This window comes from Heterodontus francisci, chromosome 11, assembly GCF_036365525.1.
Source record: "Heterodontus francisci isolate sHetFra1 chromosome 11, sHetFra1.hap1, whole genome shotgun sequence".
Classification (NCBI taxonomy): domain Eukaryota; kingdom Metazoa; phylum Chordata; class Chondrichthyes; order Heterodontiformes; family Heterodontidae; genus Heterodontus; species Heterodontus francisci.
The window spans coordinates 55,814,812-55,936,707 of NC_090381.1; the positions used below are offsets into that span (position 1 = coordinate 55,814,812).

At 41.3% G+C, this 121,896-nt stretch overlaps 1 protein-coding gene across 5 annotated transcripts; it reads left to right on the plus strand.

The window, feature by feature from the left end:
- The first annotated feature begins 28,898 nt into the window (after nucleotides 1-28,898).
- On the plus strand, nucleotides 28,899-114,543 carry smc4 (structural maintenance of chromosomes 4). Of its 5 annotated transcripts, none has more exons than XM_068042167.1 (24): nucleotides 28,899-28,969; nucleotides 29,878-30,049; nucleotides 31,485-31,675; nucleotides 32,085-32,276; nucleotides 33,261-33,437; nucleotides 56,556-56,720; nucleotides 57,164-57,291; nucleotides 57,617-57,757; nucleotides 63,632-63,782; nucleotides 68,139-68,303; nucleotides 68,694-68,927; nucleotides 70,807-70,992; nucleotides 71,212-71,373; nucleotides 71,484-71,709; nucleotides 72,738-72,817; nucleotides 77,697-77,849; nucleotides 85,119-85,245; nucleotides 90,990-91,179; nucleotides 91,351-91,495; nucleotides 96,391-96,564; nucleotides 108,046-108,225; nucleotides 108,337-108,569; nucleotides 109,017-109,200; nucleotides 113,953-114,543. In XM_068042167.1, the coding sequence occupies exons 2-24, from the start codon at nucleotides 29,908-29,910 to the stop codon at nucleotides 114,121-114,123; spliced, it is 3,897 nt and encodes a 1,298-aa protein (XP_067898268.1). In that variant the 5' UTR covers nucleotides 28,899-28,969; nucleotides 29,878-29,907; the 3' UTR covers nucleotides 114,124-114,543. The 5 variants fall into 5 exon arrangements, with proteins under 5 accessions (XP_067898268.1, XP_067898266.1, XP_067898271.1 ...); XM_068042165.1 differs by having other exon boundaries at nucleotides 28,914-28,969; nucleotides 29,868-30,049; XM_068042166.1 differs by lacking the exon at nucleotides 28,899-28,969 and adding an exon at nucleotides 29,082-29,103 and having other exon boundaries at nucleotides 29,868-30,049.
- The last annotated feature ends 7,353 nt before the right edge of the window (nucleotides 114,544-121,896 follow it).

Sequence of the window (121,896 nt, forward strand, 5' to 3'; positions counted from 1 at the left end):
GAGAAATGGACCAAAGGCAGTTGTAATTCAGTCTCCGATTATATTCTGTTATTTTGATTGCTTCAACTTTATATTATTTATAATTAAATAGCAAAACCTAAGGCACTTTGGGAAGCATATGTAGAGGTGGTTGGAGCATTGGAGTTTCTCTGCAGTTGAGGAACTGGAAGACACGCAATTGAACATTACAGCACTGGTATTGGTGATGGGCTGTAATTACAGTATAATAATTTTGCACAGGCAATTTTTACTATAAATTTGGACAGAGGAACTTAGAATTGAAAAACTGACAACTGGAAGTAAGGTTTTTAAGACACAATGGGCCCTATTTTAATCCTATGTTGAATGGGTTTTGAGCGAGTTAAAATCAGGCTCGATGTGTGTGCAAATCTAAGATTTTATGATATATTGTGGACAGGTATAGATTCTCGCATTAAGATATCGTAACACTAAGATATAACTATTTCTAATATATTAAAAATCTTATGTCTACTTTTTCTGCCCATTCCGCCCCCTCTTCATAGCATCATTTTCTGGGAATAAGACTGGTTGCTGCCTGGGCTTCCCCGCAATTGCCACCAGACTCCCATTTGATTGTGGCACTATATATGCCTGCACGAAGCCCTTATATGAGCCCCAAAGTGCCACAATCAAATGGGAGTCTGGTCGATCAATTGCCATTTGGCTATGATCAGACCAGCCAGGAAGCAGTAGAATCATAGAATCTGCAGCACAGAAAGAGGCCATTCGACCCATCATGACTATGCTGACTCTTTGAAAGAGCTATCAAATTATTCCCCCTCCCTTGCCCTTTCCTAATAGGCCTGCAAATTTGTCCTTTTCAAGTACTTACCCAATTCCCTTTTGAAAGTTACTACTGAATCTGTTTCCACCATCCTTTCAGGCAGGACTGAAGGTAAATCTGTCAAATTTTAACCTTTAGCCAGAAAGGCCTGCTACCAATGCCATGGAGATATGTTCGTTTTTAAAAGAAAAAAACAGAAGCATCTGGCAGTCATACTAATATTTTCGAACAATTCTTTTTTTAAAACCAAAATGTCTTTTTGGCAAAAAAAACTGTTACAATTGCCAAAATATAGTCATCTGTTTTGGTGTTGTAACAGATATTCCAGCACATGACCACAATTTGGCTTAAGAATGTCCTGTTCTATGTTGAATTATTAAAGTGATTAAAATTCCATGAAACAAAAGACATAAATATATGAAAACGTGCAATGAATTGTCAGAGTAAAGTGTTACACTTTATTCCGTTAATCATAAAATTATATATCAGGTTTTATTTATACACTGTTATCTACCAAATTTGACAATAGTCATTGATGGTGCAAAAATTGTATATGCAAACTACAACAAACAGTATTGGGTAAAAATTATTGTTGGTGTGATTATATGAACACATATTAGGCTCGTACCAAATTCCCAATTCCATTAACTTAATGGAGAAAAAAAGACTTGCATTTATAGAACCCCTTTCACAATCACTGGACATCTCAAAGCACTTCACAGCCAATGAAGTACTTTTCAGGTGGCTTCAATCTGTTCATTAGCAGAGTGGATAGATCAATTTAATTGCTTCTATACAAAAAGAGTGCTAAAGTAATTTCAACATTTATATTAAGAGTGCTGGGGGGTGGTGTTGTACATTATTACACTGTAATAGGGGAAAACGGTCGAGGTTGGACCTGGCATCACTATCATGAAAGTATAGGCAGAGCAAATAGTGGCATGGATAGTCAGGCAGAGAGGGTTTAGGGGAAGGAATTGCCACTCATAAACCAGGTTTGTATTAGTGCTAGGACATCAATAGATTAAACCACAATTAGGTCATGGATGGCGAGGGCGTTCGCGTAAGGGAATGAATGTTCTGGAGAATTATTCAGAGTGCAGAAGTAATAGCTAATCTGCTGGCAAGGTCAAGTGGAGATAATGGAAGAGATAGATGAGATGGGGATGTGTTTTGAAAGGTTAAGCCCCAGTAAGTAGGCCAAGTAAGATGGTTGGTGGAAGTGGAGAGTGAGGTGGTGATCTCCAAGAATGCCAGTGATGAATGTCACAGTGGGGACAATGTGCCACACTGTTGGGAATTGAATCTCATCTTTCCCACTTTAAAATAATCCAGTTACCACTTTGATAGCATAAGGGGCAGACAGCATTGGTTAGAGAAACAACACATGCTGACTGATGAGATGAAAATAAGAAGATGCAGGTTATGTACTTGGGTTTTTCAGAAGTTCTATTTGTGAGATATTTAAATATGGTTATGGCTCATGGAGATAATGATAAATTAGCTAGTTATACTGAAAACTAGTTTGGCAACAGAAGGCACAAAGCGATAAACATAAAATGTTCTAAGAAGCTGTAACTAATGCAGTTTCGCAACAATCTGTTCTGCATCCCTTACTGTTCAATCTGTTCATAAACACTTAGGACCATACTAAACTTAATTAACACTAAGCTATGTAACCAGATGACAAGTATAAACAGGTCTGACAGCAGTCAAAAGGGACCTTATATTAAGCAGATTAATTTTTAGTACAGAAATGCAAGTTGAATTGTGTTGGGAAAAAAAATGGCACCTTATTTGTAAAGGTGCAAAAGGACAAGGATTTGGTAGTGATAACTGTCCATTCAATGAATGTTTCCAAACAACATGAAGCTATTAAAAAGGCTAACTGCACATTGCGATGCATGTTACGTGCATTTGATTAGAAGTCAAGATAAGTTACTTTTAACCTTCCATAGATCACCAGCGTGATCAGCTTTGAATTATTAAGTACAGTTTTGGGATTCCTATCTTCAAAGCATGAGAAATGGTCCACAGAAGAGCAACAAGAACGATTTTAGGATGTAGGACTTTAATTTATAGAGACTCACTGAATAAAACTTTGGAGAAGGATTGAGAGGGGCATGATCCTGATTTTTAATACTGAAAGACACTGACAATGTAGACAAATGCAGGCTATTTTTTTTTACAATTAGAACATTACAGCGCAGTACAGGCCCTTCGGCCCTCGATGTTGCGCCGACCTGTGAAACCATCTGACCTACACTATTCCATTTTCATCCATATGTCGATCCAATGACCACTTAAATGCCCTTAAAGTTGGCGAGTCTACTACTGTTGCAGGCAGGGCGTTCCACACCCCTACTACTCTCCGAGTAAAGAAACTACCTCTGACATCTGTCCTATATCTATCACCCCTCAACTTAAAGCTATGTCCCCTCGTGTTTGCCATCGCCATCCGAGGAAAAAGACTCTCACTATCCACCCTATCTAACCCTCTGATTATCTTATATGTCTCTATTAAGTCACCTCTCCTCCTCCTTCTCTCCAACGAAAACAACCTCAAGTCCCTCAGCCTTTCCTCGTAAGACCTTCCCTCCATACCTGGCAACATCCTAGTAAATCTCCTCTGCACCCTTTCCATAGCTTCCACATCCTTCCTATAATGCGGTGACCAGAACTGCACGCAATACTCCAGGTGCGGTCTCACCAGAGTTTTGTACACTGCAGCATGGCCTCGTGGCTCCGAAACACGATCCCCCTACTAATAAAAGCTAACACACCATATGCCTTCTTAACAGCCCTATTAACCTGGGTAGCAACCTTCAGGGATTTATGCACCTGGACACCAAGATCTCTCCGAAGAAGGGTCACTGACCCGAAACGTTAACTCTGCTTCTCTTTCCACAGATGCTGCCAGACCTGCTGAGTGAATCCAGCATTTCTTGTTTTTGTTGTTGACCAAGATCTCTCTGTTCATCTACACTACCAAGAATCTTCCCATTAGCCCAGTACTCTGCATTCCTGTTACTCCTTCCAAAGTGAATCACATCGCACTTTTCCGCATTAAACTCCATTTGCCACTCTCAGCCCAGCTCTGCAGCCTAACTATGTCCCTCTGTACCCTACAACATCCTTCGGCACTATCCACAACTCCACCGACCTTAGTGTCATCCGCAAATTTACTAACCCACCCTTCTACACCCTCTTCCAGGTCATTTATAAAAATGACAAACAGCAGTGGTCCCAAAACAGATCCTTGCGGTACACCACTAGTAACTAAACTCCAGGATGAACATTTGCCATCAACCACCACCCTCTGTCTTCTTTCAGCTAGCCAATTTCTGATCCAAAGCTCTAAATCACCTTCAACCCCATACTTCCGTATTTTCTGCAATAGCCTACCATGGGGAACCTTATCAAACCTTACTGAAATCCATATACACCACATCCACTGCTTTACCCTCATCCACCTGTTTGGTCACCTTCTCGAAAAACTCAATAAGATTTGTGAGGCACGACCTACCCGTCACAAAACCGTGCTGACTATCGCTAATGAATTTATTCTTTTCAAGATGATTATAAATCCTGTCTCTTATAACCTTTTCCAACATTTTACCCACAACCGAAGTAAGGCTCACAGGTCTATAATTACCAGGGCTGTCTCTACTCCCCTTCTTGAACAAGGGGACAACATTTGCTATCCTCCAGTCTTCCGGCACTATTCCTGTCGACAATGACGACATAAAGATCAAGGACAAAGGCTCTGCAATCTCCTCCCTAGCTTCCCAGAGAATCCTAGGATAAATCCCATCTGGCCCAGGGGACTTATCTATTTTCACACTTTCCAAAATTGATAACACCTCCTCCTTGTGAACCTCAATCCCATCTAGCCTAGTAGCCTGAATCTCAGTATTCTCCTCGACAACATTTTCTTTCTCTACTGTAAATACTGACGCAAAATATTCATTTAACACTTCCCCTACCTCCTCTGATTCCACACACAACTTCCCACTACTATCCTTGATTGGCCCTAATCTAACTCTAGTCATTCTTTTATTCCTGATATATCTATAGAAAGCCTTAGGGTTTTCCCTGATCCTATCCGCCAATGACTTCTCATGTCCTCGCCTTGCTCGTCAGAATGGACATGCAAAATTAGAGGGTATAAATATAAAATTAAAGAGCCTCAAGTAAAATTACAGATTATAAGAACATTTTTTTCCCAGAACAGGGAGTATACCAAATACACTCACAGCAAAACCAGTTAATCCTTTATCAAATAGCTCCTTCACAAAAAAATATCAAGGTGGGGGCGGGGGGGGGGGGATGTGTGGGGGGCGGGGGGTAAAAGAAAAAAGATCTTCCCTCCACAGGCGTAGCAAATTCTAAGCATATTTATAAATAACACCTTTAAAATGTCATTTCAGAAGAAACTTCCCTGGTTATGAAAAGAATTTAAGGCTATTGAAATAAAGATAGGCAACTACAAAGATAAGGAGATATGGGTGGGTTAATCCACTATCCCATCATCCATAGAACATAGAACATTACAGCGCAGTACAGGCCCTTCGGCCCTCGATGTTGCGCTGCCAGACCTGCTGAGTATTTCCAGCATTTCTTGTTTTTATTTCAGATTTCCAGCATCCGCAGTATTTTGCTTTTACTAAAACTAAATTGTTTGATGGAACATTTATACACTGTACATTACATGTTGTTTTAGAGCACTATATTCAGTACATTCTCCTTTATTTTCCCTATTCAAATCTAGACATCCATAGTAAGTACTTACTTCTGCTTGCATAGTTATCACACTTTTTTATTATCTCAATATGTTCTATTACTGCTGTTTGATCTTTGGTAGTCTATACTTCCCCTATTGAAATTACTGGATAACTAGCAGAGACCCGCAAAACATTTGCAGTGAAGTTAGTATCTTTATTGCAACTGTACTTCCTTAAATCCCATCCCATGCCATTCAATCCTTCCCATTGCCATCACTCTCATGCCAAATCCGTCCCATTCCTTTCATCCCCCTCATATCATTCACATCCCAATACCCATCCCACCCCTTCTTCCTAAGCCATCCCATCGCCTTCTCCTATTCCACACCTCCCAGGAAGTCCCCTCTCCAATCCATGCCGTACCACCTCTTTCCCATGCAGTCTCCCCTTCCCTCCCATTCATGCCATTCCCCCCCCAATCATGTGTCCTTCCCATGCCGGTCCCTCCCCTCCCTCCCATGCTGCCCCCACCCCACCCATCCCTCCCATGCTGTCCCCACCTGCCATGTGACTGCGCCCCTCCCCATGCCGATCTCACCCGCTTACTCCACCCCTCCATGCCGTTTCCCCCCACTGCACCCCCACCCTGCCCAACTATTGTTGTCAAGGGCCCAGCAACCAAGGCCAGGTAGCGATGAGAGCCAGGGACTGGAGCCCAGTAAGGAGGCCGGGGAACAGCAAGAGCCGGAGCCCAGAAAGTGAGGTTGGGGAACAGTGAGAGCCAGGGGCCAGAGCCCAGTAAGCAAATCCAGGGAGCAGCTAGAGCCAGGGGCCAGAGCCCAGTAAGGAGGCTTGGGAACAGCGAGAGCCAGAGCCTAGAAAACGAGGTTGGGGAACATTGAGACCCAGGGGCTACAGCCCAGTAAGCAAGGCCAGAGAACAGTGAGAGCCAGGGGCCGGAGCCCAGTAAGCGAGGCTGGGGAGCAGGGAGATCTGGGGAACAGTAACTGAGGCTGGGGAGCAATGAGAGCCAGAGCACAGTAACCATGGCCAGTGAGCAGTGAGAACCAAGGGCCAATAAGCATGGCCAGGGGCCAGTCAGCGAGGCGGGGTCCAGGAGCCAGTAACCACGGTCCGTGCGCCATGCTCCGCCCACCAATTCAACCCACCAACCAAACAGAAAAGCGTGGACAGACAGAAACTGCATATTATTATAACAGATTTGGTAAAGTTTCAGATTGAATACTACACTGATACAAGACTAAACATTTCCTATGTTATTTCCAACTTAAATATTTCCTAATTGCCATACGCAGAAATCCTGGCCCAATATGAGTTTCATCTGCTCATATTTCCTCTCTCAATCCCAATTTATAACTGACCTACATTTTCAATGTGCCCATATTTAATATCTGCTTGGCTGCCATATGCAAACCACATTTCATTATTTCTGTCTATACTATTCAGCATAATTCTTGTCTTGAAGTAATCCAGATTCTAGTGTTGTTTGGAAATGGGTGAACAATTAAATCGTATCAAGTTTTCTTTTAATAATTACCTTTTTTTGAAGAGCTTCCAACTCCTTGTATTATTTTATCTCCCCTTCCTTCTTAAAGATAAGCTGTATAAAATTGCATATTAGAAGCATTTCCTCCAGATAGCAAACCTTGCAGCATATAGATCCTCCTAGGAGCAAAGTAACCTATGTCTAAAGAAGTGATCTAGTTTGCAATTGGGATTGCAGAAGAGCTGTGTCTAGCAGATCACAAGATTACTAGATTGAAGGATGTCTATATATTCTGAGTAAATTCAGGAGCATTCTTTTTTTTTAAAAGAAAAGGATCTAATTTATCTATAATATTAATCTATTTAATTTTGTTAATCCCATATATCCAACAATTAAGAATGCTTTGTTCCCCCATCTTCCTTCGTCTATTGTTGATCATGTAAAAAATAGACTAATTGATTTAGTATGACACAATGACTTGCAATCTTCCACTACATAAAACTCTCCAGGGACCTGTGTAGATATGGCGCCATCTGGTGGATTTTATGCCCCCTCCTCCATTCAAGACGCTGGTTACTATCTTCAACAAATCTGCACTATATAGCAGTCGGATATAGAAAAGAACTTCTATTTTTATAGCACCTTTCATATCCTCAGGATGCCCCCCAATTGCTTCACAGCCAATGAAGTATTTTTAAAGTACAGTCCCTGTTATAATGTAACGAAAAGTGGCAGCCAATTAGCAAGGTCCCACAAACAGCATTAAGATAAATAGTCAGATAGTCTGTTTTAGTGGTTTCAGTTGAGAAATACAAGGAGTACTCCCTGCTCTTCTCTGAATAGGGCCTCAAAAGGAGGTGGAAGCAGAGTCTTTGAATATTTTTAAGGCAGAGGTAGATAGATTCTTGATAAGCAAGGGGGTGAAAGGTTATCGGAGGTAGGTAGAAATGTGGAGTAACCAGTTCAGCCATGAACTTATTGAATGGCGGAGCAGGCTCAAAGGGCCGAGTGGCCTACTCCTGCTCCTAATTTGTATGTTCGTATCTTTGGATCTCATGTCAACCCGAGAGAGCAGACACTGCTTCAATTTAATGTCTCAGCCAGAAGACAATACTTTTGACAGTGCAGTACTATCTCAGTGCTGCACTAAAGGGTTAGCCTAGATTATGTGTTCAAAGTCTCCAAACTGTAACTTGAATCTACAACATTCTGACTCAAGAGGTGAGAATGCTACAACTGAGGCAAGGCTGACACTAAGTATTTCTCACCTCCATGCTTGTCCCCCATGTTCTAAGTCTCTATAAGATAGTTAAGACTTTAAAAGGTTTTTTTTAAGGTAATACTTTTCCACAATTTGAGAAAATAGATAACCAAGGGTAAAGTTGTATTGTCAGTTTTATATCAAAGTGAAGTGGTTTAAGGTGTCCATCGACACAAAAGCAGCAGTACAACTTGGGAGTCAGATCTGGATCTAACTTCTAAGCACACTAAAATCAAATATTGCATGACCCCTGCCAGGATGTGATCTTGCACCACTTTGACATGCAGTAGCTACAATATATAACTCCAGGGCTCTTCAAAGCGATAGGTGTAACGTGCCCTGGTTTACTGGACTTTCTTAAAACTTTTAGATATTTGTTTGATTTTTTTAACGTTATAAGAAAACAGACACTCCTTCCTGCACTTAAACATTTAAAATTAGTCACCTGGATATGAGGAATTGCATATGTAACCAAGCACACACATTTTGGTTGATTGCAGTGCAACCCGTGCTGATACACACAATCAACAGTGGCTTTATATCTTTAATTAATCAGATCTTTACTGTTTTTCATCTTTCCCAATGTACTGATTTATATCCAATCGAAGCAATATGTTCTACCACTTATGGGTCTTAAAGGTTTGTCTTCCATAGATTTTGCTTTGAAGGATCATACAAAATATAGAATCTTCACTTTTCCATGTTCTGTTTTGTTTTAAGTAGAACTAATGCCAAGTTTACCTCCTGTGTGAACTTTGCCTTCAATTTGACAAGTTCACCTTTGAATGCAACCAAAACAATAATTATTTCAGCAGCTTGGGCCACCCTTAGATTCTGAAGAGCAAACATTTAACATTCTGTCTGAGTTGATCCAGGTCAGCCTTCCCCTTTCTTTTTAATTCCCAAAGATCATACTTATTGTATGGTAGCATAGTGGTTATGCTTCCGGGATTGTAACCCAAAAAATTTGAGTTCAAATTTCACCACGGCAGTGTTTGCTGGCTTGGATTATTCAGCAAAAGTGACCATGAAGTTGTCAGATTGTCATGAAAACCCAACAGGTTCACTAATGTCCACTGGGGAAGGAAACTTGGTGTTCTTACTCAGTTTGGCCTATATGTGACTCCAGTCCCACACCAAAGTGGTTGACACAACTGCCCTCGGAAGTGGCCTTGTAAGTCACTCAGTTATATGAAAATGCTAGAAAGAAAACCAGGAATCAAATTGGAAACGACCACTTGGCTGTGACACAGTTTTCAGAACAGGTCGCAACAAAAGCACACTAAGCCCAGTCAACCCTGCAAAGTCCTTCTCGCCAACATTTGTGGGCTGGTGCCATAGTTGGGAGAGCTGTCCCACAGGCTGGTCAAGCAACAGCCTGACAGTCATACTCATAGAATCATGCCTATCAGGCAATATCCCTGACTCCTCCATCACCTCCCTGGGTGATGTCCTGTTTCCTGTTCCACCAGAAGGCAGACCCACCAGTGCTGGAGTGCAGTGCAGTCAGGAGGAGTGGCCTATGGAGTTTTCAACATTGATTTTGGACCCCATGAAGTTTCATGGCTTCAGATCAAATAATGGATCAGGAAACCTCTGGCTGATTACCATCTGGCACCCGCCTTCAGCCGATGAATCAGTACTCCTCCATGTCGAACACCACCTGAAGGAAGCACTGAGGGTATCAAGGGGACAGAACATAATTTGGGTGGGGGTCTTCACTGTCCATCATGAAGAATGCCCCACACTGACTGAGTACTGAAGGACACAGCTGGCTTTTGGCAGGTGTTAAGAGAACCAATATAAGGGAGTAGCCTACTTGTCCTCACCAATCTACCTGTCACAGATGTGTCTGTCCATGTCAGCTTTGATAGGAATGACCACAACCCCAGCACGTTCAGTGCAAAAGACAAGGTTGAAGCATTTACAATTATCTTCACCCAGAAGTGCGAAGTGAATCATCCATTTCGACCTTCTCCGGAGGTCCCCATCATTGCAGATGCCAGTCTTCAAACAATACAAAGCATTCCATGTGACATCATGAAATGGCTTAGTGCACTAACACGGGAAATGCTACAGAGCCAAACAACATCTGGGCTGCACACTTAAAAACCTGTGCTCCAAAAATAGCTATACCTCTAGTCAAGCTGTTCCAATACAGCTACAGCTCTGGCATCTACCCAACAATGTGAAAAATTACCCAGGTATGTCCTGTTCACAAAAAGGCAGGATAAATCCTACCCAGCCAAATACTGTCCTATTAGTCTACACCCAATCATCAACAGTGCTATCAAGCAGCACTTGGAATAAAAAAAAAGTAGTATCAACTGAAGCAGTTTGGGGACACAGCAGCAGAGGGGATTAAGAGTAAGCATCAGGAAGCAAGGTTAAAAAAAAAAACTAGAAGTATCAAACAAGGGAGGGTGCTGACTGGTGAGTTTCTTTTTTAAATAATCCTTTCATAAGTCTTTAGTTTCTTTCTGTTAAGTTCAGTTAGTTTAATAAATAGAGGCATGGCAGAGATCCTCAGTCTCATGGAATTCACATCATGTAACATGTGGGAACTCAGGACACTTCTTGTGTCCTGGACAACCATATGTACAGGAAGTGACATCAGCTGGAGCAGCTTGAGCTCTGGGTTTCAGAACTTGAACAGCAGCTGGCTTCACATGGTGCATCCGCGAGGCTCAGAACTATATGAATAGCACGTTTCTGGATGTGGTCACCCCACAGCTTAAGAGTGTGGAGGCAGAGAGGGAACAGGTGCAGCAGTAGTACAAAAATGCCCTGAGTGCATCTTGCTCTTCAACCGGTATTCAGTTCTGAATACTGGTGAGAGTGATGATTCCTCTGGGGAGTGCAGCCAGAGCCAAGTCCATGGTACCATGGCTGGCTCAGCTGTACAGGAGGAAGATTGGGAACACAACAGTGAGAAGGGATTCTATAGTTCGGGAAATAGGCATTTCTGCGGGCGCAGACATGAATCCAGGGCAGTATGTTGTCTCCCTGGTGCCAGGGTCATGAATGTCACTGAGTGGCTGCAGAGCACTCTGAGCGGGGAGGGTAAACAGCCAACAGTCCTGGTCCATGTCAGTACCAATGACATAAGTAGAAAGAGGGATGAGGTCCTGCAGGCAGCTTTTAGGGAGCTAGGAAATAAACTAGCAAGCGAGATCTCAAAAGGAATTCAAAAGTCTTCAATAGACATATAAATAGCAAAAGGAGGAGTAGGAATGATTAAGGACTAAAAAGGGGATATACGCATGGCGGCCGAGGGCATGGCTGAGGTACTAAATGTGTACTTTGCATTTGTCTTTACCAAGGAAGAAGATGCAGCCAAAGTCACAGTGAAAGAGGAGGTAAAAACAGAAAGTCCTGGAAAAACTCAGCAGGTCTGGCAGCACCTGTGGAGAGAGAAACAGAGTTAACGTTTTAGGTCTGAAACGTTAACTCTGTTTCTCTCTCCACAGGTGCTGCCAGACCTGCTGAGTATTTTCAGCACTTTCTGTTTTTATTTCAGATTTCCAGCATCCACAGTATTTTGCTTTTATGAAAGATAAGGTAGTTGAGACACTGGATGGGCTAAAAATTAACAGGAGCTGTTAGAAAGGTTAGCTGTACTTAAAGTTGATAAGTCACCAGGACTAGATCAGATGCATATGAGGATACTGAAGGAAGTAAAGGGTGGAAATTACGGAGGCACTGGCCATAATCTTCCAATCCTCCTTAAATACAGGGGTGGTGCCGGAGGACTGGAGAACTGTAGATGTTATACCCTTGTCCAAAAAAGGGTGCAAAGATGAACCCAGCAACTACAGGCCAGTTTGTTTAAACTCGGTAGTGGAAAAGCTTTCAGAAACGACAATCCGGGACAAAATTAATTCACTTGGACATGTATTGGAAACTGTCGGGAGGATAGCAATAGATTTCAAGAGGACATAGACACGCTGGTGGAATGGGCAGACACGTGGCAGATGAAATTTAATACAACGAAGTGTGAAGTGATACATTTTGGTAGAAAGAATGAGGCAATATGAAATAAAGAATACAATTCTAAAGTGGTGCAGGAGCTCAGGGACCTGGAGGTATATGTGCACAAATTGTTGAAGATGGCAGCACAGGTTGAGAGAGCCGTTAATAAGGCATATGGGATTCTGGGCTTTATAAATAAAGACATAGAGTACAAAAGCAAGGAAGCTATGGTGAACCTTTATAAAACATTGGTTTGGCCTCAGCTGGAGTACTGCATCCAATTCTGGAAAGATGTGAAGGCATTGGAGAGGGTGCAGAAAACATTTACAACAATGATTCCAGGGATGAGAGATTTCAGTTACGTGGATTGGCAAAGCTGAGGTTCTTCCCCCTAGAGAAGAGAAGGTTGAGAGGAGATTTGATAGAGGTGTTCAAATTCAAGAGGGTTCAAGAGTATTTAGAGAGAAACTGTTCCCATTGGCGGAAGGGTCAGGAAGAGTTGAGAACCAGAGGACATCAATTTAAGGTGATTGGCAAAAGAACCGGAGGCGACATGGGGAAAAGTTTTTTTATGTAGCGAGTGGTTAGGATCTGGAATGCACTGCCTGAGTGTGTGGTGGAGGCAGATTCAGTTGTGACTTTCAAAAAGGAATTGGATAATTATCCGAAGAGAAAAGATTTGCAGGGCTAGGAGAAAAGGTGGGGGAGTGGGACAAGCTGAGTTGTTCTCGCAGAGAGCTAACATGGACATGATGACCGAATGGTATCCTTTTGTGCTGTAACTATTCTATGATTCTATGTAATGGTGACCATTACACTACTCTGCCTTCCTTACCCAAACTGGCCTACATGTGCCTCCAGACATACAGCAATGTGGTTAACTCTTAACTGCCCTCAGAAATGGCCCAGCAAGCCACTCAGTTGTATCGGACAGGACCGCCCAACAGCGACCAAAGCTCCAGACATGACAAAGGCACACACTGCCCAGTCAACCCTGCAAAGTACTCCTCACTAACAGAATTGTTACAGTGCAGGAGGTCATTCAGCCCATCGTGTGCGCGCTGGCTGTCTAAAAGAACAATTCCCTCAGTTCCATTCCCCCGCCTTCTCCCCATAACCCTGCACATTCTTCCTTTTCATATAACTGTCTAATTCCATTTTGAATGCTTCAATTGAACTTGCCTCCACCACGTTCTCAGGCAGCGCATTCCAGACCTTAACCACTCGCTGCATGAAAAAGTTTCTCCTTATGTCACTTTTGCTTCTCTTACCAAATACTTTAAATCTGTGCCCTCTCGTTCTCGATCCTTTCACGAGTAGGAACACTTTCGCTCTATCTACTCTGTCCAGGCCCCTCACGATTTTGAATACCTCTATCAAATCACCTCTCAGCCTTCTCTTCTCCAAGGAAAACAGTCCTAACTTCTCCAATCTATCTTCATAACTGAAATTCCTCATCCCTGGAACCATTCTCGTGAATCCTTTCTGTACTGTCTGCAATGCCCTCATGTCTCTCCTAAAGTGCGGTGCCCAGAACTGGACGCAATACTCCAGCTGAGGCCAAACTAGTGTCTTATACAAGTTCAACATCCTTGCTCTTGTACTCTATGCCCCTATTAATAAAGCCCAGGATACTGTATGCTTTATTGAACGCTCTTTCAACCTGTCCTGCCACCTTCAATGACTCATGCACATATACACCTAGGTCCCTCTTCTCCTGCACCCCTTTTAGAATTGTGCCCTTTATTTTATATTGTCTCACCATGTTTTTCCTACCAAAATGAATCACTTCACATTTCTCTGCATTGAACTTCATCTGCCACCTGTCTGCCCATTCCACCAACTTGTCTATGTTCTTTTGAAGTTCTACTCTATCCTCCTCACAGTTCACTATGCTTCCAAGTTTTGTATCATCTGCAGACTTTGAAATTGTGCCCTGTACACCAAGGTCTAGATCATTAATATATATCAGGAAAAGCAAGGGTCCCAATACTGATCCCTGGGGAACTCCACTACAACCCTTCCTCCAGCCTGAAAAACATCCATTAACCGCTACTCTTTGTTTCCTGTCACTTAGCCAATTTCGTATCCATGTTGTTACCGTCCCTTTTATTCCATGAGCTGCAAGTTTGCTCACAAGTCTGTTGTGTGGCATTGTATCAACGCCTTTTGAAAGTCCATGTACACCACATCAACAGCACTGCCCTCATCAACGCTCTCTGTTACCTCAACAAAAAACTCCAGCAAATTAGTTAAACAATATTTTCCCTTAAGAAATCTATGCTGGCTTTCCTTAACTAACTCACATTTGTCCATGTGACTATTAACTTTGTCCCGGGTTTTTCCTCGAAGTTTTCCCACCACCGAAGTTAAACTGACAGGCCTGTAGTTGCTGGGCTTATCTTTACACCCTTTTTTGAACAAGGGTGTAACGTTTGCAATTCTCCAGTCCTCTGGCACCACCCCCGAGTCTAAGGAAGACTGAAAAATTATGGCCAGTGCCTCTGCGATTTCCACCCTCACTTCCCTCAGTATCCTTGGATGCATCTCATCTGGTCTTGGTGCTTTATCCACTTTAAGTGCAGACAGCCTATCTAATACTTCTTTATCAATTTAAACCCCTCTTCTGTCTGACTTACCTCCTCTTTCAACATTATCAAGAAAGAAGATGCAACCCAGGCAAAGACAGATGCAAAGTATTCATTTAATACCTCAGCTATGGCCTCTTCCTCCATGTGTAAATCCCCTTTCTGGTCCCTAATCGGCCCCACTCCTCCTTTTACCACCATCTTACTATTTATATGCCTATAGATTACCTTGGGATTTACTTTGATGCTAGCTGCCAGTCTCTTTTCATGCTCTCTCTTTGAAGTGGCTGCAGAGATAGTGGAGGCATTGGTCAAAATATTCCAGAACTCACTGGATTTTGGGAGGGTCGCAGCGGATTGGAAAACTGCTAATGTGACCCCCCCCAATGTTCAAGAAGGGAGGGAGACAAAAAGCAGGAAACTATAGGCCAGGTCAGCCTAACATCAGTCGTTGGAAAAATGCGAGAGTCCATTATTAAGGAAGAAACAGCAGGACATTTAGAAAGGTTAATACAATCAAACGGAGTCAACGTGGTTTTGTGAAATGGAAATCATATCTGAAATTTGCTAGCGTTGTTTGCGGATATAACAAGCAGAGTTGAAAAAGGGGAACCAGTAGATGTAGTGTATTTGGATTTCCAGAAGGCATTCGATAAGGTGCCACATAAAAGATTATTGTACAAGATAGGAGTTCACGGTATTGGGGGTAATGTATTAGAATGGATTGAGGATTGGTTAACTCACAGAAGACAGAGTTGGGATTAATGGGTCTTTTTCAGGTTGGAAAGACATAACTAGTGGAGTGCCATAAGGATCAGTCCTCAGGCCTCAACTATTTACTGTCCATATTAATGACTTGGAAGAGGGGGCAGAATGTAATATATCCAAATTTGCTGATGATACAAAAAATAGGTGGGAGGGCATGTTGTGATGAGGACACAAACAACCTGCAAGGGGATATAGATAGGTTGAGTGAGTGGGCAAAAACATGGCAGATGGAGTTTAATGTAGGAAAGTGTGAGGTCATGCACTTTGGTAGGAAGAATCAAAAGGTAGTAGTTCTGAAGAAGGGTCACTGACCTGAAATGTTAACTCTGCTTCTCTCTCCACAGATGCTGCCAGACCTGTTGAGTATTTCCAGCATTTCTTGTTTTTATTTTAGAATCAAAAGGCAGACTATTATTTAAATGGAGTGAGACTCCAAAAAAGTTCAGCACAGAGGGATCTTGTGCATGAATCACAAAAAGTTAGCATGCAGGTGTAGCAAGTAATTAAGAAGGCAAATGGAATTTTGGCCTTTATTGCTAGGGGGTTGGAGTTTAAAAATAGGAAAGTCTTGTTACAACTGTACAGGGTGTTGGTGAGGCTGCACCTGGAGTACTGTGTACAGTTTTGGTCACCGTATTTAAGAAAGGATATACAGGCATTGGAGGCAGTTCAAAAGAGATTCACTAGGCTGATTCCTGGGATGAAGGGATTGATTTATCAAGAACAGCTAAACAGGTTAGGCCTTTATTCATTAGAGTTTAGAAGAATGAGGGGTGATCTTATTGAAATGTACAAGATTCTGAGGGGGCTTGACAAGCTAGATGTTGAGAAGATGTTTCCACTAGCGGGGGAATCTCGAACTGGGGAACATAGTTACAGAATAAGGGGACACTCATTTAAAACTGAGATGCAAAGGAATTTCTTCTCTCAGAGGGTAGTGAATGTCTGAAATTCTCTACCCCAGAGAGTTGTGGAGGCTAGATCACTGAAAGTATTTAAAGAGAAGGTAGATCGATTTTTGAAATAATCGGGGAGTTGAGGGCTATGAGGAGCTGGCACGAAAGAGGAGTTGAGGTCTGGGGCAGATCAGCCATGATCTTACTGAATAGTGAGGCAGGCTTGAGGGGCCAAATGGCCTACTCCTGCTCATATTTCTTATGTTCTCTTATTTGCTTTTTCACTAGCATCTGGGAACGTGCGAAAATTGGGATAATTGTTCCACAGTCTAACTTAGTCATACTGACAGAACAATACCTTTCAGCATTGTCCCAGACTCCTCCATCACCATCCCCTGGTATGTCCTGTCCCAACCGTAGGACAGACCCACCAAAAGTGATGGTACAGTAGTGTACAATCGGAGGGAGTGGCTCTGGGAGTCCTCAAGATTGACTCTGGACTCTGAATGAAGTCTCATGGCATCAGGTCAAATATGGGCAAGGAAACCTCTTGGTGATTACTATCTACCACCCTCCCTCAATTGATGAATCAGCACTCTTCATGTTGAACACCACTTGGAAGAAGCACTCAGGGTAGCATGGGCGTAGAATGTACACTGGGTTGGGGGCTTCAATGTCCATCACCAAAAGTGGCTCCATAGCACCACTACGTCCTGAAGGACACAGCTACCAGATTGGGCCTGCAGCAGGTGGTGAGAACCAACATGAGGGGAAAACCTACTTGACCTTGTCCTCACCAATCTAACTGTCCAGAATTCATTTGTCCATGACAGTATTAGGAGTGACCACAGCACAGTCCTTGTGGAGATGAGGTCCTGTCTTCACAATAAGCATACCCTCCATCACATTGTGTGGCACTACCACTGTGCTAAATGAGATAGATTCACAACAGATCTAGCTGGGCATCCATGGGGCACTGAGGCCCTAAGCAGCAGAACTGTATCCTCACGGTCCGGATTATCCTTCACTCTACCATTACCAACAAACCAGGGGATCAACCCTAGTTCAATGAGGTGTGTAGAAGAACAAGCCAGGAGCAGCACCAGGGCACACTTAAAAATGTTGTGCCAACCTGGTGAAGATACAACACACTATGTGCATGCTAAACAGCAGAAGCAGCATGCTATAGACAGAGTGAAGCAATCCCACAACAACAGATCAGATCAAGTTTCTGCAGTCCTGCCACATCCAGTTGTGATTGGTGGTGGACAATTAAACAACTAACGAGAGGCTGCGGCATCATCCACAACAATGCTGGAACCCAGCACGTCAGTGCAAAAGACAAGGCTGAAGCATTTGCAACCACCTTCAGCCAGAAGTGCCAACTGAATGATCCATCTTGGCCTATCCCCCCCAACAACCCAAGGTCCCCACCATCACAGATGCCAGTCTTCAGCCATTTTGATTCATTCTACCTGATACCAAGAAACGGCTGAAAGTGCTGGATACAGCAAAGGCTATGGGCTCTGACAACATCCGAGCTGCAGTGCTGAAGACTTGCGCTCCAGAACTAGCCACGCCCCAAGTCAAGCGGTTCCAGCTACAACACTGGAATCTAACCAAAGTGGAAAATTGCCTAGATGGTCTTGTCCATGAAAAGCAGGACAAATCTAATCTGGCCTATTACCATCAGTCTACTCTCAATCATCAGCAAAGTTATGAAATGTACCCTTGACAGTGCTAACAAGTGGCACTAAATCACCAATAACCTCCTCACCAATGCTCAGTTTGGGTTCTGCCAGGGCCGCTTGGTTCCAGACCTCATTACAGCCATGATCCAAACTTGGACCAAAAAGCTGAATTCCAGAGCTGAGGTGAAAAAGTGACTTCCCTTGAGATTTGACCACATGTAACATCAAGGAGCGAGTCCTAGTAAAACTGAAGTCAATGGCAATTGGGGGAAAACTCTCCACTGGCTGAAGTCATATCTAGCACAGAAGAAGTTGGTTGTGGTTGTTGAAGGCCAGTCATCTCAGTCTCAAGACATCGCAGCAGAAGTTCCTCAGGGTAGTGTCTGAGGCCTGACCATCTTCAGCTGCTTCATCAATGACCTTGGCTCCATTATAAGGTCAGACGTGGGGACGTTCACTAATGATTGCAGAATTCAGTTCCATTTGCAGCTCCTCGGATAATGGAGCAGTCCATTCCCACTTGCGGCAAGACCTGGACAAAATTCAGGCTCAAGCTGCTAAGTGTCAAGTAACATTCATGCCATGCATGTGTGAGTCAGTGATCATCTACAATCAGAGAGAGCCTAACCACCTCTCCTTGACATTCAATAGCATTACCATTAACCAGAAATTCAACTGGACTAACCATCTAAATGATATGGCAACTAGACCAGATCAGGGTTTCAGTATTCTGCAGCCAATGGCTCACCTCCTAACGCTCCAAAACCTTTCCACCTCTACAAGCCACAAGTTTGTAGTGTAAGGGAATTGTCTGGATGGGTGCAGCTTCAAGAATACTGAAGAAAATTGACACCATCTAGGACAAAGCAGTTCCCTTGTTTTGCACCTCATTCACTAAGCTGAACATTCACTGGTGTATCGTGACTGCAGTATGTCTTGTCTACAGAATGCACTGCAGCAATTCGCTACAACTGCTTCAACACCACTTCCAAGCCCACAACCTCCACCACCTAGAAGAACAAGGGCAGCATGAGAACATCATCACCTGCAATTTCCTCTCCAAGTCACACACCATCCTGACTTGGACATATAATCGCCGTTCCTTCATCAACACTGGATCAAAATCCTAGAAAACCATACCTAACAGTATTTTGGGAGCACCATCAACATACAGGCTGTTGTGCTTCAAAGCCTCCACCAGAGTCTCAAGGGCAACTAGGGATGGATAGTAAATACTGGAATTCCCAGCGATATCCATATCCCAAGACTGAATGAAAAAAAATATTTTTCCCTTCGGGGTAGTTGAAGGTGATCCCTCTCTCAACACTAGCTTTCAGCTTCTTCACCACAACTTCCCTGTCTCCTATTTTTGAGGTACTACTGTGCTCCAGCTAAGCTCCAAACACTTAATTCCACATGTTTTTTGCTCCTCTCTGTGTTAAAAAAAGACATTGGATTGCTTCCTACTTCCAAGACTGTAAAACTGAAAAAACTTCTTGTCCGTCTTCCTCCTGCTATCACTAGGTTTTTAACTATCAAGCACAACATACCTCCTCTTCGCTGTTTCCCATCTTCCACTCTATTTGTATCCTATCCTCCACCAAGTTCCTAAAACCCCTCTCCTCTCTGACCTACAATGGCCCCTGAACCCCAACATCTCAAAATTAAAGGTTTTGATCAGTATGTTTAAATCCCTTGATGGACTTGCCCTCAATATCGTTTCTTCAGCCCTAGAACCCGCCACCCCCCCCCAACTGAATTCTCTGTTCTTCGCTCCCTTTACCCTGTTATTGGCAACCATGCTTCCAGTAGCTTGGGCCCAATGTTATCAAATTCCCCCTTAAACCACCCTATCTCTCTCTCTTCCTTAAAATCCACCTCTTTGACAGGCTTTTGGACATCCTTTGTAATACCTCCTGCTTTGGCCTAACATTTTTTTATTATGCCTCTGTGGAATGCTTTGAACCGTTTTTCTTCTTTAAAGGTGCCTTATTAATACAAGTTGTTTTTGTTTTCAACCCTGTTACTGCCTACACTGTGGGCCTTTGATCCTTCACCTTCATGTGTCAGTGAAAGTAAAACTAGAACAGCCACTGTATTTACCATATTTTATTTGTTTTGATATACCATTCTTCTTAACTAGATATATCTGGCTCCAACAATAACAAAAAAGGTAACTCCCACAAATTTACCTATCTAATCGGGTATGTGGGTCAGAGGTCAACCACTTCCCCATTGGCAGGCAAATTGCTAAGAATGTACTGACACATTTGTCACCTGCTGACTGAAAGTGTCGCTGATAGCAGCTTCATAGTAAATGACCGCCTTCAAAAATATGTATGTTAATCAATGTAAATGTGAAAAAAGGGATTGCATCAGTTGGCAAGAAACTGGCAAAAGAGAGTGAGGATGAGAGAGTGAGTGAAAGGTGAGGGAAGGAAAGAAAGAAGAAGAAAGAAAGGAAATATAACTTTGTCGACATTTTAGTGAAGGTTTACCAGACTGATTCCTGGGATGGTGGGACTGACGTATGAGGAGAGATTGAGTCGGTTAGGATTATATTCGCTGGACTTCAGAAGAGTGAGGGGGGGATCTCATAGAAACCTATAAAATTCTAACAGGACTTGACAAGGTCGATGCAGGAAGGATGTTCCCGATGGTGGGGGAGTCCAGAACCAGGGGTCATAGTCTAAGGAAACGGGTAAACCTTTCAGGCCTGAGATGAGGAGACATTTCTTCACCCAGAGAGTGGTGAGCCTGTGGAATTCACTACCACAGAAAGCAGTTGAGGCCAAAACATTGTATGTTTTCAAGAAGGAGTTAGATATAGCTCTTGGGCGAAAGGGATCAAAGGATATGGGGCGAAAGCGGGAACAGGTTACTGAGTTGGATGATCAGCCATGATCATAATGAATGGCAGAGCAGGTTCGAAGGGCCGAATGGCCTAGTCCTGCTCCTATTTTCTATATTTCTATGTTTATTTCTATTTTCATCACATCCCATATTGTTCCACATCACTGATCGAGAACCCAGAAACTATTCTCTACCTGTCCAGTAAAGTTGCTTTATGACCTTCAACAAGGAAGTAGACTGAATTCTGCATTAATCCACATCTACATTGAAAAGTCTGAATCCAATTTTGAAGAAAATAGTAAACCAAATTTAAATTAGCAGGCATGTCCCATAGTTTGGTCTATTCCACGATTGAAAGATTTGTTTTATCTCTAATGATATTGTAGGTATGGAACGATTACACTAACTACTATCATTTTTGATACAGGATACCACTAGAAAGGTTTAGTGCACAATGGGAGGTGGTTTGCTTAAACTAGAATCCAAATGGCAGTATTCAAGACTTTCAAAAGCAATATTTAAAGTAAATCCATGACAAATAACCTGAAATCTAGTCTAATGATTTGAATATTATAAAAACGTGTAAATATCTTGCCTGCACTTGATTTTAGCCATGTCTCTTCATATTCATTACAAGATCCGGTATCTACATGTAATTTAAGTTGTAGGTGCCTGCTAATATTTTCACTGCACATTTTTAGTTGAAAAGGGATAGAGAGGAATTAGATTATGACCAATATTTCTAAAACTGCTACAAAATAGTGATACAAAATTGAAAATGTACACAGGCACCAATGTGCTGTCACAGTCTAAGAAATATGAAATCTGCTGAAAAAGTTTGTGTATTAGAATGTAATTATTTATAAATGCATCACGCTAAGTTAATCAATCTCAGCTGGGACAGCAACAGAAGCACTACAACTGGCCACAGTACCTAAGTTATGGAGGGGAAAACTGGTCAGGGTTCCTATTCTTGATGGGTAAGCTGTTACATCTTCCACAGTTGGATAGACTGCCACCACTCACCGCTTAGCCTCACATGTAAATTATAGTCCCTAGCAGATGGAAATTGCTATCTGTGAAATCTTACACTGATAACAATTCAGAAAGGAAAAAAGTGAAAAGTTTGAATTTTAAAATCTGCCAGTGAGATGCCATAATGGTAAAGAACAATTTCTGAATTCCTATTTTATTGTTAAATTTCTCATACAGTTCCTGACATTTAAAGAAAAACACACCTTTCACATCCTCAGGATGTCCCAGAGCACTTCATGGAAAATCAATCACTTTTTATTTGAAGTGTAGTCACTGTTGTTTTTTAGGCAAAGCTACACACTACTTTCAAAATACGCTGCAGTTAATAAAGCAATTGGACAGGTCTATCATGAGCAATCTGCACCTGCAAAGAGTGGACATCTAACCTAAATTTTCCCCTAAGTGTGCAATACACTGTAAAATCAAAACCCAGAAAGTGTAGGTCCATTATTTTAAACTCAACTGTAGGCAAGTTTCTAAAATGATTATTGGAGATGAGATACATGTTCATCTTGAAAGGGAAGGGGCTATTAGGTGATTGTAGCATGATTTTGGAGAAAAGACAGGAAATCCTACCAACTTGATTAAATTATTTGAGGAGGTTACAAAGTTCCTGAATGACAGAAGCCCAGTAAATATTCTGGATTTTCACAGGCTTTGATAAAAGTGCTGCACAAAAGGCTGTTAGGGCAGATTATGTTTTATATGAATGATGGGTAGATCTTAGACAGGAAAAATAATTGGTTTTAGTTGTGTAGACAGGATAGTTATTACTGGTAACAGTTCTGCGTGGGGGCTAGCCACTCATGAAGTCACTAGGATTAGGGTTAGGTTCACTGCTCTTCACTATCTTTATTAACAATCTGGACAACAATCCATAAAGACATGTGCAAAATGTTTTCATGCAAATCTAGACACAATGGGTGAATGGGTCCAAACCTGGCGGATATCTCTCAATATAGACAAGTGCAGCACGATGCATTTGAGTTTGGACAAATCCAGGCATGAATATACTATGGAAGGTCACATGCTCAAGGCTGGAAAGAACAGGACCGAGCGATTATCGTTTATGAATGAGTCATGCGATGAGAAGTCAAAAAAATTAGGAAGGCAAAGAGGAACTATGCAATTAAATAATCACAGAACATAAAACAAAATAGTAGGCACATCAATTTAAAAAAAGGCTGGGATGTGAATAGGGCCATTAAGGGTTAGATAGGATAATGTCACAGGTAACGATGGAGAGATGGCAGAAATATTAATGATTTTGCTTCAGTATTTACTGGGAAGATAGAACAGGTGGAGATGTCATTGGATGATGAGATGAGTCATGAGATAAATGCATTTAAAATAAAAGAAAATAATGTATTACATAAACAAATCAAACTCAAAAAGGACAGAAAACTGGTCCAGATACATTGCCTCCACATATTTTAAAAGAATTTAGGAAAGACATAGAGGCTTTACTACACATATTTAATAATTTGTTAGAAAAAGGTGTAATGCCACAGGACTAGCGGATAGCTAATGTAATACCTACATTTAATAAGGGGAATAAAACATGTCCAGGGAATTATATAGACCAGTAAGCTTAACATTGGTGGTAGGGAAAAAAATGAATCCCTAATAAAGGAGGGAATAGAAGAACTAGAAAAGAAAAATCTAAAATGAATAGTCAGCATAGATTTCAAAAGGGAAAATCTTCATTGACCAACTTTATTGAATTTTTTGAGGAGGTGACGGACAGAGTAGACAATGGTAATGCAGCAGATGTAAATCGTCTGGATTTTCAAAAGACCTTTGATAAGGTGCCCCATAACAGGCTAATGAATAAGGTTAGAGAATGTGGAGTCCAGGGTCAAGTGGTAGAATGGATTGCCACCTGGCTTCAAGACAGAAATCAGGGAGTGGGAGTAAAGAGTAGCTATTCACAATGGTAGAGGGTGCGTAGTGGTGTTCCACAAGGATCAGTGCTGTTCACACAATTTACATAAAAGATTTGGACTTCGGAATCAAAAGCAAAGTTTCTAAATGGAGTCAATACTGAAGGGAACTGCAACAAATTACAGGAGGACATTAATAAACTTGCAGAATGGTAAATAATTGGCAAATGAAGATCTACACAGATAAATGAGAGGTAGTACATGTTTCTAGGACAAATAGGAAGGTAGGGTCACTTATTACTTGGAAGGTACAAGTCTATGTGGGGTACAGGAACAAAGGGATCTCAGAGTACAAATACACCAACATTTAAGATGCGCCACAGGTTAGAACAGTAAACCAAACACTCGTGTTTATTTCTAGAAGGATAGAATTGAAAAGTGGGGAAGTTTTGCTAAACCTGTTTAGAATCTTGGTGTGCAGTTCTTGTTGCCATATTACAAAAAAGGATATAGAGGCAATGGAGAGGCTGCAGAGAAGATTTACAACGGTAATACCAGAAATGTGAGGGTATACATATCAGGAAAGGATGGACAGGCAGGGTCTCTTTCCTCTTGCATAGAGGTTTTTAAGATTATGAAAGGTTTTGATAGAGAGAGAATGTTTTCACTTGTGGGGAACAGCATACCTAGAGGCCATCAATATAAGATAGCCACCAAAAAATCCAATAGGGAATTCAGAAGAAACTTATTTATCCAAAGAGTGGTGAGCATGTGGAACTTACTACCACAGTGAGTGGTTGAAGCAAACAGTATAGATGCATTTAAGGAGAGGCTAGACAAGCATATGAGGGAAAAGGGAATAGAGGGTTCTGCTGATAGATTTAGCTGAGGAAAGACAGGAAGAGGTTTGAATGGAGCATAAATACCAGTATGCACTGGTTGGGCTGAATGGTCTATTTTTGTGCCATATATCCTATGTAATTCAGCTATGAAAGCAAATAGAATGTTGGGACAACGAATACGAGGACAAGTTCTCTGGCTGGGTACTTCTAGAATACAGTGTTCCAATTTGGTCACCTAACATGTTGAAAAATAGAGGCCCCGAAAGAGGCTGAGGAGAGCTACTGATTAATATCTACTCTAAGGACCCTTAGTTATCAGGATAGGCTCAAAGAACTAAGGCTTTTTATTTTGGAAAAGTGTTGGCTTAAAGGGGTGTTTCAAATTCGGGTTTGCCACAGATATCTACTCAGATTCAGTGATGTCAGTTCCACAAGCAGTCTAAACACCATCTTCTTACGGACGTTGACACCCACTACCCTAAATCTACTCGTGGTAACAAGACCGGAAAACATAACAATGAAACTCACTTATGTTCTGGACTGGATCTCTGTTTCTTATGTATGTGTACTCCTTTAATCTCGCTGAAGGCAGGCCAAATAAACACTAAGTGAAGAGCAGCTTCATTTGAACTGTAAGCAGTTTTATTCCAAAGTAAGCAAAACACATAGGAGATTGATCAGAATCATTTGATACAATAGGTACAACTTCTGTTTGCATACTACTACAAAAAATATACACATAATCTAGCCTACTCAATGGGTCAACTAATTTAAAAACACAATCTATCTGCACTTTGTCCAACTACCCAATACAGCGGTTTGTTTCCTTCACACCCTTCTGGATCTGGACAGACCTGCCGTCTTGGTTCTGTATGCCATGATGCACTTAGCTAACAAAAATCTACCACCTGAGTTTTGACATTTTTAATTACCCTAACCTCATCAGTTTTTGGGAGAGAGTTCCAGATTTCCAATACAATTTGTGTGAAAAATGCTTCCTGAATTCACTCATGAATGGTCTAGCTCTAATTTTAAGGTTCTGCCCCGTTGTTCTAGACCCCCACCAGAGGAAATAGTTTCTCCCTATCCACCCTACCAAATCCTTTAATCATCTTAAACATCTCAATTAGAGCATTCTTTAATCTTCTCTACTTAAATATGTGCAAGCCCTGTCTAAGCAACCTGCCCTCATAATTTAACCCTTTTAGCCCCTCTCTAATTCTGGTGATTCTGAACTACATCTCTTCCAAGGTCAATATATCCTTCCTGACCTGGAAACCCAGAACTGAATGCAGTATTCCAGATGTGGTCTAACCAGAGCTTTATAGAACTGTAGCATAATTTTCACTCTTTTATATTTCAGACTTCTTGAGATAAAGGCCAGCATTCATTTAGCTTTGTAACTATCCTTTGTACCGTCCACGAGCTCTTAGTGATTTCTGTACTTGGCCCTCTAAATCTCTCTGTTTCTCTGCAGTTCCAAACTTTTCACCATTGAGAAAATACTCTGGATCTATCTTTCTTTAGGTCCAAACTGAATGGCCTCACACTTCCTCACACTGAATTCCATCTGCCACAGTTTTGCACACTCACTTAATCTATCAATGCTTCTTAACTTTCTGTGCCACCTAACTTAGTGTTGTCAGCAAAGTTGGATATATAGTTCACTATTCATTCACCCAAATCATTGTTCACACTGCCAACACTGACCGAGGGTGCAATTACAATGATCAACTTAACATTGGCAGTTTCTATTATAAATGTGGACATAGAAATTTAGAATTGAAAGCTGACATAAAAGTGTGGCTAAAACAGGACAATGGAAACTAAGAATTTGCAGAGATCATGTGCATTGAGATTCAAGATTTTTAACATATTATAGAGTTATAGTGCAACTTAGTACTTCAAATCAGGTCAATAAAGAAAAAACAGAATAGAAGTGAATGAAAAAGTAAATTTTGAACAACTAATAAGTATTTTTATTTTATTCAAAAGTCTAACAACCTAACATAACAAGTGAAATCACTCAGGCCATCTAACAAACAATTAGATACCATTATTATGGACCAGCTACTATGCTTGGCGTGTGCTTCAATAGGATGAATAGTTGTCTTTAATTTCTTACAAATTTATGTTATAGCTGTCAGAATGAATGTTTGCTACAGCAACATTCTATTTAATAAAGTGACTGGTGAATATCAAAGTTGACTAGAAAAATGCCTAACTTTATGACCAAAGTAAAATTACATTAAATCAGACTACCTTTTGCACAGTAGCATTTCCAATGCTTTTACTTCGTTATACTTGACACTATTCGGTACAATATGCTTAACTCTGTTACAAACCATTTGAACAGGATCCAAATGCATTTTAGAAGAAAAATTTGTGATGCTTTATTTATTTTAGTGTTATCAAATTGGAAACAAAAGAGAATCAACCCAAATTGTCCTATTTTGTCTCTAGTTAAGGAAACCAATTTTAAAAAAACGAATACATGCATACGATGGAAATTATAAATCTGCTTTGACAATAGTTTGGACCACACATGTTGTACGAGATCTCAAATTTCAAACAGGAGTCAATAATTTACTAATATCAATTTAAAGCTATACATTCCTGCAATTTACAAAGATTTTTTTTGTTTGTAACCTAATTCCTATCACAAAAATCAAAAAATAAATTAATTAAAAGGATATGTTTTGGTTCCTTCAAGAGCGATGTCTTCAGCCTCATTCTTTAGAAACTGAGTTAGGCGCAAGGATTAAATTAACTCCAGTAACAGTTGCCGTCAATCCCACTAACTGCAATGTCTCCAGTGGCTGCCAGATTGACAAGAATGTAATCAGTTGCACATCCTTGCTAAATATTAATAAGCTTTTATTTGAAAGTTATTTAAATGTTACCAAACAGTCAAAGCATTACTACTAGATTTTCAATGCATATGTATACACAAATCAAGTGTACATAACACTACAACAAAGTAGTTGTTTTCTTCAACATAATCCAATGCAACAAATATATAAATTTGACATGCAATAATATAAATGAATCAGTATTTGGACTGAAGGCATATTTAGATGCAAGTGTCCAAACTTTTTAATTTAGTAAGCTATTTAAGTGCACATCATGAAGCCTCTTAGAACTTACAAATCAATATTTTTATTAATTTGTATGCTTCAGTTACTAACTTTGGTGTTCTAATTTAGCATTTATCCACACAATAGGCAACATGGCTAAAAACAGTTTTCTCCAAACCCCCAAGCCCACAAAACTTGAACAGCAAGAAATACAAACACAGACAGAACTGAGCCCTTTCACTTTGAGTTACACTGTCTTGGTTCACTAACTGCAGTTTGGACACCTCTATCCACAGGACAAGTGTGAGTCCTGACATATTTCACCCATTTGGGAATGAGAAACTCATTTTGGTTGAAACATTATGAATTATCTAAATGCATCTCACTCTTGAAAGTACAAACAGCTCCATGTGTTTAACATGGATTTGTAATGTGCCTAATCTAGCGATCATGAACACTTTCTGACAGCTCTGAAAATTGTGGCAGGAATGAGCTGAATGGGCCAAATGGGTTCCCTGATGCACTGTCACACAACATGGCAACAACTGTTTGTCCTAGCAGCAGTAATGGGCCAAGCTAGCATTTCATCTCAGGCTCACAATCTTAAAGTCTTATTCTTACACAATTCATTTAACATAAAACGACTGGGGTTACACACGGGATGGATAATAGGAATCCGCGATCAAAGGCCACCACCACGTTACCTCCAAGATGTAAAGAAAGCTACAGAGCTATACAACTTGCTCACCACCGCTCCCACTTCAGTTACAATTCCAAATCCTCTTCAACCTCGCGCCTCCTCGCGAGACCTCAACGAGCTGCTTCTTGGCAACCAACACGGCAACCACCGCACAAAACAAAAGCGCTATATTTTTTAATTTGATCAGCACTAGTTTACCGGCCCTCCTTTAAGGTAACTAGCTGTCCCGTGATATTCAATTTTAGTTCTGACTTTTTAAAAATTGGCATCGGCCCCATTTTTTCAAACCGGCTTACCCACAATGCTTTGTCCCTCAACGAATTTCAGTCAAGTTTAGTTTTCGGCGCCATTTTCGACTGGGACGGAGGTGAGCGCTCGAATTTTTCCCTTTATTTTTTATTTTCTGCGTGCGAAAGTGATCTAAAAATATTCGTAAAATTTAAAAAAAAAAATCAGTAATCATTCGGCGTTGGAAAATCGGGACTAGGATTGATTTCAATGGTATTGATGTAGTGGAAATGATTTTTTTTTTAGCGGGATGAGATGCATGACAAATTTGTAAACATGTTGTTTCAGGGAAGTGGCTGATAACTATAATTTTTTTAAACCCAATTCCGGGTATTGCATTAAATTAAACTGAGATATGTGAGTGTCCTCCCGCTCGTTGAATAACGACGATAATTATCTAAGCCAGCATTTTTAAAACATTTTTCATTTTAGAGCAGTTATTTTTTCCGATTTTTTTTCCTCCCGGATTGTAACTTTCGAATGTCTTAGCCTTTGGTGAACTCTAAATTCAAACCGATTCATTTTAACTGAGACTAATATTGGGCAAGAACCATGTCAAATTGTGCTTTTTTAAAAAAAAACTATTTGTGCGCCTATTTAAGGTTAGAGTGACGTAGACTGGCTGAAATATACGTCGTTATGTACAGATTTTTTTTGGATTTGATCAAAAGTTGTTCCATTTTGAGTAAATGATGTGCTCCTTCTGGTGAGTTTTGTCTTTTGTGCTATCTGTATGGTTGACTTTTAGATCCAGCTTTTGTAACGTCATGATGTGGCATTGGATTACAGCAAAGTACAGTAACTTTTCCTAATCTGAGTAGGGTTGCGGCAAATTTGGAATTAGTGGTGGTTCTTTTCAGAAGCTGATTTTTTAAAAATATTTTCATTTTATATCTTAACTGTCTAAAGAAGTGGACTTGCCTTTTGGAGGGGAAGGAATTGTATGGCAGTGAAGGGATGACTTATTTTGCCTTAAGTCCATTTTAGGTTTTAACAATTGCTGGTCTAGGTTGAACCATGCCTGCCAATACGAAGTCTTCCACAGCAAAGCAAAGCACAAAACTGGGTCCGGGGGGAACTGATCCCCTGGATGAGTCTGACAACGAAATGGATATCCAACAAAAGGCAACCGCACTAAATGGAGATGAGACTACAAGAGGTAAACTTGTTTATTTCTATCGTGTATGATTAATTTTACTTGTATTTAAGACTCGTACTGTTGAAAATGAGCGCATTTCATTTCTTGTAATTTTTTAACCAATTGAAGTTGCTATTACTATTGCCTTGTAATTCGTTTTGAGATTGGATTTAACCGCCTGGTTAATTGTTGAACAGGTTGACGATTCCATTGCTTTTCCTTTTGAAATAGTTTGGAATCGTGTTGTAAATGTTCATGTACTTTTACTTTGAGTTAACGGATGCAGTCCCATTCTGTAGAGTGATGAAAGCAATCAACGTTAACTTCAATTTTTGCTAAGATGGTATTTGAACTCCATAAGCTTCATTGACAATTTCAACAGATTACTTATTCCTGGAAAGTTTGTTCTTGGATTTTATGCCGGTTTTCAACATGGACATGTGTGTGCGTTGCAATAGCCAACGTTTATCCTGAAAACAGCTTTTTTGCGCTTTACGCTGAAGCGTAATGGGGTTTGAGTTTTCTTTTCATTGTGTTCCATTTTTTTCCTTTGCGCGTTTTTTGTACAGTACACGAATTGTGGGGGAGGGGTTGAGTTTCTGCAGTCTGGAATACAAAACTGCGTTCGGGAGCTAATGAAGGTGTAAGAGATTTTAACTTAAGAGTTGAGAGGAAGGGTAATTTATGTGCAAAATTATTTTCGTTTTTAAAACACTTGTTCGCGTCAGAAATTGGTTAGAATTAGTTTTTTCTAAATCGTTGCTGCAGTAACTAAAAGCAAGTATTTGGCAAACGTACAAGATTCAATAGCAGTATTGAACTAGTGCAAGTTGAATACTTACTAGCCATTACTGCCTGCCGTACAGTATTTTTGTGTTCAGTTTTTTTGCGTGAATGCAAGGAAAGTTCCTGAAATGTATGCTGTGGCAATGTTTAACAGAGCATCAATATGAACTTTATTGTAAATGTAAAATATTTGACTGTGGAACTGCCTCCCCCCACACAAACTCACAGTGGGTTTTAAACATACACTTAATTAATTAAATTAAAAAGTTAATGCACTTCATCTTTCAAATATGTTACCCATGGTTATGAATATTGATTTTTTTCAACAAAAATGATGCATGAATAATTTCATGAACTATAAATATCAGTCTAGAAAATGTTTTTGATCCATTAAAAAAAACTGGTAGCAAAATATTTTCGGTGTTGACTATTTTTGTGGGAAGTAGATCTTTAACTATACAATTTTTAAGTTTTAATTTTTGAATACCTATACTTTTAAGATTTTTATGTATTAACAGTATGATGGTATCTGTTTTTGTAAGAAAAGTATCAACTTATTGATATTTAAGGTAAACTCCAGTGGCCTTTTATAAAGAAATGTGGTGAAACTTTCAACTGTCTTCCACCCCTTTTCCTTGGTCAAATACTGTTTAATTTGTTTTCTGTTTAGATGTTGTCTCCAAATTGTCAGTTGAACCAATAGATAATCGAAGCTTGGAAGAAATTTTAGTTGGCATATCTCCTCCTCCGCCCCCAGCAATGACCAATGAACCTGGAGCTCCTCGCCTCATGATAACTCATATAGTGAACCAAAATTTCAAATCCTATGCAGGGGAACAAGTCCTGGGTCCTTTTCACAAGGTAAAACTTTTCCAAAAAAATATACTGTTATCTAGTTTCATTTTAAGAAATATGCTGTGCTTGAATTTTGCTTGTGACTGAGAAATTTTGCAGGTTTTGAAACATTTTGGGTGGAGATGTGAAACTGAAAAATGCTTGGTCAGTTCCCCTAAATTTAGAATTGGCATGAATTTGAGATTTAATATGTGTATTTATGTTGTCTTAACACTAAAGTGAGGTTTTTTTACACGAATGCAGTGACATTAATAAAATCCTCATGAAAAATAAGTATTTAGAACTGTTGGTGTAAATGGACAGCTGGGAGTATTGCATGTCACACTTTATGCTGACTGCAACTTCAGTATATGGTGCATAATAATGGTCAGAAAAAAATATTTTTTAAATATCCGCAATGTTTTTTTTTGTACAGAGATTTTCATGTATTATTGGACCAAATGGGAGTGGGAAATCAAATGTGATTGACTCAATGCTGTTTGTTTTTGGGTACCGGGCCCAAAAAATTCGTTCCAAAAAATTGTCTGTACTCATTCACAATTCTGATGAGCACAAAGACATTCAGAGCTGTACTGTGGAAGTTCACTTTCAAAAAATCATAGATAAGGTAATTATACTAATTGCTTGAAATTGTTCATTTTCCAAAAAAAAGTTATACATTTATACAGTTTGAATATTTTGACCACAATACAATTTTAAAATGATTGATTAGTTCACATTTTTTCCATACTTCCTGCTACTTTGAATGTGAGGAACTAAAATATTTAGCATTTAAGTAAAATATTGAATCAGAAGTCCTAATTGGCTTTGTTTTTCTATTTTGGATGTGCTCAATCAGTAAAATATATTAATGTAACCCAATAAAGTTTTATTAGTCTTCATTTGTTAAATACAGTAAATGTCTACACAATGCTTTCTAAGGGTATTGAAATGTGGTAGAAAATAAACCAGTTACTGATTTTCAATGTTTTGCTTCAGTCAAATAGAATAAATGGAAGAAAGCATCAACCAAAACGAAGGAGCAACTTTCTTGCCAAAAATACTTTAAAGGAAATTTTTGTATAACCACAAACTAATTTTTGACTGTACAATCAGTGATTTTTGTGTATTTGTCTGTCTTGTCCAGTAACTGCAGTGGAAATGGTGGTACTGGCATTTTTTTGCCCTTAATGAATAAGATTTTTTTTTGGAGTGATTTTGAAGGTATTTAAGTATGTAAAATTGACCATATAATAGGCAGTACACTGATGAATGTTGTGAAATGACATATCCTGAGAAGTGAGTTAAATGGTAATCAGTTGTACTATGGAAAACTTGAAATTAAAAATTTGAAATCAATTTTAAACATTTATTAAAATATAAATTACTCATCTATCCTTTTCACCATTGTGTATCCAGTATAAGTTTTAATAAACTTTTTATAGAATTGTGCAAAGATGTAAAAGTAATTTAGATCTTTAAAGAAACTAACTCGTAATAATTAAGAGAAATGTTTGTTTTTGTGATCTAACTAAAATCACAATTGTTTAAATTACTATATGCTGCATCTTTGAGTTATTAAACAATTTTTCAACAATCCTTTTAATGAAAGGAGGATGATGATTTTGAAGTTATTCCAAATAGCAAGTTCTACGTTTCAAGAACTGCCTACAAGGACAATTCTTCAGTTTACCATATTAATGGAAAGAAATCAACATTCAAAGATGTAGGAATGTTGCTTCGCAGCCATGGAATTGATCTGGATCACAACAGATTTTTGATCCTTCAGGTAAGTCTCTTAAGATTATCTTGAACTATATTTAATTTCAATGGAAATAGTCTTTTAGGAAAAAAAAATCCATGCGTGTGGAAGAAATTAACCAGCAGAGTTTTTCCTATTCCCTTAAATTGCTGTAGCAGCACATCATGGTTTGCAGGGCTGCTTTCATAACTCAAGCCATTATTTGCTGCTTTAGTGCTTTAAGGCCAATTCAGAGAAAATTGCTTCCTATTCAATGAACTGCTTTACTTATTGTCATTTTTCACATAATCAAGAAACCTCCGGGTAGACATGTTAATGAAAATGCCAGTTACACTTTAGCAGCACGTAAATATTGGCGTGGTGATAATGAAGCCAAAAAACGCCAATATTACTTGTGCTGCTGCAGCGTGACATGGTTTTATCACCGCCAGATCATTGCATTTGAAAAATGAATTTTTGTATGCTACAGAAGAAAAAGACTACTTAAATTGTTGTTGAAGGAATATCCTTTCATGTTGTAAGTGTATTTAGATGCTACTTTTATTTGCTTTAAATTAGTAAATGTTTAGTTCTTGCAAACAACTTGCTGAAATATTAAAAGTAAAAGCCAGTGTATTTGCAGCTGCACATTATAGTCAAACCTAACTTAAGGTTGAGCCCATCCTAATTTTGTATTAAGGTTGAAAGTATTTGGAAAAACATCAGTGTATCACGCATAGCATTTTAAGCAGTTTGTTCACGCTTGTAAATTTTGCCGGCCCAGATTTGAAATTTTACGGGCTGCTCGAGTATGCTAGTTGGTAGCAGTGGTCCCTCTAAATTTCTTTGTGCGTAGCCAGTTTATTTCAATACGTGGTACCTTTTTTTTAAAAAAAAAAAATTTGCATGGTCACACATATATCTTAGAGAACAGATTGTGAGCAGCTCCACATACCTTCAGGACTGGTACAGCTTTGAGGTAACGTTGGTTATGTCACACTTTTTTTTACATACTCGTATCTAAATAACTACGGCACAATGCAGTGTTCTATTTTGTGCCAAAAATTATTAGTATTGGGAATGCAAATTAAGCATACTGCATTAGTTGCAGAAAAAATGTTTACAAATTATTAATGTTCCTCACTTTGCCAGTGCACATTTTTTTTCCCCCAATTTTGTGTCTAATCACTTTTTGTAACTTCCTGGAGATTGATAGGTTAAAATTACCCCATTGTTTTACTAACACTGGGCGGGTAGCCCACAGGATTGGGTGGAACACTGGTTTTGTACCCTGCCCAATGTTGTTGTCCACTGGCTTCGATGGCAAGTAAAATCAGGGTCTAAAACCAGTGATGCGCCCAATCCCAACGGGATATGTTAAAATTATCCCTAATGTGGTTACATCTGCATTTATGATTTCAGGATTTTAACATTTAATCATGACTTAACTCGCATATTTAAGGAGAGATATGTTTAATTTATAAAGTCCTTTTTGTAAATGTCACTTGACAGTTATTTGTGATTAACTTAATAGCTCAGTGAAAAATAAATGTAAATGTGGTTTATGTCTGTATGAAATAAATAAGATGACTTACTGGGATTGCTAAAGACTTGTCAAGGGCTTCAAGTTTCCTGAATCAGTCCTCCCCACTCGATGCCAGAATTGTAACCTGTTGCTCTTGTTGCGACCACGTGAGAAAGGTGTCTCGGGGTCCCTCTCAGCCGTCACCCAGAACAGGATTTAATTTTAAACAGTGTTTTGAGCTCCCATTTGGTGAATCCTTGTTCACTGCTTTCCAATTATAAGGCAAAGAAATGAGCACAAACAGGCTTTCTTCGGTTTAAAGAAAAATAGTTGAAATTTATTAAAACGTAAACTCTAATTCGGTTAATGCCTACGGATGCACGATGCGCCCATGCTAGCATGCATACGCGATACAGACACGCAGATAGGGACAGAAAAGAGCAGAAGAAAAATAAAGTAGAGAAGTTTGAGGCAATATCTGAAGAGATTCTGGTTACTGTACTTCGAGCTCACTGTAGAGTTCTTTTGTAGGTAATTCTTGCTTTTCGTTGGGGTCCAGTATTCTTCTTAAACCTTGTTCACTGTAGGAGACTTTTCTCTCATGGGGTTCATGTGTCTTCAACGGATTCCAAAGCTGGTGAGAAAGATGACAGCAGACAGGAGAGAGATATTCTCAATCCAGGAGCTTTCTGTCTTCAAAAACTGTTTTCTCCAATTTAAAACTTTCAGTCCAAAACTCTGCAACAGCTAGATAATCATGTAATTAAACTGGTCTGACCATATCCATTCTGTGTATTGGGAGCAGGGACTGGTTCTTTTGTTATGACACTGTCTGCTAGTATGCAAAAATGTCTTTCCTGCTAGGGGCTTGGCAATTCCTTAGTATCGGCCCTCTTTTCTTCCCAGCAACAAATTGAAGTTTAATGTCCATGTGGAGAAATTAATGTGCCTCATTCTTGGCAGGTGGAGGTCTGCATGACACCTCCACACCCAGGGGAATGAAATGAGATTTGAAAAAAAGGCGCATTTCATTAAAAAGGTTGAGCGAGAAAAAATATATATAAAGATACAGAAAGAAAAACCATGCATCTCTGTCATTCATTTCCATTCATTCATGAATCCTAAAGCTTATTAAAATTGCCTGTCTTTTCTTGGTGCCGGTGCTGCTTTCATGTCCCCTTTCTGTGGCTGCCTAGGGTCTTTGTGATGGTTGAGGTCATTTTTTTTCAGGAGAGTTAGTAGTGGGCAGGTCTATCCTGAACTCTCTGTGCTTTGGATTCAGGGGATGGGTGGTTCCCTTTTCCTCCGACTGCAGGGGAGGATGTTTTGTTCATATCCCCATTGCTCTCTGGGACACTCCTACCTGCAGGTATTTGTGCAGACTTAACTGCACTCTCCTGTGGCACTTTGACCGGGTGAGGCATCACCCTCACTGTTTCTGTGCCCCCTAGAGGTTTCTCTTTGTCTCTGCAAGTTCCTGTAAATGCTGTTAGCAACTCCGGTGGGATGCTTCTAGAGTCTGCATTTACGTAGGAGGATGTGGGGTCTAACTTTTCACATTTTTCGTATTGTCTGACCGGACAGTAAGGGTTTTCATCTGGGATTCCTCCCAGACTTCCTCTAACCTGACCTCTTGGGTCACTTTTTCCCCTTCCCTGTCTAAATTTTTTCCAGCCTTGTGCCTGTCTGTCCCTTTTTGTTCTCGGCGGGGGTCCCTTACAGTTCACCAGCTCTCTGCTCGAGGGTCCTCCTAACATCGGTACAGGACTTAGGAGTGCAGGTTTCACTGTAGGTTGGAGTTTCCCCTCAACCTGGCACATGTGGCAACTCCTGCAGTACTCCTCCACATCCTTGTGGAGTTTTGGCCAGTCAAACTGCTGTCTTATGCGGGCTTTGGTCTTTAGTATACCAGCATAAACAGCCACTGTAGTCTCGTGGGCCCTTCTTAATACTTCTCTCCGGTATCTCTGCGGCACCACTAACTGGTGAACTACTGTCCGCTCCTTGCTCTCAGGCCTGTGAGGAGAACTCCCATATAGTAGCAATCAGGGACTCCCTCTGCTTCACTTTCAGACTGGGCAGCCTGTGCCACTCCAACCTCTGCGACAGCCAGTTAGTCATGTGACTAAATCTGGTCTGACCACTTCTGTGTATTGGGGAAGCAACGACTGGGTCCCCATTGTTCCAACACTGTCGGTTGCTATGTAAATGTCTTTCCAGTCGGAATTGCAATTTTAAGTTTTAATGTTCATGTGCCTCAGTCTTGGCAGGTGGGGGGCTTGCTTATTGCACTCGAGGGGTATGGGGTTACTTTCCCTTCAGGCACAAAGCCTTGATGACCCTCAGGAATCCTATTAAGCTTTCTTGCACTTGCAGCCATAAGCTTCCTGGGTCTCACTCTTACTGCAGTTAAAGCCACAGCTGCTTCTGTGCTTTCCATCAGGTTTCTGTTTTCACTGAGCGGGTGTGCCCTGATTTAACTCTAGCGGTTTTCCCTTTAGTTTCCAGCAGTCAGCTTTTAAATGCTCTGCTTTATTACAGTGGAAGCACATAGGTCTCCGGGTCTCACTCTTGCTCACAGCACCTTCCTTTTTGGCTGGAGGAGGGCCCCCTGTGTCTGCTGCTTTCCTTTCTCTCCCAGGACTGCTTGGGCAGAGATCACCTTCCCACCCTTTGTCCTTTTCAGATCTGTGGGGTGATTAGGAAAGGTTCTCTCCGGGAAACCAATTTATAAATTAAAGCAAACTTATCAGCCAAAACGGCAGCTTGCCAGGCTCTCTGAACCCGCTGCTCCTCTACATGGAGAGTGGGAGAGAGTGTTTAAATTCCTCTAACAGAACTACTTCCCTGAGATTCTCACAGTTGAACTGTATTTTAAGAGCCCTCAGCCACTGATCAAAAGCCAGCTGCTTATTCCTTTTAAACTCCAGATAAGTTTGATTAGTATGCTTTGTGAGGGCTCTAAACGGTTGGCGATAGGCTTCAGGTGCTAATTCATATGGCCTGAGGAAAGCATTTTTAGTCAGTTCACAATTTGATGAACTGTTATCTGGCAACAAGGAATAAACCTCCATGGGCTTTTCCAGTTAGCTTGCTTTGTAGTAAAAGAGACCAGGTCTCAGCTGGCCATTTTAACTGCCTTGCCAGTTTCTCAAAAGACACAAGAAATGCTTCCACATCTTCCTCATTGAATTTTGGAATTAGTTGAGCGAGTTTTAGCAATTTTGTACCCAGCCCTGAATTATGTCCCTCCATATTGGCCATGCTTTCATTGGGGTTACTCTGTCACCCCTAGTTAACTCAAGCCGCTTCAGCTCTCTTCGGATTCTTTCTGGAATATTCTTTCTCTGTTTTCCCTCCTGCCTTTCATTTTCTTCATGTTCCTTCTGGAAGTCTCACTGTTTCTTTCTCCCTCTTCTGCCTCTCTCTTTTTTCCTCTGTTTCTTTCTCTGTTTTCTAATTCAAGTGTCCTTTGATCCAATTATATCTTTGCTAGCCATACCGTGTCTGAGTCTACTTCTGACACTGCTTCTGCTTCTTCAGATTCAAGGGAAAAATGGTTGGCCTTAGGTCTATAGACTACCTAGCCTTGCCATGTACACTGCTCAGCCATTTTCCTCAACTCCTCCATACGCAGTGCTTTTAACTTATCTCCATTTACTTCACCCTGGCTTGGAGTGCTACTAGCTTCAGTGCAGACATGTTAGTATTCAATCACACACAACCACAAGAAAATCTGTATTAATCTTGCTCTTTTTTTTTGATTGGGAACAATTTGGTTTCCCACTTCCAATTTCTCTCGTTTGTCTGTGGGTAAAATTCCGGATGCTAGCACCCAAATTTCTGTTACGACCACGTGAGAAAGGTGTCTAGGGGTCCCTTTCAGCCTTCACCTGGTCTTACTGTAGCAGGATGTAATTTTAAACACCATGTTTTGAGCTCCTTCTTGGTGAATCCTTGTTCACCGCTTTCCAATTATAAGGCAAAGAAATGGGCACAGACAGGCTTTCTTGGGTTTAAAGAAGAAAAGTGAAATTTATTAAAACTTAAACTCTAATTCGGTTAATGTCTACGGATACACAGTGCGCCCTCTCTAGCATGCATACGCGATACACGCATGCAGATATGGACAGAAAAGAGCAGAAGATGAATCAAGTGGAGAGGTTTGAGGCAATACCTGAAGAGTTTCTTGTTACTGTGCTTCGAGCTCACTAGAGTGCTTTTGTAGGTAGTTCTTGCTTTTCGTTGGGGCCCAGTATCCTCCTTACTGTAAGAGACTTTTCTCTGTAGGTTTATGTGTCTTCCAAAGTTGGTGAGAAAGATGAGAGACAGGAGAGAGATGTTCTTGATCTAGGAGCTTTCTGACTTCAAACACTGTTTTCTCCAGTTTAAAACTCAGTTCAAAACTCTGCAGTAGCCAGTTAGTCACATGACTAAACTGGTCTGACCACATCCGTTCTGTGTTTTGGAAGCAGGGACTGATTCCTTTGTTCCAACACTCTGCTAGTATGCAAAAATGTCTTTCCGGCTAGGAGCCTGGCAATTCCTTGTAATAGGCCCTCTTCTTCCCAGCAACAATTTGAAGTTTAATGTCCATGTGGTGAAATTAATGTGCCTCATTCTTGGCAGGTGGGGGCCTGCATGACCCTCTGATATAATAAAATTCACAATTCTTAAATTTTCCTTATTGACTAGAAAAACTAGCCTTCAAGAGTGGTTTTCAATAAAAGTTTGAGTGATGTGAATTCTTGTTCCAAACAGGAGCAAACTAAGCGAACCTCTTGAAGGGTAAGAGCTAATCCAAGATGGTCAGGCTTTTAAAATTTGAAAATCGTCCATGAATAATTGACTAGATTTCTTTGAGGAGATGACAGACCTGGTAGATAGGGAAGAGATGGCGGATATAAACTTCCTGTTATTAAGGAAGGAATAGATCCTAGTTTACATGATTGGCTACTACACAAATCCAAAGCCCAATAAAATTGATTGCCAAATAGTTGGTTTGTAATCAAAACTAATCATAGTGGATGGGTAGTGAACCTGCTTGACAGCTATTGGAGTGCCACAAAGTTCAGTGTTAGAATCCCTGTTAACTTGTATAAATGACTGCGGAAACAATTGTAGCCAAATTTGGTTTAGTACCATATCAATTTACACAAATATAGCAAGCGGGGAAATAGCCTATACAATTTAACAAGATTTAAGATTAGGACACTTGGCAGAGGTACAATTGATGATGATTATGTGATAAATTGAAATTTACTTTGTATCTGTAAATAAGCAAAGATAGATTTTGGTGGTTTTAATGGATTGGTCACTGCATCAGCACAATGTCCCATGCTGATAAAAAAAAAACAGAATTTTGATGCATGGCAAGAGGTGCCATCGATTCACAGAGGTCATTTTATAACTATATTTGGCCTTCATATGACTACATGTATATACTGCAAGCAGTTTTGGTATGCTTTAGGGTGGCGCAGTGGTTAGCACTGCAGCCTCACAGCTCCAGCGACCCGGGTTCAATTCTGGGTACTGCCTGTGTGGAGTTTGCAAGTTCTCCCTGTGTCTGCGTGGGTTTCCTCGGGGTGCTCTGGTTTCCTCCCACGTGCCAAAGACTTGCAGGTTGATAGGTAAATTGGCCATTATAAATTGCCCCTAGTATAGGTAGGTGGTAGGGAAATATAGGGACAGGTGGGGATGTGGTAGGAATATGTGATTAATGTCGGGATTAGTATAAATTGGTGGTTGATGGTCAGCACAGACTCGGTGGGCCGAAGGGCCTGTTTCAGTGCTGTATCTCTAAACTAAACTTATTTCAAAAAATATGTTCAGTTATTGAAGATGGTACAGAAAAGGGCTGATCCCAGAAATTATGGGCATGACTTTAATAATTGATTTCCTTGTGTCATTTATCTCTTGAAAAGAGGAAACTGAGAGGATATGGTAAAAGTGTTCAAAATGTTAAATAGTTAGGCAAATTGAATCCAAGTAAGCTTTTCTGCTGCATTCAGAGTAGAAACAAAAGGGGTTGTATTTACAAATAAAGATAGGAAATGTATTTTTTAATCACAAACCTTTAATGGGTTTCACGATGGAACTCAACAAGTGCTCGTCAACAAATGCACCATGGTATTAATATGGATATGTGACATACATGGACTGAAAGTTGTCTCCTCTCTGAAACTCCTTTCTTTACTAACTAATGAATTAGGAGCTCCAATGCAGTATTGCGGGAGTTGTCGGAGGTGTTGTCCTTTCAAATAAGATGTTAAATCAAGACCCCATATGCCCTCTCAGGTGAGAGATAGAAAATCCCTTGGCATTGTTTCAAAGAGTGGCAGGGATGTTATTGCTGGTGCCCTGGCCAATATTTATCCCTCAGTCAACTTCACAAAACTGCATTGTCTGGTCATATCACATTGCAGTTTGTAGGATCTTGCTATGCATAAGTTGGTGGCCATGATTCCCAAATTACAACATTGAGTACTTCATTCAAAAAGTACTTCATTGGCTATACAGGGCTTTGAGATGTCCTGAGTGTTCTATTCCAGAAAGCCAGGTGGTGAAGTATGGTAGAACTGGAGCCAATCTTTACACGCACTTTTTTACATTTATTAGAGATGCACATTACAAGCATGCACCTCCTAACCCAACAACCACAGTTTGAATCTGTTCCTATTTATAAGAACAGAAATGAATTCCCAGTTCATGCCCACATTTGCATACAATTAACTCTAAGGTCATGAAAGGCGCTGTATAAATCCATTCCCTTTTTTGTAAGGGTACTGGTGTGTGTAAGTGGGATGAGAAAATTTGGGAAGTTTGTAAATATCTGTAACTACTTTTTTTTTTGCTTGGTTCTAGAAAAGTGAATAATCTTTTCTGTGTCGATATGAGTGGAATAGGGTGAGAGCACATATGTAATGGTAGGTGCTGGAAATAGCTGATTACTTTGCCAGGCATGAAGAACCTGGCTGCTTCATTGTGCAGCAGAATCTGGAACCAGTGGTACAAGCCTAGGTTGTGAAAGTGTATGCAATTTTATTTCAAGAGTGCTCATGTAGGTATTTACATATCATGGCTCTTTTCCTCCTAGATGTTTTGCAAGTTTATTTTTTCATTTAATAGGGCCTGTTATCCTCTCTCCTTCCTCATTTGTTGTCCTTTTCTAGTTTTTGAGCATGCATCTGTCGCCAAGGAAAATGTTGTCTTGCTTTATCAGACAATTTTATACTGGCAGGGCACATGGAAGTGATTGCCTTGTGAGAATTTCACCTTAGAAAATTTGCTTTTAATTGCTTTCTATTAGGTTTTATAGTTTATAATGCAAGTGGACAAAGATTATAATAATGTAATCAGTGAATGATAAACTGCAAAACGTGTTGGTTAAAGAGTGGTATTAAGTGCTGATGTCTCCAGTTCTAATAGTTGTCCATTTTCAAAAGATGAAGTTATGTATTTGGATTAACTCCATTGTATGAAATGCTGCTATTTTGCAGCTGTTCACCTTGAATGCTAGTAGGCAATTATGTAGCAATTACAGTACAAAGATAGGCCATTTGGCACAACTAATCAATGCCAATGTTTATGCTCCACATGAACCTCCTTTCATCCTACTTCATCTAACCCTATCGGCATAACCTATTCCTTTCTCACTCAAGTACAGCCATGCTATATGCCTTCTTTACTCCATGTGGTAGTAAGTTCCATGTTCTAACCACTGGGTGCAGAAGTTTCTCCTGAATTCCCAATTCTATTTATAATTCCTAGTTTTGGATTCCACCCCCCCCCCCCCCCAAAAAAAATTGGAAACATCTTTATCTACCCTATAAAACACCTTCATAATTTTAAAGACTTGTATTATTCCATCCCTCAACCTTCTGTTCTAGAGAGAAGAACCACAGCTAGTTCAGTCTTTTCTGATAGTTATAATTTCTCAGTTTTTGTTTCAACCTTGTAAAACCTTGACTGGTGTCTTTATTTTATCCTTTTTGTAATATGGAGACCAAAACTATGTACAGTACTCCAGATCTTTTAATGGAAAGGTACATGGCAATGGGGAGAGCCTAGAGGGATAGAGTTGGATTGCTCCAGCAAACAGCAGCTCAGACATGATGGGTTGAATGGCTTCCTTCTGTGCTGTCAAGTTCAGTGCTTCCTTAAATTGCATCTTAAAATGCAGATTTGAAAGTAGTTGAATTGACAAAGATATGAACTTTTTCACTACTTTCGTTCCCTTCTCTTCAGTTTGGTTGTCGCCTAGTCGTTTTTGTTATACTTCAACAGCTGATTAGGACAAAATGAGGGGAGGTAGTCAACCTGCCTAGTAGAAGTGACACCAAACACCCAGGTTGACGTTTTTTCTTTGTGGTCCAATTCTGCACCAATTTGATCAATAAGCAACAGCCTGACAGTCATACTCACCAAATCATACCTTAAAGCCAGTGTCCCAGCACCTGGTATGTCCTTTCCCACCGGCAGCAGCAGAATTGTATTCCGCCACAATCTGTAACCTCATGATCTGGCATATCCCTCACTCTATTACCATCAAGCCAGGGGTTCAACCCTGGTTCAGTGAGGAGTGCAGGAGAGCAAGCCAGGAGCAGCACCAGGTATATCTTTTTAAAAAAAAAAAATAAGCAGCTAGCCTGGTGAAGCTACAACACATGCATGCTAAACAGCAGAAGCAGCATGTGATGCAGAGCTAAGCAATCCCAGAACAAATGGATCAGATCAAAGCTCAGCAGTCCTGCCAAATCCATTTGTGAGTGGTGGTGGACAATTATACAACTAACCACAGGAAGAGGCTCCACAAGTATCCCCGCCCTCCATGATGAGGGAGCCCAGCCTGTCAGTGCAAAAGAAAAGGCTGAAGCATTTGCAACCATCTTCAGCCAGCAGTGCCGAATGGATGATCCACCTTGGCCTCCTCCTGAGGTCCCCAGCATCTCACATGTCATTCTTCAGCCAATTCGATTTCACTGCACGTGATATTAAGAAATAGCTGAAGGTGCTGGATACAATAAAGGCTAAGGGCCCTGACAACATCCCGGCAGTAGTACTGAAGACTTGTGCTCCAGAACTAGCTGCATTGCTAGTCAAGCTGTTCCAGTACAACTACAACACTGGCATCTACCTGACAATGTGCAAAATTGCCCAGGTATGCCCTGTCCACAAAAAGCAGAACAAATCCAATTACTGTCCCATCAGTCTACTCTCTATCTTCAAGGTGGTGGAAGGTGTCGTCGTCGTCAATGCTATCAAGTGGCACTTACACAGCAATAATCTCCCCCTTGATTCTTTAGTTTGGGTTCCACCAGTGCCACACGGCTGCAGATCGCATTATGCCTTGGTCTAAACATGGACAAAGGAACTTAACTCGGTGAGGTGCGAGTGACTGCCCTTGACGTTAAGGCAGCATTTGACCAAGTGTGACATCAAGGGGCCTGTTCAGCACTATTCGCGACACCTCTGTTACTGAAGCAGTCCGTGTCCACAGCTTGGGCTGATGTGTGGCGCCAATGTTACTTGCCACTTAAGTGCCAGAAGCTTGACACCATCCAGAATAAAGCAGCCTGCTTGATCAGCACCCCATCCATCACCTTCAATATTCACTCTGTCCATCAGTGGCAGCATTGTGTACCATCTACAAGATGCACTGCAGCAACTTGCCACACCTTTGACCGCATGTTCCAAATCCACAACCTTTGCCACCTAGGATAAGGGCAGCAAATGCATGGGAACACCAGCATTTGCAACGTCCCCTCGAAGTCGCACATCCTGACTTGGAACTATATTGCTGTTCCTTCACTTGCTGGGTCAAAAACCTGGAACTCCCTTTCTCGCAGCATTGTGGGTGTACCTACACCAGATGGACTGCAGCAGTTCAAGAATGCGGCTCGCCACCTTCTCAAGGGCAATTAGGGATGGGCAACAAATGCTGACATTGCCTGCGATGCTCAAATCTCATGAAAGAGGGAAAACAAAAGGGCAAATGTTAGCCAGCTCCTGAATTTAATTTGTCATAAAGCTGTCATTTGCAGATTGGTGGGGAATGCAACATGCATATGCTTCCAGCAGTTGAAATGGCAATGAGTTGTCCAGGCTACTCTTCACAGTCTTCTCTTTTTTTTTTGTACTCCCTAATATTACTATCTGCAGCATTACTGCAGAGACGAAAGGAACTTGGATGTATAAAACTTCAGCAAATCCTAGCCAACTTAATTAGCTTGGACTGCAGACTATTTTCTTCTACTTACAAGATCAAAACAAATTAATGTGCATTAAAAGATTAACTTCTTTCCATCACCCATGTTTCCTTTTTGTCTTCTGAACTGAAATGGGGAGAGTATGGCCTTCTGATGCTGTGTGACTTTCCTTCAGAAAGGACTGCTGGGTCAGGACTACGGGTTTGTCCACAGAACTGATGGAGGTCTAAAAGAATTCTCATTTATAATAAAGCAACAGTAGATGAAAATTTTTCAGTGCTTGCATGAATTGCTTATCAATTGGAGTCAATGGTCCAGCTCAACAGTGAGGCTGGCCCATGCTACTCATCAATTCCTGTGCTACATCCGATTCCTGTTTCCTCAGCCTGGTGCTGGATTGGCTGGCTGATTTATTAGTGTGGAGGTCACCAAGCTCAAATGTCTGCCTTGGAAGAAGTTTGGCATCTTGTGCAAGTATCCCAGCCTTTTTAGAGCAGAGAAGACTATTTTAAACCCTCTGATACTGATTTTATATGTACTTTTGTTCCTATTTCCATAATAAATTCTCATGACAAATATTTATGAAAATTAAGACAGAAGTAAGAAGTGCTTTGCTGGAAACTTTCAAAGCTTAGTAAATATTGTAATAGTACCTGATTATGGGAAAATACCTATTGCAGTAAGTTTATAAACCAGTTAAGTGTGCTCCTGGCTGAGGTATGTTAGCTTGGTATCTAGTAGGAAAAGCATTGGCATCCATCAGAGAATAAATAGAGCATTCAAGAACGAGAAAAGCTATAATATTGAATCAGTATAGGCTTATGAAAGACATACCATTGTTCAAAAATACAATATGATCAGTGACTATTTTTCCATACTGTTTACTGTAAAACTAAATTGCATGGATGTCGTGGGAATGGTACTGGTGTGTGGCAGTGATTACTTGTCTTAGCATGTGGCATATGTTCATCTGTAAATTATGGAAGCATTGGGGAGAGGATCTGGTGGTGGAAGTATTTATTTGGAGGGGTTTCCAAAGGGACGGAAACAGCACATTGCCGCATATAGTCGGAAATGCAGGGGAGAAGATTGAGGATCATGGATAATTGTTTGGGATAGGTTGTGGGGGGGGGGGGGATGCGGATTGGTGTTAGGGTCCTAGAAATTTTTAATGACTAAGATCCAGAACTGTTGGAGCTTAGATAATAGTTTTGATTGATGGGGCAGCAGAATTAAGACTGCAAACTTCCACAAATTCGATTTCTCCCCCATGAGGGCTTTCTCTGCACTAGCCTGGAGCTCTGCTTGTTTCATGTACTTTTAAACACTACTCAATGCTGGGAATGCTGAATGCTCTAGATACTGCCCCAGTTATGTCCTGGGAATCAGTTGTAACTTTGCTTTTATTATTTTTGTAAAGGCACGGTAAATACATCGAAAGCCAACTTCTGAATCACGGGTAGAAAATGGCTATTAGGTTTTTCTGAAATGGTGAATAGGAAAAGTTTACTTTTGTTGCTCTGGAGGAACATCAGGTGTGAGGCCTTTTTTTTACATGCCTTGGGTGGCTGTAGAAAACAATACCCATCTACCTTCGAGATGGAGCTGGGAGCGAGATGGAGCTGGGAGCTATTCAAACATGAGTATAGTTTTAATTGTGACATTCAAACATGATGGGAAGTGTTACATTTAACAAACTGAGCTGTGAATGACTTAATATATTTAGAAAAGGACAACATCTTTCCTATTTCCTACCATTTTTGTCTCATACTTCAATAACATTAATTCTATTTCATGTAGACTTATTTACATATAAAGAAATGTTTCTAAATTGGGAATTTGTATTGAATTATCAGATTTTCTTAAAAAGCATACAGCAAGCCAAAGGTCTACCTTCAATGCTGAGCTGTTTATTTTCATGGATGCTGCTACAAACCTCATTAATACTTTACTGACTGTAGGGTACTCATGACTTGTCATACCTGATTTAATTATGGCTTGTTGCATTGTCTGAATGGGCCAGAGACAACAGAAAGAGCAAAATGAAATGGCCATGGGATAGCAAGTGTATTTGAATGAATTATTTGGCTAAGGGCAATCTCCCTGACATGGAAATTTCATGAGGCACAGCGGAAGTATAACAGAAACAGAATTTTCAGATATGACAGTCACTGACCGGTAAAGGAAGATGAGACACTAATCCCAGATAGACTTTGTATAAGGATACTTGAAGTGGCCATTGAAAGCATTTGCCATTATATTTCGGTAATCATCAGAAATAGTGATACCTGAGGTTTTGAAAATGGCTAACATAATACCAATCTTTAAAAACAGATAGAGGGATGGTTTAGGGAACTATAGGCCAGTGAACATAACATCGTGTGGATAAAATATTAATGAACATCCTGAAAGAGAATGCTACAGCTAAAATTTGATTTTTGAAGAAGGAATCTGCATTGATTTTCCAACAAATGTATTGGAGGTCTTTGAGGAACAATAGACCCCAAGAAAACAGGAATACTGGAGTTTTCCTAAGGCTTTTGACATACACAAGTGGCTGACCCTCAAGGTAGGCAGGCATGGAAATAAACTTGAGAGAGATTGAAAATTGGCTGAACCAGAGGCTGGTTCTGATTGGAGCTGTACTGACATAGCAAGGAGACAATTGGCAGGGTACTAGAGATCTGTGGTAGTACCTATACTACTTTATAAATTCTTGCGTTTTCCACTAGCAAAATACTTAATAGAAAGTATGTGGCAGACATGGTCTTTGTTCGGATTTGGGCAAAATGAGAATTTTCTTGTTTTGAACTAATTATTAACTTTATCATCAGGGAAACCTTTGCCTCATTCTTAATTCTCGGGAGATTGACTATGGTCAAATCATTCGCTTTTGAATATTTTATATCCTGTCACCATTGAGGTATTTCAGTGGCTCCATTTGTGGTTTTTTTTGGTCCCCTTTCTATCTTGCTAAGGAAAAGTAGCAATTACAAAATGTCCCCTAGTGGAGAATTGTCAATTTAAATAACAGCTAAAATTATTCACCTGAAGCTTACCTGAAAAACAATAAGTCCAATGATATTACAGCTTCTTTGTATTTAAAGATTTAACAATCTGCTGGCAAAAAGCAATTAAATTAAAAATATTTGCTTTGAATCTTAAATTCATGGGTAAAATAATAAATTTGTGTTAGTCAGATATGGAAAAATAACTTGTATCAAATACGGTTGTTTGGATGTCAGTTTTCCTGTTGATGGCGATTATTAAGCTATTAGTTGTCATTCACTACAGCGCCCCCAGCAGGAATTTATTAATTCAAACAGATTTGTGAATCCATCAGTTTCCTGGATGAGCACTTATTTTAGATCCTACAATACATTTGTGGGTACTGCTTCTTATTAAAATTAAATCATCCTCTAAGCAGTATGAGTCATCCATCCAGAAAGTTGATCCTGTTACATGTTTAGCTACTTCTAACCATCATTTCAATGTGAAGCATTAACAATGAAGGGTTCAGAGGTGCAACCCTAGGTTCTTTACTTGAACTGGAATTATCTTTTTCAGTTTGCAGTTTTTTATTTAGCACTGGCTCAGCTAGATAGTTGTATGTTGTCTATGTTGGGAGAGCTTTTTGACTAAAGTAATGTCAGAATAAAGCTTGCTTCATTGGACTACTGCATGAGGTCAAATCAGTGTTGCAATTGCAGAGACTCAGGAGCAGCTTAGAGTCCAGGATCACCAATGTGTCTTATTAAAATCTAGCAAGTGTGGCATGCAGTCATTCAACTTAGGAATAATCTAATTTCACTAGGTGTACCGACTTTTCAGTATGGTTGTGATGTGCACCATCTGTGTAAATCATTGCTTTATAGGTACAGACTATATTTAGTTGAAACACCTTTTTATATCTTGACCATTCTTTACACATTAGTCGAGGGGTCGCAATCTGCACCTCTGGAGCTGCCTGCAGCTCATTATCAATTACTATAAATTTTTAGAAAATTGTGACCTAAATGCTTTTCTGATGTAAAAAGATAATCAGGTATCTAAAAATCTTGGTTGTTTTACCAAATAAAATAGCATCATGAGCTCTTGCCTGCTATCGGATCATGTGAGTCGCGCATGGCGGTAAAAATCAGTAAAGAACAAAATTAATGTGGCCCTTGTTTTGAGGCTGTTTTGGAAATGTCTACAAAGAAGAGAAAAATTGAGAATTTCCAAATGAGTGGACTGATACGTTTGCATTGATCCCGAATTCGGGTTGGCCTTCCTGTGTGTCTCATTTGCAATGAGAAATTCGCCAACAACAAGAAATCAAATCTTGAGGCATTTCACTAAAAAGCGCACTATCTTAGCTGAAAATTATCCACTTGGAATTGCCAGAAAGAAAGCTGTGGAGGAGCTGAAGAACAAGTGGAAAAATATATGTTCACTAAGTGGGTGAAATCAAGTAGCTCGAGCATTGCCAGTTTTGTGGTAGCTCGAGATTGAAATGGGAAAAGCTGTTCCCACATGGTGAATATGTAAAAGAGTGCTTTATCAAAGTATCAGAGCAGCTGTATAGTGATTTTGGAAACATAGACAAAATTATTCAGAAAAATTAAAGAAGTACCTTTATCTGAAAAGACTGAGAGGGACAGAACAGTGAAAATGGCCACAAATATCACCAGCAAATGGATTGAGGAAATAAATTCAGCTCCAGGCTTCTTTATTGCTTGTGATGAATTGTGTGATGTTGATATTGCACAGATTGCTCTTCTCTGCAGGTATGTTAATTGCAAGGGACCCCAAGAGGAGCTCATTGACTTGGTGCCCCTTAAAAGACAAGCAAAGGGAGAAGATGTTTTCTCAGCTATTGACCTGCCTAAAAGAGAAAGGAATACATACCAGCGATATAATCTCAGTCGCTACTGATGGGCCACTGAGTGTGAGAGGGACAAACAAGGGATTTGTTGCACTGTTGCAAAATACGCTGGATCACAATGTGGTATCATTTCATTGCCTAATTCACCAAGAACCACTCTGGCCAAATGTTTCCTCCTCAGTTCACAGAAGTGATGTCCCTGGTCATAAAGATAGTTAACAAAATAAAATATGAAAAGAAGGAAAGGATTAAAGCACCGACAGTTCTATGAACTTTTTGAAGGTTTACTATCTATATACGGGCTGTCTTCTCCACACGGTACGTTGGCTTTCTGGGGGAGAGTTCTTGCACCTTTTTTGGTAAACCTGTTTAGAAGTGAAGGTGTTCATGTGGGAAAAGGACTGCATAGTTAACAGATCCACAGTGGCTGCTGAAATTTCACTTCGTGACAAACATCACAGCACATTTAAAAGACCTCAACAAAAAAGCTACAAGGAAGGGAAAACATGGCTCTCGCTTTTGGAAGAAGTACTTTTATTTGAGTACAAGCTAGCACTGTTTGGGAGAGACATTGAGACAGGTTCCCTTGCTCATTTTCCATCAGTGAAACAATTCAATGAACAGTTAACCGGTATACTTGACAAGGAAACCCGAAAAGATGGGATTCTGAAAATGCAAGAAGGTTGTACAGAATGTTTTTAGGCCTTTAGAAAGGAAAGGGCAACTTTACAATTTGTGTTCAAACCTTGAAGCAGACATTTCAGCACTCAAAAGCATTTTCAGGAGTGAGCCAAGCAGTATTAGAATTTGAACTGGTAGATTTGAAGAGCAAAAGATGTGTGGACATCTAAATTCAGAGGCTTGAAAATCCCTGAAGGAGAAATCTACCTTGGCACTTGAACAAAACTGGACCAAAACGGATGCTTTTAAAAAGACCAAATTGCGTTCAAAGCTTGTTCTTTGGACACTTACTGTAACTTGAGATGTACATTTGGCATACTGTCCATCTTCAGATCTACTGACCTGTGTGAGCAAGTGTTTTCAGGTATGAATTTCAGAAAAACAAGGCAAGAAGCCAATTAAATGAAAGTTTATTGTCCTGCTTGAAAATGAAAATGACAGCATACTGTTCAGATATCAAATCGCTCTCCAATGGAAATTGCATACAAGTGAGTTTTTCATTTAAGGAAGGATTTGATAATTAAATGGCTTGTTGCGTTGTTTTAAACTCATTAACATTGTAGTTGTGAGAAAGTTATCATTAAATGTTGATAGTTGTTAATTGAAAGGTTTTTACAATCAGATGCCCTCTTTCATAGATATTCATGTACGTTTTTTGAGTGTCAGTAAAAAGATGTTGCATAGAAATCCATAAATGTGTCTGTCTTTTTCATTATTACTGGTGTTTGAGTCACAACATTGCAGATCTTAAGATGCTGCATTTTTGAGTAATTTTTTTTATTGTTTCACGGGATATAGGCATCGCTGGCTAGACCAGCATTTATTGCCTATCCTTAATTGCCCTTGATAAGATGGTGGTGAGCCACCACCTTGAACCGTTCCAGTCCATGTGGTGTAGGTACACCCACAGTGCTGTTACAAAGGGAGTTCCAGGATTTTGATGCAGCAACAGTGAAGGAACGGCGATATATGTCTAAGTCAGGATGTTGTGTGGCTTGGAGGGGAACGTGAAGGTGGTGCTGTTCCCATGCATCTGCTGCCCTTGTCCTTCTGGATGGTAGAGGTCGTGGGTTTGGAAGGTGCTTTGGAAAGAGCCTTGGTAAGTTGTTGCAGTGCATCTTGTAGATAGTATACATTGGTGCAACTGTGTGTTGGTGCTGGAGGGTGTGAATGTTGAATGTGGTGGGTGGGATGCCAATCATGTAGGCTGCTTGGTGCTGGATGGTGTTGAGCTTGAGTGTTGTTGAAGCTGCACTCATCCGGGCAAGTGGAGAGTATTCCATCACGCTCCTGACTTGTGCCTTATAGATAGTGGACAGACTTTGGGGAGTCAGGAGGTGAGTTACTCACTGCAGAATTCCCATTCTCTGACCTGTTCTTGTAGCCACAGTACTCATATGGCGAGTCCAGTTCAATTTCTTTTTTTTGAAAAAAAAAAGGTGGCTGTTGTTATTAAGCTTGCAGACCCCTGTATTAGAAACATCCATATATTTTGGCTGCAGTATTTTTCTTTTTGGCATAGTTGTGGTAGTCATTAGTTGTCTTATGCTGCGAATGTATATAAAAACCCATCAAAAAGTATGTATTGCAATTAATGTGAGCTGAATTGCATTCAGTTTTTTCCTTTTTAGCTGGGATGTGTGCTTAAAAGAGCAAGGGTTGTGCATAAAATAATGCAAATCATTTAAATAATCTAATGGGAGACTGCACCACACTTCCCTCATTTGTACTGTTTATTTGTGGTAAATAAATTCTTAAACTTTATTAGTTTGTAGTATAGAAGGTGGCAGGTAATTGGTTACGCTGTGGAAAAGTGGTTTAAAGTTTTGGCCTTGTATGCCAGTTTTTCGGTGCTATCTACTAAGATATTACATATAATGTTTTAGGTTCTTAACATGATTATATTTCTTTAACTTTACATATGTTTTGATTTCAAACATTTCTTTAATAAAGTGACTCCTGGCAACACAGCCTCCCATCCCACCTTGCCAACGCCTACATCAGCACCCAGCATGCGCGCAAAAACGTCATTTGTCGCCCATCGCTCCCAACCTCTCCACTTCACCTCATTTGGCTCCCTCCCGCTTCTGGTCCCCGCTCCCTGGAGTGAGGGGGAAGAAGGGGCGAGCCCACTAATGCTGTTGTAATACGCACACAATCCCACACATGCAGCTATACTGGAGCTCGGGTCTAAACACAAAGCTCACTGAAGTGAAGCTGGATCAAGTTGTTGATTTGGCTCTTATTACAACACAGAAGCAGCTTTCTACTAGAGTTCATGCTGAACACAAGCTCCCAGGATTTATCTGTTCCGACTTCCAAAATGTTAGAAATCTCTTTAAAATGCTCCCTGGTTTAAAATTTGGGTTTGTGTCCTGAAATAATCGTCAGTAAAATTCATTAAACAACCCATTGTGGGGAACAGGAGCGGGGGCCGGAAGTGACCATTTTGGTTTCATTTGTTTTCGTTCTTATGATATATTGAGCAGCGCTGTGTTTACTACTGGCAGCTGCTAAAACGTCGCAGTGACATAAAAGAGTATGAGGCTACATTTGCGCATGTGCATGAACTGTGCCACCTAGTGGTTGCGTTGTCAGCAAATGTAGCCTTCCTTTTATCATGACAGAGCAACTTTCTTATTGGAAAGCAGAACCAACAGTCAATTGTGGGTATTCAAATGTTGAGTGATAAAATTATTTTTGGATCAATCTACTAGATATCCGGTGAATTGAGTGTTGACCCCCAGTTATTAAGTGAATTATACAAACGGTAACGAATAGTTTAGATTCTGTAAGTGATAATTGCATGCAAACATAAATTACAAAATTATAAACAAAAAGCTGTATGAGGAAAATAGATTTATCTAAAGGGGGGTGGGAGTGGCAGGTTTTCACTTTTATTTACCCATGTTATAGTTTGGATTTGCTGTTTTATAGCTGTTTGGATTCAGTGGTGACAGCTACTGCCATAAATGGGTCGTACATAACCTTTCATTTCGGAGTAGATGCTTACTGTTCAATATCTGCTTATACAATAATGTAATCCAAGGGTGTAACAATGGTACTTCCTGTCATATGAACTAGATACTTGTATCTTTCATGCATACCATCAGATGCCTTTCCAATCTTTTTGACAGCAGTTGGAAAAACATGAGACTGTACAAATTGTTAAGCAAGTGAACCTGCGAAACAACAGGAATCCATCATGGCGAGCTGTGTTTTTTTTTTTCACAATTGGTAATCTGTGGGCTTGCAGCAGTAAAAAAGAACTAAAGACTGCTGGATTAATGTAAAAACCCAACTGATACACTAATGCCCTTCAGGGGAGGGAATGTAGTACCTTTACATGGTTTGGATGCATATGATTCTAGTCTTGCTCCATAGGACAGCTAGGAATAGAAATGCTGCTGTTGCCCACTTTCTAAGAACAAATATATTTTAAGAACTATTCCACTGCCTTCCCTCATTCTCCTGAGCCTAGCCAAAACAAAGCTAATCTGTTTAAAATGTAGTTTTACATCTTTGCTGCACTTGACTGCCAGTATCTTCTATTTTCCATGTCTTGCCCCTTCAAGCACTCTTCCCTACCCACCCCACTTACACACCCCCAGCCCCCCCCCCCTTTCCATCTAGTGGATGGCTAGAATAGCTGCTAATCAAGCCTGCTACTACCTTTTGTCTTTCCCATGCCTGTAACTTATTCTCCTTGACTATAAGCATCAAGAAAACTGTTGTCATGGGACAAAGTATTACATCTCTGCTCCTGATCATGTTAAATAACGCCCCACTGGAAATGGTTAGCAAATTATGCTACCTTGGGTCCACAGTGACAGACAATCTGTCCCTTAATGCAGAGCTCAATACATGCATGGGTAAAGCAGCTAACATCTTTGGCCGACCTGAAAAACACTCATAGAAAGCAACAAGCTGACCCTTAGAACCAAGCTGATGGTTTACAAGACCTGTGTTCTCAGCACCTTGCTGTATGGCTGTGACACACTGGCCAAGTGGCCTCTTTCTGTGCTATAAACCTCCTATGATTCTATTCTATGACTTAACAGCTACCAAGAAAAGAAGCTGCATAATTTCCATCTTCGCTGTCTGCGGTGCATTGAGTATGTCCTGGTAGGACAAAATCACGTGGCAGCCCTCTCAAAGGCAGAGCTCCCAAGTGTGTTAGCACGAATCAAACAGGTGGCTTCGGGGGATCGGACATGTCTGCAGGATAGAGGACAATTGCATGCCCAAGGACCTTCTGTATAGTGAGGTTGCCAGGGCCAGATGACCAGTGGGGGCGCAAAGCTCCACTTCAAGGATGCTTGCAAGCCTGATATTAAGGCCCTAAATGTCGGCTATCGCACCTGGGAATCACTAGCTGTCGAAAGAGGGAAATAGCGACACATCCTGTGGACTGGTGTACACGACCACAACAACCAGTTGCAACAGCAGCTTGGCAACAGGCGCCAACGTCAAAAACAACAACTCGCAGCTTAATGTGCAGCACTTATGGCAGAACCTGCCTCTCAAGGATTGGCCTTCACAGCCACACAGCAAAGGTGCACCAAGAGAAGACATCCCACCTAAATGGATTGTTTGCTGTGTGTCCATCATCTTTCATAGATGCAGGATGCCAGCCATTGCCTTTTGAAATTGGCTTTATGCAAAGTTTAGCAGGAAGAAATATTAAATCCCATTACAGTGCAAATGGTTGCTGGAATCTCTTGAGAACTGGGTAGATTTGCAATAGTAGGTTTCTACAACAGGTGGCCAATGTGCAGTGCCAGTTTTATGCCTGGGTGGCAAGCTGAAAATAGCCCTAATTACTCCTTTTAATTTTTCCTGATTGTCATCGGTAACCTTTTCACTGTCTGGCTTTCATACTTATTTTCCAAATTGCCCTTTCCTTTTAAGGCTGTGTTTGTTGACAACGCAACAACTAGGTGGCGCTGCAATGGCACATGCGCAAATGCAGCCTGTGCCACTTAAATGTCGCAGTTTGCGATGTCAGGCAGCTGCCAGGATTAAAGATGGCGCTGCTCAAATAATCATACAATGGCAACCTAAAAACACATGGCAGTACACAATGGTGGGAGGGGAGAGCGCGCGTGGGCCGGGGAGGGAGGGAGTGAATAGGGAGTTGTGGGGGGTGAGCGGCGGTGGGAAGAAGGAGGGCGTACCCGCCACCATCAAGGTCTTCGGCCGCTCTCTCCTCCCCCACCTGCGTTAGGCGATTACATCATCTGCATATGCGTCAATCAGTCCTGACAAAGCAAAACGCAGCGCATGTGCAGAGGGTATGGACCAATTTGCGCATGTGCGCAGATTGGTGCAGTCGGATGATGTCAGCTGCTAGCTGCATTGTCAATAATCACTGTTCCTTTTAAACCAGTAAGTTAATTTGTTTTACAACACATTTAAACATGCTTCCATTCAAAATTTCTTTATGTAGAGAAAAAAGGGTTCACTCCAAAATGTGAGTCAATTTGTTTTTTTTTAATGCTATTTAGTATTGAGTGTTTAAGCAATTTATTGATGCAGATTTTACAGATTATAAAATGTGAATATGCTGTCATTTTATGGTCAGATCTAGAAGCAGTGATTGAATATTTGGAGGTCACACTGTATCAGCTTTATTTAAGCTCTGAATCTTTGATTTTATGTATCCAAATTAAATTAATGGTTTTATTTCACTCCCAGGGCTCATTTCTCCTAACATTGCTCACTGCGAGACATATGTGTACTTGATTAACAGTTCAATTTTAAAAGCAGCAGATCTGAAGTATAAACAATAGAGTACCTCTTAAATGGTATTTATTCTTTGTAAATACTAATGACTGTTAACAAATCAGTAATGCCGCAGCCTGCATGTTTTGGTCTATCTTCAGGGTGAAGTGGAGCAAATTGCCATGATGAAGCCAAAAGGCCAAAATGAGCACAGTGAAGGTATGCTAGAATATCTAGAAGATATAATTGGATCAGAACGATTGAAAGAGCCAATACAGGTCCTCTGTCGCAGAGTTGAGGTTTTGAATGAACAGAGAGGAGAAAAGGTAAATTTGAAGCTGTTTTGAGTAAATAATCAAATGTAACATTCCTAAATGGTAACGTCAGCTGTCATTACTATTATGTTAACTAGTGCTAGCAAGATGCTTTTTGGGATTTTATAGTACTGAAGTTTGAGGTTTTTAGTGGCTTTTCGACAATTCTTGGAAACTTCCTGGTCGTGAAATATTTGGTTCAAAGTTATAAAGTGAAATATTAAGCATGCCAATTTATCATTGGATAATAAACTTGCTTCTGTAATTGTCATAAAGGATGGGTAAATTTATCAAATTACCCTCTATGAAAATCTTAGGGAACTATTCTGTATTGGTTCAAAGACTAAATAATTCCTTTAAAATCTCTCGTGTGCATTCAAAAACAATTTGTTCTGTACATCGGTGATTTGAATTTCATAGTGAAAAATATGAAGTTGTTAAACTTTTTATTTTAGCTTAATAGGGTCAAGATGGTGGAAAAAGAAAAGGATGCATTGGAAGGAGAAAAAAATCATGCAATTGAGTTTCTTGCCTTGGAAAATGAGATTATGAAGAAAAAAAATTGTGTCTTGCAGTATTACATGTACGTTCAATTTTCAGCTGCAAATTTGATTCTTTTGAAAGTATTACCTCATCTACATTTTTAAACAATTTGATAAATTCTAAATTCAGTGATTTGAAATGTTTATTTGCAATTAGTGGTTTTTGTTCCCACAGTATTAATAAGCACAAGTGAAGTATTTATTAAAAACTGAACACCTTTATTGGCTGTTATCAGAGCTAATCAAATTGCAATTCTGCTTGAAAAATGTATACAATTATGCTTTTTTTTAAAGGCAAAGTCAGGTTTTTGGCTGAGCTCAATTTAACACTGCTTTAATTGTTTTGTTTTTCCCTTCCATCATCAGTCATGATGTGCAGAAAAGAATAGCTGATATGGGAGCACAAAAACAAAAAATCCATGAAGACACGCAAGATACCCGTGATAAAAGTGCCAAATTTGTGCAAGACCTAAAAGTCAAAAATAATGCTTTGAAGAATCTGGAAAAGTAAGGCATATACTTGTTTATAGCAAATATAGAAGGGTCATCAACCTGAAATGTTAACCATATTTTTCCCTCTCCACAGATGCTGCCAGGCCTGCTGGGTATTTTTGCAGTATTTTCTGTCTTTGGTTCTGATTTCCACCATCTGTAGTATTTTGTTCTTGTATTTGTTTATAGTGTTGTTCTCTCATTTTATATTTCTGTGAAAAAATCATTAATGTGTTGGTATGCCACTGTCATCCAATCCCTTATGGTTGGAATATAACAATTTTTGGCTTTGGTCATGTAACTAGGGTGGTAGAGAGCGCTTTAAACTAAATAGTGGGGGCAAGGGATCAGGATTGAGAAGATGTGCTAAATTAAGTAGAGAAGACAGGCAAGAAAGCAAGGTCGTAATAAGGGAAATGATCAGACTGTGGCAGGAAGGGACAGAGTGTACCAGCAGATAAGACAAGAGGTTACACAAATAGGAAGAGAATGCATGTAGCATTTGTAACAAAGCAGATGAATTGACATCTCAAATAGTAATAAATATATATGATCTGGTAGCCAAACTAAGATGAAACTCTACATTGGGGAGACCAAGCGCAGACTGGGTGACCGCTTTGCGGAACACCTCCGCTCAGTCCGCAAGCAGGACCCTGAGCTTCCAGTTGCTTGCCATTTCAACACTTCCCCCCTGCTCTCATGCTCACATCTCTGTCCTGGGATTGCTGTAGTGTTCCAGTGAACATCAATGCAGGCTCGAGGAACAGCATCTCATTTACCGATTAGGCACACTACAGCCTGCCGGACTGAACATTGAGTTCAATAATTTCAAAGCATGATGGGGCCCCCCATTTTACTTTTATTTTTAGTTATTTTTTCTTACATTTTTTTCCAATTTTTTTAATGTTTATTTCATTTCATCTTAGTTTGTTCAGTTTGCTTACCCACTGTTTTTTTTTTCGTTTGTACTTGCTGCTGTTCAATCTTCAGTCCGCTAACACCCTATCTGTACTAATGCATTGTCTTTCAACACACCATTAACATATTGTTTGCCTTTGCTCCATGACCTTCTGGTCAGCTATGTGGCCTTGTCCAATCTACACCTTCTCCTTTGTTATCTCTTGCCCCACCCTCCGCCTCACTTGCTTATAGCCTGTGACTTTTCTAATATTTGTCAGTTCCGAAGAAGGGTCACTGACCCGAAACGTTAACTCTGCTTCTCTTTCCACAGATGCTGCCAGACCTGCTGAGTGTTCCTTGTTTTTATTTCAGATTTCCAGCATCCGCAGTATTTTGCTTTTATTAAAAAAATAAGGGGTTGCCCATTTAAGATGGAGATGAGGCAAATTTTTTTCTCTGAGGGGCGTGAGTCTTTGGAGCTCTTCTCCAGAGAGCAGTGAAGGCAGAGTCATTGAATATTTTTAAGGCAGAGGTAAATGAATTCTTGACGAACAAGGGAGTCAAAGAGTATCGGGGGTAGGCGGGAAAGTGGAGTCGAGGCCACAAACAGTTCAGCTATGATCTTATTAAATGGCGGAGCAGGCTCGAAGGGGCCAAATGGCATACTCCTCCTAATGTGTATGTTCACAACTGAGGCTTATTCCCCAATTATTTTAAAACATTTTAGTGTAAGATTGTAGAGATCATTCAGTGTCCAAGAGGGTAAAAACAGAAAATATGGATTGGAAAAAAAAACACCATTTTATTTTTAACCCTTTTCTTTCATAGAAAATGATTCTACTAACTAATGTGAAGAAAGGGTCTATAATGTTTTTCCTTGCTCCACCTTCCCCAAAGGAAAGCTGAGAGAACTACGTGAACATACATCTAACCTCTGTCTTCCTTGGCAGAACATTTCAACCAGCAAGTTGGGACCTATCATAATCATTGGTGAATTAAAAACTAAAATTATAGATATTGTGGTCTAATGACCATGAAACCATTGTCGATTGTTTTAAAAACCCATCTGGTTACTAATATCCTTTAGGGAAGGAAATCTGCTGTCCTTACCTGTGTGGTCTACATGTGACTCCAGGCCCACAGCAATGTGATTGACTCTTAAAATGCCTTCTGAAATGGCCTAGCAAGCCACCCTGTTCAAAGGCAATTAGGGATGGGCAATAAATGCTGGCCTAGCCAGCAACACCCACATCCCACAAATTTAAAAAAAAAAAAAAATTGTCTGAGACATCTCACTTATTTAGCTGTACAGAAGGCTGACAGTTTAGGAATCTTCCCGGTTGGCTTTTGCTACTAGTTCTGTAGTTACTAAACAGTTAGATTATGTTTTGTCAAGAAATATAATCCTGCAAGTTTCCCAGCAGAACAACTTCATATTCATGTACAACAAGTTTAATCTGTGTTTTCTCTTTCCCTATCCACTTGTTTGAGCCCTGGTTATTGGCATGAAATATTAAGTATAAAAAGGTAGCCTTTGCTACAGCATACCTTTGTATTTAACAAGCCAATGTAACAATCAATAAGTTTGTGCTGAATTTATTTTTTTAATTGTTGCTTTCAACTGGTATGTATAATGCAGTATCTATTGTACTGGACATTATTTGACGCTCCAAGCTAACTCCATCCTACAGTCCCGCCACAGGCCCTTAAACTTCAACTTTGATCTTGCTCTCATCTCCCTGTCCTTTGTTTACTAACAGGACATGTCGCTGTCCTAATCTTTGCTATACTGGTATAACCTGAATTCCCTATCTCTACTCAGTTGTGTGTTTTGACTTATGGTTGCAAATCCACCTGAGCTGATTGTCTTCTACTGGTCCCATTGTCTTGATTACAAACCAGACCATCTCTGACCACTTCCTAGAATCCTTCACCACTGAAATCACCCTGTCTTAGGGAGAGGCTGTGGTGTGATTTGGTAATAAGGGTCACGTACTACTGTGGTGATTTGAGCAGGGAAGATGATGGGACGTATAGTCAGGACGGGGAGGCTTCGGTAAGGAGGCCAAGTTTGTCAAAACCAGGAAGACAGTGAAATTCCCCACAATAAGGTCACAGATGACAAGGGTCTTGTTCACAAGTGAATAGACATTCTAAAGGGGGACTATGGAGACAGGGTGATGGTGATTAGCTGGCAGAGTCCACAGGGTCAGTATTGGGTGGGTTTTTTTATTTTTTTATTTAGAGATACAGCACTCAAACAGGCCCTTCGGCCCACCGAGTCTGTGCCGACCAACAACCACCCATTTATACTAACCCTACAGTAATCTCATATTCCCTACCACCTACCTACACTAGGGGCAATTTACAATGGCCAATTTACCTATCACCTGCAAGTCTTTGGCTGTGGGAGGAAACCGGAGCTCCCGGCGGAAACCCACGCGGTCACAGGGAGAACTTGCAAACTCCGCACAGGCAATACCCAGAATCGAACCCGGGTCCCTGGAGCTGTGAGGCTGCGGTGCTAACCACTGCGCCACTGTGCACTGTAGTGGGATTCGAAGAATGTTGGCAAGATTAGCCCCCGATGGGTGCGCTGTGGATAAGTCAGAGAGACAGGTGATATTGCCCAATTGGGGTTGCTTCTGCAGAACCCCTTCCCTTTGACCACTAGCCAAACTACTTACAAAATTCCCCTCTAAACCAGCATCTTTCTCTTTCCTATCTCACTGTATGCACTCTATGAGCTCATTTTTATTCATCAGAGACACCTCATGCTTTTTTGATCCATTACCACTAACCTGCTGACCACCCAGCATCTCTTCCTGTCCTCCATGTTCACAAACATTTTTAAATGGCCCTCTCTTGGGTCTGTCCCTAGCTTTCAAAAGCCCTACCCATCTCCTACACTGCCCGGCCCCTCCAAAAAAAAAAAAATCCATCGACCCCTCTGCTCTTTCAAATCACTGACCCATCTTGCATCCCCCTTTCTTTGCTAAAGTTCTTGAACACGATGGCCCCTCCCAAATTCTTACCCATCTTTCCACCAGCTTCATGTGTGACTCTTTTTCTAGTCAGGTTTCCGAAAATGACCCTAATCAAAGAGACAATATCCACTGTGACCATGATGCATTATCCCTTCTTGGCTTCTGCAGTCTTGGATATAGCTGACCATCCTCCTCCAATGTCTTTCCTTGTGCAGTTCAGTAGAACTGATCTCACTTGGTTCCACTCTTACCTATCCAATCGTAATTAGAGAATCTTCACCGATGACTTCTCTTTCTGATCCCACACTGTTGATCTCTGGCCTTTCCCAAGAATCTATTCTTGGCTCACTCCTCTTTTTCATGTTGACTCTTGGCAACATCATCCGAAAGGATGATGATGTATGATGATAACCCCCATCTCTGACTCCCACTGCCCCTGTTATCAAACTGCTTGCCCAACATCCAGTCCTGAATGAGCCATAATTTCCTCTGGTTAAACAAAGTCACTTTCTCAGGGGCCCATAGCAAACTCCATACTCTTCCTGATCATTGTTACAAGTTGAACCAGACAATCCGCTACCTCGCTGCCCTATTTGAACTCCGTGAACTTCCGTCCCTATCTATGACGTCTCCATCGAAAAGTTGCCATTTTCCTCAGTAACATTGCCTTTCTACTGCTGAAATCCTTATCCATGCTTCTGTTACCACCAGACTCAACTACTCCAATACTTGCCAGCAATCCATGAAGCTCAACTCAACCAAAATGCTGCTGTCGTATTCTGCACCGTCCCACTCGCCTATTAAGCCTGTGTTTGCTGACCTATGTTGATTCTTGGACCCCAAAATCTCAATTTCGAAATTCTCATTCTTGTGTTTAAATCCCTTGATGGATTTGCACATTCCAATCTCTGTAACCCTCTCCTGGCTGCCTAGGATGATTTAAACAAGGTGTTTCAAGTGGTAAAGGGATTTGATAGGATTGGTAGAGAGGTACTATTTCTTCTGGTGAGGGAATTCAGCCCATCTGGATATAATGTTGAAACTATGGTCCAGTGATAGTGAAATCAAAAGCTTTCTTCCCCCCACCCCCCCCAACATAAAGGGTAATGGAAATCCTGAAAGGCTGAATGTTGAGTCAATTGAGGCCAAACCTGAAATTGATACATTTTAATTGGTAATGGTATATCGAAGAATCTGGAATAAAGGTGACCGAATAGAATGGCAGAAAAGGCTCAAATGGCTGAATGCCCTATTCCCTTTCCTGAGTTCCTGTAATCCTTCAAAATTCTGCGTTTCTTCAACTTCGTTCTCTTGTGCATCCCTTGTTTCTTTCACCCCACCATAGGTGACTAAGCCTGACCCCAGCATCTGGAAATCTCTCCACCTTCCTCTTCTCTCTTTAGAAACTCATCTCAACCCTCCTAATACACTCTTTATTTTTTTTTTGGTCCGGTTATGCAATGTTGAAGGCACTATATAAATGCATGCTATTGTTTATTGCTGTTTTCCTATTTCTGGATTTTTGAAACCAAGCTAGTTGGCAAATGCATATCGTTATTGAGGCATATTAGACCCGAGAAGACTTGCAAACAATTCCTGGCATGTGCTGATAGCTAATCAAAGCTTGAGTGGCTATTGGCCCTGACAAAGGAGAGGAAAATGAGCCACAGTTCCAGCTACGGATTGCTATCTATTGCCCTGGAAATTTGAAGACCGGTTCTTGTTTAGCTGTGATACCCTTGTAATCGAATAACATGCCAAACTGCAGACTGAAAATTCAAGAATAGGTACTTGACTGTTCCTGTCATCTGAACCTGCATCCCCTAACTCTATCTCTCAGGAAAGGAGTGAAGGGTGAAAATGGAAAGGAGGGGACAAAGAGTGAAGGAAAAAGCTATTGCTATTTTGATTGTTATAGGCTATATTCTTTGCATATTATCCTAATATCTATTCAATAAATAATTGAAAGTTCTATACATATAATGGTAGTGTTATTTTATAGAAAACTAGGAAAAATTACAAAGTTCATTGAAGAGAAGAAGGAAACATTTGCCCAGTTTGATTTACACGATGTCAAAGTCCGAGAAAAGCTGAAACACTCAAAGAGTAAAGAGAAGAAACTGCAGAAACAACTACAAAAAGATATGGAGAAGGTAAAGTTTTGTTCACTTGGTTATGGTCAAGTGAGAAGGGGTTGAAGAGCTTCCCTCTTTTCCCTCCTTGTTAGACCACAACAGGTTTAATTCTTTCTTAAAGTGGATGTACTGGCCAATTCAGTAGGTGATTGGTTCTTGTTATGATCATAGCAAGTAAGTAATCAATAGGACAGGTTTTCTTGAGTTAACAAAGAAAGAGGTTAACTTTATTGTACCTAAACCAAAATAATAAAGTGCCAACTTTCACACTCGCGTGCACACAGGGTTGTCACCAGACTCAACTACTCCAATACTTGCCAGCAATTCATGAAGTTCAACTCAACCAAAACTCAGCTGTCCTATTCTGCACCATCCCACTTAACCCTCTGTTTGCTGACCTATGTTGGTTCCTGCAACACCACCCCCACCCACCCCATAAAATCTCAATTTAGAGTGGGGAAAGGTAGATTGGTTGAGTTTGAGTGCATTTTTTTTTAAAGTACACAGTCTGGATTTTGGTGATTTGGCTGGCTTCTAGCTGAATTCAGTAGTCCTGAGGCTTTTAGTTTGAAGAAGTAGATGACTGTTTCGGTGAGTCTCTTGGACACAGCAATGCGGATGATTTCCTCCAACGGGGTTTCTGATTGTAGCCGAAGTATGCAAAGGTGGTCAGTCAACAAGGATGATTTGAAAGCTTTCAAGCTGGAATGGAGAGAGAGAAAGGGGTTCCCCCACTTAAGGTCTGCTCATGTCAGTCCAGTTGCTTCTCCTTTTGCTGCAGAGAAAAAACCCAGCTTAAAACCACAGATGGGGTGGGGCTTATCACATGACAGTCACTCAGTCATTCAAACATAGCAGTTCGCAGTATTTCTCTGCTTGCTGAGAGAACCAGCAGTTCCTTTAAACTTCCTGGGTCTTGGTTTTTGCTGGGATATTAACAGACATTTCGTGCCTCTCTTCGTAAGCTTTGCAATGTAGGATATAGTGTTGCAAATTAGGTAGCCAACTTAAGCTGAAAGGATGACCTTGCTGGCAGCTTGACTTTTTAAAAAAAAACATAAATTCAGATCTCCAGTCAGTGGATTAAAGAAAATTATCATTCAACAAAACACATTGGCGTAACAATTTAAACATACAAATTAAGGCAGAGGTGCACAGGTTGTTTGGTGTCAGTTGCAAGAAAAGTATTCATCTCCACGTGACACATACAACTGATTTTTTGTCAGTTGAGTAATTAAAATGGAATGCTGTCGCTCACTTGTCATATCTATCTACTACTACCCCATGGAAAAATGCCAAACTTGCATCAGAAGTTTGACTATTTGTTGCTTCTGTTTGTGCTTTTACCATGAGTTTGTTCAGCTGTTTCAGTTGTTAATGTGGATAAGTACCCATGGGGCGATCATTCTAGGAATAATCGATTTGTGGTTATTGCTAGTGTTATTTCCTTATGGCTGAGACATTTGAAGTAACTGTTAATGCTCCCCCTTTTTTCCATGTACTATTGGTTTACTTCTAAAGAGCTTTAGCCCATCTGAAAAAACTGGACATGCACCAGTGAATCTCTATGGGAGAATCCATAATGCTGTTGCAAAATACCATTTTACTGTACATAACATCCATTCTTCCAGTACCAAGTTGAACCTTGCATCACTGATAAATGTGGGGTGTTACATTTTGATAAGACCGATAAGGAGGTCACATATTGGAAAATGAGAATCTAAATGGGTATAGGAGCAAAAGAATCTGGGAATAGAAATCACTAAAGTAGCAACACAGGTTAGTAAGGCCATAACAAAAGCAAATCAAGCAGGGTTTATTTCTCGAGGAATAGAATTGAACACACTTAGACTGCACTTGTACTGTGTACAGTTTTGGTTGCCATATTGTAAAGACTACATTTGCTGACAACACAACCAGGTAGCGCAGTACTTGCACAAATGCAACCTCATGCACTGAAACGTCACTGAGATGTTTTTGGCAGTTGCCAGTAGTAAAGATGGTGTTATGACCAGGTGAGAAAGAGGTCTGGGGGTCCCTTTCTGCCTTCACCTAGTCTTACTGTAACAGGATTTAATTTTAAACATGCTGTTTTTTAGCTGCTCCTCGGTGAATCCTTGTTCACCGCTTTCCAATTATAAGGCAAAGAAACCAACACAAACAGGCTTTCTTAGGTTTAAAGAAGCAAAGTGAAATTTTATTAAACTTAAACTCTAATTCGGTTAACACCTACAGATACACGACGCGCCCCCGCTAGCATGCATACACAATACACACGTGCAGAAAGAGACAGAAAAGAGCAGAAGAAATAAAGTGGAAAAGTTTGAGGCAATATCTGCAGAGTTTTTGTTACGGGTCTTTGAGCTCACTGTATAGTCCTTGATTGTAGGTAGTTCTTGCTTTTTGTTGAGGCCCAGTGTTGTTCCTTAAACCTTGTTCAATGTAGGAGACTTTTCTCTCTTGGTTCATGTGTTTTCGGTGGGTTTTTGGAGTTCCGAGAGAGAGATGGGAGCAGACTGACAGCCAGGAGAGTTCTTCTCAGTCCAGGAGCAAAAAGCTTTCTGCCAGTCCAAACACTGTCTGTTCAATATAAAACTCTCAGTTAAAACTCTGCAACAGCCAGTTAGTCATGTGACTAACTGGTCTGACCAGGTCTTGGCTCTGTGTATTGTGTGTCAGGCAATGGTCCTTTGTCTGCACACGCTGTCTGTCAATATGCAAAAATGGCTTTCCAGCCAGACGTCTGGCAACCCCTTGTAACGCCTTCTCTTCCCAACAACAATTTGAAATTTATTGTCCATGTGCTGAAATTAATGTGCCTCATTCTTGGCAGGTGGGGGCCTGCATGACAATGGCACTGATCAATTTATCACAAAAACAAGTGAGACTGCAATCTCACTGGCTGCGAATGCCGCCTACATCCCACCCCCAACAGTACCCTGCTCCTGCGCTTCTCTTCGCCGCTGCCTCCTGCACCCGTCTGCTCGCCACTCGCTCCCAGCCTCGCCACTCTTTGACCCTCACCACCCCCCCACCCTGGGCCACTTGCCGCTTCTCCCCCACTTTGCCACTTCCTCCAATCTGCTCTGCTTCCCGCTCCCGCTTGCAGTCTCCCTCCCCTCTCCTCCCTGTCTTGTCTCGCTCTGTCTGTCCCTTGCTCTCTCACTGGGTGCAGTAAAGTGGGGCAGGGCAGATGGGGGTGAAGTGGCAGCAGGTCGGGGGTGGGGGCGGAGAGCGAGTAGCGCACGGGTAGGTGTGGGGGTGGGGGAGCAAGTGGCAAGCAGATGTTGTAGTATGGGATGATGTTTTCGCGTGCATGCGCAGATTAGTCCTGGCAAACTGGGTGCTGACGTAGACTGCGTGCGCAGCACCATACTGACAGCAAGAGTCCGTTCTGCCCATTTGCAAAGCTAGGAGTGCACTGATGACGTCAGCACTGGGAAGTGTTGTCAGGAGTCATTTTGTATTGTAGGAAGGATATAATGGTATTGGAGATGGTGTAAAAAAGATGACACCAGAACTGAGGCTATATTTATAAAGAAAGGATAAACTGGCTGAATCTCTTTTCCCTTGAAAACAGAAGGCTGAAGGGTTACCTAATAGTCTTTAAAATTATTAAAGGTATTGATAGATACGGAGGGAGTGTTTCCACTTATGGGGTGAAGAGCAAAATAAGATAACCACCAAGAAAAATAAGGAATTCAGAAGAAACTTTACACAGAATGTGGTGAAAATGTGGAACTCTAGTACGGGGAGTGGTTGAGGTGAATGATATAGATGCAATTAAGGAGACAGTAGATAAGCATATGAAGGAGAAGGAACTAAAGGATTATGCCATATGTGTTTAGATGAGGAAGGATGGGGGAAGGTTTGAATGGAGCATAAATGTCGGCATAGACTGTTTGTGCTGTATATTCAATGTAATTCTAAGTACTGTTTCTGTGCAGAAAGCTTTTTACCAAGTGCATGAGGGCAAATAGACTGTTGAACTTGAATAGTGAAGCAAGTGCCAGAGAATTAATGCTGCTATTCACCCATTGGAGTGTTGTATCTTCCTCAATCTTTTTGATTCAGAAAGGAATCAGCTCTCAAATAATTTCCATTCGTCCCTGCTTTCATTCAAACTTTCAGCTTCCATCTCTTCAAATTTCCCTTCCATATTGTCTGGCAAATGCAATTGTGTTTCAGACTTTACCATGTAAACACCCAAATTATAATTTTATGGTCAGTACATATTTACCCAACTTTTAATACTTTATTAATCTAGATAATTTACTGTAAAGTAATACATCTTCAGTGTTATGATGCCTAACTTGTGGTCCTGCGTATTTATGCCATAACCTATTCTTTTTCCATCTCCAATTTTTTTTTTAGCTGGAGGAGTTGAAGAATGTACCTGCTGAAAGTGAAAAAACCATCAGAGAAGCAACAGCTAGAAAAGAACAGCTTGAACAGAATAAAGTGAAGGAGGAAGAGAAACTTAAGAAAGTGATGGACAGTCTCAAACAGGAGACACGGGGACTGCAAGAAGAAAAAGAGGTTGGATACAAGTTTGCAATAGGGGGAGGGTTGTTATGCAAATAAAGTATAATTTTTGCAGTTTAGGGGTAGAAAAGTGGATTTAACTAATCGTTAACAAATATCACCTAGTGTTGCTTGAAAAGTAGTAAATAATGTTATGTCAGAAGATGTTTTTTTCCCCTGATCCTATTTGGCAATGGCATGGCAATACACAATATACCCTATGGAAGTACAAGATAAAGTATGCGTAAGCAAAATAATGCAATAATTTTCATCTAAACAAAGGTATCTTTTGGAGACAAATCTGTTCAAATTGCACTGAACAAATTTCAAAAAGTATACGTGTGTAGCTGGTCTTCCCCAATGTATTCATATTAATGTTTTCTTAGTGATTTTTTTTTCTTACAGGTGAATGAGAAGCAGCTCATGGAGTTGAGTAAAGCAGTAAATGAGACTAGATCAAGGATGGATGTGGCTCAGTCAGAACTAGATATCTACCTCAGTCGCCACAAATCTGCTTTGAGCCAACTCAACCAGGCTAAAGAAGCCCTGGCTACTAATATTAGTACACTTAAAGAAAGAAAAGCAACAATTAAAGAACTGGAAACCAAAATACCACAGAGTGAGCAAGAACTGCAAAAGGTGAGCTTGTGTGTGTTTTAGGTGCATGTATGTTAGCAAATTGTCATGCTAGACCCCCACCTGCCAAGAGTGAGGCATATTAATTTCACGATATGGACATTAAATTTCAAATTGTTGCTGGGAAGAAGAGAAGGCCCGTTACAAGGGCTGCCGGACACTTGGCTGGAAGACATTTACATACCAATAGGGACAAGAGAGGTTACTTCCCTTTATCCATTTAACCCACTATGGACTTTGAGCACCAGACATTGAAGGCCAGGAAGCGCATTCCAGGCCCTGCTAAGATGATACAATCCACAGAGCCAAGACCTGGTCAAACCAGCTAGTCACATGACTAACCTGCTTGGTCACCTGGGTTTTTCTGAATTGTACAAACGGTTTGAACTCAGAATATCTGTTTGCTCCTGGACTGAGAAGATCTCTCCTGGCTGGCTTGCCACAGCCTCTCCTGTCTGCTCCCATCTCTTTCTCACGGAACTCCAGATTCACTGAAGACACGGGAACCCCAGGAGAGAAAAGTCTCCTACAGCGAACAGGGTTCAAGAAGAATACTGGGCCCTAACGTAAAGCAAGATCTACCTACAATCAAGGACTCTACAGTGGGCTTGAAGATCCGTAACAAAAGCCCTCTTCAGAGATTGCCTCAAACTTTTCTACTTTATTTCTTCTCTTTTCTGTCTCTATCTGCATGTGTGTATCGGGTATGCATGCTATTTTGGGTGCGTCATGTATCCGTAGGCGTTAACTGAATTAGAGTTTAAGTTCAATAAATTTCAACCTTTTTTAAACCTAAGAAAATCTGTTTGTGCTGGTTTCTTTGCCTTATAATTGGAAAGCAGTGAACAAAGATTCACCAAGGGGGACCTAAAAACACGATGTGTTTAAAATTAAAACCCTGGTGAAGGCTGAGGGGGAGCTCTAGACCCCTTTCTCACCTGGTGGTAACAAAATATTAAATATTTTATTAAGTTACAATTATTGGCATGGACTAAAGTTTGCATAGATGAAGTGCACAATCCAGTTAATGAAAAAAAACAAATGTGAGTTTGCAAATGATTACAGTTGGATATTTTAGAGGGCACTGATTGTGGCGAGGCGGGGGTGATGTGGGGTGGAGGGCTGTTGATTACTTTGTTTCATGTACTTACAGGAGGAGCTGAGTACTGCAATCTAACACTCAGTGCAAACAACATATTCCTATTAACACTTATTTACTAGTTGATTTTAATTTTGTAGGCCTGGATAATTGGAAAGTATTGTGTTTAGCATTGTTGCTTTTTGGTGGGTGAAGTCTAAGTTAGAGCACCAACAACTGTTGTTTGCAGTAAATTAAGATCTATAACACTTATTTTAAACTGACTCAAAGGCTTTATGACATGTACCTTTGCAATCCGTGGAGGTAAAAGCCGGCCAACTCTGGCTTGACCCATAAGTGATGAATTAGCAAGTCGTTTATTGAAGTTGCATCTAAAGGTGGAATATATTGCATTAATACTTATGTTCTATTCAAATATCTATTTGTTATAAAATCTGCAAGAAGTCATTCCATGGATCAATATAAAATGCAGTGAAACTATTTTATTTTGTAATTTTTAATGGTATTTTTGTATTAAGTTATGTACAGTTTTATTCCTATATGCGACAATTTGTTTATATACTTTGGTATTTTAGATTTAATATAAATATTTTAGATTTTTTTGGAAAGCTTCATCCTGTAAGGTTTCTTCACAGTATATGCACTGAAAACTTATAAGTAGTGGCACAGTGAGAGGAATTTATTTGGATCTATCAGCTGTATAACTGCTGAACTTTTAGAATAGTGCCTTTCTGAATTGAAATTGGATCAAAATAAGTGTGAATTACTTTGCATCCTTACTAGGATGAAAAGGAGCTTGAGAAAATAATCCAGTCTGAAGCTCAGATCCGGGATAGTGTTTATGAGCTGCGACAAAAAGTTGAAGAAGCAAAGAGCTCTCTAACAGTAAATCGCAGTCGGGGTAGAGTTTTGGAGGCACTGATGCAGCAGAAGAACACTGGTAAAATCCCTGGAATCTATGGAAGACTGGTAAGGAGATTGTTTAAAGTATATACAAATGTCGCTTACAGAAGAAACCAAGATTCTCTTTTGGAAGGGTCTCTGACCTGAAACATTAACTCTGCTTCTCTCTGCACAGATGCTGCCAGCCCTGCTGAGTATTTCCAGCATTTCTTGTTTCTATTCTCTTTTAGGTTTGACTTATTTGTGATTTTTTTTTCACGATGCTGAATGTTTGTATTCTTTTAGGGTGATTTGGGTGCCATTGATGAAAAATACGATGTTGCTATCTCCTCCTGCTGTGGTGCACTGGATAACATTGTTGTGGACACAATTGATACTGCTCAAGAGTGTGTTAACTTCCTGAAGAAACAAAATATTGGAGTAGCGACTTTTATTTGCTTAGATAAGGTATACAAATGTAAATTACAATTCTGAATTTAGATCTGATTGTTTTAACAATTATTTAACTTTGGAATTATTGTAGCGCCATGACTTATTTTTCTTAAAACGTTCTTCAGATGAAAGTTTGGGAGAGAAGTATTGGCAAGATCCAAACACCGGAGAAAGTTCCCCGCCTGTTTGATATGGTCAAAATAAAGGATGAGGCTATACTTTCAGCATTTTACTTTGCACTTCGTGATACACTTGTTGCTAAGGATCTGGAGCAGGCAACACGTGTGGCATTCCAAAAGGACAAACGCTGGAGAGTGGTAACAATGCAGGGGCAGATAATAGAGCAATCAGGTACAGCAAATGATAGAATTGCAAAATGTAATGTAATTTGTTTGTGTTATCCTATTGAAAGATATACAAACTGATGAATTATGTCTGCATTTTCAAATCTACACCTTGCAACTTTAGAATTTCAATTGTCCTTTTGTTCAATCTACTAACGTTAAGCAAGGAACTGGTATATATTTGTGGTACTTTATTTGAAATGTAAATGTCTATTCAAAAATCTAAAGTGTCTTTAGTAGAATTGTAACTTTTTTTTTGCAACTTTAGTGTTCTCCAAGTTGGATCTATTTGGTCATCTGCTGCATTTCAGATGATAAAAGTATTTAAAAAGACAGTTTCACAGTAGGATAAATTACAGACATTTGCTGTTGGTGAGGAAAATTTCCAGATTGACCTGTAGTCAAATTTACAAGTACAAGGCAATTTGCATATTTCCCTAGCCGACATCAGCAATTAACCCCAGGCTGTTAATTTATTTGCCTAATTCAGAGTTTGACCTGTTTGAGGAATTTCATTGTTTCTCTGACTTCAAATGGCTAATTTATTGGATCCTGTTTACTAATTCTTCCTTGTTAATTTTAATTATTCATTGGTAGCTTTTTCTAAACGTTCAATGATGCTATCAAAACATTGTGGATTTTTTTTCATAAATATATGTTCATATTCGATCATGCAAGTTCATACTTCCAAGTGTGAAAAACCCTTTCCTTCATACTATCAGATTAGATGCAAGACTTTCTTTCATGCAGAGAGATGTAGGAGAACTGCAGAATTTTTTACATTGCGAATGTTAAATTGCATGGTGGTGCATGCTAAATCTAATCATGTTTAAATTCATCTTCACCTTTGTGCCTGGTTTTATGCCTGCCAATCTGTAGACTCCCCTACAACCACGATTGAATGTAGCAATTTTATTAAACTTGAGTAGCTATAATGTAGCTTTAGCAAAAAGCTATTGCCCAAACTTGTTAACTTAAACAATTGTATTTAATTTCAATGCAGATCAATTGCCTTATACCTCCATTTTGCTTTAGGTACCATGACTGGTGGTGGAGGAAAAGTGATGAAGGGTAGAATGGGATCTTCATTAGTTGTTGAAACTACACCGGAAGATGTAAGTTAGTGTCCAAAAATTCTTCAGTGCACTGAGCACAGTTGTTCAGCATTCCATGTTTGGGGACAGGGGAGGCAAAGAATTCGTGCATTCCTGGTGATAGTTAACAGCAGCTAAGTGTTTCAACTGCATAGCCCATGACTGCATTATAGTTAACCCAGACTTTGTGTCCCTTGCTAAATCACTAACCTAGTTTCTGATATGGGCCCTTGCTGTTAAAACCAAAATCTTTTTTTTTAAAGTTCTGTATAACTCCTCTTTGCTGACGTTGCTGCATTAACATCTCACACTGAAGAGTGTCTGCAGAGACTCATCGACAGGTTTGCGGCTGCCTGCAATGAATTTGGCCTAACCATCAGCCTCAAGAAAACAAACATCATGGGGCAGGACGTCAGAAATGCTCCATTCATCAATATCGGCGACCACACTCTGGAAGTGGTTCAAGAGTTCACCTACCTAGGCTCAACTATCACCAGTAACCTGTCTCTCGATGTAGAATTAAACAAGCGCATGGGAAAGGCTTCCTTTGCTATGTCCAGACTGGCCAAGAGAGTGTGGGAAAATGGCGCACTGACACAGAACACAAAAGTCCAAGTGTATCAAGCCTGTGTCCTCAGTACCTTGCTCTACGGCAGCGAGGCCTGTACAGCGTACGTCAGCCAAGAGCGACTTCTCAATTCATTCCATCTTCGCTGCCTCCGGAGAATCCTTGGTATCAGGTGGCAGGACTATATCTCCAACGCAGAAGTCCTCGAGGCGGCCAACATCCCCAGCATATACACCCTACTAAGCCAGCGGCGCCTGAGATGGCTTGGCCATGTGAGCCGCATGGAAGATGGCAGGATCCCCAAGGACACATTGTACAGCGAGCTCGTCACTGGTAGAGGACCCACAGGGCGTCCATGGCTCCATTTTAAAGACGTCTGCAAACGCGACATGAAGTCCTGTGACATTGATCACAAGTCGTGGGAGTCAGTTGCCAGCGAGCAACCATAAAGGCGGGGCTAAAGCGTGGCGAGTCGAAGAGACTTAGCAATTGGCAGGAAAAAAGACAGAAGCACAAGGAGAGAGCAAACTGTGTAACAGCCCCGACAACCAATTTTATCTGCAGCACCTATGGAAGACTCTGTCACTGTAGAATTTACCTTTATAGCCACTCCAGGCGATGCTGCACAAACCACTGACCACCTCCAGGCGCTTACCCATTGTCTCTCGAGACAAGGAGGCCAAAGAAGAACCAAACTAGAATGGAAAAATTGGCGAGTGCAAAACTTACCTTTGTACTTTTCAATCAAAATTCTGTTTGGAGTTTTCTATAGGTCATTTTTCCACCGACAATAAGGCAATTCATATCTGAGTCAGAAGGATTCAAGCACTACTCAAGACCTGAGCAGATAATTCAAACTGACATTTCCATGCAGTACTGAGGGAGTGCTATACAGTCTTTCAGATGAGACATTCAACCAAGGCCCACCTACCCTCTATGGTAGCCATAAAAGGTCCCATGGCATCATTAAAAGAGCAAAGTAGTTCTGCTGGTGTCCTGGCCAATATTATCTCTGAAACAATTCCAGTTGTTACAATAAGGTGAGGAGCCGAATGGCTCCCCTCTTGGCCCCTCTCCTTGTTTGACCACAACAGGGTTTCTTTTAAACAGTGAATGTGCTTACCAATTTGGCTTGTGTTTAACCCTTTATGTGCTATGATCATAAAAGAACCAATCAGATGGGTTTTCTTGTGTTTAAACAAGAAAGAGGTTAGTTTATTGTACTTGAAATCTAAACCTGATCGAAGTAAAATAATAAAACTACGCTCCAACTTTCTCACACACACACACATAATTTTCAGAGTGATGAATAGTTTGTGTTGGATTGGAGTCCAGAAAAAGTAAAAATAATATACACTCTGTGGGGCCTGGTAATTCAGTTGTTTTCTGGCTGAATTCGTGGTTCCGAAGTCTCTGGCTGGTAGAAGTGCACTTTGCAACTAGCCCACCTGATTGAGGTTTTTCTTGGAGACAGTGATGTAGGTGGCTTTCTTCCCTGAGGTCTCTGTCTGTAGTGATGATGGGCTTGGACAGGATTTGAAGCTTGCAGTATATGTGGAGAAAGAAAAAAAGAGAGGCAGCACCACCGATGTCTTGCATAGTTAGCTCTTAAAACTTGTCTCCTGTGTGTAACAAAACTCCAAGTTTTACACAGACTGTGGAGATTGTCACGGCGCTCTCAATACTACTTTTGTTAATGAGCTCCAAAGTCAAAAACCCAAATCTCTCTGTTTGTATTGTCAGTGTTTATCCTCTGGAGTTACGTCACCACGAGTGAATGCTCCAAGATAGCTTTGAATGTCCCACTAACGAGGGTGATACTGGATAATCTACTCCGCTATCCTAGCCATTGTCCTGGGTGGGAGCTTTGATGGACATGTGTCTCCAATTCGATATCCTGGAATGTGAGGTATTTCATGCAAATTGTGGTGGCCATCTTGGCTGCCAGCTTTTTAAAAGTTGCATGCAAGATCCCAGCTTTCCTTTTTAAGAGTTTAATGTAGGTTTTGAAATGATGAATTAAAAAGTCTTCATTCAGCATAGCATGTTTTCTTGGCACAGTAAAATGTCATACTAAAAATTGTTAATTTGCCTCTTTTCCTTATATTCCACGACTCCACAAAAGTAGATTTTTCTTTGAAAAGTACAAAGCTAAATTTTCAATTTTCCATTCTTGTAGCTCTTCTCTGCACCAACTCCAGCATGCATATCTCTCCTGTGCCTACATGATCAGAGCTAAACATTGAACCTCTCCCCTTCCCCTCCAATCCCTGCCACATCTTTTATAACAAGTGCCTGTTACTTATCCATTCTCTAGATTTATCCTGAATTCCTACAGCTTTAAGCTTGACCAGTTGCCTTTCTTGTGAACCTTTTGTCAGATGTCTCTGAATGTCTAGCTATACCGCATTTATTTTCCATGGTCCATTTGGGATGTCACTGACTCAAGTTGGTTAGGCAGATCATCTTTATCTAGATTGTTATTGGCTGCTGTTTACTGGGCTTTTATTGTGTTTTTTATTTTGATCAGTTATATTATTTTGCAGAGGATTGAAGTAAGACAAATTGTACTTGCTCATGTATTTTTATGAATATGACGCAACGTTAGCCTGTTTTTAATTACTGTTACTCTAGCGTCCAGTAGCTCCCTCACAATGCCTCAAATATTCTTCCTAGGCTCTTCTGTATTCTGGGATAAATGCAATCTATCCCATGGGAGTTCTTTCCTTGGCCATTCCGGGGCTTTTGTATACTGATTCTGTTATTGTTGGGTTTTTTTTAATCCAGTAGTCCAAAGTAAGCAATTTGTGTAAAATGGCAAATGTGTTTTTGCTGATAATTGAAATGACAGCTTTTTTCCCCCCTAGATCTTTCCCCCAACTATACTTTTACTGCATTTCTGTATATAATATATTCATCCAAGTGAATTCTTTCTCCTTAGGGTTGCCAGTCCTTTAGGATTGGCCTGGCATCTCCAGGAATTGAAGATTAATCTCCTGGACACTGTTATGAGCAATCTGGGAGAAAAATCATTGGAGCATCAAAACAACTGATTTTTTTCATTGAGCGTTTTAGTTTACTAAAAATATTGGAGATGAGAAAAGCAGCTGTTAGAATGGGCAGGATAGTTTGTACTCTTGTGATGAAATCTCCTTCCAACTAGGTTAGCAACATTATTTTTCCCCTCATCAGTTGCCACATTCCTGCAGATTCACCTGGAAACTGGTGTGTTTGGGTTGCTCTGTGAATACCCAGCTGTAGTGTAAAATCCATTTAGCAAACCTCTGGATTCTTCTTGGTAACCAATTAAAGGTCCATTCATGTCATAGATGGTTCAAATTAATGTTATATCTGAGGCAGTTGTCTTCTAAGAATGGTGAATTGGGCTTTTACACCTACAGTCCTGCTCTTAAGGATCTGTGTCTGTTCTTGTAGATCTTTATTCTGTTGAAAATTTTACTATTTGTTATATTTTTGCACTAAACTGCATTTCTTGCTTCTGTCAGCTGTCAATGCCCTCCTACTTTCCCGTACAGTTATGACTGTCCTCTAAATTGGTGGTAACAGCAAATGCTGATCTTTTTATGTTCACAATGTATTCATATGGGGAATGAGATATCCCAATACTGAGCTCGTCACTGGTCACATCTCACTATCCAGGAAACATGAATCCAAGAATACTTGATGAAATAAAAACTGTCTGGTTTATATGTGCTTTTTATCCTTGTCAAAAAAGACTTTCCCTTAATAAAAGCCAAAGTAATGATGGGGAGGAGTGTGGATTGCGAAGTTCCTGTTGTGGCTGAAGGATTGATTTGTTGCACAATCCTATGTAGTAGAGAGTGAATTTGTAAAAATGTACATGCAGTCACTGGGTGCTGCACTCTCATTTTGAGGCAGGGTAATCCTTTATATACTGGGAACACTGACTTGGGCAGTAAACTATTGCCAATCATCATCAATTTATGTTGCTATAGTCACTGCAGCTGTATTGCACGTCAAGTAGAATTCGACAACAGCCCAATGGTCCATCAAGTCTAGATATAATGACCTGGGGGAGGGGTGTGGTGGCAGTAGCGCTTTACGGCCAACCAACCAAGCTCAAAAGAGATCATTTTAAATGAACCAATATTGTATTCATTTTAAGAACTCTTAAATGTGGCAGTCTCTTTGAGCTGCTACAGCTTTACATCAGCCAACTATCTTTGCAAGCAGGATCATTGTGGGTGATGGGAAAGTGAGTTAAACTGGTGTCCAGCAAATAAATACTGTGCTGCTTCTTTGTGTATCTAAGATGTTCAAACTAAAACTGTTTTTAAAACAAAAAAATAGATGGACAAGATGGAGGCTAAATTGCAGAAGGATTTAGCAGTGGCACAAAAATACCAAGAACAGAAAGGTCATTTGGAAGAAAAAGTAGTTAAGATGCAGCAGAGCATCAGGGAGATGAAAAATGTGTTGGAAAAGTACACAGCAAGCATTCAGGTATGTAACTCTGAAAAACTTGTATTTTCTTAATATATTTGGAAAATATGCTTCCTTTTTAAAGTGGCAGTGGATCGATTACAATACAGTAACTACATAGCAAGGAATGTCATAACTTTAATGTGAAATCTGATTCAATGTTGCCACTATTGTCATGGAAGTTTTTTTTGTTTAAAAACTAATAAGGGTCTGTGTGCCTTTAAGACTGAGTTATTAGTGTCTCTGGGAACCGTGTGTGCGAGATGCAAGTCTGTTTCCTAGGCAACAGCGAGAGAGAGAGGTGTCATATGACTTATTGTATCAGTTTGACTGTAAGACTGGCTAGAACCGGTTTGATCTGACAGATCAACAAAGTATGCTGTCCTTGAAGGAAGGATTTGTGTGTCTCAGCAGAAAATCTACATTGCCCTACTATGGGTTGTGTTTTGCCTAAAGAGGAAACAACCCCTGGAAAGGAATGTTTGCATTGTTAGAGGTAGCAAATTCCTTTTTACTTCGTGTCTGAGAAGTCTCTGCCTCAGGAGTGGCTTTCTGTTGTCTTTTGTGTTTCTAGGAGTTCTGGAAACTCAAAGTTTCTACTGATAGACCTCTAATTCAAAATCTAAATTGTTATACTACTTGTTGAAAGATGTGTGTGATGCTTGCTGCAGCTGAAGTGCCTTTTACAGACTGTTTATCAAACTCCCCTAAAGACTTCAAGTGGCATCTGACTGTTTGACTCTGGGACACCTTACTGATCTTGGAAAGTAACCAACCAGGACTTGCAACCCAGTTGTTTTATTATTCCTAAGAAACGGTTCTAATTTAAAAGATCATTTTAAAAACTGGTTAACCGTTGGTTTTTGAATGTATGTGTGTGTTTGAGGGTTAGGAGGAATAAGAAGTTATAAAGTCTTTTCAGACATAGATTTATCTTGGTAATTGTTTAAGATTTAGTTTATTAAGTAGTTAATTTGTTGTTGTTTAAAGGTACCTGGTTTGGTGTGTTTTATTCTGGGGATTAATAAAGTGTTTAATTTGGCTAATTTACAGTAGGTGGGAAACTTCAATAATATGCTTTGACCTGTGGAGTAATGGGACTGAATTGACAGTGCATTACTCCCGCCTCGATTGTAACACTATACATAACATTTATATTGTGTATGCTATATACCACCTATCCAATGGAAAAGGTTACATGTCTCAAATATGAGATGGAATTGTGATTTGCCTCCTTGATTTGAATTTCTGCTCTTCCCATTTAGTTTTGGTGCAGCTGTGGGGGGTGGGGGAGGACGTGGCACAGTGGTAATGTCACTGAGCTAGTAATCCAGAGGTTCAGGCTAATGCCCTGAGGACATTGGTTCAAATCCCACCATGGCAGTTGGTGGAATTTAAATGCAATTAATTAATTAAATTAATAATGCTAGTCTCAGTAATGACGCCATGAAGCTGTCATCGATGGTGATAAAAATTCCTCTGGTTCACCAATGTCCTTTAGGGAAGGAAATCTGCTGTCCTTACCTTGTCTAGCCTACATGTGACTCCAGACCCACAGCAATGGGGTTGACTCTTAAAATGCCCTTATGAAATGGCCTAGCAAGCCACTCAGTTGTCGAGGACAATTGGGGATGGGCAGCAAATGCTGGCCTTGCCAGCAACACCCACATCCATGAACAATTTTTTTTTAAAGAATCTTTGAAAACCTGAATTTTATAAGAGGTCTTTAGTCACAGTAAGTTTATGTTGGGATTTACATTCTGTTTTTGACTGAGAGAAAACAGTTCCCATAATTTCTACTAAACTTAAACTCTATTGCACAATATTGCCAAGGTCTTTGTACAAGATCAATTTCAATAACAACTTGCATTTATCCTATACCTTTAACTTAGAAAAACATTGCAGTGTTGGAAATTTAAAAAAAATCAAAAGCTAATTAAGAGCTCCAGTGACACTGAGGCTTATCCACCATGGAACTAATCCATTCAGTATTTATGTCACAGGCTTTCATTTTGGTTGTAGTTTGATGTAAATGTAATTCATGAGAGGATTTTTAAAAATTAGTTCTGTGGAACTCTTTCCTTTGAAAGCTCTCCTTGTACCAGGGCGCGACTCTGCTAACTTCAGCTGCAAGTTTCAGAGGAGCTTTTGTTGCCAGCTACTGCTTTCTTGAGTTGCACATTTGTTTGCCATCCCACACCAGTTGCAGATAAGGAGCAGAGTCTTGATATGCCTGTGACTGTTTAGTGGAGTGGCTTCCTGTTATGAGGGTAATGTTTCATGGAAGAGTGGAGTTTGCAAGTTCTCACCGTGACCGCGTGGATTTCCGCCAGGTGCTCCGGTTTCCTCCCACAGCCAAAGACTTGCAGGTTGATGGGTAAATTGGCCATTGTAAATTGCCCCTAGTGTAGGTAGGTGGTAGGAGAATGGTGGGGATGTGGTAGGGAATATGGGATTAATGTAGGATTAGTATAAATGGGTAGTTGTTGGTCGGCACAGACATGGTGGGCTGAAGGGTTTGTTTCAGTGCTGTATCTCTAAATGAATAAATGTACCAGAAATTATTTATCTCTATGAAACTTGAACTTTTATTGCATAGAACATCTTAAGTTTTATTATATGTTGGGTGTGGTGATGAAATAATTCATAATGATGCAGTTACCTTTTCTATGATCTCAAGAGTAGGTTAATGAGGCCATTTTTAAAAAAAAAAATGAAATCAACAGTGCACCCGACTGTGGTGATCTAATCACCAATGAATTGAGACACTATGCAAGATAGTCCAGTTTTTGGACATCATATGCCTGGATGCTGAGTTGAAAGAAATTCTTCAAAATCTTCCTTATTCCGAATCTGGTGCTAGCAGTTGGCTGACACTTCAGCAGTCTAGAGGAAATAAGCTGCACCTTAGTTAAGTTGTTAACATAACAAAATGTTCCAAAGTGCTTCACAGGGGCATTATAAAACAAGGTGTTACACCAAGCCACTAAAGGACATATTAAGGCACATGACCCAAAGCTTGGTCAAAGAGGTAGGTTTCAAAGAGCATCTTAAAGGAAAAAAGAGAGATGGAGAGGTTTTAGTTTGGGAATTCCAGAGCTAAGGGTCCAGGTAGTTGAAGGCATGGCCACTGATGCTCAGTGAGGATGCTCAGGAGGCCAAAATTAGAGGACCACAGATAACTTGGACGGTTGTGAGGATGGGGAAGATTGCAGAGATGGGGTGAAACCTTGGAGGGATTTGAAAACCAGACTAAAAATTTTGAAATCAAAGCATTGCATAACCTGGAGCCATTGTAGGTCAGCGAGCGCAGGGGCGATAGGTGACCGGACTTGGTGCGAGTTAAGATACAGACAGCAGAGTTTTGGATGACTTTAAGTTTACGGAGAGTAGAACATGGGAAGCTGACCAGGAGTGCATTAGAATGGTCAAATCAAGAGTTAAAGGCATGGATGAGCGTTTTGGCAGAAGATGAGCTGAGCTAGGAGCGGAGTCTGGCAATATTACAGAGGTGGAAATAGGTGGTCTTAGTGATGGCGCAGATAAGTGGTTGGAAACTTATCTCAGTCAATTATGATGCCACAGTTGCGGACGGTCTGGTTCAGCCTTAGACACATTCCAGGTAGATGGATGGAGTCGGGAGCAGACTTTGTGGCGGAAACGGAAAACATTGGCTTTGGTCATCTTAATATTTAATTGAAGGAAATTTCTGCTGTTCCATACTGGATGTTGGACAAGCAACCAGACAATTTGGAGAGAGTGGTGGAGTCAAGAGAGGTGTTGGTGAAGTAGAGCTGAGTGTCATCAACGTACATGTGGATGATGCTCCTGAGTGACTGCATGTAGATGTGAAATAGGGGCCACGGAATAGATTCTTGTGGGATACTAGAGTTAACTGCAGGAGAGGAAAGAGAAGCCATTGTAGTGATTCGCTGGCTACGATTGGATAGATCAGAATGGAACCAGGCGAGTGCAGTTCTGCCCAGCTGGACGACAGTGACGAAGTGTTGGAGGAGGATGTGATTAACCGTGACAAAAGGCTGCAGACAAGTTTAGAAGGCCAAGGAGGGAGTTTACTTTTGTCACAGTCACAGGATGTTATTTGTGACTTTGGTAGGCATTTTGGCACTGTAGTAGAGGTGGAAACTTCTTGGATTCAAATATAGAGTGCACAGAAGGAGGCCCATCGTGTCTGCACCAGCTCTCCGAAAGAACAATTCACTTAGTGCCATTCCCCTACCTTCTCCCCGTAACCCCGCACCTTAATCCTTTTTGTACAACAATCTAATTCCCTTTTGAATGCTTCAATTGAATCTGCTTCTGCCACGCTCGCAGGCAACGCATTCCAGACCTTAACCACTCGCTGCGTGAAAACATACTTCCTCGTGTCACTTTTGCTTCTCTTACCCATTACTTTAAAATTGTGCCCTCTTGTTCTCGATCCTTTCACGAGTGGGAACAGTTTCTCTCTATCTACTCTGTCCAAACCCCTCATGACTTTGAATACCCTTATCAAATCACCTCTCAGCCTTCTCTTCAAGGAAAACAGTCCTGACTTCTCCAATCTATCTTCATAACTGAAGTTCCTCATCCCTGGAACCAGTCTCATGAATCTTTTCTGAGTTCAGGGAAAGATGAGCACAAATTTGGGAGGCGATGACACATTTAAGGATTTGAGAGGAAAGGAATGTTAGAGATGGGGTGGTAGTTTGCAAGGATGGAGGGGTCAGGGGTTGGTTTATTGAGAGGGGTGATAGCAGATTTGAAGGAGAGGGGCAGTACCTGAGGAGAGAGAATAGTTAACAATATCGGTGAACATGGGAGCCAGGAGGGAAAGTTGGGTGGTTGGCAGTCGGGTCAAGAAAACAGGCGGTGGGTCTCATGGACAAGATGAGCTCTGAGAAGACATGAAGGAATATGGGAGAGAAACTAGAGCATGGTACAAGCTCACGGCTAGTGCAGGGGGAAGCCTCCAAGGATGTTTAGCCCGGTGAAAAGGAAAAGATTAGCAAGGGAAAATGTGGGTCCATGATGGGCAGCGACAGGAGCATTTGTAGTAGAAAATGTGGAAATGGCAGAGGGACTTAAATAATTACTTTGTGTCTGTCTTCACAGAGGAAGATCCAGAAAATCTCCAGAAATACTAGGTAACCAAGGGACTTGTAAAAATGAACTAACAGCAATTAGTATCAATAAAGAGGTAGTACTCGAAAAATTAATTGGATTGAAAGTTGATAAATCCCCTGGACCAGATGAGCGACATCGCACAGTATTGAAGGAGGTGGCTATAGAGATAATGGATGCATTGGTGGTTATCTTTCAAAATTCTATAGATTCTGGAAGGGTTCCTGCAAACTGGAAAGTAGCAAATGTAACCCCACTATTTAAAAAGGGAGCAAGAGAGAAAACTGAGAACTACAGACCTGTTAGTTTGGCGTCCGTAATAGATTCTAATATTTTCCCTATTATAAAGGATGTGATAACTGGACACTTGGAAAATAATATGATTGGGCAGAGTCAGCATGGATTTATGAAAGGGAAATCATGTTTGACAAACTTGTTGGAATTTTTTGAGGATGTTACTTGTAGCATAGATAAAGGAGAACCAGTGGATGTGGTGTATTTGGATTTTCAGAAGGCTTTTTATAAGATCCCATACTGGCAGTTAGTAAACAAAATTAGAGCACATGATATTGAGGGTAATATACTGCTGTGGATTGAAAATTGGTTAACAGACAGAGAGCAGAGGCTAGGAATAAATGGGTCATTCTCAGGATGGCAGGCTGTTACTATGGGGGACTGCAAGGATCAGTGCTTGGGCCACAGCTGTTCATAATCTATATAAATGATGTGGATGTGGGGACCAAATGTAATATTTTCAAATTTGCTGATGACAAAACTAGGTGGGAATATAAGTTGTGAGGAGGATGCAAGGAGTCTTCAAGGGGATTTGGACAGGCTAAGTGAATGGGCAAGAACATGGCAGATGGAATATAATAAGAACAAGTATGAAGTGCTCCACTTTGGTAGAAAAAACAGAAGGGCAGAGTATTTCTTCAATGGTGAGAGGTTGGGAAGATTTGATGTACAAAGGAACCTGGGTGTCATTGTTCATGAGTCATTAAAAGTAAGTATGCAGGTGCAGTAAGCAATTAGGAAGGCAAATGATATGTTGGCTTTCATTGCAGGGGGATTTGCATACAGGAGTGAAAATGTCTTGCTTTAATTGTATAGAACCTTGGTGAGACCGCACCTGGAGTATTGTGTACCGTTTTGGTCTCCTTATCTAAGGAAGGGAGTGCAACGGAGGTACACCAGACTAATCCCTGGGATGGCGGGAATGTCTTATGAGGAGATATTGCAGAAATTGGGCCTGTATTCTCTAGAGCTTCGAAGAGTGAGGGGTGATCTCATTGAAACTTACTAAATTCTTAAGAGTATGACAGGGTAGATGTAGGTAGGATGTTTTCCCTGGCTGGTGAGTCTAAAACCAGGGAACACAGTCTCAATAAGGGACAGGCCATTTAAGACTGAGATGAGGAGGAATTTCTTTACTCAGGGTGGTGAATCATTGGAATTCTCTACCCAAGAGGGCTGTGGAAGCTCAATCATTGAGCAAGTTCAAGACTGAAATCGATAGATTTCTGGCTACTAATGACAATAAGGGATATGGGGGGAAAATGACAGAGGAAGATGATCTGTTTGAATGGTGGAGCAGACGCGATGGGCCGGATGGCCGCCTCTTCCTATTTCCTATGGTGCAAGTGACAGGCAGCTGATCAAATGGTCTCAATATTAGTGACAAAGAGATGCATGAGCTCCTCACAGTTGTTAGAGGCGATGGAGAACAGCAGTTTAAGATGATAGTAGAACATGGTAATTGCCAGGACCCAGATGTCACTCCAAAATATAGTTTATAAGCACGATGTGTGTGGATGCCACCACTTGGAATCTGTCATCAGAGCATTCCACAGCCCCACTCATTTAGTAAAGTTAATTTACTACCACATCAATCATGTAAACTCTATACAATTGATATGTAGGCTAGTGTGTTGGAATCAAAAGAATCATTGCAAAGAGTGTGTGTGTGATTGGAAAGCATTATAAAGGTAAGCTGAACTGGCTTTTTGAGAGTCAACCGTTCTGGCGCAAAGCATTTTTGTATGAAGGGCGCTAGATTGACTTTTGTCTTTTGAAAACTCTGTGCCACTTTCTGTCACTTGGAGAATAGTTACTTAAATATATTTTGTATAGATTTTTTGTTCTGTTTTATGCACTTGTTTAATTTAGGGCCTGACTGAGCAGCAAGTTCATTTGACGATTCAAGTGAAGAACTTTGAAGCAAATGTGGCAGCTGCTGTTCCTGATCAGAACAAACAAAAAGAGCTTCAGAAAGCGCTGGAAGTTTTTAAGAAAGGTTAGTTGCCTTTGTGTCCAGTACCCTTTTGTTTCTCTTATTTGGAGTTTTGAGAGCTAGAAAAGTCACTAACCTAGGTGGAAAATGCTCAACAGTTGATGAGTAACATCAATTAAGTAAAATCTATCTGCAGCTGTTTGTGATTTTTCTACTGCGACATGCCATCTGGGATCCCACTTGACACGGCCCTTTTCTGTGGCAAGGGCAATTAATTCTATCCAGGATTCATTTTCATTAAGATTTTGGTGATTGAAAGGTTAAAGTTCTAAAAATAAAATACAACATTATTTAGCAGTGTAACTTTACAACATTTTTCTTAAGTTTTGCAATGTGTTAGGTACAGTAATCAGCTAGATAAATTGTTGCCTTTTTTCCCATTAGTTATATTTGCCATATTTAATATCTATTTCTAATTAGATGTTGAGCAATTAAATTTTACAGCATGTGATTGCTAAAGTGGTAGATTAGTGAGTGGTTTCCCATGTAAAGTTGACATCAAATAACACCAGTCTAGATTTAAAAATGTTCTCCATTGAAAAAGAATCTGAAGTTTTGGATCACTGGGTCAAGACTGAATTTTAGGTTGCAATCTGTTGAGTCTGATCTTCCCAGGAATGCACAACTGCCAGATTTCGCAAGTTCGCCATTTCTTAGTGACCCCAGTTTGAAAAAAGTGTTGGCTGACTTGATTATGAAAATTGAGGACTGAATGCAAAATGAGTGAGCAAGTTGGTGAAGCGATTGTCCCCAAAGATTGGGCTATCTTAATTTAGTTGTTGTGGAGCCAAGAGGAGCAGGAGTGATCCTCCTGGCTGCACAGAAATACTGCAGCCTCTGCTCCTTCCCTGTACTTTGCTCTCCGTGGATCTACATATGGTGTGGTGTTGGAACCAGATGAAATTGTTGAGGGCACAACCAGCGAGTTATATGGTGACCTTTTAGAACATATTGAGGAATTTCCAGAAGATTTGCTGTCTAATCATAGTCATTACGACACGAGGCCATTCGCCCATTGAGTCCATGCTAGCTCTATGTAGTGTCATGCAGGCCCCCACTTGCCAAGAATGAGAAATTAATTTCGCCACATGAACATTGATTTTTAAACTGTTACTGGAGTAAAGAAAGAACTTGTTTTTTAAAAAAAAAAACACCAGCCCCTTGACTGGAAAGACATTTGCATAGTAACGGGCAGTACTTGGAAAAGACAAAAAGGTCACTCCCTGCTCCAATTTAATCCACAAGGGACTTTTGATTACCAGATGTTGAAGGTGGAGAGGCTAGCATTCCAGGTTAGCTACTAAGATGGCCGAATACACACACGTGGTCAGACCAGTTTAATCACGTGACTAACTAGCTGTTGGAGTTTTTTTTGAATTTGAACTTGCCAAAGAGTTTTAAAAACTCAGAAAGCTGTTTGCTCCTGGACTGAGCAGATCTCTCTCCTGTCTGCTCCCATCTCTTTCTCACGGAATTGAAGACACATGAACCCCAAGAGAGAAAAGTCTCCTACAGTGAACAAGGTTTAAGAAGAATACTGGGCCCCAACGAAAAGCAAGACTACCTACAAAAGGACTACAGTGAGCTCGAAGCACAGTAACAAGAAACTCTTCTGATATTGCCACAAACCTTTTTTTTTCTTTGGCTCTTTTCTGTCTCTATTTGCATGTGTGTATCGCATATGCATGCTAGCATGGAGCATAACGTGTATCCGTAGACGTTAACTGAATTAGAGTTTAAGTTTTAATAAATTTCACTTTTCTTTAAACCTAAGAAAGTCTGTTTGCCTCATTTCTTTGCCTTATAATTGGAAAACTGTGAACAAGAATTCAACAAGGGGGAGCTAGAAACACGGTGTGTTTAAAAGTTTAAACCCTGTTACAATAAGACCAGGTGATGGCTGAGAAAGACCCCTAGACCCCTTTCTCACCTGGTCATAACAGAAATTTGGGTGCTAGCATCCTGAACTTTACCGACAGACAAACGAGAGAAATTGGAAGTGGGAAGCCAAATTGTTCCCAATCAAAAAAGAGCAAGATTAATGCAGGTTTTCCTGTGGTTATGTGTGATTGAATACTAACATGTCTGCAACTGAAGTGAGTAGCTCCCCAAGCCAGGGTGAAGTAACTTGGGATAAGTTAAAAGCACTGTCTATGGAGGAGCTGAGAATAATGGCTGAGCAGTGTGGGATCACTGTACGTGGCAAGGCTAGGAAGTCTGAATTCCTAAGGCTAGTGGCCAACCATTTTTCCCTTGAATATGAAAAAGTAGAAACAGGTGTAGAAGCAGAATCCAACTGAGTATTGTTAGCAAAGATACAATTGGAACAGAGGAAACTTGAATTATAAGAAAGAGAAAAAGACAGAAAGGCTGGAGAGGGAGAAAGAGAGAGACTTCCAGATGGAACAGGAAGAAATAGAGAGAGGATAGAAAGAATATTCCAGAAAGAATGCGAAGAAAGAGAGTTGAAACGGCTTGCGTTAACTAGGGGGCGACAGAGTAAACCCATTGAAAGCAGAGCCAATATGGAAGAACAGAATTCAGGGCTGGATACAAAATTGCTAAAACCCACTCAGTTAATTCCAAAATTCAATGAGGAAGATGTGGAAGCGTTTTGTGTCTTTCGAGAAACTGGCACGGCAATTAAAATGGTCAGCTGTGACCTGGTCTCTTTTTTAATACAAAGCAAGCTAACTGGAAAAGCCCATGAGGTTTATTCCTTGTTTCCAGGTTCATCAAATTATGAACTGACCAAAAATGAATAATTCATATTCAGGGCATATGAATTAGTGCCAAAAGTTTAGAACCCTCAAAATGTGAACTAATCAAACTTATCTGGAGTTGGAAAAAAGTAAGCAGCTGGCTTTTGACCAGTGGCTGAGGGCTCTTAAAATACAACTCAGCTATGAGACTCTCAGAGAAGTAATTCTGTTAGAGGAATTTAAAAACTCTCCTATTCTCAATTAAGACCCATGTAGAGGAGCAGCGGATTCAGGGAGCCCGGCAAGCGGCCGTTCTGGCCGATGAGTTTGCTTTAATTTATAAGTCAGTCTCCCAGGGGAGAGCCTTTCCTAATCATCCGCACAAATCTGAAAAAGACAAAGGGTGGGACAGGATCTCTGCCCAGGCAGTCCTAGGACAGAAAGGAAAGCAGGTGACACTGGGGGCCCTCCTCTAGCCAAAAAGGAAGGTGCTGTGAGCAAGAGACCTGAAGACCTATGTGCTTCCATTGTAATAAGGCAGGACATTTAAAGCTGACTGCTGGAAACTAAAGGGAAAACCAGTAGGGTTAATCAAGGCATACCCACTCAGTGGAGATGGGGACCTGATGGAAAGCACGGCAGAACAAGCTGTGGTTTTAACTAAAGTAAGAGTGCACCCAGGAAGCTTACCATGGCCAGTGCAAGAAAATTTAATATGATGCCTGAAGGTTATCGGGGTTTTTTTATCTGAAGGGAAAGTAACCTCATACCCCTCGAGTGGGGCAAGCAAGCCCCTAGTGATTCTCAGAGACACAGGTGCCACTAGATCCCTTTTACTGGGAAAAGGCCTGACCTTTTCCCCAGAGAGTGCAGTGAACACCAAAATGGTGGTGAATGGTTTTGGAGGGCAGTGTATGCTTATACCTGTACAGTGGGTGCACCTGGAGTGCGACCCTGTTTTGGGACCGGTGACTAGGGATTGTCCCTCGTTTGCCTTTGGATGGGGTTGACATGCTCCTAGGTAATGATCTGGTGGGAGTGAAGGTGGTAGCCGCCCCAGTAGTGAAAGAAAGACCGCGGGAAGTCAGACGGCAGTGGCAGGAGGCAGTTCCCTGCATTGTCCCTGAATGTGTCGTGGGTCAGGCCATGATCAAACCAGCTCCCCCAGAGGCAACTACATTGGCACTGCAGGCAGATGACCATAAGGTCTGCCTGTCCGAGACTTTCTTCGGAGAGTTAGCAGACCCATGGAATGAATTAAATGGATTTTCCCTAGCTGAGACTCAGCGAGCCGACCCAGTATTGCGAGAGTTAGCACAGACTGCCCAGTCTGAAAGTGAAGCAGAGGGAGTCCCTGATTGCTACTATTTAAAGAATGAGGTACTGATGAGGAAATGGAGTTCTCCTCACAGACCTGAGGGCAAGGAGTGGACAGTTAGTGGTACCGAGGAGAAATATTAAGGGCCCACGAGACTACAGTGGCTGTACATGCTGGTATGCGAAAGACCAAAGCCCGCATAAGACAACAGTTTGACTGGCCAAAACTCCACAAAGATGTGGTGGAGTACTGCAGGAGTTGCCATATGTGTCAGGTTGAGGGAAACCCCAACCTACAGTGAAACCTGCATCCCTAAGTCCTGTACCGGTGTTAGGATGGGCCCTCCAGCAGAGGACTGGTGAACTGTAAGGGACCCCCTCCGAGAACAAAAGGCACACAGCTGGCAAAACTTCAGAAAGAAAAGGGGAAAAAGTGACCAAGAGGGCAGGGTAAAGGAAGTCTGGGAGGAATCCTGTATGAATGAATGAGAAATGCATGGTTTTTCTTTCTGTATCTTCTGTTTCTCTCAAATCTTTTAATGAAATGCGCCATTTCTTTTCAAATCGCATTTCATCCACCTGGGTGTGGAGGTGTCATGCAGGCCCCCACCTGCCAAGAATGAGACATTAATTTCACCACATGAGCGTTGATTTTTAAACTGTTATTGGAGTAAAGAAAGACCTAACTGGAAAGACATTTGTATAGGTAACGGACAGTACTTGGAAAGGACAAAGGGGCCACTCCCTGTTCCAATTTAATCCACAATGAACATTTGATTACCAGACGTTCAAGGTGGAGAGGCCAGCATTCCAGGTTAACTGCTAATATGGCTGAATACACAGACATGGTCAGACCAGTTTAGTCACGTGACTGGCTGTTGGAGTTTTTTTTTAAATTTGAACTTGCCAAAGAGTTTTAAAAACTCAAAGCTGTTTGCTCCTGGACTTAGAACATCTCTCTCCTGTCTGCTCCCATCTTTTTCTCACGGAACTGAAGACCCATTGAAGACATGTGAACCCCAGAGAGAAAATTCTCCTCCAGTGAACGAGGTTTAAGAAGAATACTGGGCCCCAACAAAAAGCAAGACTACCTACAAAAAGACTACAGTGAGCTCAAAGCACAGTAACAAGAAACTTCTGACATTGCCTCAAACCTCTCTCCCTTTTTTTCTTCAGCTCTTTTCTGTCTCTATTTGCACGTGTGTATCGAGTATGCTTGCTAGCTTGGAGTGTGGCCTGTATCCGTAGGCGTTAACCGAATTAGAGTTTAAATTTTAATAAATTTCATTTTTCTTCTTTAAACCTAAGAAAGCCTGTTTGTGTTCATTTCTTTGCCTCATTATTGGAAAGTGGTGAACAAGGATTCAGCAAGGGGGAGCTCAAAACACTGTGCTTAAAAATTAAACCCTGTTACAATAGGACCAGTTGAAGGCTGAGAAAGACCTCTAGCCACCTTTCTCACCTGGTCATAACAAGAGCAATCCAATCAGTCCCATTCCCCTACTCTATCCCGTAGCCCTGTAAGTTTATTTCCCTCACGTGCCTATCCAGTTTCCTTTTGAAATCATTCATCGTCTGCGCTTCCACCACCCTCTTCGGCAGCGAGTTCCAGGTCATTACCACGCGCTGCACAAAAAACGGTTCTGCCTGATATCACTGCTTTTACTTTTATGTCCATTATTTTGACAATTGGAAACTAATAGAAGTTGTACTGTTTTTTTTCCCCAGAGTACGAACAAGCTGCAGCAATGGCTGGTAAAGTTGAGGCAGAGGTTAAACGGTTGCACACACTTATTATTGATATCAACAATAAAAAGCTTAAAGCCCAACAGGATAAACTAGACAAAGTTAACAAAGAAATTGATGATTGTGCCTCTTCCATTACAAAGGCCCAGGTTGCTATCAAAACGGCAGGAAGGTATGTTGTATCTGCAACTGCTTTTATGATAGTTTGTCCGTGCACTTTTATTTGCTGTGTTCATATTCACGCTGATCTGTTTTTCTTTTGCTGAGGAAGGTGAGCCATAGTTTATTTCTGATTAGCTTTCAGGTGGTGTATTCATGCATCTTAAAACAAATTCTCTTCTAGGAACTTTAAAAAGGCAGAAGAAGCAGTAAATCAATCTGAAGAAGAAATTGAAGAGAACAGAAAGGAGATTGAAGAGCTAACAGAAGAATTGAAGAAGGTGGAGGAAAAAGGTGCCATTGTGCTGAAAGAATGCACTGAAGCTCAGGTAGTTCCATAAATTAGCTGTGCCGCATAACTGAACTTTCTAAAACTATTAATTTGATTCCACCATCCTGGTTTAAGAACATTACAGTCAGTGAAGGCGTCCAATATGTTTGATTCAGTACACAAACAGCCACTGCCAGTTCTTTTCTTCATGGACTCGTGCAGAGTCACTTGAAGTCTGGCAGTCTGAAGCTTCCAAGACTCAGGAATTGGCCTTTCCTAGTCAACAACAACTTAGATTTATATAATGCCTTTAATGTAGAATCATGTCCCATGATGCTTAATTAGACCAAAATGGACAGGAGACTAAAAAGGTTATTAGGGTGACCAAAAGCTGCTTCAGATATCTGCTTTAAGAGGTTCTTGAAGGGAGGGAGGTGTAGGGGTTTGGAGAGGGAATTCCAGAGTGCAAGTTTGCACGGCGGAAGGGAGGGTGATGAACATAAGTCCTTTTACTGTATATTAATGACTTGGATTAAGGGAGAGACTTGGATATCCAAGTTTTCTGTTGACACTTACATTGGGAGGCACAGGAAGTTGTGTTGATGGGAACCAGAAGTTATAAGGGGATCTAATCAAGGCATTTAAAATTATAAAGTGAGTTAATCAGATAGATACAGAGAAACTGTCTCCTCTGATGGGTAATACTAAACAAGAGAGAATATTCTTAAAATTAGAACTAGGTCAGTTAAAAGTGCAATTAGGAAGTATTTTCTCATGAAATATATAGTACCCCAAAAGGCATTGGATGCTGGGTCAATTGAAAATGTCATGGCCAAGATAGATAATTTTTCTTAAGTAGGGGTATCAAAGGATACAGAGCAAAGGTGCATAAATGCAGTTGAGGTACAGGTCAACCATGACCTAATTAAATGGTGCAATGGGCTCAAGGGATTGAAAGGCCTGTTCCGAAGTAGTGGATCGGGGAATGCATTGGTTGTGGCTGACTGGTTGTGTACAAAGGCAAATAAGATGTAAACAAAAGTTTTGTGCTCGACTAAAGGCATGCAGTGCTCGACTAAATGCATGCAGAGGTTATAGAGGTTAAGTACAAGGAACAGCTAAAGAAAACGGAGGCTGCTATTAGTTCAGCTGAAAAGATAATGGAAAAGAGAATTGTGGAAGCAATGAAGAAAGCTGCTTTAGTTACATGAAGAGTTAGAGAGCTGTCAAAGACTGTATTGAGCCATTGAAGGGTGCTCAAGTACAGGTTACGAAGGACTCATTGGGTATGGCGGAAATATTACATGAGTATTTAGCATCACAAGAACACAAATATTAGGAGCAGGAGTAAACCATTTGCCCCCATGAGCCTGCTCCGCCATTCATAGGATCATGGCTGATCTGATTGTGGCCTCAACTCTACTTTCCTGTTTGCCCCCCATAACCCTTGAGTCCATTGTCGATCAAAAATCTGTCTAACTCAGCTTTGAATATATTCAATGACTCTGCCTCCACTGCTCTCTGGGGAAGAGAATTCCACAGACTAATGACACTCGGAAAAAATTTCTCCTCAGTTTCAAATGGAAGACCCCTAATTTTCAAACTGTGTCCCCTAGTTCTAGACTCCCCCACAAGGGAAACATCCTCTCAGCATCCACCCTGTCAAGTTATATGTTTCAATAAGATCACCTCATTCTTCTAAACCCTGATGAGTATAGGCACAACCTGCTCAACCCTTCCTCACAAGATAACCCTTTCAACCTAGGAATCAGTCGAGTGAACCTTCTGTGAACTGCTTCTGATGCAATTATATTGTTTCTTAAGTAAGGAGACCAAAACAGCGCACAGTACTCCAGCTGCAGTCTGTCTAATGCCCTGTACAGCTGTACCAACACTGCCCTACTTTTATACTCTATTCCCCTTGCAATAAATGCCAACATTCCATTTGCCTTCCTGATCACTTACTGTACCTGCATACAAGGTTTTTGTGATTCATGTACCAGGACACGCAGATCCCTCTGTACCCTAGAGTTCTGCAGTCACTCTCCATTCAAATAATATACTGCTTTTCTGTTCTTCCTGACAAAGTAGACAAGTTCACATTTTCCCACATACTCCATCTGTCAATTTTTTGCCCACTCACTTAACCTATCTAAATCTCTTTGTAGACTTTGCCCTCTTGACAGCTTACTTTCCAACTATCTTTGTGTCATCAGCAAATTTAGCTACTATACATGCAGTCCCTTCAACCAAGTCATTGATGTAGATTGTAAATAGTTGAGGCTCCAGCACTGATCCCTGTGGCACTTCACTAGGTACAGCTTGCCAACCTGAAAATGACCCATTTATCCCTACTCTCTGCTTCCTGTTAGCTAACCAATCCTCTATCCAAGCTAATATGTTACCCCCTACATGAGCTCTTGCTTTATGTAGTAACCTTTGATGTGGCACCTTATCGAATGCCTTTTGTCTCGTCTTGACTCTTGAAGATGTTAGAACTTGATGAATCTAATATAGATGAACATATTATTTTAGATAGAAATAAGAACCAGAAATTAGATAGAGCAGCTGGGCCAGATGATATCCACCCGAGGGTCCTCTGAGAGGGAGCACATGCAAGTTACAAAGATGGTGGATGCATGAAGTCTAGCAGACAGTCTTCTGGAATTCTTGCCTGCTTCAAGTAAAAAAGTCAGTTAGCATTTTTCAGTGAACTTCCTCGTTCATAACAGTAATTAATCTAGGTTAGTCATGCAAGATATTTTACTGCCCTTTGTGCTTTCTGCTGCAAGTATAAATACGCTATGTAAGCAAACTAGACCCTAAAAGCAGTAAATTCCTCGTTGGTTAGCCATTGGTAAGCCAATTGAAGCCTCACTCGAGCCCCTATCATTGGCATAGGCCAACAGTAACTGGATGAAACAATTTGTGCAGCCTGTAAGACTTTGCCAGCAATATCAGTCTTCAAACTGCTATCCACGAAGTATTGAGTTGCATTTTGTCAGGTTAGCAGCATCAATAAACAGGAGTCACCCATGTCTCTATTGTTTAGGTAAGTTCCCAGAAGAGTTGAAGCTCATTTGATCAGAAATACAGCTGTTTTGAACAAAAATGAATACCATTATTTTACCAAAGGTGACTACCTGAAATCATTAGTTGGCGAGAGCTAATTCATCAGTCCTAGGCACAGTCTTTTAGAACCGATCAAATGTTAATTCCACTTCCTAATGTAACCTTCCAGATTAGTAAGATATGGTTTGTGGATGATACAAGTCCTTTGTTGGCTACAGTCATGGGTTCAAGACCCACTCCAGAGACTTGAGCACATAATCCAGGTTGATACTTCAATACAGTACTGAGGAAGTGCTGCACCATTGGAGGTGTCGTCTTTCAGATCAGATGTTAAAACCCCATCTGTTTGAGGAACAGGGGACCTCTCCTGATAAATATTTATCATTAATCCAACATTGCTGAAAGAACGCATCATCTGCTCATGTATCTCATTCCTGTTTGAGAAACTGTAAATTGGCTGCTGCTGTTTCCTTACATCGCAACAGTAACTATCCTTCAATAAAGTACTGTATTGAATGTAATGTGCTTTGGAACATTATACAGTTGTGAAAGGTGCTGTAGTAAGTACAGATCCTTTCTTTACTGTGTGGCATATGAAACGAGGACAGCTAATTGTGTGTATGCCTTGCAAATTAAATATCTGGCCAAAATAACCAAAGCTATTGCCTCTTAACCAGAGCCCCTAGGATTGTAAAAGCAAATGTTGTGTTTGGAAATTGAGACCTTACGTTGTTTGATTCACTGAATCTACATATAACCTAAGACATTAATTGAAAGCCTTTAATTTTCAAGTTATGTTCATATGTTGATTATTCAGATTAGGGGATCAGTAGAATTCACTTCCCTTAAAAGTGCTGTGCATGCAGGTCACTGTCTTCAGTTGGATGGCTTATCACCTAACTGATGTGTTGGGTTCAAGCCCATTTTGTTGAACTCCAAGTTGTGCATCAGGCATATTTGGGTACTACCACCATCACAAAACAGGACAACAGCATAATTGTGCCTACTAAGGAAATGGAAGGCATACTACAATGTATTTTGTGGGACTGAAGAAAATCATTTTGTTTGAGTGTGTGATTTTTTTTTTCCATTACCCTTCTTGGGTGTTTGGAGAAATATATTTAAAGATCTAAAAAAAACAGGAGTGGGGTGCTTGTATCCAAAACAGTTATAATGGGAAACTTATCTCCAGAAAACATATTCACAGCTGTACCTCTGAAGGCTTCCCATGTCACAAGTAATTGGCTCTTACAAAGATCAGATGTGAGTGGAACTTTTTTGTGTTTAGTGCATGATTCATTTTTGAAAGAGGAAGACAACTTCATTAGTTTGGTTTACTTTTTAAGTATATGTATGTGGGATGTGACATGGAACTGTGTCAATGCTGAAAAGCTGCATTTTTTGAGTTTTATCCTCAAAAGCTAATTGTAATTCACAAATCAACTGTTCCATATACAAATTGACTTCATTTGGCTGGACCATTGAATATAAACTTTGTATATGTGTGTACACATGTAGTCAAGTAACTTCATGATCAAAAGTTAATGATTCACCAAGTATGTGTTCAGGGAACGCACTTTTCCCAGCTTTTCAGTATGACTAGTGAGGATTAGCTTTCCGGTTGTTGATAACTAAGTGGTAAATGAACATGAGTAGTAGGGAATAAAATAAAAACAGAAATTGCTGTTCTGGTGAAAGGTCACTGACCTGAAACATTAACTCTGCTTCTCTCTCCACAGATGCTGCCAGACCTGCTGAGTATTTCCAGCACTTTGTTTTTATGATCAGTAGGGAGGCTGAAATACTGAACTGATACCCTGTGTGATTTAAAAGATCCTTATGTGTCAAATATTTAATATTTCCTTTTGCTGTTTTGCATAGGAATCATTAGTAACGGTGACCGAGGAACATAATTGTTTACTTCAAGAGCTGAAGGCAATTCAGGAAGAACAACAGGCACTTCAAAAAGAAACTCTCAATATACGACTGAAGTTGGAACAGATAGACGGGCACATCGCAGAACACCAGTCAAAGATCAAATTCTGGCAAAGAGAAGTAAGGATGAACAAATAAATTTTTTCAGGATAGATAAACTCCCCTAATGGCTGAGTTTATTCAGTGAGTAGCTGAGCCATACAAACTTCGAAGGGACCAGGTTTCATTTATTGTCTATGCTAACTTTGCTCATTTCAGCTGGGGCTATTTAGTTTAGTTTAGTTTAGAGATACAGCACTGAAACAGGCCCTTCGGCCCACCGAGTCTGTGCCGACCATCAACCACCCATTTATACTAATCCCATATTCCTACCACATCCCCACCTGTCCCTATATATTTCCCTACCACCTACCTATACTAGGGGCAATTTGTAATGGCCAATTAACCTATCAACCTGCAAGTCTTTGGCGTGTGGGAGGAAACCGGAGCACCCGGAGGAAACCCACGCAGACACAGGGAGAACTTGCAAACTCCGCACAGGCAGTACCCAGAATCGAACCCGGGTCCCTGGAGCTGTGAGGCTGCGGTGCTAACCACTGCGCCACTGTGCCACTGGCAGGGTGTTTACAGGTGGTCTCTTCACCCTGGGTTAGGAAGACGGGGAAAGTGGCTAGAATTCCTGTTTTTTTGGTATCCAACCATTCTTGTATGTGGCAGGTGGAGTGGGAAATATTTGGTGAGTACAAGGTTGGGTTTGGTTCTAAAGCCACCTACAGTGAAGAGGCTGCCAACACTTAATGTCAAGGATCACACTTGAAAAAGGTCTAATTTGGTGAGATACCAACTTTTATTTAGTGAGATGCTGCCAACAAATTACACCCTAGCCTTCCCTCGTAAGGGTACTGTACTTAATTTGACAACTTTTAATTCTTGAGATAATCGAAGAGTAGTGCAACTAAAGGGCGAGAATATCTTTCTTCAAAGAAAGTTGTTCTGCTCAACAGACCTAACTGACTCTGCAGTGACATTGCCAGTTATGAAGTCAACTCTCCTAGTTCTAGTCTCTTGGAACAGATTTTATGATAATAACGATTCGAGTTCTTTTTGCCCTCAGTCTGGTTCAGTAAATATGAGTCGGATGAGTAGGTAAAATCAATTACTTTATTTGCGCAGTCACCAGCGGACTTGCTCTGATACAGCGGCACCGACTCCAACGGAGTCGGTCGAGTCCACCAGAGTAAGTGCCCCTCCCGAATACAGATACTACCGTATATACATTACGATTCGTGCTATACCTCTTTGTTTAACCAATCAGTGAGGTTAGCAGCACATTCCGTTCTTAGTACATACTTGTTATTGAGGTTAACAGTACAGGTTAGCAGCACATTAGCAGCCCATTCCGTTCTTAATATCATTGCACAATCTACCCTTGCCTAGTCTATTCTAAAGCCTATTTCCAATAAGGGCTGTGGTTAATTTGGGCGTGACTACACAGATACAGATGCTAATTTCTGCTGATCTAGTTCTTTATCCTATAAAAGCAAGCTTTTATTCCTAACTTGGCTAAATTTCCCATCAAGCATAGTGCCATGCCTTTCTGCTCCCTTCCACATTCCCCCCTCTTATCATTCTATGATAACCTTCTCTCTATCAGTACTCTGTCTCTCCACACTCAGTACTCTTCCTGCACCAGTCTCTACTGTCCTCTTCGTCGTAGTCCAGGTTGATTTTTCGTTGTAACTCCATTTCTTGCTGTAGCTCTGCATCGTCGGTGGTTTGTCCGTGACTGCGTACCATTAGGATTCTTGGGGCTCCTATTTGTTCCAGAGCTGCCTGCATTCGTCCCATGACGCATTTGAGAATGGCTATGCCTGCAAAGATGCAAGCGATCCAGGCGACCAAGTACATGGCCATGTTTATGATCCAATCTGTCCATCCCCCGAATTCCCACTTTTCCCAAGAGCCAGGGTCTTTCAGATCGTTTAGTTGGTCTCGAATACGATTCGTAAATTTAGTGATGTTCGCGGTTTGATCCCGGACTCCCATGATGCATTTCCCTTTTATTATTGCACATACCCCTCCTTTGCGGGCTAGTAGGTAGTCAAGGGCATACCGGCTTTGCATGGTAAACCATCTCAACTGGGACAATTCCTCCGTTATCACCTCAAGAGCTGCCAATGTTGCATTCCCCAGGATGGTAAGGCTACAGATCAAGTAATTACGGTTGTTAGCAGCTAAACCACCCCCTACGCCTCCTATCGTAACCATACTGAGAATCCCCCATCCTACCGAATGTCCTCGGGTTGGTCCCAAGATTGGGGGTCTCTTCCAGTTTTCGCAAAACTCTGCTGATGCCTCCCGGTACACCAACCTGTTGTGAGGGGTCCATTTTGAGGGGCAGGGTACCGTGGTGGGGACCAGGGTTCCGATGGCGACTTGTCTCGGGAAGGGAGGCGATAAGATGTTGGTGGCTGTACCATTAAAGAAGAAGAAATATCCTCTGTCCGTATATAAGCTGTGATCGCAGCCGGCATAGGTGTTCACCAGGGATCCTCCTGTGGCCCAATCCCTCCAATTCTCCGAGATCCACTGTGAGTCCGAGGTAATGGGGAATGAGTTGTCTTTGATGACCATGTGGGAGCTGTTCACCCGGCCGCAGAGTATTTGGAGGCCCGCAGCCAACGGAATACAGGTCGTGTTGTAGCAGGTGCATTGACCCGAGTCCCGAGTTACACTACATTGCCGTTTAGTACAGGTGGGGTACAGGCACGTTATGTTTTCTTTTACGTCCGCCACCATGCACCCATACCTTTTCCCGTGGAAGCAATTCTCATAGGACCGTGAGTCCGTATTGTTAGTAAACTTCCTGGGTAGATATTTGTGGTTGTCAATCATGCCATCATGTGAATGGGAGTTGTCCCGGGGAAGGCAGTTTGCCGGAGGGGCCGAATCGGAGTCATAAGGGATAGTGACCTGGTCTGGCATCAACGTGTCATGTTGGCAGTTAACCACTCTCTGTGTGCCCCCATAGCGGCGAGACTGAAAACAATTGTGCCACAGATAAAGGATCCGGATAACAGACAATTTGCCCTGGCCCATGCAGGCGTCGGTGAGTTCGGAGAAAGAGATTCATGGTTTTCGTTAGTGTGGTATTCTCCCTCTGGGTCAAGAGGGATGAGAGGGTATTTTCTGGTGGACTACGCTTCCTTCGGGGCCTATGCCTATCACTCCCTTGTCTTTCCTCAAGATTCCCTTCTGTTTCCCTAACTTCCCTCTCTGTCCGGCATGGTCTTGCCTTTGCTTGGGTTGCCCTTTTGCATACGAAATCAAATTTACACTTAGTCCGAAAACAAGGCAGTGTCCATACAAATTGTCCTTTCAATCGCTTAGATTGGTTGGGTCGTCTCAGCAGTCCATCGTTTTCGGCCAATCCCGTCACGTTCCATGAGCCGACTCCTTGTCTCCGTGGATGGGGGCAACGGAGGACGTCATCCTGGCACAGGTGGAAGATGTCTTGAGGCTGGTTGAGACGACAGGTTGCCAGCTTTTTCCCCTCGTTTCTCGTCCCTTCTGCCGAGAGGATTCCGATCATAACCATGCAGGGGACAATCAGGAAGGTCTTCATCTTGGCTCGTCGCCTTTTAATACCTGTAGGGAACAGTGCTGGGGATAGGAGTAGGTTAACAATCTTTCTTAATAATTTATTGGCTAACAATCTTACAGTGGTGCAGGTGGACCCAAGCACTCCTCCTTTCAATTTTAACTGCAGTGGGCGTGGTGAGTAGGACCTGAAAGGGCCCTTCCCATCGAGGCTCCAACCCTTTTCTTACCCAGTTTTTGATCATTACATAACTTCCAGGTTGTACTTTGGACGGCCCAGTCAGCAAGGATGGATTGTGGTGGGCCATCTTGACCTGTGAATGGAGTTCTTTTAGGGCCTTAGTCAGGGATAAGACGTAATTGGTCATCTCTTCTGTCATGTGGTGAAACTGGACCGATTTGGGAACGTTCTGGTTCCAGGGGGTTCGTAGGGGCTTTCCATAAATGACCTCTGCGGGAGAGAGTCGAGCTGGTCCTGCTGGCGTAACCCGCATCTGGAATAGGGCGATGGGGAGTAATTTAAGCCATGTTAGCCCAGTTTCTGCTTTTAGTTTCGCCAGCTTTGTTTTAAGAGTCTGATTGCTTCTTTCAACTAGTCCAGCGGCCTATGGCCTATATGCACAATGCAACTGTTGGCGTATTCCCAGCTGAAGGCAGAATTCCTTGTTGATCTGACCAATGAAGTGGGGTCCGTTATCAGAACTTAACTGAGCCGGTATCCCATATCTGGGAATGATTTCTCTCATTAAAACTAACTACAGTAGCGGCTTTGTTATCAGTGGTTGGATATGCCTCGATCCACTTACTAAACACATCAATAATAACTAACACATTTATAACACTGACATCTTTCCAACTCAATGTAATCCATCTGGAGCATTTCGAAGGGACCACTGGGCAGAGGGGTTTTTCCCCATTCACATGGGATTCCCTTGCCGGTATTATGCTGCAGGCAAATCAAACACCGATTACTTATGCTTTGAGCCAGCATCTGTATTTTGGGGTGCCACCAAGTGGCCAACAGCAAATCGCTGGTCCCTTGGGCTCCACAATGAGTTGCAAAGTGTACACATTCAATAACCCACAAGGCCAGCGCATCAGGCATGCAAGTCTGATTCGCTGGCGTGGTCCATAAACAAGATACAGAATCATACTTACAACCCAGTTTTTCCCACAATTGTTTATCAGCATCAGGAGCGTCCTCCTGTAACCTTATGACGTCTTGGATGGTTGACATTGGTTTTTCAGAGACAGACTTGCTTTTGTCGGAGCGTTTAGTCTGATTCATCATTTTTTTCACAACCACCTGTTGGGTCTGTGAGGCTCTTTTTGCCTCACTGCGCGCCTATTAAATACGTCGACAGGGGCCTTACCACTCGTGTGTGCAGTGCATTTTATCACGGAAATCTGTTTAGGTAGGAGAAGGGCTTGTAATAGGTCAGCAACTAGTTTCTGATGGGATATCTTTGTTCCTGCTGAGGTCAAGAATCCTCTATTCTTCCAGAGTTGTCCGAAATCATGGACGACCCCAAAGGCATATCTGGAATCGGTGTAAATATTTATTCGCCAGCCTTTCCCTAGTATGCAGCCTCGTATTAAGGCGAATAGTTCAGCTTGTTGGGCTGAGTAAGGGAGTTGGAAGGCTGCCGATTCCATAACAAGACCGTCCTGGTTAACAATCGCATATCCTGACAGTCGTTGGCCATCGAGACTGAGGCGCTTCCGTCGACGTACATAGTTGCGTCAGGTTCGTTCAATGGGGCATCAGTCAAATCTTCCCTTGCCGTGGTGTTTTCCTGAATCAGAGGTAGACAGTCATGACTGGGCGTTTCTTCGTTAACAGGGGGGCTGCTGAGGAAGCATGTAGGGTTTATAGTAGTACAATGTTTAAACCGTAATTTAGGATTGTTCAATAGGTATATCTCATATCTATTTTGCCGAGCAGTGGTGAGATGTTGAGTCTGTAACTGGCCTAGTAAGGCGGTGACAAAGTGGGAGCTGTACGCGGTGATGTCCTGTTGAAGGGCTATGTTGGCAGCAGACTGTAAGCTGTTGTATATAGCTGTCAAGATCTGGGTGCAGGCAGGGTGTCCCAGGGCCACCGGGTCAAGCTTGGAAGAGTAGTAAGCCACCGGTCTGTGCTTGTCCCCATGTTGCTGGGTCAATACTGCCGTTGAACAACCTTCCAGGATAGTGCAATACAGCTGAAACGGTCGGTCGTACAGGGGTCTTCCTAATGCCGGGGCTTGCAACAAGGCTTGTTTCAACCCTTGGAAGGCTTCCCATGCCTCTGTTGCGAGAGTGAACTCTCCCTCTTGGCTAGTATAAGGGGTCAGTAGTTCAGTGTAGACAGCGATATTAGGTATCCACTGTCTACAGTAATTTACCATCCCCGACCATTGTCGAACGTCCTTAGCGGTGGTAGGAACGGGGAATTGGCAGGTTCAATTCGACTGGTTTCCAGGCTCCTTTCTCTAGCCGAGAGGAGGATTCCCAGAAACTTGACCTTTGTCTGGGCTATTAAGACCTTAAACAAAAACAAGAAATGCTGGATTCACTCAGCAGGTCTGGCAGCATCTGTGGAAAGAGAGGCAGAGTTAACGTTTCGGGTCAGTGACCCTTCTTCGGAACTGACAAATATTAGAAAAGTCACAGATTATAAACAAGTGAGGTGGGGGTTGGGCAAGAGATAACAAAGGAGAAGGTGCAGATTGGACCAGGCCACATAGCTGACCAGAAGGTCACGGAGCAAAGGCAAACAATATGTTAATGGTGTGTTGAAAGACAAAGCATTAGTACAGATTACTGAATCTGTAATCTGTACTAATGCTTTGTCTTTCAACACACCATTAACATATTGTTTGCCTTTGCTCCGTGACCTTTTGGTCAGCTATGTGGCCTGGTCCAATCTGCACCTTCTCCTTTGTTATCTCTTGCCCAACCCCCACCTCACTTGTTTATAATCTGTGACTTTTCTAATATTTGTCAGTTCCGAAGAAGGGTCACTGACCCGAAACGTTAACTCTGCTTCTCTTTCCACAGATGCTGCCAGACCTGCTGAGTGAATCCAGCATTTCTTGTTTTTGTTTCAGATTTCCAGCATCCGCAGTATTTTGCTTCTATTAAGACCTTAGCCTGTGATACCACATAGCCCAGTGAAGACAGGTGGTTCAACAGCTGTATTGCATCATTCCTGTTACTGGGTCGTCTACATATTGTACAAGGGTAGAACCATTTTCTAGGGTCAAGGTTTGGAGTTGGGTCTGTAAACATCTGGAGAATAGCGTTGGTGAATTGACAAAACCTTGTGGTAATCGGCTCCATGTATATTGTTGTCCATTGTAGGTGAAGGCAAATAGATACTGGCTTTCTGGTGCCAGCAGAAGGACGAGGAAGGCGTGTTGCAGGTCAATTATAGCAAAGATCTGGGCTTGGGCTGGAATTTGAGCAAGTATATGAGCCAGATTTGGCGCCAGGGCATGTAGCGGCTGCACTATCGCATTGACCGAACGTTGGTCTTGTACCAGTCGGTATTGATCAACCTTCCCTGGTTTGGGCACCGCGAGTATTGGCGTGTTGCACCTGGACTGACACGGAACCAAGATACCCTGTTGCAATAATCCATGAATTTGTTTATCTATAGAGGGTATTGCTTGAGGTTTCAAGGGGTATTGCCGAATCGAGGGTAACACCGCTTGGTCCTTGATTAACACCTTGATAGGGCCCACGTTCGCATATCCAACTTGAGCGGGGTGATCCGCCCAGACCTGAGGATTTACGTACTCCAATACGTCGCGTCCAATGTGGTGCCTAAGTCTGGTCAGGACTGTCTCCGGGGATGCGGAGTAACATATGGAGATTCCATCTGGCAGTATCTGGGTCGTGAATTTGTTGGGGTCTGAATTATTTACTGCTTTCCTCACCATTGGTCCCAGGTCCTTGGCGTGGTATGGACTGTTGACCTGGCGCGTTATGTGAGGGGCGACGGAGGCGGGTTGTTGCCATAAGTGTTGTAGTACTTCGACAAAGTCGGCTGTACCTTCTAGTCCTTTAACAGCTGCTATGATTGTAACTAGCCATTCGGTCCCTATTTGTGGGTGATATTTATTTTCTAATTCTTGATTCCGCCCGGTCTTATCGTAGGCCAAAGTAACGTGGTATAATGAGTGTTCCATATCTAATGTCCACCACTGGGGTACGGTGGAGACATAACACTGTTGTTTCGGCCTCCATGACTGTACCGTCACCCCTTCATCGCCAGATTCCAGGCGTAACTGAAACACGCACAATAAGTCTAGCCAGTAGGTTGCAGTCTAACCCAGTTGTTATGATGAATTGGTGATCTATTGATTCGTTTTCGTATGTTACCCTCACTGGTTTTGACATGGGGTATCGGCGTATCTGTCCCTGGAATCCGGATAAATTCTGAGTGGTGTCTGATAGTGGTAACTGGAGTTCTGATTGCACCGAAGACATGGCTGCTCCAGTGTCGATCATAAAGGGGTAGTACCGGCCTCCTATCTGCAAGGATATGATGGGCTCTTTGTCTGACTGGAGACTCTGGATGACCAAGTTAGCTAGTCAGTATTGAGGTGGGATGGGGTTAGTCTGGGAGAAGTCTGCATATCTTGGTTGCCCTCCTCTTTGTGAGTATCCCTCTCTCGGGGTCGGGTGTCCTCCTCTTTCCACTTGTCCACTCAATCCAATGGTTCATCTGGCCACAACAAAAGCAAGGCCGATTTCCTCTATTCCCTTGTCCTCTTGCTACCCCTCCTCCTCTTTTTCCTGACCATTGTCTCTGAAAGGGGGGTGGTAGGATCAGGACTGGCGGCGCATAGGGTGGGCCATAAAGTGGAGCAGTAGGCCCGTTTGGATGGTTCCGATGTCTTGCTCCATCCTGATCAACCCATCCGAGATCGCTCTATGGTGGCTCCATCTGGTACCCAATAGCCTCTATTTGTTTGAGGTCTTGGATCGTCTTTCTTCATTACATATTCGGTGTTAATTTTTGTCAACGGACCTTCTCCCTGGCTCCTCCCCTCCTTCCAATAATACTTCACTGCCCGCGCCATTTGTGATGGATCATTTTCTGTCCAGTTCATGTTGTTACACTTGATTGCAGTGGCTACCGGGCCTGGCAAGCAATGCATCAACATGGCACAATACTGAGGTGAGTTCTGGCCATTCTGATATGTTGCGTCCCCCAGTTGTCCGCGGTAAATCTCATTGAACCGTTCCAGAAACTCCTCTGGCTCCTCAGTCTTTTTGGGCTTGGTGTCCAGTATGGCTGATATGTTTATGGGCTTCCGGAATGTGGTACTTAAGGCATCTAAAATTAGATTCTGTCTATCCGCATCTTGGGCATGGGCCGCCTGGAGTGCCGCATGATCCGGGAAATTTAAATGGTTAAGATGTCGTCTGTATTCTGTCGGAGTCAGAACTTGCTGCACCAAAGCCCAGAGGTCTCGGGAGTCTGCCTGATAAACTGAGACAGTTGTCCTCAGAAAGTACACAAAGGCGGCGGGGAGTTTCTTTCGATCTGGGATCGCAGCTAAGATGGCCATCATCTCGTTGGGTTTCCATGGGAAGTACACGTCTATCGTGGGCTGTGCGGCGGCCGTGGCGGCGTCGGGATTGGGCATTTTCCTTACAGGTAATTGTCTTGGTGTCTCCGCGATTGGGGCTGGAGGAGGGGGAGGTAGGAGAGGGGGTTCCTCATCGGTACTATCAGATTCATTGGATTCAGATATGAGAAGTTCCGGATCACTATCGCTCTCTTTTTCTATAGGTAGCTGAAACTTCCGTCCTGGTTTGTTTTGTCTGGGAGACCGAGGCCTCTGGTGTAGTTGTTTCTTAATGTCTTTTTGGGCTTGCTGTTTTGTGTTTGACCTGGTTCTCCAACCGACTGGGCTTGTATAACGGGATTTCCACATCCGAGCGGAAGGTGGAGGAGGTGGTGGTGACGGTGTAGTAGTCGAATTGTTTGTTGAAATAATTGGTGTAGGGGTCGATCGTCGTTGGGCGGGTGGACTATTTGTCGGAGGGATAGGTAAGGACGGTTGTCCCGGAGAAGGTAAGGTGACTGGGGTGGCGGCTAATGTGGCGGGTGACGTCCCAATGGTTTGTGTCTGGGGAAGGGCGACCGGGTATAAATTGCGATACTGGGGGGGCGAAAATTGAAGGGGGGGGGTGTCGGGGTTGGTGGTGGTGCCGTAGGCATCCTACAAGGCATAGTCCAATTTTCTAAATCGTCGTCTACCTCTGTCAACACAAGGCCAACCATTGAACTAGGTAGTCCACTTTTATCAACTGTTTCTGTTTCTTTTTGTCTCCTCTTTCTATATGCGCACTCTTTTTTCAGAATTTCTGGAGTTTTTTGGTTTCCTCCTTAACTAATTGGTATTCCTAATTTGAGGGCGTTCTCTTGCCAACTTGATAGGAGGGTTCTATCTCTTTCCTCCTGACAATATTGTCTCCATAATCCAATTAATTCTTTGGCCCTATTTCCTTTATTTTGTTTCCAGATTTTTTCTTGGATTTTTTTTAGCTGCTTCCAAGTCTCTTGTCCCCACTAAGGGCCATTGGTCTCCTAATTTCTTATTTAAGGCTGCCGATAGTTGTCTGAAGTCTTTCCCTTTATCCGGATACTTATCACACAGTACTTGTAATGGACAGGATGGATCATTTGTATTGTCTAAACAATTTCCCATTATCACAACTATTCTTGAACTGCGTTGTTCGCCCCTACAGTCCAAGAGTTAAAGTTACTTACAATCTACTTACAAATTATCACAAACTAGTTACTTACAAACTATCTTATCTTGCCCAACCTCAGTTCCCTCAGCCGCACACTAAACGATTGAACCTGACCTCAAAAAAATAAAACTTTAACCTCAGGGCCGGGGCCCCGACCTCAGTTTCCTCAGCTGTATACTAAACGACCTACTTTAACATCAGTTTCCTCAGCCGTATACTAAACGACCTACTTTAACATCAGTTTCCTCAGCCGTATACTAAACGACCTACTTTAACAGTGACCCTCAGTCGTACCTACATCGACTGATCCTTATCTTTTCTAATCCGCCAGACTGATCATTGATCTCGTCCAGACGATCTGACCTGACCATAAGCGAGTGATCAAACTTTTATCGGACTACGAGACAGAGGAAAACCGACATGGTCATGTATCAACTACTCACGTCGGGGGCCCATTTCCTTTCTCTCCGTCCAAGACTAGTCTGATTCTGATTTCGCGGATGATCGGCAGTCGTCTGTTGAGATCCCACTTCTGACACCAAATGACGATTCGAGTTCTTTTTGCCCTCAGTCTGGTTCAGTAAATATACCGAGTCGGATGAGTAGGTAAAATCAATTACTTTATTTGCGCAGGCGCCGGCGGACTTACTCTGATACAGCGGCACCGACTCCAACGGAGTCGGTCGAGTCCACCAGAGTAAGTGCCCCCTCCCGAATACAGATACTACCGTATATACATTACAATTCGTGCTATACCTCTTTGGTTAAACAATCATTGAGGTTAGCAGCACATTCCGTTCTTAGTACATACTTGTTATTGAGGTTAACAGTACAGGTTAGCAGCACATTAGCAGCCCATTCCGTTCTTAATATCGTTGCACAATCTACCCTTTCCTAGTCTATTCTAAAGCCTATTTCCAATAAGGGCTGCGGTTAACTCGGGCGTGACTACACCGATACAGATGCTAATTTCTGCTGATCTAGTTCTTTATCCTATAAAAGCAAGCTTTTATTCCTAACTTGGCTAAATTTCCCATCAAGCATAGTGCCATGCCTTTCTGCTCACTTTCACAATACCAAACATATTTTCTCCCTACTGCTTATTTTAAACTGGTCAGGATTTTTACTACAATGAAATAACTGACAATGAATCATTTGACTTTTTTGGAATTGGAACAAGTATAGAAGTGAATGTAAACTAAAATATTTTATTATATTTTAAGACTTTTTGTAATTTAATCCTAGGTATCAAAACTTTCATTACATCCTACTGACAAACCAGCAGATGATCTTCCAAAATTAAGTGAGGAAGATCTTATGGGAATCAAAAATCCAGATGTGATAAATAATCAGATTGCACTATTAGAGGCTAAGTGTCTGGAAATGAAGCCAAACTTGGGTTCTATTACAGAATATAAAAAGAAGGTAAGTTTTAGAATACTTGGTTGCATTGCAGCGATTACTTCATCAGTTAGATTTGAACTCTCCTTGTATGAGACCTAAGCTTGCCATATACAATGTGGTATTTATCTGCAGGAAGAACTATACCTACGGCGTGTGGCAGAGCTGGATGAAATTACTAATGAACGGGATAAATTCAGACGTGCCTTTGAAGACTTGAGGAAACAACGTCTTAATGAATTCATGGCTGGCTTTAATATGATCACCAATAAGTTGAAGGAGAATTACCAAATGCTTACACTGGGTGGAGATGCTGAGCTGGAGTTGGTGGACAGTCTGGATCCCTTCTCTGAAGGAATTATGTTCAGGTAGGGAAACTGACTTATTTATTTTATTTATTTATTTAGAGATACAGCACTGAAATAGGCCCTTCGGCCCACCTTCAGTGTCAGGCAGAGAGAAAAATTTAGTTATTGACATTTTAAAACAAGCTGCTGACTATAAAAGTAAAATGCTAGTGAGTTGAGGAAATATCTCAAAGGTGGAAAATGGTATTTGTCACAGGATGTTGCACCCGTGAGTTTCAAAGCTAACCAACTGTTAGTGTTCTTTTGCCATTTCCCACACACCAGCCCCATGACTTTGGCAATTTTAGCCACATCAAATCACTTGCTTTATTGGAACCAGACTTTCATAGAATAAAAATGACTACAAGTGCGAACTAAAGCTGAATAGGTTTAGATTTGAAAAAAATGCTTATTATATTGCAGATTCAATTATTTTTTAATGACTATTATTGAAAACTAACTTTCTAGTGTACGTCCACCAAAGAAAAGCTGGAAAAAAATTTTCAATATTTCCGGTGGGGAGAAGACACTTAGCTCTCTGGCTCTGGTTTTTGCACTTCACCATTACAAACCTACTCCTTTGTACTTTATGGATGAGATTGATGCAGCACTGGATTTCAGAAATGTTTCAATTGTTGCTCATTATATCTATGTAAGTATATAGTGGAGGTGGGTATTTGTGTAAAAGAATAAACCTGAAAAATGCATACCATAAGAACGGTGGAAAAACAGCAAACATTATTAATAACCTGCAAGAATTAATAGTTTAAAAATTCAACAGCTTATGTGAGCATTCATACTAAACCCAGTTTACTATATAATTGTAAATCAATTTTGTATTTGAGGTTGCTTAGAAGAACTCTGAACTTCTGTGACTGTCCAAAAAAATAGAAAAGTAACAGTGTTGTCAGTGCTAGTTTTTATAATGTAGCATTTTTAAATCATCCTCCATATAATAATGAACCTAGTTGGGAAAGGAAAAAGAATGACCAAGTTTGAATTTATATAGTGCTTTTCACAATATCCCAAAATGCTTTAAACCAATGAGAACTTTTTTTGTGTGTTATAATGTAGAAAATGCAGCTACCAATTTTGCACACAGCAAGGTTCCACAAACAGCAATGAAATAAGTGACCAGGTTGTCTGTTTAAGGGCTTGATTAAGTGGTAAATGTTGGGGAAGACACTGAGGAGAATTCCCTTGTTCGTTGAATGGTGCAACAGAATCTTATGTCCACATTAAGGCAGACGGGGCTGATGTAGGATGTTTTGGGGGGTGGGAGGTGCAGCAGATGTAGGACATGGAAGAGGTTACAAGTTATGAATCTGTAGTATTCCTTCTCTTGCCTTAGTAGATAATTGAGGGCCATAGGAAGCTGTAAAAGAGTACTGATAGTTTAGCAATCCATCTATATCCATGCCAACATCAGACAGAACTGCATTGACCACTGCAGCTGTCTTCCCAGATCAACCATTGACGCACTAGCTGTGTATAAACATAGGAATAGGAGTAGGCCATTCAATCCGTCGAGCCTGCTCCACCATTCAATTAGATTATGGCTGATCTACCTCAAAGCCACTTTCCCACGCTTGCATATAATAGAAATGATAATGTGCCAACTAAAGCTGAATAGGTTTGGATTTAAGAAAAAAATGCTTATTATATTGCATATATTATATATAATGTATTATATCATATATCCGCTATCTCCATATCCCTTGATGTTATTAGTCTCGAGCAATGTATCAATTTCTGTCTTGAATATGCTCAATGATTGAGCTTCCACAGCTTTCTGGGGTAGATAATTCCTAAGATTCACCTCCCTCTGAGTGAAGAAATTCCTTCTCCTCTCAGTCTTAAATGGCCTATCCCTCATTCTGAGATTATGTCCCCTGGCTCTAGACTCACCAACCAGGGGAAATGTCATATCTACATACAGGTCCAGTTTCCTCAATCTCTCAAGACAATTCCGCCAACCCAGGGATTAGTCTGGTGCACTCCCTCTATGGCAAGTATATGCTTCCTTAGATAAGGAGACCAAAACTGCACACAATACTCCAGGTGCCATCTCACCAAGGCTCTTACACTTGCAGCTAGGCATCTTTATTTCTGTATTCAAAACCCCTTGCAATGAAGGCCAACATACCATTTGCCTTCCTTATTGCTTGCTGCACCTACATGCTAGCTTTTAATGACTCATGAACAAAGACATCCAGGTCCCTTTGGACACCAACACTTCCCCAACCCTCTCCATTTAAAAAAAAATTCTGTCTGGTTTTTTTTCTACCAAATTGGATAACTTCACAAGTATTCACATTATATTTCACCTGCCATGTTTTTGCCTTTTCACTTAGTCTGTCCAAGTCCAGTTGAAGCCTCCTTGCATCTTCCTCACAACTAACTTTCCCACCTAGTTTTGTGTCATCGGCAAATTTGGAAATATGACAATTGGTTCCCACAACCAAATCATTTATGTAGATTGTGAAAGGCTGTGGCCCTAGCACTGATCCTTGCAGTACCCCACTAAAGAGTACCCAAATTGTAAAATAAAGCCATTAGGCGGCACAGTGGTTAGCACCGCAGCCTCACAGCTCCAGGGACCCAGGTTCAATTCTGGGTACTGCCTGTGCGGAGTTTGCAAGTTCTCCCTGTGACCGCGTGGATTTTCGCCGGGTGCTCCGGTTTTCTCCCACCACCAAAGACTTGCAGGTGATAGGTAAATTGGCCATTGTAAATTGCCCCTAGTGTAGGTAGGTGGTGGGGAATATGGGATTACTGCAGGATTAGTATAAATGGGTGGTTCTTGGTCGGCACAGACTCAGTGGGCCGAAGGGCCTGTTTCAGTTTTGTATCTCTAAATAAATAAAAATATTGAAGATCAAGCTTTAAAAGACCTTAACAGAAATCAGAAAGTATGCAATGCATAATAATTGAAATCTCAGTGAAGAGGTTGTAATGTGAGCTGTTTACAGCACCGTATGCAGACATAATTGGGTGGAACTCAAATTGTTGCATTAGGGAACTGGTGAGAAAGCTTCTCCTCCACCCTGTTCTATATAAATTCAGCCAGATTAATGAGATCAATTTTCTGCCTGTTGCATGTGCCTTCTAAAGTGGGTTCAAGGAGCCATGGTTCCAGCACCATGGTCAACAGAGTTACATCCAGGGGCTGGCAACATGTCCATATACAGACACCAGTTTCTGTGGTACAAGTTTTGGAGATCCATGATAACTTTAAATGTCTTGCCAGCCTCATAAGAGGGCACTAGTGGTGGTGGTTTCTGTCCAGTCGGCTGAGGTTCCCAATGCCACTTCCCATTCAACTGCACATCTCGCTGTCTTCCTTCCTTGCCCTTCCAGACAAGCCTGTGCGAACCGATGTAGCCTGATCCGGAGGTACAGCCGATGTATGTGCCACCAATGCTTCGGACAATATGCCAAAGACATCGGCTTCGTCTCCAGCCCAAGGATTGGGGCCGAGCACAACTCGTGTCAATGCGCGCTGCCCCCAGGCACAGGAGGGGGGCTGGGGTGGGGGGGGGGAGTGGAGAAGGCTAAGAGTGTAGGGGGGACAGCATCAGCAAGCACCACCTGACATCTACCGTCACCTCAAGCTTCCTTCTCATATGTAAGTGAGGGAATGGGATTATCCTTAAAACATACCATCCAATACACATTGAAGATTATTTTTTTTCTACACAGTTCATACAGACTTTATTCTTGAGGTATCCATTATTTTTGCAGTCGGCTCTACAGAAAAAAGAATACATTGAGCGCATTCCAGCCGCAGAGCTGCGTCTTGGTGTGGCCACTGTATAATTCAACAACTTTTAACTACTGATTTGGTTAAATTGTCGGTACTGTGGAAACATAGCTGAATTTTTCAATCGCTGAAGAGACTAAAGTGCTGCAGTGAAGTGCATTTAGTGGCCTACAATGTTTAGAACATCAGTGTTTAAAAAGATTGTGATCAAAAAATTGAATCTCTTAAGCAACACAAAGCAAGAATACATTCTCTAATGTATTTAAAGTGGCTGACTGTACGTTTTCTTGGAGTTGAGTAGTGAATAATTTTGCATAATGCAAAATAAATCATTAAAGCCTTTTTATTCTATATGAAGCAAGTGCATTGTGTTGCTGAAGGTTTTGTGATCTGTAGTTAAATTCTTGCATATTCTTGTGGCGCAGTGGTTAGCACCGCAGCCTCACAGCTCCAGCGACCCGGGTTCAATTCTGGGTACTGCCTGTGTGGAGTTTGCAAGTTCTCCCTGTGTCTGTGTGGGTTTCCTCCGGGTGCTCCGGTTTCCTCCCACATGCCAAAGACTTGCAGGGTGATAGGTTAATTGCCCCTGGTATAGGTAGGTGGTAGGGAAATATGGGGACAGGTGGGGATGTGGTAGGAATATGGAATTAGGGTCGGATTAGTATAAATGGGTGGTTGATGGTCGGCACAGACTCGGTGGGCCGAAGGGCCTGTTTCAGTGCTGTATCACTAAACTAAAACTATATTATTTTACATGACCTATGAATAAGTGAAAGTCTTAATTTTCCACTTTCACACCTGACGACAAGTTAAGGTTGACCAATTTTTCCCTGTTGCGATTCAGCATGGCATCAGGTTGGCTATATGCTTTATTTACAAATTAATTGCCCCCATGTCTGTGGCTGAGTCAGTAATTTTGTCGTGTCCATAGTGCAACATGTTGGTGCCTATCCCTGGTTACATCGGCCACAATTTAGTTCAAGTTGTCAATATTGCTCAGTTACACGTTATGGAAAATGGAAGAATCCATATGGGTGTGGTGGAATGCTGTTCTGAGTTCTCCACTGGCAGAATGTTGAGTAGAAGGAATTTAAAATCTCTCTTGTCTGTGTGCTGTGTTTAATGGGAGCATTGGTTCCAAATAGGGGGAAGAGTGTCTTGTTTTTACACACCGATACCTCTCACTGATCGCGATTCACTGCAACTGAATTGGAATTTGCTTGGTAGTTTGCATTATTTCAGGTTATTGGCTAGTCACCGTAGCTCATTGATGAAACCTGGAGTGGTAGACTGATGCAGATAGAGCTGTAAGTTAATGCACTAATTGGTCCTAGCTTGACCAGCAGTGTGAAATTTGCTCTCTCGTGATAGGCTACACATTTAAAGCAGGTTAAATGCTGGTGCAATTGTCCTGTACACAATTGGCAGTGCCTTTGTCAGCCTGTACCTAAGTTCTCTGTGGTTGGGTATCCCTAAATAGAGAATGCATACAAGGCAAACAGATTACTTGCACGAATCTCAGTTGTTTGGTTTCCATGCTCATCAGACCAAAAATAGATGCATTTTGTGCGCTCTCAATTTGGTGTTTATAGTCTTTCAGCAAATGTCTGCCTTGACTGAGTTTACTGTTTCTTTCCTTAGGAACAGACAAAGAATGCTCAGTTCATCATCATTTCTTTGAGGAACAATATGTTTGAAATTGCTGATAGGTTGGTTGGAATCTACAAGACCCATAATACGACAAAGAGTGTTGCGACCAACCCTAAAGTCATTAGTCTTCAAGCGCTTCCTCAAGTAATCAGTACAGCTTGAGTCCAGTTGATAAAACAGCATCAACTTTTTTAATACTGATTTTTTTTTCCTTTTTAAAAGAAATTTTTTTTAAGTTTCTACACCCTTTGCTAATGTGCTATCTTTGTGGAGTTCATTCCAGCATAAAGTGGTAGTGTAAATCCTGTACCATGAGCATGAAATTTAGTTTTTGACCTTGCGATTTTACTCATGTATAACTCAAATGCTAATCTTTAATTTTTTAAAATTCATTTCTGGGATGTGGGTATCACTGCTAGGCCCGCATTTATTGCCCGTCCCCAATCACCCTTGAGAAGATGGTGGTGGTGAGCTGCAAATTGTTCTATTGTATATATTTGGTATTCTTTGCGTGCAGAATAAATACTTTTTTAATGTACTGTAGATAACGGAATACTTTTTATATTAAAAATCTGTGTCAAAGCATTACACTGCATGGCTGTCAATTTATTTTTTTGAAAAAGTAAAGTTATCCACTTTATTAAATGATGAGGGATTGGGAAGTGTTGATGTCCAGAGGGACCTGGGTGTCCTTGTTCATGAGTCACTGAAAGGTAACATGCAAGCGCAGCAAACAATTGGGAAGGCAAATGGTATGTTGGCCTTTTATTGCAAGAAGATTTGAGTACAGGCATAAAGATGTCTTGCTGCAATTGTATAGAGCCTTGATGAGACTGCACCTGGGTGTTGTGTACAGTTTTGGTCTCCTTACCTAAGGAAGGATATACTTGCCATTAAGGGAGTGCAATGAAGATTTACCAGATGGATTCCTGGGATGGCGGAATTGTCCTCTGAGGAGAGATTGAGAAGGCTATGCCTTCTGCTTCTGGAATCCTTTTTCAGTTTTAAAAATATACATTCTCCGTTTTAACGGAAAGTGGAAACCCTCGTAACACCTCTGCCCTTGGAGAAATGAAACACCATTTTTGAATGCATTTCATTACAATGTATAAAAGAGAAGTTGAAAACATTTTAAAACACATTCTCACTCATCCCCCATTCACACTTGTAGTTAATACAATTTTGCTTTGTACCATCTCTGCAGTCATATAACTCAGTCAAATTCACGATAAAGCATCTGCAGTAACATTATTTTTGCCTGAAATGTAGACAATCTTTAAGTGATAGGGCTGCAACAGTAAACTCCATCGGAATATTCTGGCATTCTGTGTTTTAAATTTTTCCACAAAGTTTTGGGGGTTATGATCAGTATACATCAGTGCCTCTCTAGTCGTGGCAGACATGGATTTCAAAATGTTTAAGAGCTAATAATAGATCTAAAGTTTCTTTTTCCACGGTGGAATTCTTTTTTGGTGGTTTAGTTTTTTTGAAAAGTATCCCACTGGTCTTTCTATGCCCGATTCATCTAGTAACAGGACTGCACCGGCCCTCAGGTCACTAGCACAGGGCTTAGTGAAATCTGGAGCAGCCAACACTGGTTAATTTGAAAAGCTGAAGGCCATTTTGACTAAAAATGCATGGCAATCCCCTGACCACACTACCTTTGTTTTCTTTTTCTGTAGAAAATCTGTTAGTGGAGCAGCTACAATGCTGAAATTTGGTACAAACTTTCAGTAGAAACCACACATACCCCAAAACCTCATGATTTCTCACTTAGTCTTAGAGGTATGGAACTCCACCAAGGTTAGTACTTCCGGTGTTCTTGACAACACTTGTCCTTGCCCTACTATATGTCAGAGGTAGGTCACTGTCGCTTTTGCGAATTTGCTTTTGGCCAGTTTTACCACTAAACCAGCTGCTTGTAATTTTTTTAAACTGAGTTTCTAGTTGCTTTAAGAGGTCCTTCCAAGTGTTACCGTATACCAACACATCAAGATGAATTACACAGGAACACTGGCTATCTTTTGATTCATTAGTCTGAAAGGTTGCCGGGGCATTCTGAATGGCATCACTTGATACTGGTAAAGACTGTCTGGTGTGACAGCTGATATTTCTTTAGCTTGAGGTGTTAAAGGAACCTGCCAGCATCCCTTTAATAAATCTATCTTTGTAAGAAACATGGCACTGCTCACTCTGTCAATACAGTCTTCCAAGTGAGGAATTCGGTAGGTGTCTGCTTTTGTTACTGCATTAACTTTTCTGTGGTCTGTGCAGTCTAGCTGAGCTGTCAGGTTTAGGCACTAATACTGTCGGTGAACTACAGCTGCTTTGACTGGGTTCAATTAGGTGGTTTTCAAGCATGTATTGGATTTCTGCTTTTACTTGGGCCTGTTTGGACTTGAGCAGTAAGGATGCTGTTTTATAGGAACGGATTCCCCTACGTCCACATCGTGTGTGGTTAAGGTTGTACATCCTGGTTTATCCTTACAGACTCTCTTTAATGCTGTGAGGAGCCTTGTTAGGTCTACTTGTTTGGCATCTAAATATGAAAGCATAGTGTCCAATCTTACTAGCAATTCAGTATTAGCCAACTGGATAGTAGGAAGTTCAATTTGAGAATTGTCTAGGCCTCCTGCCTCATCCTCACTATCCTTTTCCTTCATTGTCCCTACTACCTGACATACCTGTGCTTGCTTACCCTCCTCCTAGCGATGATATTTTAATATATTGGTATGAAACAGTTGACACTTTTTCCAGCAATTTGGGGTGTCACTCAAATAATTTACCTTCCCAATTTGCTTGACCATTTTATATGGACATGAACTGTACTTCACATGAAGGAAAACTTACTGGAACCTTTTCCTGTAACTGTTCTGTCTCTAACTTCATTTGGTTTCTCTCTGACTACAGGAGAAGCTACTACTTTTGCTCTGGCCAAATCATTCCCCAGGAGTAGATTAATTCCATGTACTGGCAAACTGGACAACTCCTACAGTTACTGTCCCAGACAATAGGTCACACCCTAGGTGCACTCGCTACAAAGGTACAGGTATCTACTCCCCGTCAATACCATTTACTAAAACTTTAACATTCAGTGCGCTCTCTGGTGGAAATGTTATGCCTTTTCCCAGTTTGGGTGGCATCTGTATGCCTAAGTATAACTATAGGTTCGCCTGCCTCACTTGAGGGAATAAGGAGTTACTTTTCCTTTTGATAAGAATACCCTATAACTCTCAGGTATCTTATTCTCAACCCCTACACTGACATTGGTTTTTGATTTTGGCTTTACAGCTGCTGTCAAAGTTACAGTCTGATCTGCTATATTCTCAGTCAGGGCCCCTTTGCATTGACTTTGTACCCCAACAAGTGCCATAGGTTTACCTCGCAACTTTCAACATTCTGAATGAAGATCTCCCACCTTGTGACAATGATAACACATAGGCTTGCGAACCTCACTTCGACCCTCGGCATCTTCTTTTCTGGCCTGAGGGGGGAGATCCTGGGGCGCTCCCAGCTGTCCCTTCTCTCTGGCTACTTGTCTTTTCACTCCCACCTGCTATCCTTCTTGGGTTTGTCGGGGTGACGGACAAAGGGTTTGGGCTTATACACAAGCTCAAAATCATCAGCAATTTCCACTGCCTGTTTGGCCCTTGAAACCTGGTTCTCTACATGAGCTCTCCGTATTGGAGGGAGTGAATTTTTAAATTCTTCCAGGTTCTCATATGTGGATTCCATCTTGAGTGCCTGTATCCAACAAACAAAACTAATTTGCTTTACCCTCACAAAGTCTATGCAAGTCTGCCCAGCCAATCTCCGGAGGTTCCCAAACTTCTGTCGGTAGGCTTCAGGGACTAACTCATAGGCAGGAGCTGGAGAATGTAGGTTGGGAGCAGCTGTTTGAAGGTAAATCCACATTTGATATGTGGGAGGCTTTTAAAGAGAGGTTGATTAGCGTGCAGGAGAGACATGTTCCTGTGAAAATGAGGGATAGAAATGGCAAGATTCGGGAACCATGGATGACAGGTGAAATTGTGAGACTAACGAAGAGGAAAAAGGAAGCATACATAAGGTCTACGAGGCGGAAGAAAGACGAGGCTTTGAAAGAATATCGGGAATGTAGGACCAATCTGAAACGAGGAATTGAGAGGGCTAAAAGGGGTCATGAAATATCTTTAGCAAACAGGGTTAAAGAAAATCCCAAAGCCTTTTATTCATATATAAGGAGCAAGAGGGTAACTAGAGAAAGGATTGGCCCATTCAAGGACAAAGGAGGAAAGTTATGCGTGGAGTCAGAGAAAATGGGTGAGATTCTAAACGAGTACTTTGCATCGGTATTCACCGAGGAGAGGGACATGACAGATGTTGAGGTTAGGGATAGATGTTTGATTACTCTAGGTCAAGTCGGCATTAGGAGGGAGGAAGTGTTGGGTATTCTAAAAGGTATTAAGGTGGACAAGTCCCCAGGTCCAGATGGGATCTATCCCAGGTTACTGAGGGAAGCGAGAGAGGAAATAGCTGGGGCCTTAACAGATATCTTTGCAGCATCCTTAAACACGGGTGAGGTCCCGGAGGACTGGAGAATTGCTAATGTTGTCCCCTTGTTTAAGAAGGGTAGCAGGGATAATCCAGGTAATTATAGACCGGTGAGCCTGACGTCAGTGGTAGGGAAGCTGCTGGAGAAGATACTGAGGGATAGGATCTATTCCCATTTGGAAGAAAATGGGCTTATCAGTGATAGGCAACATGGTTTTGTGCAGGGAAGGTCATGTCTTACCAACTAAATAGAATTCTTTGAGGAAATGACAAAGTTGATTGATGAGGGAAGGGCTGTAGATGTCATATACATGGACTTCAGTAAGGCGTTTGATAAGGTTCCCCATGGTAGGCTGATGGAGAAAGTGAAGTCGCATGGGGTCCAGGGTGTACTAGCTAGATGGATAAAGAACTGGCTCGGCAACAGGAGACAGAGAGTAGCAGTGGAAGGGAGTTTCTCAAAATGGAGATGTGTGACCAGTGGTGTTCCACAGGGATCCGTGCTGGGACCACTGTTGTTTGTGATATACATAAATGATTTGGAGGAAAGTATAGGTGGTCTGATTAGCAAGTTTGCAGACGACACTAAGATTGGTGGAGTAGCAGATAGTGAAGGGGACTGTCAGAGAATACAGCAGAATATAGATAGATTGGAGAGCTGGGCAGAGAAATGGCAGATGGAGTTCAATCAGGGCAAATGCGAGGTGATGCATTTTGGAAGATCCAATTCAAGAGTGAACTATACAGTAAATGGAAAAGTCCTGGGGAAAATTGATGTACGGAGAGATTTGGGTGTTCAGGTCCATTGTTCCCTGAAGGTGGCAACGCAGGTCAATAGAGTGGTCAAGAAGGCATACGGCATGCTTTCCTTCATCGGACGGGATATTGAGTACAAGAGTTGGCAGGTCATGTTACAGTTGTATAAGACTTTGGTTCGGCCACATTTGGAATACTGCGTGCAGTTCTGGTCGCCACATTACCAAAAGGATGTAGATGCTTTGGAGAGGGTGCAGAGGAGGTTCACCAGGATGTTGCCTGGTATGGAGGGCGCTAGCTATGAAGAGAGGTTGAGTAGATTAGGATTATTTTCATTAGAAAGACGGAGGTTGAGGGGGGAACCTAATTGAGGTGTACAAAATCATGAGAGGTATAGACAGGGTGGATAGCAAGAAGCTTTTTCCCAGAGTGGGGGATTCAATTACTAGGGGTCACGAGTTCAAAGTGAGAGGGGAAAAGTTTAGGGGGGATATGCGTGGAAAGTTCTTTTCGCAGAGGGTGGTGGGTGCCTGGAACGCGTTGCCAGCGGAGGTGGTAGACACGGGCACGATAGCGTCTTTTAAGATGTATCTAGACAGATACATGAATGGGCAGGAAGCAAAGAGATACAGACCCTTAGAAAATAGGCGACATGTTTAGATAGAGGATCTGGATCGGCGCAGGCTTGGAGGGCCGAATGGCCTGTTCCTGTGCTGTAATTTTCTTTGTTCTTTGGCAGCGAGAAAAGCCTTTTTTGCCATCTCATAATCTGCAGAAGCCTCCTCAGAAAGCATAGCATAAACTTCATGAGCTCTGCCCATCAACCTGCTTTGCATAAGCAGTGTCCAGCTTTCCTTTGTTTGGCTATCTTTTCAAAAGAAATGCCTCTATGTCCCTTTCCTCAAACTTAGGGAGACCTTGTATAAATTTAAACTGCTTCAAGACCACTCTTGTCTTAGTTCCATTTTTATTTAATTTGAATTCCTTTCCCTCTCTTTCTCTTCCCTTCTCCTTTTCCTCAAACTCAAGTTTTTTCATTGTCACTTCTTTTTCAAACTCAAAGTTAAGTTTTTCTATTTCCTGTTACTGCTCAAATTTTCTTAGTTCTATTTTTTTTTCCTGTTGAAGCTTAAATTTTTCCATTTCCTGTTCAAGTTTTTTTATTTGTAACTGGATTTTAGCTAACTCAACTTCACTTCCCTCTAATTTACCTTTTTCTTCCAATTTCAAATGTTGGGCGATCACTTCAATTATCTCAGCTTTTTTAGCTCCTTTAATTCTAACCCCAATTGTGCTGTCAATGCTATTAGCTTAGCCTTAGTTAAGTTTCACAAGTCACTGGGGGATACATCCTCCTTCCCAAAACAGTTTCAGCAACTGCTAAAAACATTCTGGGGTGTAGACTTTACCCTATTACACAAGAAACCTGGTTCTTTTCCTTTTTCAATTATTACCCCACTTACAATTAAACATTGTCGGCGTTGGGTTTAAGCCCGACAAGAGCTTAATTAATTAATTAATATGTTCCAACCGAGGCATTAAGCCCCTCACATACACAACCAGTTAACCAGGGGGAAAAGAGATTTTTGTTTACAGCTGTTCCAAAGAAATAGAAGGAATACAAAAAAAGCTTAGACTGAAGAGAAGGTATGTTTTGGTGATGTGTCCCAAAGGCTAATAGGGGCGGCACAGTGGCGCAGTGGTTAGCACCGCAGCCTCACAGCTCCACCGACCCGGGTTCAATTCTGGGTACTGCCTGTGTGGAGTTTGCAAGTTCTCCCTGTGTCTGCGTGGGTTTCCTCCGGGTGCTCCGGTTTCCTCCCACATGCCAAAGACTTGCTGGTTGATAGGTTAATTGGCCATTATAAATTGCCCCTAGTATAGGTAGGTGGTCGGGAAATATAGGGACAGGTGGGGATGTGGTAGGAATATGAAATTAGTGTAGGATTAGTATAAATGGGTGGTTGATGGTCGGCACAGACTCGGTGGGCCGAAGGGCCTGTTTCAGTGCTGTATCTCTAAAACTAAAACATAAAACTAAGGTGGCTGCTACTAGGAATCTTCCTACAACATTTCTTTGCAGGTGATGTTGATGAATAGTCTGAGTAGGCTTTCAAGAGATGCAGCTACAGAAGTCTTCACATAGGTCTTATATCAGGTGTGCAGTAACAAAGGTTTCAATTCTCACACATTCGATGCAAAGTTCCTTCAAAGAGGCAAGGTTTCTGCAAACATGCAGGATTTCTTCAAATACAGGAGGCAACAGTACAGCGTGATGCAGGAATTCTTTAAAGATGCTGTCATGACCAGGTGAGAAAGAGGTCTAGGGTTCCCTTTCAGCCTTCGCCTGGTCTTACCGTAACAGGGTTTAATTTTAAACACGCCATGTTTTTAGTTCCCCCTTAGTGAATCCTTGTTCACCGCTTTCCAATTATAAGGCAAAGAAACTAGCACAAACAGGTTCTTAGGTTTAAAGAAGGTTGAAATTTATTAAACTTAAACCTTAATTTGGTTGATGCCTATAGATACATGAAGCGCCCATGCTAGCATGGATACGTGACACATATGCAAATAGAGACAGAAAAGAGAAGAAAAATAAAGTGGAAAAATTTGAGGCAGCAGCTGAAGAATTTTTGTTATGGTTCT

What these genes read in the sequence shown, in the direction of transcription:
- smc4 (XM_068042167.1), top strand. Translation starts at nt 29,908, where the DNA reads ATGCCTGCCAATACGAAGTCTTCCACAGCAAAGCAAAGCACAAAACTG. An exon ending in CTGGAATCTATGGAAGACTG is followed by an intron (nt 70,993 to 71,211) that starts GTAAGGAGATTG and finishes GTATTCTTTTAG; the next exon opens with GGTGATTTGGGTGCCATTGA. An exon ending in GCTATCAAAACGGCAGGAAG is followed by an intron (nt 91,180 to 91,350) that starts GTATGTTGTATC and finishes ATTCTCTTCTAG; the next exon opens with GAACTTTAAAAAGGCAGAAG.